Source organism: Alosa pseudoharengus, unplaced genomic scaffold (genome assembly GCF_046254945.1).
Source record: "Alosa pseudoharengus isolate Yale_2024_CS ecotype anadromous, Long Island Sound unplaced genomic scaffold, YU_APseudo_1.1 YU_APseudo_1.1_scf_24, whole genome shotgun sequence".
Lineage (NCBI taxonomy): Eukaryota > Metazoa > Chordata > Actinopteri > Clupeiformes > Clupeidae > Alosa > Alosa pseudoharengus.
Window position 1 is genome coordinate 7,773,014 of NW_027468689.1, and position 144,179 is coordinate 7,917,192.

General features: G+C 41.2%; 2 protein-coding genes, 1 long non-coding RNA gene and 12 gene segments (V, D, J or C); 5 read left to right on the plus strand and 10 right to left on the minus strand.

Moving 5' to 3' along the window:
* Positions 1 to 638: 638 nt before the first annotated feature.
* On the minus strand, positions 639 to 1,420 carry LOC143142229 (Ig kappa chain V region 3547-like). The segment is given in 2 exon segments: positions 639 to 1,218; positions 1,354 to 1,420. Coding segments are annotated over 2 exon segments (390 nt in total).
* A 995-nt stretch (positions 1,421 to 2,415) lies between these two features.
* On the plus strand, positions 2,416 to 5,616 carry LOC143142228 (Ig kappa chain V-V region MOPC 21-like). The segment is given in 4 exon segments: positions 2,416 to 2,485; positions 2,614 to 2,929; positions 4,002 to 4,039; positions 5,079 to 5,616. Coding segments are annotated over 4 exon segments (738 nt in total).
* Positions 5,617 to 14,719: 9,103 nt separating this feature from the next.
* On the minus strand, positions 14,720 to 15,567 carry LOC143141887 (Ig kappa chain V region 3374-like). The segment is given in 2 exon segments: positions 14,720 to 15,327; positions 15,465 to 15,567. Coding segments are annotated over 2 exon segments (387 nt in total).
* A 580-nt stretch (positions 15,568 to 16,147) lies between these two features.
* Positions 16,148 to 17,586, plus strand: LOC143141888 (Ig kappa-b4 chain C region-like). The segment is given in 2 exon segments: positions 16,148 to 16,287; positions 17,045 to 17,586. Coding segments are annotated over 2 exon segments (423 nt in total).
* Positions 17,587 to 19,825: 2,239 nt separating this feature from the next.
* Positions 19,826 to 21,179, minus strand: LOC143141890 (immunoglobulin lambda variable 2-18-like). The segment is given in 2 exon segments: positions 19,826 to 20,945; positions 21,082 to 21,179. Coding segments are annotated over 2 exon segments (384 nt in total).
* Positions 21,180 to 22,428: 1,249 nt separating this feature from the next.
* On the minus strand, positions 22,429 to 23,008 carry LOC143141893 (Ig kappa chain V region 3368-like). The segment is given in 2 exon segments: positions 22,429 to 22,804; positions 22,942 to 23,008. Coding segments are annotated over 2 exon segments (390 nt in total).
* Positions 23,009 to 24,278: 1,270 nt separating this feature from the next.
* Positions 24,279 to 25,224, plus strand: LOC143141723 (Ig kappa-b4 chain C region-like). The segment is given in 2 exon segments: positions 24,279 to 24,327; positions 24,872 to 25,224. Coding segments are annotated over 2 exon segments (402 nt in total).
* Positions 25,225 to 30,480: 5,256 nt separating this feature from the next.
* Positions 30,481 to 36,052, plus strand: LOC143141891 (uncharacterized). 2 transcript variants are annotated; one of them, XR_012990818.1, is made up of 5 exons: positions 30,481 to 30,613; positions 31,418 to 31,534; positions 31,654 to 31,753; positions 32,269 to 32,382; positions 35,891 to 36,052. It is a non-coding gene; the product is annotated as an uncharacterized LOC143141891 (long non-coding RNA). The 2 variants fall into 2 exon arrangements; XR_012990817.1 differs by lacking the exon at positions 30,481 to 30,613 and having other exon boundaries at positions 31,022 to 31,534.
* A 7,773-nt stretch (positions 36,053 to 43,825) lies between these two features.
* On the minus strand, positions 43,826 to 44,832 carry LOC143141892 (immunoglobulin kappa variable 1-39-like). The segment is given in 2 exon segments: positions 43,826 to 44,188; positions 44,351 to 44,832. Coding segments are annotated over 2 exon segments (384 nt in total).
* A 1,835-nt stretch (positions 44,833 to 46,667) lies between these two features.
* LOC143142230 (Ig kappa-b4 chain C region-like) lies at positions 46,668 to 48,202 on the plus strand. The segment is given in 2 exon segments: positions 46,668 to 46,877; positions 47,660 to 48,202. Coding segments are annotated over 2 exon segments (480 nt in total).
* A 930-nt stretch (positions 48,203 to 49,132) lies between these two features.
* LOC143142231 (Ig kappa chain V region 2717-like) lies at positions 49,133 to 50,940 on the minus strand. The segment is given in 2 exon segments: positions 49,133 to 50,693; positions 50,830 to 50,940. Coding segments are annotated over 2 exon segments (444 nt in total).
* Positions 50,941 to 54,972: 4,032 nt separating this feature from the next.
* On the minus strand, positions 54,973 to 55,673 carry LOC143141724 (immunoglobulin lambda variable 2-23-like). The segment is given in 3 exon segments: positions 54,973 to 55,079; positions 55,200 to 55,493; positions 55,628 to 55,673. Coding segments are annotated over 3 exon segments (447 nt in total).
* Positions 55,674 to 59,251: 3,578 nt separating this feature from the next.
* On the minus strand, positions 59,252 to 70,817 carry LOC143142234 (myosin heavy chain, fast skeletal muscle-like). Its single transcript, XM_076303006.1, has 38 exons — positions 70,614 to 70,817; positions 70,363 to 70,506; positions 70,121 to 70,277; positions 69,992 to 70,019; positions 69,731 to 69,851; positions 69,422 to 69,514; positions 69,108 to 69,171; positions 68,925 to 69,023; positions 68,739 to 68,842; positions 68,519 to 68,657; positions 67,857 to 67,975; positions 67,547 to 67,696; positions 67,282 to 67,452; positions 66,892 to 67,192; positions 66,724 to 66,785; positions 66,551 to 66,638; positions 66,345 to 66,462; positions 66,123 to 66,246; positions 65,882 to 66,018; positions 64,337 to 64,592; positions 63,986 to 64,228; positions 63,715 to 63,891; positions 63,483 to 63,628; positions 63,293 to 63,383; positions 62,819 to 63,208; positions 62,484 to 62,729; positions 62,196 to 62,392; positions 61,901 to 62,084; positions 61,655 to 61,820; positions 61,445 to 61,569; positions 61,050 to 61,358; positions 60,693 to 60,896; positions 60,454 to 60,579; positions 60,182 to 60,352; positions 59,993 to 60,097; positions 59,822 to 59,917; positions 59,362 to 59,493; positions 59,252 to 59,272 (listed from the first exon to the last, which is right to left on the minus strand). Exons 1-38 carry the CDS (start codon positions 70,815 to 70,817, stop codon positions 59,252 to 59,254), a joined length of 5,808 nt encoding a protein of 1,935 aa, XP_076159121.1.
* Positions 70,818 to 117,346: 46,529 nt separating this feature from the next.
* On the minus strand, positions 117,347 to 119,618 carry LOC143141725 (immunoglobulin lambda variable 7-43-like). The segment is given in 4 exon segments: positions 117,347 to 117,865; positions 118,002 to 118,107; positions 119,266 to 119,438; positions 119,573 to 119,618. Coding segments are annotated over 4 exon segments (666 nt in total).
* Positions 119,619 to 127,271: 7,653 nt separating this feature from the next.
* On the minus strand, positions 127,272 to 138,864 carry LOC143142232 (myosin heavy chain, fast skeletal muscle-like). The gene is made up of 38 exons (XM_076303005.1): positions 138,661 to 138,864; positions 138,410 to 138,553; positions 138,168 to 138,324; positions 138,039 to 138,066; positions 137,778 to 137,898; positions 137,472 to 137,564; positions 137,159 to 137,222; positions 136,970 to 137,068; positions 136,784 to 136,887; positions 136,564 to 136,702; positions 135,902 to 136,020; positions 135,592 to 135,741; positions 135,327 to 135,497; positions 134,936 to 135,236; positions 134,765 to 134,829; positions 134,592 to 134,679; positions 134,386 to 134,503; positions 134,164 to 134,287; positions 133,923 to 134,059; positions 132,349 to 132,604; positions 131,998 to 132,240; positions 131,727 to 131,903; positions 131,503 to 131,648; positions 131,313 to 131,403; positions 130,839 to 131,228; positions 130,504 to 130,749; positions 130,216 to 130,412; positions 129,921 to 130,104; positions 129,675 to 129,840; positions 129,463 to 129,587; positions 129,065 to 129,373; positions 128,708 to 128,911; positions 128,470 to 128,595; positions 128,202 to 128,372; positions 128,013 to 128,117; positions 127,842 to 127,937; positions 127,382 to 127,513; positions 127,272 to 127,292 (listed from the first exon to the last, which is right to left on the minus strand). Exons 1-38 carry the CDS (start codon positions 138,862 to 138,864, stop codon positions 127,272 to 127,274), a joined length of 5,811 nt encoding a protein of 1,936 aa, XP_076159120.1.
* Between the last annotated feature and the right edge of the window lie 5,315 nt (positions 138,865 to 144,179).

The following is a 144,179-nucleotide window of genomic DNA, read 5'->3' on the forward strand; positions in this document are numbered from 1 at the left end:
ACCACACACACACACATATACACACACTCCTTTAAAAAAACATAAAAGTTGCAAGAGTAGGGGATGGAGTAGGAGATGGCAAATTGACAAGCGTGATTTATTTTTGCGGAGAGACTGTGCAGGACTTTGTACCGCTTTGTGTAGTTTCTTAGTGCTTCATGTCAATACTTCATATACCTTTATGTATTTGTTTACATGTCAGGACTGTTTGAATCCTCATCAAATGTATGCAGCATCTGAAACATTGTTTAGATCCCTCTCTCCTGCAGGGTGTGTGAGACCTGGCATATTTAGCATGCTCAACCATCACACACACTCACTGCTGCTATCACAGTGCATTACTATAACAACGCAAATGCAGCATGCTCAACCCCCCCCCCCCCCCCCATTAAAATGTGATGTCAAAGTTGAGACAAGCATTAAAGCGATCGAGAAGTTTTCCCGAAAAGTTTTCACCCTTTAGTCATTGTTTGGATCCTTCCATGGTTTCAGAGGTACTTTCATCACTTATAGCATATAGCAAATTGATAAGCAAGCATCTATCAACTACCATTTAAAAATATATTGTCTGGTATGGTCATATCTTCTGAAGAGGATCAGGATTAGTATCTGGATTAGGTTCTGACTTCACTCTGATTGTTGTGGTCCCATCTTAGGGCTTCACCATGATGAGGACGCTCTGCTATGTGTGGACGTACCAACAGAATGCAGAGAAACATCCCTCTTTCTTCCCCTCCTGCAGTGTGTTCACACGTGAATCTGCTCCATGTGCACTCCCACCTCACCACCAGCAGGGGGCTCCATCTGCAGCAGTAGATCACAATCACTGTGCCACCTGACTGACTGAGAGAGGGTGAGGTTTTTGTACGGCTCTGTATCACTGTGTGAACACCCAAGTACTACTTCCAGTAGGAACATGGTGACTCATGCAGTAATAATCTCCTGCATCTTCACTCTGGACTCCACTGATGGTCAGACTGTAGTCATTCCCAGATCCACTGCCACTAAACCGAGATGGAATACCAGACTGGAGGCTGCTCACTCTATAGATGAGGAGTTTGGGTTTCTCTCCAGACTGCTGTTGGTACCAGGAGATGCATGATGGTGGGCCACAGTCAGAGGAAATGCTTCCACTGCGTTTACAGCTGATTGTGACTGTGCCCCCTGGACTGGTCGATATGGCTGGAGTTTGAGTAACGGTCACCTGTGCCCTGCAGTCTGTGGAAAGAAAGAAGCAATGTCAGCATATTGTTTGTGTAAACTAGTTTAGTAAATACTACAGTAGAGTGTTTACATGGCACAACAACATGTGCCAGTGTGTAGATGTGTCAGCACTCCAACTCCCAAACTCACCTTGGATGTAGAGGAGCAGAGAGTAGATGAAGAGGGTGATGAACGCCATTGTTGTGGATGATGAGGACAGTAGTCAGTCATGAAGCCCTTAGCCGCTCTAAAAACATGAAGATACGGGGAGAGCATGCAAACTCTATGGAAATCTCTCTATGGAAATCACCTTCCTGACGTTACACTGAGCTGTACACATCTATCACACACACACAAGACAGTAAAGGTGTTTGCACACTGCCCCTACAAACTCCAAAAAAACACCATCAGTCTGTTTTTGGTGTTTGTAGATGTTGTTTTAGTTCAAAAGTCAGTCTTTTCAATTACTGGCAGTTTGGAAGTGGAAGTGTTTTTGAACATTCTAAAGATGGGTCTAAAGACACAATTGCAACCAACCAACTGACAACTATAGTACAATAAAGACTAAGAGAGTAAGGAAAATGCATCGAAAGTCCAGGTGTCTGTGTGATTCTGGGAGATTCAATCAATACTAATGTGAATACTATACTGTACTATGAATTTGACACTTTATTGTAATGTATGACTTTGTCTGAGGCATGTTATATTTCTCTCCATTGTGTTAAAACTCAAGTAAAACATCTACACATTATTTTAAAAGACTAAAAGATTAGAATAGTTCAGGAGAAATGCTATGACATAACTGGAATCCCTTACCAAACAAATATGGCTGATTGGTTACATCACCCATCAATCCATCACCCAGATGGACAGATTCAGTTAAAGCTGATGTGTTTATTCCATTTCTTTTCTTCCCTTTAAAACGTGTTCTAAGTAGCTTTTGTTAGCAAATGGTGGAAATGCACTTGATGTAACACTGATTGAATGATAAACTCACCTTTATGTCTGTGGATTCTAAGTCATCATATGTACAGTACGTGTAACATCTCAAGCATGGTACAGATGTCCTGTAAGGGTGGGGAAGTCCTTGCGTAGTCTCCATCGTGTGTGTTCAACCAAGACGCTGTATTTACATAGTCGATTTTGCATCAGCAGTTTACACTTCAGAGAGGGTTTATATGTGGAACTTATAGTCTGTTAGATCTACTGCTCATGTTGACAGAATCCTCCAGAACAATGACTTACATCATTCTTATCTGGGCACTTTTATTCTGTGTTGAAGGTGAGACATTTAATGAGTTATTGCAACAAATACAGGCGGCCTATTTACATTGTCAATACAATACACTGAGCAGTATATTAATTATAATATTATATTATATATTGCTGTTGTATCTGTGTGTTTTTCAGAATGTCGAGGGCAGATTACAGTAACTCAGAGCCCCACAGCAGCACGTGGTCATCTGGGAGAATCCATCACTCTGACCTGCAAAACCAGCTCTGGCATTGATCGCTGGGGACTCTCCTGGTACCAGCAGAAAGATGCAGGAGCTCCTAAACTTTTAGTTTGGGGTGTGAATGAACTCCAGTCTGGGATTCCATCACGATTCAGTGGGAGTGGATCTGAAGGTGGATCTGACTTCAGTCTGACCATCAGTGGTGTCCAGGCTGAAGATGCAGGAGATTATTACTGCATGAGTCGACACATCATCAGCGATAGCTATGTGTTGACACAGTGATACAGAGCTGCACAAAAACCTCCCTCAGCCACAGAGACGGCAGGACTGGAACTGAAACCTGCTGCTGCTGCTGCTGCTGCTGAGGGGAGTAAACAAACACTCAGTAAACACATGTTTACAGAGCGGTACATTGGGATGTTTACAGAGCGACTGCTGATGTTTACACAGCGACTAATTATGAGGTTATCATGATAATTTATTTAATATATGTCTATACAACCTATCAAAGTCTTTATGAAATGTACTGTAACCCAGCATGACTAGAGTTCTGCACTAGTTATTCTGCACTGGGCCTAAACACAGTGAGGATGGTTTGTGGTGTGGAATCAGAATACTCAGCAAGATAGTTACACAACTGTTGCGTGTTTGTTCAATTGGATGTTGATAGGAAATACAAGGGGGAAAAACATAAAGGGGGAATGTTGTTGAAAGTGGCCACATTTTCACAGGCGAATAGAAAAGTGGATCTTGTATGTTGGTCGTTTCCCCCATAAACCAACACATAGATTGTTTCATGGACTGTATGAAATCCCTGCAGATATACAATCAAATCCTCACTGTGGTTATCACAAAGCATCAGTGCAACAGATCAATGCAAAACACAGTCTGCAATCACCACCCACCAGAGCCCAGCCAACCCAACAGAACTAGTGGGAGATTTCACCAGTGTGATCTGAGGATGTGGAAACATTCCTCATGGGATAATTTAACATTCCCTGCTGCACCCACAAACTAACTAGTGACCTGGACAGGTTTTGGGGTATATAGTAGAACAGGAGATCCAACAACTGAGGAATGCTATTGGGAGAAAGAAGCTTTTCATCACAGGAATCTTTTTACCTTGATTTCCTGCATTTCCACTGAATGTTGCATTTGACTCTAATCTACTGAATGATAATCAGTTTGATAGCACTGGTTGGCTGTTCATATGTATCAAAGGTGGGAAATGACTGCAGGCCCATGCTGGGAACTCACACTCTGTATTGTGTGCAGCCACTGACAGTCATTGAAGCATAAAGAGGTTTTTGTACAGCCTCTCTATGAGTTTGTATCACTGTGGTGGACTTTTGGTGGCGGCACCAGACTGGATGTTGGCAGTAAGTGAACTTTTCTAATCACACATCACAATAGTTTGTCATAATTTCTGTAACTTTGTTCATTTTCACTTTATATTTATATTGATCTTTATATATCTAAGTGAATGTAGGAATCACAATGGAATGGAAAACATACATACAGTAACATCATCAACATCACACTTTAAAGCTGTGCAAAGTGCCTAATCATTAAAAAACAGATTATACCTCATACAAGAGGGTCACATACATATGAATTTGGCTTTTTTATGGCAACTTAATTGGTTGTTGAGAATGTGAGTAGGAGGGGAGTTTTTGTACGCTGCTAGTAGGGTTTGTATCACTGTGGTACACTTTCGGCAGCGGCACCCGACTTGATGTGGGCAGTAAGTAATCGTTTTCTCTCAGAAATAAATATCACATGATGTGAAATTGTGCTTATATTAAAAAAGCCTGCCTATATGATGATTACATTTTTGATTTGAGAAAAAAACAAATAGATATAACAGACATATTTGTTATGCAATGCGCTGTTTATGTATAGTTATTTTTTTATCATTATGATTTTGCCAAAAATGAATATAAAATGAAGAATTATGCTCTTAAAAAAGTGCAGCATTGTCTTTCCCTCTTATATATTTTAAAAGAAATAGCCTTGTTCACATTTTCAGCCATCTGAAAATGCTCTTTTGAACAGCAGTTCTGTTTAATCTGAGTAGAGCGCCACTGAGGTATATCTGTAATTACTCGTAGACGACTATTTCTGCAGATGACTAAACTGAACACAAATGTTTCTGTCTCAGTTCAACCGTGTGGTGCAGGAGAGTATTTGATATTAATGTAATAGAGCCAATGCTGATATTACTCATTCTAGACACACTGCTTTTACTTTCTGCATTTAAATAAGGGGGAACATTATCCAATACTGACACTTGTTCTGTGTGCTGATAGTTGAGAAGTCATAATATAAAAAAAATCAAAAGCAAGTGGTATCTGTTTATGGCCTTTCTGCAAAGTGCCCCGTCCCATTTTTAATCTCCTGATCAATGGTGTGTTCCAGCAAACAGGCAGCCCACGCTGACCGTGCTGCCTCCCTCTAGTGAGGAGCTGAGCAGGAAGAGCTCGGCCACACTGGTGTGCCTGGCTGACCAGGGCTTCCCCTCCGACTGGAGCCTGAGCTGGAAGGTGGATGGGACCAGTAAGAGTGGAGTGGCCAGTCGTGGGCTCATGAAGGACGCTCTGTACAGCTGGAGCAGCACCCTGACGCTCAGTGATGCTGAGTGGAACGGGGCCTCTTCAGTGGTCTGTGAGGCCACCCAGGGATCTCAGACAGCGGTCACTAAAGCCCTGAGCAGAGCGGACTGCTCTCAGTAGGGTCCAGTCCTCTGCTCCGATGAGGCGGCTGCTCTCTTACCTTAAGTCCTAACGTGGAGCGCCACTATAGGCAGCTTAATCACATGTCGTGCTGCAGTTTTTTAACTTTCTTTTTTTTATGCCAATTGTATGTATGTTCTTTCTCTCATGTTGAAATGCCTTTGCTTGATCAGATTTTTTTCAATATCCTAAAGGCTCTAAAATAAAAGGTCAACATCATTGTATTTCTGTGTCTCAAGTGTGTTTGTGTTTCTGTGTCTCAAATGTTTCAAGTGATGCTGAAAATAGCAGTCAGTAATTCAGTTGCTAAAACACAATGTTGAGGATTTCTATACTGTACACGTTATTATCAAAAAGAGTTTGACAAACTTTGGCCTTGAGACAGTTGAACATCTGGTAGTGGAGTTGCTCTATCTTGGGATCTGAAAAAGCACCCAACCCTGACTATGCAAATAGTATCAGCAGAGCACAACCTCCCTGTTTCACAACCTACAAGAGTCTAAACTGCCACATGACACGATGTATTAATGTCACAGTTGCAAGGATGCTTTCCTTTATTAAATAGTATAGTGACATGAAATTACAATTCTTACATTAATATAGATTTAGCAATTCTGCAACATTTCAGCACCACAGCCAGACAGGACAGCTCCCCACACTTGTACTAGTCATACTGCACACCCTGTAGGCCACCAACCATCAGGAAGTACATTATGATGAACATTTTCACTGTCAGTACATGGTCCAGTGATCTGGCAAAGTCTCTTGATGAGATGTACCGGCTGTGCTCCATCAGATACTCATTCTACATGACCTTCATAATCAGATCTCCTTTCATGTTGGTGTCATTTTTACATTCTTTAGATACAATGATAATTATTACTAAAGAGTGGTGCAAGACATTTTGAGAATCCCTTAAAGCATCACTTTACAGTAAATGTTTTATTAATTTCATGGCTGGATTGCTGCTGTCCCTATAAGATCACCATTCAACTCAATTCAAATCAATTCAATTCAGACTCAAAAAAGGGTCCATAGCATAGAAAAATAAAATAGATAAGATCATCATGTTAATATAATATTAGAAGTGAATTACATGTTATACATGTATTTTAGTTTGTCAAGACCAACCAATAAATCCACCAATCAATCAATCCAACATTGACATGAAATTACAATTTTAATGTTTCTAGATGTAACGCAAAAGATTTTCACTAATGGCATTTTTCATGTTGGCATTTCAGCACCACATCTGGTAAGGACAGCTCCTCTTACGTCATTATTTAGTCATCATTCTGCAGGCTAAAGACATTATAGCCACTAACCATATTTTGATGATAGTATAAGTGCAGGCTGTGCTACGTTTACAATTCTCCCCAGACATGACTTTTTATCTCCATCTTTCTCTGGACACTTTTCATATCTTTTCAGGGTAATGTATTTCAATTATTAGACTTGATTAATGCTTGTCATCCTCAGATCATATAGCCTAAGCAGAATATCCCAATATCCCAAACAGTATTTGTGAGAGGAAGCAATATATTTGTAATCCCAAACAATATGTGTGTGATCTCTTGCACTGAAACACTGTTTGTACGGCTCTGTATCATCGTGTACACTCAGCAACACCACTTCTGGGGTTATGGTAACTCATACAGTAATAATCTCCTGCATCTTCACTCTGGACTCCACTGATGGTCAGACTGAAGTCATTCCCAGATCCACTGCCACTAAACCGTGATGGAATACCAGACTGGAGGCTGCTCACATAGTAGATGAGTAGTTTGGGTTTCTCTCCAGACTGCTGTTGGTACCAGGAGATGCATTTATTTGGAGAAGAACAGTCCCAATGAATGCTTCCAGTTCGTTTACAGCTGATTTTAACTGAGCCCCCTGGATTGCTGGTCACTGCTGGAGGTTGCGTAAGAGTGACCTGTCCCATGGAATCTAACAAAAGAGGCATTAAACAGCATATGGTTCAGGAAGGTACCTTCTTATCAAATTAACATGTAAACATTGAATAATATAATGTTATCAGAGCTGGTGGTCACTAAAACTGTCAACACTGAAAGTTCTGAATTCACCTTGAATGCAGACGACGAGAGACCACAGGAAGAGTGCAGTGAAGGCCATCGCTGGTCTGTGCTGACGGATCAGTTGTAAGCGTTCAGCTGCCCCAACATCAAGCATCTGGACCAAATATGCTCTGCACATGCAAACACGTCCCTATGCAAATGACTCTCTAGCAGCCACACTCCACTGAACACTGTTGTTGCTGCTGACACCACAATCTCTTCAAGACATGAGGTCAGATTTGCCACTGGCACACAAAGGCATTTCTCCGCTCCCTGCTACATGAGTAGGTAGTGATGTAATGTAGAGAAATATCCATCTCCTTTCTGTGCACTATTCAACCCCCATGTTATCTGTGTACTAATCAGTGGCGATTGCTGCTCTTTGGAACAGGGGAAGCTCTGATAAAACTGGTCAATTATTAAATGAATATTATTAAGGTGCTATATTGTTCTTTGAGGTCAAAAATTATCCCAAAACCCAGAATAGGCCAAACAGTAGGCTATAGAGTTGGCATGGCATCATCATGCAGCCTACACCGTTATATAGCATGCTACCTAACTTAGCCTAAATACACAACTGAAACAAAAGCAAGTCACAAACTCTGTAACTCCACATTACGGTTTTATTTACAGTATGCTATTTACAAAGACAAATAGAAACCGACTGTATTGCTCCCAAATTATGAGAATTTGAGCTGCAACTTGCCTTGCCTCTTGACTTCACCTGTCAACACTAACGTTAACGCATCCCTTGAACTTGAACCACTTCCTGTCAGATCGCGACATATGCTGTCAATCAAAAAGAGTCCAGCCTCTATGACGGTTCCTCCAATCATCATACAGAAGCTCGGCGTCCAGGCTATCCCACTGTCCCATTCACTCCCAGAGACGCCGGGCTTCCCTGGAAATGACGATTTTGTGGTGCTTGTCCAATAAACGTGTAGCTTTTCTGCACTGAGATCAGCCCACTCTGTAAGTGCCATTGAAAGCCCAGTGAAGCCGAGCGTCTATGGGTTTTTTGATGGATCGTGTCGTCACAGCAATGTATTACGGGTGTGAAATCACGATAAATGACCGACAAAACCTTATTGCTGAACAAACTAGCCATGAAGATGAACATGTTTTCAGCATGTTCTAGTTGGAATAGTAGGCTAGAAGCTAATGTAATAGTGTTATTTGATGCGATTTTCCGTGATATTTTAGAGGAGGCTGAGCTTCCCCTGTAGTCTTAGAGCAATCGCCTCTGGTACTAATCACCCCCCATGTTATATGTGCACTAATCACCCCCCATGTTATATGTGCACTATTCAACCCCCATGTTATCTGTGCACTATTCAACCCCCATTGTGATGAATAGTCTTAGTTTGATCAGCCACCTGATTGGTTCATGTGTGAACATGTATGAGACATGCGCAAATACGAATAGTTAATAAACTAACAGTTCAGCAACATGGTTGTCCAGCGTGCTTTATGACATGGTGTCAGAAGCGGTTTAGTGCTCAGTCATATCGTCAAAGTTATTGTGAAACGCCTGTCTTAAGTGAAGATGCTCAAGTTCACGCCGCCGGAAAGTTTCCCGTTTGAGAGGCCGAGTGAATGGCCGGAATGGAGACAGAGGTTTGAACGGTACAGAATTGCAACGAAACTTTCTTTAGAAGATGGCGACGTGCAGGTCAGTGCTCTAGTGTACTCAATGGGAAAGGAGGCTGAGAACGTCTTTAAGTCATTTGTGTTTGACCAGGACGATGATAAGGATAATTATGAGGTCGTGATACAGAAGTTTGATGAGCACTTCATTCCCCGGAGAAATGTGATATATGAACGTGCGCGATTTCATCAACGCCGTCAGGGTGAAGGGGAGACAGTGGAGGCGTTCGTGAGAGGGCTCTACGAGCTCTCTGAACATTGTAATTTTGGCGAATTGAAAGATGAATACATCAGGGACAGAATTGTTATCGGATTAAGAGACAAATCTCTATCAGAAAAGTTGCAGTTACAAGGAGCACTGACGTTGGCCAGAGCAATTGAGATGGCACGGAGCCACGAGCTCATTAAGACTCAAAATTACGAGCAAAACGGAACTAAACTGGAGGAGGTTAAATTCTCCCAACGAAATCACGGTAGAGGCAGAGGAATGAAAAATAATGCTGATAGCCAGAGAAAAAGACAAGGCAAAGACAATGAATATAGTGAAAGAAAGAAATGCACAAGATGTAACAATCCACACGGCTTTAAAGAATACTGCCCTGCTAAAAAAGCTGAGTGTCGTAAATGTAACAAGATTGGCCATTTTGCAGTGGTTTGCCACACAAAAGTGGTTCAAGAAGTAACATCTTATGAAGATGAGGGTTCAGAGTTGTTCCTTGGTTCAGTCCAGTGTCAAAGTGCACCAGTTCCACCATGGATGGCCGATATCATATTTGATGGGCAAATTATCAGTTTTAAAATTGATTCAGGTGCAGATGCTACTGTAATGTCTGAAATAAGCTACAAAGGACTGAGAAGTAAAATACCACTGAACAAAACCAATGTCATTCTCAACAGTCCAGGAGGCAAGCTGGAATGTCTAGGCCAACTGAAAACAAAAGTGAGCGCAAATGGAAAGCCTTATGTGATTGATGCCTATGTAGTGAGAGGGGCCCATGTAGGAAATTTGCTTGGACGCAGCACTGCCATACAGATGGGGCTAATTAAAAGAATAGAGGAAGTAAGTGAGAATGTGTTTGGCTCATTGGGATTGCTAGCATGCAAACCAGTTAGAATAATGCTCAAAAGCACAGTCGAACCATATAGCATCCATGTAGCTCGCAGAGTACCGATCCCATTGCTAACAAAAGTCAAACAAGAACTGGATCGGATGGAGCGGTTGGGCGTGATTGAAGAAGTTTCAGAGCCTACTCCATGGTGTGCCCCAATGGTACCTGTTGCCAAAAAGAATGGGGAAATCAGAATATGTGTGGATCTCAAGCGACTAAACGAGGCTGTAATTCGCGAGAAGTATGTGCTGCCAACGCTAGAAGACATTATCTCTAAGTTGTCTGGGGCAACAGTCTTCTCCAGTTTGGATGCTGCAAGCGGATTTTGGCAGATCCCATTAGACGATGACAGTAGGAAATTGACCACCTTTATAACTCCCTTCAAGAGGTACTGCTTCCGTAGATTACCTTTCGGAATCACAAGTGCTCCCGAAATTTTTCAGAAACTCATGACGGAGCTGCTTCGGGACACGGAGGGGGTTTGCTGCTTCATGGACGATGTCCTGGTATATGGCCGCACGCGTGAGGAACATGACCGCAGGCTTGCGGAGGTGTTGCGGACCATTGAAGCCTCAGGGCTAAAGTTGAAGAAGGAAAAGTGCTTCTTCGGTCAAAAGGTGTTGAGCTTTGTAGGCCATCGGCTAAGCGAAGCGGGCATTAGCCCTGACCCCGACAAGGTTCGTGCTATTCGAGACCTAGGTAGGCCCCAAAATCGGACTGAATTGAAACGGATATTGGGCATGATAAACTACCTTTGCCGCTACCTGCCTCACAGTGCTACTGTGCTTCAGCCACTGAACGAGCTGCTAAGAGCTGACTCAGTATGGCGTTGGGACAGGACTCAAGAGGCGGCATTTGCTAAGGTGAAAGACATGTTGGTCACAGCACCAGCATTAGCTTATTATGATGTGAACAAGCCGACCGTCGTCACAGCGGATGCTAGTAGTTATGGGATAGGTGGCGCCTTGCTCCAGGAGCATGATGGAAAGATGCTCCCAGTGGCTTTTTGTTCACGTACTCTCACCGGAGTGGAGAAACGCTACGCTCAAATAGAAAAGGAGTGTCTGGCTTCGGTGTGGACGTGTGAGAAACTGTCACGATATCTCTGTGGCCTGGAGTCGTTCAAGGTGCTAACGGACCATAAACCTTTGGTTCCCTTGATTAATCTGAAAAACCTTGATGAAGTTCCCATCCGTTGTCAGCGACTCTTAATTAGGATGATGCGTTTCAATCCTGTGGCAGTGTATACCCCAGGAAAGTCTTTACTTATCGCGGATACACTATCCAGGCACCCCTTGACAGAGACAGAGCGGTCCGACTTCGAAGAGGAAGTTGAGGCTTACATAGCCAGCGTGGAAGAACATCTGCCTGCTTCTCCACAAAAGTTACTGGAAATAGTGCAGGCTACCAGCACTGATGAGGAAATGAAAAGAGTTCTCAAATATGTCCAGCAGGGGTGGCCTAAACATTTCAAAATGTTACCTGTCCATTTGCGTGCCTACTTTAACCAGCAGGGGCTCTTGAGCGAGTCCAAAGGTCTTCTCTTACATGGAACAAGAATTGTGATTCCAACCAAAATGAGAGATGAAGTATTGGATCGCATCCACGAAGGCCACCAAGGCCTCAGTAAGTGCCGTGAGAGGGCACGCCTCTCTGTGTGGTGGCCAGGCATTGGTGCCGATCTAAAACGCAAAGTGAGTGAATGCCAGACATGCCAGATCAATAGACCAACGCAATGCAAAGAGCCGCTGTTAACCACAGACTTACCACCAGGCCCTTGGAGACATCTTGGAGCTGATATCTGTGAAACAAATGGCCAGCAATACCTTGTTGTCGTGGATTATTATTCAAGATTTATTGAAATCTCCCATTTGATGGACATGACGAGTAGGAGAGTGATTGGCAAACTGAAGAGCATGTTTGCGCGGTTTGGCATTCCGGAACGGCTATGTTCTGACAACGCACGCCAGTTTACATCTGCCGGGTTTAAGGCATTTGCAAGACAGTATGGCTTTGTCCATGTGACATCTAGTCCTCACTATCCGCAATCAAATGGTGAGGCGGAACGGGCTGTTCAGACAGCTAAGAAAATACTGAAGCTGAATGACCCTTTCTTAGCTCTCCTCGCATACCGAGCAACTCCAATTGCATCCACAGGCTGCAGTCCATCACAACTGCTTATGGGGAGACACCTGAGGACAACGGTTCCAACAATAGCAAGCAACTTGGTCCCTGCATGGCCCGATTTGAGAAGTGTGGAAGAAAAGGATCGTAAAGCAAAATAATCTTACCAGTACTTCTACAATCGCCGTCATGGTGCCAGGTCCTTGTCGCCATTGCATCCAGGTGACCCTGTGAGGATAAAGCTCGATGGTGAAAAGGGGTGGACAACAAAAGGAACGGTCAGTCGTCAGGCCGAACAGCCAAGGTCTTACTACATCACAACTGACCAAGGAGAGTTCCGGAGGAATCGTAAACATCTACAAGCCATACCCGGGCAAAGTCAACACGAACCGGTATCACCTGATTGTGCAACGGACGCTGAGGAAGAGGGCCCACCCGTGGTTCTGAGTGAGCCACTACTTGTGAAGAGCAAAGGGACACCCTCTCCCAGAGCCGAGGCTACCATGGCCATTCCCCATACCCCAGAACAGGCTTCGCCCAAGACCACACGCTGTGGACGTGTGATAAGGAAACCACTACGCTTCCAGCCGTAAACAGGACAATGGGAAATTTTTAGAAAGTCTCTATTGAGCTATCCTTAGTTGTAGCCTAGTTTATTTTATTTTCATAAGAATAAGACTGGGGAATAGATAGGTTGTATAAGAAGTGATGTTTAACATATTTGCAGTAAAGCACTCCAATGTGTTGCTTCTTTTGTTTTGTCAGAGGTGACAGTTGATCTTTAAAAGGGGGGAGATGTGATGAATAGTCTTAGTTTGATCAGCCACCTGATTGGTTCATGTGTGAACATGTATGAGACATGCGCAAATACGAATAGTTAATAAACTAACAGTTCAGCAACATGGTTGTCCAGCGTGCTTTATGACACCCATGTTATTTGTGTACTATTCAACCCCCATGTTATTTGTGTACTGTACTATTCAACCCCCATGTTATTTGTGTACTGTACTATTCAACCCCCATGTTATTTGTGTACTAATCACCCCCCATGTTATTTGTGCACTATTCAACCCCCATGTTATTTGTGTCGTGACGTCCACCTCAGTACCAGCAGGGGGCAGTAGCTGCAGCACAAGGCTACACTCACTGGGCCATCGGCCTGATGGAGGCTTTTATTGGTATATTATGTATATGTATATGTATATTAGGAAACAGTGTTTCTAAGTACTTCATGTCTTAATGCTTCACATGCCTTTATGTACTTGTTTACATGTCAGGACCCTTTGAATCATCATCTAATGTATGCAGCATCTGAAACTCATCATCTAATGTGTGCAGCATCTGAAACTCATCATCTAATGTGTGCAGCATCTGAAACTCTTTAGAGTCTCTCCAGCAGGGTGTGAGAACCAGACACACACTCACTTCTGCTATCACAGGGCATCAGCAACACTAGTGCAAAATCCAGATTACCCCCCATCTACCAGATTACCACCCATCTGAACCTACCAGATTACCACCAATTGAAACCTACCAGATTACCACCCATCTATACCTACTGTACCAGATTACCACCCATCAAAACCTACCAGATTACCACCCATCGAAACCTACCAGATTACCACCCATCTAAACCTACCAGATTACCACCCATCTTAACCTACCAGATTACCACCCATCTTAACCCAACGGAGAAGTTTAGTGGAAGATTGCACACATGGAAATATTTCTCATGAAGAATTTATGATCCCTCACTTACTTCAGTTGACTTGGAAAGGGTTGGAGAATACAGTAGAACAGGACTTCTAAACATGTAGGAGCAATATATTTTCCAGTATTGTGGGAGAAACTTTTTGCTTTATTTCCATTGAATGTTCAGTGTAATCTGAAAGATAGTTCAGTCATATTATATGACTAGATCCATTTTATTGCACTGGCTGTTCATATTTACCAAAGGTACAATTACAGTTGGTATTTTACACTGCAACACAACAACCAATTCAAAATAGGCTTCAAGTCAAATTACAGTATAGCACACCTGCCACTGATGGCTACACACACAGGTCAAAACCAGGGCACAAATGGCCGATCCAACAATGGCTTCTCACTTTAAACACATACTGTACATGTAGGGGAACAGAAGCACATGAAATGCAAAAGCTTTCCCTTCTTTAGTCCCTGTTTGGATCCATCCACGGTTTCAGAAGTACATCAATTATATATAGGCAATCGATAAGCAATATCTATATAATCAAATTATGTTTAAGTAAATATTGTCTGAAGAGGATCAGGATTAGTATCAGGATTAGGTTCTGACTTCACTCTGATTGGTGTGGTCCCATCTTAGGGCTTCACCACATGATGAGGGCTCTCTGCTATGTGTGGATGTAATGATTGGTGAGGTCCCATCTTAGGGCTTCACCATGATGAGGACGCTCTGCTATGTGTGGACGTACCAACAGAATGCAGAGAAACATCCCTCTTTCTTCCCCTCCTGTAGTTAGTGTGTTCACACCTGAATCTGCTCCATGTGCACTCCCACCTCACCACCAGCAGGGGGCTCCACCTGCAGCAGTAGACCATCACACTCACTGTGCCACCTGACTGACTGAGAGAGGTTGAGGTTTTTGTACGAGTCCGTATCACTGTGTAGACACCCAAGTACTGCTATCAATTCTATGATAACTCATGCAGTAATAATCTCCTGCATCTTCACTCTGGACTCCACTGATGGTCAGACTGTAGTCATTCCCAGATCCACCACCACTAAACCGAGATGGAATACCAGACTGGAGGCTGTTCACTCTATAGATGAGGGGTTTGGGTTTCTCTCCAGACTGCTGTTGGTACCAGGAGATGCATGATGGTGTGCCACAGTCAGAGGAAATGCTTCCACTGCGTTTACAGCTGATTGTGACTGTGCCCCCTAGACTGGTCAATATGGCTGGAGTTTGAGTAACGGTCACCTGTGCCCTGCAGTCTGTGGAAAGAAAGAAGCAATGTCAGCATATTGTTTGTGTAAACTAGTTTAGTAAATACTACAGTAGAGTGTTTACATGGCGCACAGCAACATGTGCCAGTGTGTAGATGTGTCAGCACTCCAACTCCCAAACTCACCTTGGATGTAGAGGAGCAGAGAGTAGATGAAGAGGGTGATGAACGCCATTGTTGTGGATGATGAGGACAGTAGTCAGTCATGAAGCCCTTAGCCGCTCTAAAAACATGAAGATATGGGGAGAGCATGCAAACTAGCATCTCTATGGAAATCACCTTCCTGACGTCACACTGAGCTGCACACAGCTATCACACACACACAAGACGCTAAAGGTGCTTGCACACCACCCCAATAAACACCAACAAACATCAATAAACACCAACAAACACCAACAAACTCCAACAAACACCGATAAACTCCAACCAACTCCAATAAACACCAACAAATTGGTAGTTATTGGGAGAAATACTTTGTTTTTTGTTTTTGTACAGCCTCTCTATGAGTTTGTATCACTGTGGTGGACTTTTGGTGGCGGCACCAGACTGGATGTTGGCAGTAAGTGAACTTTTCTAATCACACATTACAATAGTTTATCATCATTTCTTTAACTGTTCATCTGCACCTTATATTTATATAGGTCTATGTATGTTTAAATACATGTAGAAATTTTACTTCACTTGACGTGACTTCATGGAAAATGTGCATACACTAACATTTTAAACTTCATAATTCAAGGCCGTGTAAAGTGCCTAATCAGAAAAAAACTGATTTTACCTCATGAAAGAGGGTCGCAAAAATATATTAATTTGGCTTTTTTATGGCACCTGGTGCCTAAAATGTTGGTTGTTGAGAATGTGAGTAGGAGGGGAGTTTTTGTACAGCTGCTAGTAGGGTTTGTATCACTGTGGTGCACTTTCGGCAGCGGCACCAGACTTGATGTGGGCAGTAAGTTACTGTTTTCTCTCAGAAATAAATATCACATGATGTGAAATTGTGCTTATATTAAAAAAGCCTGCCTATATTATGATTACATTTTTGATTTGAGAAAAAAGCAAATTGTCAGATACATTTTTCATACACGACACTGTTTATGTACAGTTTTTATTATTATGATTATGTGGAAGTTAATACCTTTTAAGTCTGCAAAGACAAACATGATTGATTCTGAATGCAAGAAAATTATTGTAAAAATGTACATTTGGGTATAAGGATATTCAAAGTTCTTATGTTATTCCAAGGTATAAAAACGAAGAATTATGCTCTTAACAAAAAAAGTGCAGTATTGTAAGAAATAGTCTTGTTCATATTTCCAGCCATCTGAAAATGCTCTTTTTAACAGCAGTTCTGTTTTATCTGATTAGAGCGCCACTGAGGTATAACTGTAATTACTCGTAGACGACTATTTCTGCAGATGACTAAACTGAACACAAATGTTTCTGTCTCAGTTCAACCGTGTGGCGCATGAGAGTATTTGATATTAATGCAATAGAGCCAATGCTGATATTACTCATTCTAGACACACTGCTTTTACTTTCTGCATTTAAATAAGGGGGAACATTATCCAATACTGACACTTTTTCTGTGTGCTGAAAACTTGAGAAGTCATCATTTAGAGATAACGAAAGCAAGTGGTGTCTGTTTCTGGCCTTTCTGCAAAGTGCCCCGTCCCATTTGTAATCTCCTGATCAATGGTGTGTTCCAGCAAACAGGCAGCCCACGCTGACCGTGCTGCCTCCCTCTAGTGAGGAGCTGAGCAGGAAGAGCTCAGCCACACTGGTGTGCCTGGCTGACCAGGGCTTCCCCTCCGACTGGAGCCTGAGCTGGAAGGTGGATGGGACCAGTAAGAGTGGAGTGGCCAGTCGTGGGCTCATGAAGGACGCTCTGTACAGCTGGAGCAGCACCCTGACGCTCAGTGATGCCGAGTGGAACGGGGCCTCTTCAGTGGTCTGTGAGGCCACCCAGGGATCTCAGACAGCGGTCACTAAAGCCCTGAGCAGAGCGGACTGCTCTCAGTAGGGTCCAGTCTTCTGCTCCGATGAGGCGGCTGCTCTCTTAGCTTAAGTCCTCATGTGGAGCGCCACTATAGGCAGCTTAATCACATGCTGTGCTGCAGTTTTTTTTGTTACTTTCTTTTTTTATTCTGATTGTATGTATGGTCTTCCACTCATGCTGAAATGCTGTCACTGATAAAAAATGCCTTTGCCTGATCAGATTTTTGTCAATTGAAGATGTATTTTTTAAAGGCTCTAAAATAAAAGGTCAACATCAGTGTGTTTTTGTGTCTTTTTATGAGTTGTAATGTCTCAAGTGATGCTGAAAATAGCAGTAAGTAATTCTGTTGCTAAAACACAATCTTGAATCTAAAAACAGTGATGTTATAATTTCTAAATTGTAAATCTTATTATCAATAATAGTAAAAAAAAAAAAAAAAACTTTGCCCTTGTTTCTCTTGAGACAGTTGAACATCTGGTAGAGGAGTTGGTCTATTTGGGGATCTGAAAAAGCACCCAACCCTGACTATGCAAATAGTATCAACAGAGCACAACCTCCCTGTTTCACAACCTACAAAAGTCTAAAGCACCACATGGCATGATGTGTTAATTTCACAGCTTCAAGGGTGTTTTCCTTTATAAGATAGTAGGGACATGAAACTACAATTCTTTCATTCATAGATTTTGTAATTTACAATAGAGACATTGTAGGTAATTGCATTTTATGTGTTGAGCATTTCAGCACCACAGCCAGACAGGACAGCTCCCCTCACTTGTACGAGTCATACTGCACACCATGTAGGCCATCAGGAAGTGCATTACGATGCATATTTGCACTGTCAGTACATGGTTTAGTGATCTGGCGAAGTCTCTTGGTAAGATGTACAGTACAGGCTGTGCCTCATCAGAATCTCATTCAAAAGATTACCTTCATCATCAGACTTCCATTCAAGTTGGTTTAATTGTGACATTCTTTAGAAACAATGACAATTACTAAAGATATTGAGAATCCCTTAAACCATCACTTTAAATGTTTAATTAATTTCACAGATGGAATGGTAATATACAATCACCATTCAATTCAATCCAATCTTTATTTCAGACTCAGAAAAGGGTCCATAGCATAGAAAAAATAAAATAGGTAAGATGTATGTATCTTTCATGTATTTATATTTCATCTTTCATGCATTTATAATATTAGAAGGGAATCATGTGTAATACATGTGGATAGATAGATAGATAGATAGATAGATAGATACTTTATTGATCCCCAAGGGGAAATTCAAAAATATAATAATGTATAATAGTTTGTCAAGATCAATCAATCAATCAATCAATCAATCAATCAATCAATCAATCTACCAATCAATTGACCAATCAATTCAACAGTGACATGAAATTACAATTCTAGTTTCTAGATTTACTATGACTCATATCCGGTAATGGCATTTGCCATGTTGGCAGTTCAGCACCACATCCGGTAAGGACAGCTCACCCAACATCATTATTTAGTCATCATTCTGCATACTAAACACTATATAGGCCGCTAACCATCAGGAAGGACATTTTGATGAATCTTTGCATAGCTACTACAATGTATTACATTGTCCAGTGATGTGGGAAGGCTTATTAGTGAAGGCTAAATGTAGCACGACTGGGCTACATTTAAAAATCCCCCCAGACATGACTTTTATCTCCATTCACACTTGTCATATCTTTTCAGGGTAATGTATTTACATTATTAGACTTGACTAAAATGTTTCTCATCCACAGATCATATAAACAGAATATCCCAATATCCCAAGCAGTATTTGTGACCTCAGGAAGCAATATATTTGTAATCCCAAGCAATATATGTGTAATCTCTTGCACTGAAACACTGTTAATCCAGGAGTAACAAGTCCACCTCCATATCAGGACTGCTGATGGGAAGGTGAACCCACAGGTGATCCCACAGATGAACCCACAGGAGATCCCACAGGTGAACCCACAGGTGAACCCACAGGTGAACCCACAGGTGATCCATGACTGTCCAGGTACTGTACAGCAGAAATGGGAGATTCCCATACATCTGGTCAGCTCCAGAGGTTCTGGTATTCCATTTCGGTTCAGTGGCAGAGGGTCAGGGTCATCTTCCCCCTGACCATTAGAGTGCTGCAGAATGAAGGCACAGTGTGGGTCATCTCAACTGGGTGTTCACACACAGCATTGAGGTCACTAGGCAGTCTGAATGAATTACAGCTTCTGTTGCTTAGGTCTCCATGTTAATATATTTTTTTTGTTTACAAAATTACAGTAGAAACAGTCCTTTACTACAACTCCTTTACAAACCAACCCAGACACTAAATCAAGTTTACAGACACCAAGTCAAACACAGCAGCAAATCTTTAGAGGCAGCAAGAGCCAACAGCAGTGGCCATCAGCTTTTCTCCTGATAAATGATCTTGTTATATTGAGAAACATAACAAAACATATGAACACATTACTAAAAGATTATTAGCTTTGTTTTTTAGAGGTCATAAAATAATACATTTGTGTTCTTGAGATAACAGCATTTGGAAATAATTTCAAGGCAGTTCTAGGCCTACATAGTTTTAAGCGTGGAGTATGAAATAATTTCACCCTCAAGTCAAAGATTCACAGTAGTGCTTCCAGCATGGTTAAAAGGTAAGATGTTGGTATGTGAGAGACTAGTGTGAGAACCTTGTGTCATGTCTGTGTGTGTCCTCTTCCAGCATGGTTAAAAAGGTAAGGTGTTGGTGGTGAGAGACTAGCGTGAGAACCTGGTGTCATGTCTATGTCCCCTACCAGCATGGTTAAAAAGGTATGATGGGTGTGATTAACTAGTGTGAGAACCTGGTGTCATGTCCGTGTGCTTCCAGCATCGTTAAAAAGGTAAGGTGTTGGTGGTGAGAGACTAGCGTGAGAACCTGGTGTCATGTCCGTGTGCTTCCAGCATGGTTAAAAAGGTAAGGTGTTGGTGGTGAGAGACTAGCGTGAGAACCTGCTGTCATGTCTGTGTGCTTCCAGCATGGTTAAAAAGGTAAGGTGTTGGTGGTGAGAGACTAGCGTGAGAACCTGGTGTCATGTCTGTGTGCTTCCAGCATGGTTAAAAAGGTAAGGTGTTGGTGGTGAGAGACTAGTGTGGGAACCTGGTGTCATGTCCGTGTGACTCCTCTCTACTTCCCTCTTCTCAGCACCTGCTCTGGTCTCCAGCTGCAGCAGCAGGGCTCTCACTGGGGCTACTGACTGAAGCAGGTTTTTGTACGACTCTGTATCACTGTGTGAACTCATAGACACCACTTCTCAGCTCATGGAAACTCATGCAGTAATAATCTCCTGCATCTTCACTCTGGACTCCACTGATGGTCAGACTGAAGTCATTCCCAGATCCACTGCCACTAAACCGAGATGGAATACCAGACTGGAGGCTGCTCACAGAGTAGATGAGGAGTTTGGGTTTCTCTCCAGACTGCTGTTGGTACCAGGAGATGCATTTTGGAGAACAGTCCCAATGAATGCTTCCAGTCCGTTTACAGCTGATTTTAACTGAGCCTCCTGGACTGCTGGTCACTGCTGGAGGTTGCGTAAGAGTGACCTGTCCCATAGAATCTAACAAAAGAGGCAAAAACAGCATATGCTTCAGGAAGGTACCTACTTATCAAATTAACATGTACACATTGAATAATATAATGTTATCAGAGCTGGTGGTCACTAAATCTGTCAACACTGAAAGTTCTGAATTCACCTTGAATGCAGACGACGAGAGACCACAGGAAGAGTGCAGTGAAGGCCATCGCTGGTCTGTGCTGACGGGTCAGTTGTAAGCGTTCAGCTGCCCCAACATCAAGCATCTGGACCAAATATGCTCTGCACATGCAAACACGTCCCTATGCAAATGACTCTCTAGCAGCCACACTCCACTGAACACTGTTGTTGCTGCTGACACCACAATCTCTTCAAGACATGAGGTCAGATTTGCCACTGGCACACAAAGGCATTTTTATATTCTGTCAACGTAATAGGAGTCATCAAATGCTCATTTTGTTCACATATTATATTTGTTTTGCTATGTTATGGAAAGTAGGCTACAGTGTGCACGGAATGTTTCTGGTACATTATGCGAATCAGCAAGTTACAGAAGGAATTCACATATAGGCACACACACTAACACACAAGCAGAGACACACATGCACGCACACACACACATACACATACACACACATGCACGCACGCAGGCAGGCACAACCACACACACACACACACACATACACACACTCCTTTAAAAAAACACAAAAGTTGCAAGAGTAGGGGATGGAGTAGGAGATGGCAAATTGACAAGCGTTATTTATTTTTGCGGAGAGACTGTGCAGGACTTTGTACCGCTTTGTGTAGTTTCTTAGTGCTTCATGTCAATACTTCATACACCTTTATGTATTTGTTTACATGTCAGGACTGTTTGAATCCTCATCAAATGTATGCAGCATCTGAAACACTGTTTAGATCCCTCTCTCCTGCAGGGTGTGTGAGACCTGGCATATTCAGCATGCTCAATCATCACACACACTCACTGCTGCTATCACAGTGCATTACTTTAACAACGCAAATGCAGCATGCTCAACCCCCCCCATTAAAATGTGATGTCAGAGTTGAGACAAGCATTAAAGCGATCGAGAAGTTTTCCCGAAAAGTTTTCCCCCTTTAGTCATTTTTTGGATCCTTCCATGGTTTCAGAGGTACTTTCATCACTTATAGCATATAGCAAATTGATAAGCAAGCATCTATATAATCAACTACCATTTAAAAATATATTGTCTGGTATGGTCATATCTTCTGAAGAGGATCAGGATTAGTATCAGGATTAGGTTCTGACTTCACTCTGATTGGTGTGGTCCCATCTTAGGTCTCCACCATGATGAGGACGCTCTGCTATGTGTGGACGTACCAACAGAATGCAGAGAAACATCCCTCTCTCTTCACCTCCTCTAGTTAGTGTGTTCACACCTGAATCTGCTCCATGTGCACTCCCACCTCACCACCAGCAGGGGGCTCCATCTGCAGCAGTAGATCACACTCACTGTGCCACCTGACTGACTGAGAGAGAGGGTGAGGTTTTTGTACGGCTCTGTATCACTGTGTGAACACCCAAGTACTGCTTCCAGTGGGCTTATGGTGACTCATGCAGTAATAATCTCCTGCATCTTCAGTCTGGACTCCACTGATGGTCAGACTGTAGTCATTCCCAGATCCACTGCCACTAAACCGAGATGGAATACCAGACTGGAGGCTGTTCACTCTATAGATGAGCAGTTTGGGTTTCTCTCCAGACTGCTGTTGGTACCAAGAGATGCATGGTGTGCTAGTACAGTCCTGATTAATACTTCCACTGCGTTTACAGCTGATTGTGACTGTGCCCCCTGGACTGGTCGATATGGCTGGAGTTTGAGTAACGGTCACCTGTGCCCTGCAGTCTGTGGAAAGAAAGAAGCAATGTCAACATATTGTTTGTGTAAACTAGTTTAGTAAATACTACAGTAGAGTGTTTACATGGCGCACAGCAACATGTGCCAGTGTGTAGATGTGTCAGCACTCCAACTCCCAAACTCACCTTGGATGTAGAGGAGCAGAGAGGAGATGAAGAGGGTGATGAAAGCCATTATTGTGGATGATGAGGACAGTAGTCAGTCATGAAGCCCTTAGCCGCTCTAAAAACATGAAGATACGGGGAGAGCATGCAAACTAGCATCTCTATGGAAATCACCTTCCTGACGTTACACTGAGCTGCACACAGCTATCACACACACACAAGACGCTAAAGGTGCTTGCACACCGCCCCAATAAACACCAACAAACTCCCATAATCTCCAACAAACTCCAACAAACTCCAATAATCTCCAACAAACTCCAACAAACACCAACAATCTCCAACAGTTGTGTCAGTGTTCAGCACCATCAGTCAGTGTGTTCGTGTTTGTAGATGGAGTTGGTTTAGTTGAAAAGTTTGTCCTTTCAGCTACTGTCTGGCAGTTTGGAGCTGGAAAATGTTTTTCTAAACATCCTAAAGAGGGTTTAAAGATAACAATTGCAATCAACAGCCATCCTCAGATATGCAGTAGAACTTCCAATAATTGGGCAATGTTATTAGGAGAAATAATGTCTATGGCTAGATGTAAATGAGGATTTATGAGCCAATAGGTATGCTTCAAATTGGTGGTGGTGGTAATTAAACATGAATGGGACCACATTTTAGCCTAGAAATCTAGACGCACCCTAGCTAGTCTAGCAACTCTCTTTTGGCTTGTGAGCTCGAAAAATTAAACTTCTATCAGGCCAATCAAATCGTGTATAGAGTCGTTAGACGGGCTTAACATAATGATTGATGGCCGAGTTGCAACGGTTTGGCTTAAATTCCCTGCTACTTGAAAACAAAGAAGATAATGTTGCTGTTGGTGAACGGTGTGACATGAGTTAAGCTTTTATTAAGTTGGCAAAAGTTTGAACTAGCCAACTAGCTCCGCTGGTGGGAAACGCATGGGACTCATAGCGCTGTCCTATTGTGTGCAGAGAGAATTTGAAAGACAACCGATTATCCCGCCCCTCGGACTGAGCACTGCGAACGGTGAGTGCCCAGACCCTACATTTTAATGTGGGCCTGGCTTGTCAGGCTAGCCACATTTATGAATGGGAAATGTTGGTTTTGTTGACAAACAATTGAAAATGTTTTACAGGGGCCATTTAAGAATCCAACCAGAACAAAGACACTCTTAAATTACATATCAAATAGAAATGTGTATGGAGAAGCTATTTACATCTGGAGATTTTTGAACCATCAGGGGTATTTCTTATCAGGGTAACAGGAAACCAGGCCACAAATGGCCCATCCATGTGTGTATCCATATCAATGAAATATGTAGAATGGCTTCTCACTTTAAACGCATTTCCACCATGGTGCCCTTGAGCAATGCACTTAACCGCACATTGCTCCTGGGACAATGTAATATGTAAGTCATTTTGGATAAAAGTGTAAATATATAAATCAATGAACATATACTGTATGTCTTATGTTATTCCAAGGTATAAAAACGAAGAATTATGCTCTTAACAAAAAAAGTGCAGTATTGTAAGAAATAGTCTTGTTCATATTTCCAGCCATCTGAAAATGCTCTTTTTAACAGCAGTTCTGTTTTATCTGATTAGAGCGCCACTGAGGTATAACTGTAATTATTCGTAGATGACTATTTCTGCAGATGACTAAACTGAACACAAATGTTTCTGTCTCAGTTCAACCGTGTGGCGCATGAGAGTATTTGATATTAATGTAATAGAGCCAATGCTGATATTACTCATTCTAGACACACTGCTTTTCCTTTCTGCATTTAAATAAGGGGGAACATTATCCAATACTGACACTTGTTCTGTGTGCTGATAACTTGAGAAGTCATCATTTAGAGAAAACAAAAGCAAGTGGTGTCTGTTTCTGGCCTTTCTGCAAAGTGCCCTGTCCCATTTGTAATCTCCTTATCAATGGTGTGTTCCAGCAAACAGGCAGCCCACGCTGACCGTGCTGCCTCCCTCTAGTGAGGAGCTGAGCAGGAAGAGCTCGGCCACACTGGTGTGCCTGGCTGACCAGGGCTTCCCCTCCGACTGGAGCCTGAGCTGGAAGGTGGATGGGACCAGTAAGAGTGGAGTGGCCAGTCGTGGGCTCATGAAGGACGCTCTGTACAGCTGGAGCAGCACCCTGACGCTCAGTGATGCCGAGTGGAACGGGGCCTCTTCAGTGGTCTGTGAGGCCACCCAGGGATCTCAGACAGCGGTCACTAAAGCCCTGAGCAGAGGGTCCAGTATCTGCCCTTCTGCTCACTTGGTCTCCTCATGTGGAGCGCCATTATAGGCAGGTTAATCTGTGCTGCAGTGTTCAATTTGATGCTGATCTCCTGCCACTAAAAAAATGTCTTTAGAGGTTTATAACATGCTGTGCTGTTGTTAGTGTTTAAATTGATGAATGTTCTTCCTCTGATGCTTAAATGCTGCCACTGATAATGAAAAATGTCTTTGTTTGACTAAGAGATTATTTTCAATTCAAGATATTTTTAAAAGGCTCTAAAATAAATGATCAACTTCAGTTTGTTTCTGTGTATTTTTTATGAGTGAACATGTCAAGTGATGCTAGTGATCTAGTGGTTAGTAATTCAGTAATTGATACACTTTTGTACAATTGTACTTATCAAAATACTTTGAGAAACTTTGCCCTCATTTCTCTTGAGACAGTTGAACATCTGGTAGTGGAGCTAGTCTATTTGGGGATCTGAAAAAGCACCCAACCCTGACTATGCAAATAGTATCAACAGAGCACAACCTCCCTGTTTCACAACCTACAAGAGTCTAAACCACCACATGACATGATGTATTAATTTCACTGCTGCAAGGATGCTTTCCTTTACAAGATAGAGGTGACATGAAATTACAATTCTTACATTGATATAGATTTTTCCATTTACAACAGAGACATTTTAGGTAATTGTATTATTTGTGTTGAGCATTTCAGCACCACAGCCAGACAGGACAGCTCCCCTCACTTGTACTAGTCATACTGCACACCCTGTAGGCCACCAACCATCAGGAAATACTTTATGATGAACATTTGCTCTGTCAGTACATGGTCCAGTGATCTGGCCACATCTCTGCATGAGGGCATTTAGCATTTAGTGATCTCAGGTTCGAATTCTGGATAAACCATAGACATTCAATGAAATGTCTAGCAAAAATAAAGTGCAAATATGAAAGCGTGTTTTCAGACCTGATCAATTGTAGACGTTTGATGATGAACAATCAATAAAGTTGTTTATTCAAACAATTAATAGCAGTGCAGCCATTCAAGCTGAACACCTGGGTTCTAAATCCTGTCTGAATATGAATGAATATCTGTTCTGAGCCAGGCCTGAATCAAAGCTTAATAAGTAAAGTATAGATAGAACTCGCAGTAGATTGGGGGACTACAAAAATACTTCTGATAATAAAGATGTAACATGTTAGTTACCCATCTCACTTTCTTATACACCATTTATTATGATCTTTCTAAATGATGATCTATAGAGTTGCAAGCTTATGTGGGGTTTTTAAAAATGTTATTGGGGTTACCTTCAATAAACATGTATGTTATGCATGAATTACACAGTGCATAATGTGTTTTGAGTGTCTTATAAACTATTTGTAAGTAATCTATTAGTGGATGGCTAACTGAATATAACACTAATCATGTAGTACCTGGTTAGTTAACACACCTTATTAAAAAGCATTACTGTAGATCTTCTTTATCAGAGAGGTAAGTCTGATATATTCACATCTATGTCATTCATCACCTCACACAATATTGAGTAATTATTAGCCCTCCAGTTTTGTCTCTTGACCTTCTGCTCCTATACTTTTCTCCTTTTTGGGTCATGGGGGAAGTTATGCAACTTTTTTCCACTTCCTGATCTTGCACTACAGCCATACGCACAACAGTTGGGCATTAGTTTTTAAATAATTAATTAAATTTTTTAGTTATTTTTCCACTATCCACTGTACTATGTTAATGGGGATGTGATGAATGTTGGTATGAAACATGGCATCTACGGACCACGTGACCGCCTCGGAACTAATCGCACAACGGGGTAGCTCAGACCATCCGATTCTGTAGTAGTTGACCAAACTCTCTCTGTATACGGCTCTGACATCCAGTTGTGCACACTGCCACCTACTGGCTATACTGGTTCACATAACACTGATATTAAGAGAGATTCTGGTTCATTTCGACTTACAGTTTTTTCTGTAAGCAGCTATGTAGAGATGGCCCTTTATCTGAAATGGGATAGCTATAGTGACACTCTCTATTCAATGCACTGACCAACATGTCCTTCATCAGATCAATTACCATTCACCTTTTAGACACTCATCAGTTATGAGCTGCAAGCTGTACAATAAAACAATGTGCAGATGTAATATATCCTTATGAGGTGCAAGCATTACAATAACATACAGACATAATGTATCGTTATGATGTGTATACTTTACAATAAGACCCTGTACAGACATAATGTACAGTATTGTTATGAGATGCAAGCGTTACAATAACATAGGCCTACTGTACAGACATAATGTATCGTTATGATGTGTATACTTTACAATAACACACTGCACATATGTAACGTATCATTTCAGTTTAAAGGAACACGCCACCCAATGTCAGTAGTAATATATGTTCTTACCTTAACTTTCACGAGTTGAGTCATACCTCTCCCGTGTCCGTACGTGCACTCAAACGCTCTGGTGCGCGGCTGGACTGTGTTAGCATGTTGCTATGCTAGCGGGCTTTGACGGCAACTAAGCGTAGAAGTAATCAAAAACATCCACGTTTTACCGACTTAAATACAGTTGCACGAGTAGTTGATAGAAATGCTACGGCCACGCAACATGAAACGTGGCGATTTTCCAAGCGAATAAACCGGAGAACTACAATGTGTGGCGCAATAGTACTTGGGAGTACTTCGACCTAGCGTAGTATTGTTAACACCTAATTGTAGATCCTATCCACCACAGAGTTTAGAATCCATGCTGGATCGACCCTCAGCCTCTCCCTCCCCTCTGAGCGAGAGAGAGGCACACACACTAGAGATGCGCTGATGGGCTATTATTTCAACCATAACTGCATAGCAAAACTTATCATCCATCAGCCATCCATCAACACCAAAGTTTTTTGACCAATCTTCGAAATGGCACCCGCCCACCATCCGCTGGTTGTTTTAATGTAGGGGGTGATGCAGCGCTGCTGACGTGAGGCTAGGAAGCCCTTGCCTGTTCTAGGAAGACTGATCCAATGCAGCAAATATATTAAAAGGCTAAAGTCGTACATTGGCTATGTTATAGCCTATCCCCAGAATATCAGCAGCAAACTCAGTCTCTGTCTCGCAAAACAGTCTCCAAATAAAACGCACATCGGCCTGTTGCCTATATGCCAGCTTGTGACAATATATCGTCCAAAATGCTTGATTGCATTGCATTCTCCACATTTTTAGCTAAATTTTCATGTACCACATCAGCATTTTTGTTCAGTAAATCTTTTGTAAATTGCTTTAAAATGAATTGCGCTGTCTGTCTGAAAAAGACGCGCTCGTGCAGTCAAAATGAATGGGAGTCTTCAGAACAGGCTTTCAGTCACCCTGACATAACAGTGTGTAAAGTAGCCTATAATGTGAATGACTTGTTATTTTATCAAGGATTTCTTTCTTTTTGCAAAAAATAAAGTACAATAGGCATTAATTAGTAGGCCAGGAGCATTTTGAAATTATGTGGCAAATTGCTTTATTACAATGATAAAATTGTAAAAGGACGTGACGAAGCTGAGGCAAGCCAGGCAATAGGCCTATAGGCCCGACGGTAATTGTAAAGCAATTTACAAAAGATTCACTGAACAAAAATGCTGATGTGGTACATGAAAATGTAGCTAAAAATGTGGAGAATGCAATGCAATCAAGCATTTTGGACGATATATTTTCACAAGCTGGCAGAAAAGGCAACAGGCCGATGTGCGTTTTATTTGGAGACTGTTTTGCGAGACAGAGACTGAGTTTGCTGCTGATATTCTGGGGATAGGCTACAACATAGCCAATGTACGACTTTAGCCTTTTAATATATTTGCTGCATTGGATCAGTCTTCCTAGAACAGGCAAGGGCTTTCTAGCCTCACGTCAGCAGCGCTGCATCACCCATATATATATATAGGGGAGAACCGGCACAATTGTAACACTTTTTTATTTTTCCAATTCAAACTCGATTTACACAAAGACGATAGACTTGAGAGTTGTGAAATTTGACCAGAACAGAGTCGTACATGTCTACTCCATGAAAGTTGAAACAGAATTAAAAAAAGATGTTATAGTTTGTCAATAATTTAACTTAACAGCCATAAAAAAGTGCGGTAGCCTACAGTTGTAACAGTAGCGTCATGAATGTAACAGTGCTAAAATCGTGAATCCTATAACATATTTTAACACAAAACAGTGCTGGGTTAAACAAAGAGCATCTGTTTTCATATAAAATCAAGAAAAAAAGTCCAAATGTATGACTGTTAAAGCTAATTTATTGCATTATTGATTAGCCATTGCAGACCATATTACGGTGTTATAGCTCACAATAACCTTTAAATATGCTTATTTTGGCCATATCCACTTGATAAAACCAGTAAATATAGTTAATAAACTGCTTATTTCTTACATGTCTGAAGCATTTGGTCCAACAGTGATATTTCAAGTTGCTGTGTTAACTTTAATTGGGTGATGGCGGCACAAAAATCATAATCCATAACTCGCAATGAGAATGTTCGTGCATTCGCGATAAAATCAGTTCATTTTGCCATAGAGACTGGTGTTACAACTGACCCGCACAGGTCATGTTTTTATTTTCATTTAATTGCATGTGCTGTGACTACATAAATCAAATAGGACTCATGTTAACTTGAAACAGAGGGACTGAAGATATGAATGACATGTGATTGAAGTCCACACGCTCAAATTTCACAAAGCCAACTTAAACAAACAGTTGCAGTTAAAAATAAATAAAAAATCGCCCAGCCTGCACACGACCGACCTTCAACGTTGAAATATAAGTGAAATAACGTCAGTTGTTGCGTCAATGTTGAAACAATGTTGAAACAATGTTTAATGCTAAATGGTTGTAAAAGGGTATGTAGGCTAGACAAACATTGAAACAACGTTCAATGTTAAATGGTTGTAAAATGGTCAAGAAAATCAATGTTGAATTAGGTGAAATAATGTCAGTTGTTGTGTCAATGTTGAAACAATGTTGAAACACTGTTTTAATGCTAAATAGTTGTAAAATGTTGACAAATGGTTGTAAAATAAGAAATCAAGGAAATCAGCATGGATATTAAACCAAATTGATTTGATATCAAGAAAAGGAAAAAGAAAAAAAATGTCATGGAAACAATCATAATAGTAGGCTAGTAATAACAGCCCACTAGACTAGGCTAATGTTATTATTGTTTTGACACTTCTAATTAGTTTTGTAGCCATTTCAATGTAACAGTCTAAAATGCAACGATTGTTTTTAACGGATGCTTATCGCCCCTTGATAAGCGCATGCGCACACACAGCAACTCCCATCCCCCACCCCTGACTGACTATTTTGAACTCCAGCCCACCAGTGACTTCAACCGTCACTGTTCTGTCATGCATCTGACTGCATGTGTAAGCTGTAGAAACTGTGCCGTTATCATATCCAAGGTAAGAATTACAGTACTTTTGTATGCCAATTGAAAACGGGAATTTATTCGAAATATATTGTTTTCATAATGAAATGTTAACCAAAGCTGTTAGTCATGTTAGGAATTAGCTAGCAATTAGCTAGCGAGCTAACTTTCCCAGCTACTAACTTCATTATTGTGTGGAATATCTGGAATGGTAGTTTAACGTTATATCATATACCATATCTAGTTCTACTGTATCTGTCTGTGATGTCGCTATGAATGTAGAGTTTTAGTTTGAATGAAATATCAGGCGCAAGTAGCTACCATTAAAGTGGCTGTTACCATGCAGGCTAATGTTACAGACACATGAAGGTTGTTAACTTTAAGCAGCAGTAATAACGGTTACCTTGCGAACATACATAATATACATGTAGTGTTGCTATAACGTGTTAACTGGAAAGATGACCTGTAAAACAAATTAATAAAGTCATATATAAGTTATATCTATACCCACTGATTTAAGGAACTAAGGAACTGCAGTTTAGTATAGCCATGTTCATTAACAGACCTGTCATATAATAGATGTGAATGGGGGCAAGTATGATGGGTGGGCATGCCAACAAGTAAAGGGATCTTTAGTTTGTGAAGGGTAGTGTTAGGCTACATGTTTTTCATTTCTTAGCCCTTATTTGGCCCTTGTTTGATGTACCTGACTTGCACTGAGGCATGTGTTTATTTAAGATGCATGTGAGTGAAGTAGTGCTTCAGTGATGGTCTTTTCATGTTCTGTGTGTTTTGGAACTTATTGATCTTAGTCTCCATGTGTTCCCTCTGTTTGCAGTCGGTGTGTTGTGAGGACTGCTGCCCTGAGAACTCTGAGTGCATTCTGGAATATTCCAAATGTGTGCCACTTCCATACTGAAGAAGTTCCAAGCCCGCAAGAGAGTTCACTCACCAGGTAGACACACACACAAACTTGCATATAGCATTATAATGTGTAAGCATGTATTTGTGTCTGTAACTGTGTTTAGTTTATCCCCTCTTTTCATGTGTCTGTCTGTTGTTATGACTGTGTAGTGGGCTCCATCAACTATCCAGGGCAATGTCAGTCCGTCTGGATGGCACTACCTGCTACTTGATGATGTCTGATAGCCATGGCTGCTGCCTTCAACGTGGTGTAAGTGTTTGTGTTTTGAATGCATTTTTTTTGTTCCATGGATAGGGCTATGGGTTATGTTATTGTGCATGCTCTAATTTGCTTGACATATGTGCTATGTAATGCATTAATACAGAAACTATTCAGGATTATTGCAGCTACTTAAAATAGTCTTGAATTTTGCAATTTAGCCACTTTACCATTGTGTTGGTGGTAATGTTAGTAGTGTTGTGAATATCTGCCAAACTGATCATAATCAATATTTCTGTAATTGTACAGCAATTAAATTTTTTGTACAGGATGCATCATTTTCTTTAATCTTATCTTTTACTCATATTTTACTGGCAGAGCCCTCACAAGTAAACTGATATCAAGAATTAACATAGACGGCGATGGTGGAAAGGGTGCCTTCAGAAGGTAATTATAATTTTTGTTGGTACACCTGATTGACTTACCTTACTTATTTTTTTGATGCTATGATTTTGACCTTTATCAACAATAACAAAATGTATGGCAATTGCTGTTTTATTTTTTAGGTGCTATCCAGCAGTCCCAGCCTGGAGCCAGAAGCTGCTATTGCAAGTCAGATGGGGGAGGAAAGGTGGTGTAAGCAAGAAGGCAAGAGCTGCTGCAGGCAATGTTGCAATTAGGTATGATATCACACAGACATACTGCTGCTTAGACATGTTGGGTCACTTTAAAGCCCGTGTTGCAGGTTAACCACCACTGTTGATTAATGGGTACATAAAGCACTCGAGATATGTATATCATTTTTAAAAAGGTCTCCAAATGGTGTTAAATGCCAGTTTTTGTTGTTTTTAGCATTAGCGGGTTTTTTTTACGCAATTCGGTGATGACGTCACGTTGGGGGCTACATGATCTGCGCTTCAGTCATTTCAATGCATTCCAATGGACATTGCGGTTACACTTTCAACATAAAGTTTGTATATTTACACTTCAAATTTCATCACAGCATTTATATCACAGCTACCCTATGATCGACCAATGGTAATAACGTTGCCTGATATCAATTAAGTATTTTTTTTCTGAATTTGGGGAGGTCTCGTTTTGGAGGGTATGTTTTACATTAATTCCTATGGGAAACGGTCGCGGTTACACGTTCAACATAAAGTTTGTATATTTACACTTCAAATTTTGTTACAGCATTTATATGACAACTACCCTATGGTCTAACAAAGATAACAATGTCTTCTACTTTAATTAAGCAATTTTCTGAATTTGAGAGGTCTCGTTATGAGGCTACATAATGCGCCTATTCAGTTCAATGCATTATGCTTATATATCGTTATGACCCTTTTTTTGTTACTGTCAGTGAAGAGCACTGAGTGGAAGTCAACATTTTCTTTATATCTAGTGATGGTGACCATGTCGTTAGTTCAGATAATTAGGCTACTGGGTAAACTTAGTCAGAAGATCAGAATATAAAGCATCATGATAGCTAGCTAGTGCTATGGGCTAACTTTCCAGTCCCACCTGTGAGCCACCCCTGTTGTTGCAAACCGCCGCCGATTAGGCTGGTCAGCATGAATATTTTCGATAACTACTCCTCGTGATTGATTGCCATCAGTGTTGCCACAGTTACCTTGAAAAAGTAATCTGATTACTGATTACTGATTACTCCTTTAAAAAGTAACTTAGTTACTTTACTGATTACTTGATTTTAAAAGTAACTATGTTAGATTACAAGTTACTTTATTAGTTACTTTCAGCAGCTGCCGACAACACCCCCAACGCCTCAACATAAAAATGATAACCGGTTTTGCCAATACTCACTATACTGGAAGTGCATTTTAACAGCAATGTATAGCAGACATCCCAACCTAACCTACTTAGATACTGAAATTCAGATGTTTGTTCAATAATGTCTAAGTACACCAAATAAGGAAGGCCTATTGATAGAAATTGTTATAGTAAAATATGTAGATTTTTTTTCATGTAGCCTTGGCAACTAGCCATCTTGTAGCCTATAGGCCTGAGTAATATGCAAATGAAATTACACTTGTTAAACTCACCTCAACAAGTCTTTTGCAATCATTTAACCCGCCGTGAGCAATGCTAAAGTTGCTGTTACAAACAGTGCAGTGTGCAAGATTATCATTATGTTTTAATCTTTTGAGACAATTGGGTACACTTTTGTGTAGTCTGATGTGAAATGGGTCTTAAATCTTCCTTTTTGAGGGGCACTGACGCTGCCATGACGCTTCTGTTCCTAGATACACTGACTGAACTGATTAATTATGTTTGGGAGAAAAGAGATATAAGCACTTACACTGAAAAACGGATTGGTTGATTTAGCAAAACAGACCAGGATGCTCTCTGTCTTGGATGCGCTTCAGGCAGAAACGCACCACTCCTCTCTCTCTCCCTCTCCTTTGTGTGCGCATTAAGCTATGCACACGCGATTTGAAGCAAAGATTCTAGAATCTTTGATTTGAAGTCCGGTCTGGCTTGCGTGCTCTTGTTCGCTCTAGGTTCCGGGAGATTTTATGTAATTTGCGGGCGTCAGGAAGCCGCTATCAATATGTGGGAGACTCCCAAAAGTTCGGGAGACTTGGGATGTCTAGCTAGACAGCACTTTGTCGCCAGCACAGAATGTACAATGTACCTTAATGTTGTCATGTTTAGCTGACACAAACTCAAAGTAATGACTGATGAAATGTGCATCTCTCTCTCCCTCCATTGTTGTTTTCGTTTGTGTCGCTGCACGTGAATTGTCCTCATGCTGAAAACGTGAGCATAGCCTACATGACATTAATCCCCAAGACAAGAAGAAAGCAAAGAATATATCTTTTTATTAAGGAAAATGACAAAAATAGTAACGCACAGTAACTTAGATAAGTAACTTTAATCTGATTACTGGTTTGTAAATAGTAGCGCGTTAGATTACTCGTTACTGAAAAAAGTGGTAAAAATAGACTAACGCGTTACTTTTTTCACTGGCATCACTGATTGCCATTGACATCGTCAGGGTATGGCTTACCAAAGAGGGAGATAATAAGGGCAAGTCGCAGTTTGGCAGGTGCTTGTGTGGGCTGTGCCGTCCCAATGGAAACTGCGGTGGAGAGCTGCTGTAACTGGGGAAGCGAGTGTGTTTTGGCCGCTGGTCGAGCTCACCCCGCGACCAGCAGATGACATGATCTATCTAGCTATCTATCTACCTGTCTATATATCTATCTAGGCTATCTATATCTATTTATCTATAATCTGCGCTATTTACTGCTGAACACTCCCTTACTCGTCTCTTTACTCCTCTCTCCTTACTCTCAAGGGTCTCAAGGTGGGCTTTGGTCTGTAGCCTCCCCAAGGTGACGTAATGCAATGCATTGTGGGGGAAAGGAGAATCACTTCAAACCGCTGTGAAATAGTACCTGCTTTTTCGTATTATATTCCGTTTTGTGATACCCAACAACATCAAATACAATGGATAACAGTTTAAATGTTTATTACCAATAAGCAAATTGTGCAAATCCGTTGGAAAATGAACCCTGCAACACGGCCTTTAAAAAAGGTCCTCTTTATCAAAAGAAATGCACCGGACATTTCTAAGTGTACCCCAAACTTTATAATGGTTGTGTATACACATCTGCTTTACTTCTAACTATTGCACCTGACTTCGAGGCTGCTAGTGTAGGTTTGCTTTTATTTGTCACACAAGCTGAGTAGTTTGCATTACAGGTGCTCCAAGAGATGTTGGGTAACGTCACTTCTGTTGATGTTCAAACAAAACCGAGAGCTAGCTCGCCCCTCCCTCCCCTGGCTAGAACAGTTTGTTATGTTTCATGGTCCAGACTAGACCAGGCCGTTTTTGGAGCCTGGGCTGTCCACAGAGACCACATTTTTTTTACATGGTATTGAGGGGACAGGCAACTAGCGGATGATGAGGTGATGTTTGCTGTATGTGACAAAAAATGTTTTAGTTTAGAAACCGCGTAACATTAGCTAGCTATGAACTTGCTAATTAGGGCGCCACCAGAGTCCTTATTAGACATTCTCTGGCGCCGCTTACTTCACACAATTTGACTGATGGACGTTATTTGGAAGTTCAGTGATCGGAATATCCCTGATTCAAATCCCAGAGAATGTCCACAGGCTTTTTCACCAGTTTTTGACAATAATGGTTTGTTGTTTCCTCTTTAGATGCTGTCTTCAGCGAACCACCCTGACCCGAATAATGGACACCATGGGAAGATATTTGAATTATGCACTGGAGAGGGTGGGTGGTGGTGGCTTTCGGAAGACACTCCCTGCTGTTGCTGAATGATGCCATCGGTATACATGCACCACATACACCTGAGTTTGGATAGATCATTTTTGTTGTAAAACATAAAACAAAATAAAATAATGTCAAAAAATATATAAGTTGACTGGTTCTTGATGGAGGTGTTTATCATTTCTGTGTGTGATAGGCCTACTGCAAGTTGCATAGGCTAATAAAGGTAAAATGTTGAAGCAATGTTGCAATATCAACGTTTATTCAACGGTAATTTGTAGTTGAGGCTTTAACCATGTTGGATTTTACTGCGTTGTTTCAATGTTGCAATATATCATATTCAACAGTGATTCACTGTTGAGGCTTTCAACATGTGTTCACCTATGTTGAAACGGCGGATGTTGAAACAATGTTGCGATATCAACGTTGATTCGATTTGCAAATCCAACTCATAATTCAACGTTGATTCACCCTTGGTATATAACGTTTATTCACCGTTGAATCAATGTTGAAATGCCAGCAGGGCGATGCTTGAATTTTGCACCTTTTTGCTTAATATCTCTGGTCGTATTTATAGTAGACCATCCATATTTGGATGGCTGTAAGATTATACATAATTACATGATATGTGTCTGTTTACGTTTCCGTAGCTACACCATATCTTGAGAATAAAACACTGTTACATTTGTACCGCTGTTACAATTGTACCAGTTCTCCCCTACATTAAAACAACCAGCGGATGGTGGGCGGGTGCCGTTTCGAAAATTGGTCAAAAAACTTTGGTGTTGATGGATGGCTGATGGATGATAAGTTTTGCTATGCAGTTATGGTTGAAATAATAGCCCATCAGCGCATCTCTAGTGTGTGTGCCTCTCTCTCGCTCAGAGGGGAGGGAGAGGCTGAGGGTCGATCCAGCATGGATTCTAAACTCTGTGGTGGATAGGATCTACAATTAGGTGTTAACAATACTACTACGCTAGGTCGAAGTACTCCCAAGTGCTATTGCGCCACACATTGTAGTTCTCCGGTTTATTCGCTTGGAAAATCGCCACGTTTCACGTTGCGTGGCCGTAGCATTTCTATCAACTACTCGTGCAACTGTATTTAAGTCGGTAAAACGTGGATGTTTTTGATTACTTCTACGCTTAGTTGCCGTCAAAGCCCGCTAGCATAGCAACATGCTAACACAGTCCAGCCGCGCACCAGAGCGTTTGAGTGCACGTACGGACACGGGAGAGGTATGACTCAACTCGTGAAAGTTAAGGTAAGAACATATATTACTACTGACATTGGGTGGTGTGTTCCTTTAATATTTTCATGAGGTGCAAGCTGTAAAATACAATACTTTGCAAACGTAATCATATAATCATTTAGTTGAATATTTTCAGAAGGACTTAAAGGGCATTGACTGTGGTGTACTGAGACAGAGTCCTTCTGAAAGGGACATTACCAGCGGTGCTTAGTCAGCAAGCTGGACCTGTGAAGCTCATTCACTCAGCTGTGAAGAATGTACTCTTAGACACTCATCCACTTACATTTTATACAGGGGTGTAGTGGTAAAATAAGGGGTGGGTAAACTATGAATTCTGTGATCACGCTAAGGTGGACTGCGCCATGCGATATCGGATTTTTAAAAAAGGCATTCAGAACATGTTTGATGACGGTAGGGGTTATTGTCCAGTGGTATTAAATGGTTCCTAGAGTGTTGTTGAGTGTAGCCTACATATTGTGAATGTGGATAATACAGTGTGATTTTTGAATGTTAAAAGTTGCAATTGGTGCATAAACTCTTTTGAGAGGTGGATAAACTCTAACAAGAGGTGGATAAACTCGGTTTCTGAAATTTGCGTTTAGCCTCCACTACACCCCTGATTTTATAGTTTTAGCTGAAAATAACTACATTGAGATTTCCATACTCATAACCATACAGGCTGTCAGAAATGTGTAAAGATGATTGCTCACCTAATACTCAGTAGGTACAAATTGGGCTTGCGGAGCAAGCCCACTATTGTTCTTCTTAAGTTTACTTTATTTATTAGTGGGTTTGATCCAGCAAGACCACTATTGTTCTTCTTAAGTTTACTTTATTTATTTATTTATTATTCCTTTTCACCCACTTTTTGGCCGAACTACTGCTCCTAGACCGTTTGAGCTATCAACGCGGTTCGAACTCCAAAAATTCAGGCCCGAACCGGTGTAACTTGCTTGTTAATTTCGTGTCGCTGGCCCTTGTCGTTTTCGCGGTATTCCCGTTTTTCTGCGTTTTTTGGGCCCATTGAAATGAATGGCGGAATGTTCAGAATTCAAATTTCGATTGTGACATCACAGCTCTAATTGCTTAAGCTTGCACCTGGAAGAGTTCTAAGCCACCTGGCAGAGCTCTAATGGGCTGGGCTGGGCTGTCTGTGTATATGAAGGTGTGTGCATGTAACTTTTGACCCGTATGTCCGATTTTCATAAATGAGGTACCGTTGGAATCCTTGGATGAGGCCGAGTTCCATGCTCCTGATCAAACCCACTCTTGCAGTTCCTCGGAACCGCAATTCTAGTTTATTATTCCTGTTCACCCACTTTTTGGCCGAACTACTGCTCCTAGACCGTTTGAGCTATCGACGCGGTTCGAACTCCAAAAATTCAGGCCCGAACCGGTGTAACTTGCTTGTTGATTTCGTGTCGCTGGCACTTGTCGTTTTCGCGGTATTCCCGTTTTTCGGCGTTTTTGGGCCCCATTGAAATGAATGGCGGAATGTTCAAGGATTCTAATTCGATTGTGACATCACAGCTCTAATTGCTTAAGCTTGCACCTGGAAGAGTTCTAAGCCACCTGGCAGAGCTCTAATGGGCTGGGCTGGGCTGTCTGTGTATATGAAGGTGTGTGCATGTAACTTTTGACCCGTATGTCCGATTTTCATGAATGAGGTACCGTTGGAATCCTTGAATGAAGCCCAGTTCAATGCCTTGCCAGCACTAAGTGTAAAGGTAATGTAAAAAAAGATGAGACAGCGCGAAGCGCTGTCTCATCTTTTTTTTAAAGCCAAACCATGTTGATACAGGTCATTAAAAAATATATATATATTTTCCAAATCCATTCAGCCCAGTTCAATGCCTTGCCAGCACTAAGTGTAAAGGTCATTCGCGCTGTCTCCTCTTTTTTTTAAAGCCAAACCATGTTCATATAGGTCATTAAAAAAATAAATAAATAAAGTATTTCACCAATCCATTCAGCCCAGTCCTATACCCAGCTAGATCCATTTGAACTTAGTCATGTGTACAGTTGTATAGATTGTTACATTGAGAAACACACTTTCATACAGATATCATGCATATCCACGCAGCATTACTAATCAAGTTACTCATCGTTGCCCAGCAAGAAGTCCACAATCAATTCAATTGTCTTGCCACGATCTGTGGAGCTTACAGACAATGTTATATTACTATAGGTTCTGTATGCTATTTAAAGCCGACCTAACGCTGAGTCCCTTCTAGACGGTGTGTTGCAATGCATTCTGGGTGCTGTGCTGTGATTCGACGGCTCGTCACCTGACCTACCAAACAACAACTCTCTGGGATGTGGCAAATATCGCGTAAAAACCTTGTTGCCGGAACAACAGGGAAAAGGCAACAGGATAGCAGCACGAAAGATACACAGGATACACACGGAATTTTGATGGACGTCCTTATCAGTCTATGGTCTAACTTATAAACGTATCGGGTCAACGTCAACGATAAGTAAGTTAGGCTAACGTAAACGTTAGCTATTTGCTGTTGTCATATGCTAGTGCTATATGCTTTAGGCTACGTGATGGCCATTTATCACACTAATTTTAGGTACTACTTTTACGAGGTCTGTAGTTCTGTCAAAATGTATCTTATCGTTGAACAGACTACAGTTTTATCTTCCTTAGACTTCGTAGATGTAGTTACTACAATTTGGAAGCGAATTTCGAAGTGTAAATATGGTTTTAGTGTGTAAACAGACCAACCGCGATTTTGCAATGAAGTTAATGGAGCCTTTTATGTAGGGCTACTAGGCTACTTTCACGAAGTCTGTAGTTCTGTCAAAATGTATCTTATCTATGAACAGACTACATGATTATCTTCCTTAGACTTCGTAGATGTAGTTACTACAATTTGGAAGCGAATTTCGAAGTGTAAATATGGTTTTAGTGTGTAAACAGACCAACCGCGATTTTGCAATGAAGTTAATTGAGCCTTTTATGTAGGGCTACTAGGCTACTTTCACGAAGTCTGTAGTTCTGTCAAAATGTATCTTAACCATGTAGTATGTTCATAGATATCTTCCTTAGACTTCGTAGATGTAGTTACTACAATTTGGAAGCGAATTTCGAAGTGCAAATATGGTTTAAATGTGTAAACAAGACGCCTGATGTTTAATGTTAATGAATGGGCACAGTATTATTGTGTACAGTAATGGGCTATCAGTAGTATGTAAACAGTTCATGTGTTATGTGATTTACATAAACTAGTAAACAACTGAAATGTTAAAAGCTGGTATTGTGTTTCCTGAATTCTTACATTCAGGCATTCAAATGAAATGTAATTAAATAGCATATCAATCATGCAACAATGCAAAAACAATGAAACTAGTGTAGGCCTAATTATATTTTACATTAGTAAAGCAGTACTCTGATGTGCATGCTTTCACAAACTTTTGTGAACAATCTTAGCACTTTAAACATTGACTGTTTTGAAGTGCATGTATAGCAATATAGTATAAAAAAAATAATAATTGTGATGATATTACAATTTGATGGGGGGTGGGAGGAGGGGGTGGGTTCATGTAGGTGGGCCCTTTGACCCCAAAGTATGCCTTGACTGGGCCTCAGGTCAAAGAAGTTTGAGAAAGGCTGATGTAGACGACAAAGCAGCAAGGAGGCGTCGTGTGATCATTTAAACAAGTTTTATGACAAGGTCGATGAGGGTGGGAAAAATCGTACATTTCTGTGCAAACTTTGCCCGCACTTCAGTCACATTGTCTTTTAAGAAAATGCAGTCCATTTTTCGGTTTCAGCAGTCAACAACCTTGACTATTTGAAGATACTAATCTATTGTGTACAGTAATGGGCTATCAGTAGTATGTAAACAGTTCATGTGTTATGTGATTTACATAAACTAGTAAACAACATAAATGTTAAAAGCTGGTATTGTGTTTCCTGAATTCTTACATTCAGGCATTCAAATGAAATGTAATTAAATAGCATATCAATCATGCAACAATGCAAAAACAATGAAACTAGTGTAGGCCTAATTATATTTTACATTAGTAAAGCAGTACTCTGATGTGCATGCTTTCACAAACTTTTGTGAACAATCTTAGCACTTTAAACATTGACTGTTTTGAAGTGCATGTATAGCAATATAGTATAAAAAAAATAATAATTGTGATGATATTACAATTTGATGGGGGGTGGGAGGAGGGTAGGTTCATGTAGGTGGGCCCTATGACCCCAAAGTATGCCTTGACTGGGCCTCAGGTCAAAGAAGTTTGAGAAAGGCTGATGTAGACGACAAAGCAGCAAGGAGGCGTCGTGTGATCATTTAAACAAGTTTTATGACAAGGTCGATGAGGGTGGGAAAAATCGTACATTTCTGTGCAAACTTTGCCCGCACTTCAGTCACATTGTCTTTTAAGAAAATGCAGTCCATTTTTCGGTTTCAGCAGCCAACAACCTCAGAACTGACCCTTCAGGCCTCTCAGGAGGCGCTGGCCTTTAACCGCAGCCAGAAGAGAGTCAGCAGAAATTTGATTGCCTTTAAAAAATCTGACTTCTTAAAAAATCTTAAACTGGCTGCATTACTTGATTATTTCTGAGATTCTGATACGTTTTTAACCATGACCTATACACAGTTCTGGTTTGAAAATGTATCTCTTAAAATAATCACTTTATGCAGTCAGCTTAAGATGGCTTACTAGCAACTAACTAATTACCCTAGCAACAACCTAGAAACCACCCCTGTAATGTCAACCTAGCGACCACCATAGCAACCAGCATAGCAACCATGTTATTTATGCGTTTTAGCTTATTGGATGTTGCGTTAATGCAGACAACTTTTGATCCGTGTGCCCGATTTTCATAAATGAGGTACCGTTGGAATCCTTGGATGAGGCCGAGTTCCGTGCCACTGATCAAACCCACTCTTGCAGTTCCTCGGAACCGCAATTCTAGTTATAACTGTTATTGCCATTAGCTAAACAGGGCACCTTGTGAATGGCCACATTTTTTTTTTCAACCAATCACTGTAACAGTCTAATCATCAATTATCTTTGATACCTCAATCATCTGAGTGCTACTCATCTGTACCATCTGTAATCAAAGGCCATCAGCAGCACACTAATAGGCTTTGTCTGGTATGCTTCTACATTCTGTTAATCCATCTTCATGCAGAGGAACAGGACCACAGTCTGGCCACCTCTAGTCCAGGTTGCTGAATCAGAGGATCACTACCAATAGAGAACCCTGACGTGTGTCCAAAAGACTGATGGAGGTCCATGCCTCCTTCTATACGTTATGTTGTTAATGTTGTTAATGTAATGGATCTCTTTGTGGAAAACTCCCTGCTGGACAGATGAGCCTACGTCACTCCTTGGACTCCACGTATTGTGCACATGCGCAAATACTCCTTTTTCCTTTGTAGTTCGTTGCCAAACACGAATACAGCTGCTCTTAATGTTGCACGTTAACCATATAACACGAGTACAGTTGCTCTTAATGTTGCACGTTAACCATATAAACGTTCTGTTGTGTTGCCGTGTGCGTTATTGAAAACGTAAGTGTAGGCTACAACTATTTTCCATACTGGTGTTAGATTTATCTTGATTTGTGGAGTCAACATGACGGTATTTTACTTTAGTAGCCTACAGTTGCAGTATAGCATGCTCATGTCTGTTGTAATGCTAGTAACCTGTTGCACAAATATAACATTCAGTAGTAATAGTAATACCTTTATTCAACGATGAATGTTCATACAATGTTGTAGTACATTTGTGAATTAACGATTCTGCGGAGTATTAGTCTAACTGTTGCACTCGCGATAGTGTTGCCAATTTAGTTGTGGAAGCACATTTCATCGTGATATTCGCGCCACTAGTCGGTCACATGACTATTGGATCTGAAGGCTACGTAGTCTTCGAGTGCCATCTAGTGGCTAATGTTTATAAAGACACGGTGCAACTCCAGATTTCTATTGCATTGGTTTCTGTTGATTCCCATTGCTGTTCAGCATTTTGGTTGTTTGCACAGCAATTATTTATTGCATAGCAATTATGTATATTGCAGAGTGAATATTGTTTAGTGCTCATTAGTCTGTATATTGTGTGCATACATATGTATATATTTATGTATATTTATGTATGTTATATTCTTTATGTACAATTTATATTTATATATTCTGTATTTCTTTAATTACAGAAAACCACACACACTCACACACATATACATACCTATTTAAACACACAAATAACACATACCATTGCAAGCAACAAGCACTTTATTCACCTGCTGGAACTGGATTTCAATAAATCTGTTGAACTAAACCACAGGTTGCAGCGACTCTCTTACCGGAGTACATAGCCAGTTCGGGTAGCGCCAGCGAATAATGCACACGGACTTCACACTCTTCATTATATACGTTATGTTGTTAATGTAATGGATCTCTTCATTATATACGTTATGTTGTTAATGTAATGGATCTATTCATTATATACGTAATGTTGTTAATGGATCTCTTCACAACAGGCCACCTCTCACCAGAGAGGACTGAAGCAGTTGGTGTTCATGACTGTTTGTTCTCACTTCCCTCTCCTCAGCGCTTGTAGTGTCCCAGCTGCAGTACTGATCTCACTGAGAGAGGTTTTTGTACGGCTCTGTATCACGGTGTGAACTCACTGACACCACTTCTGATGGCATGAGCACTAATGCAGTAATAATCTCCTGCATCTTCTTTCTGGACTCCACTGATGGTCAGACTGTAGTCATTCCCAGATCCACTGCCACTAAACCGAGATGGAATACCAGACTGGAGGCTGCTCACTTTATAGATGAGCAGTTTGGGTTTCTCTCCAGACTGCTGTTGGTACCAGGAGATGCATGGTGGGCTACAGTCAGAATAAATGCTTCCACTGCGTTTACAGCTGATTCTAACTGAGCCCCCTGGACTGGCCGATATGGCTGGAATTTGAGTAACGGTCACCTGTGCCCTGCAGTCTGAGGAAAGAAAGAAGCAATGTCAGCATATTGTTTGTGTAAACAAACGGTTGTTTAGTAAATAACACAGTAGAGTGTTTGCATGGCGCATAATAATTGTACTGCATCACAACAACATGTGCCAGTGTGTAGATGTGTCAGCACTCCAACTCCCAAACTCACCTTGGATGTAGAGGAGCAGAGAGTAGATGAAGAGGGTGATGAACGCCATTGTTGTGGATGATGAGGACAGTAGTCAGTCATGAAGCCCTTAGCCGCTCTAAAAACATGAAGATACGGGGAGAGCATGCAAACTAGCATCTCTATGGAAATCACCTTCCTGACGTCACACTGAGCTGCACACATCTATCACACAAACACAAGACGCTAAAGGTGCTTGCACACCGCCCCAATAAACACCAACAAACATCAACAGTTGGGTCATTCTTTTCAGTTTGGAGGTGGAAGATGTTTTTGAAGATTCTAAAGAGAGTCTAAAGACACAATTGCAATCACCAGCGGCCAATTTCCGAAATATAGTAGAACAAGAACTAAGAAAGTAAAGAAAATGCATACAGTAGATAGAAATTCCAGGTGTCTAAGTGATTCTGGGTGATTTAATACTAATGTGAATACTTTACTATGAATTTGACACTTCATTGTAATGTATGGCTATGTTTGAGGCATGCAATATTTCTCTCCATTGTATTAAAACTCAAGTGAAACATTTACATTCTTTTGAAGGATTAACAAATATGGCCATTTGATTTCTCACATGATCATGTTGTTGAGCCATCAATCCATCACCCTAAGACAGACCCAGTTAAAAACGATATGTTTGTTTCCTTTATTTTCTTCCTTTTCAAGAAGTAGCTTTTGTTGCCAAAAGATAGAAATGCACTTCATGTAACACTGACTTCATGATAAATTCATCTTTATGTATTTCTGTTCTAAATCATCATCAAATGTACAGTATATATAACATTTCATACATGGTATGGATTTCCTGTAAGGGTGGGGAAGTCCTTGCGTGGTCTCCATCGTGTGTGTTCAACCCAGATTCTGTATTTACATAGTCGATTTTGCATTGCCAGCTTACGCTTCAGAGGGGGTTTATATCTGGAACATAGTCTGTTAGATCTACTGCTCATGTTGACAGAATCCTCTACAACAATGACCAACATCATTCTCATGTGGGCACTTTTATTCTGTGTGGAAGGTGAGACATTTAATGAGTTATTGCAACACATGCAGGCTGCCTACAGTATATACATTGTCAATATGATACACTGAACAGTGTATTAATTATAATGTTATATTACTGCTACCTGTTGTATCTGTGTGTGTTTTTCAGAATGTCGAGGGCAGATTACTGTAACTCAGAGCCCCACAACAGCATGTGGTCATCTGGGAGAATCCATCACAGAGTGACTGCTGATGTTTACATGAGGTTTGAGGTTATCATGATAATTTATTTAATATATTTCTATACAACCTACAGTATCAAAGTCTTTGTGAGTATTAGAGTTCATGACTAGAGTTCTGCACTAGTTACTCTGCACTGGGCCTAAACACAGTGAGGATGGTTTGTGGTGTGGAATCAGAATACTCAGCAAGATGCAGTTACGCAACTTTTGCATGTTTGTCAATTGGATGTTGATAAGAAATAGTAAACATGATGGGGAATGTTGTTGTAAGTGGCCACATATTCACACTTGAACAGAAGAGTAGATCTTGTATGTTGGCTATTTCCCCCATAAACCAACACGTAGATGGTATCATGGACTGTGTGAAATCCCTGCAGTTAGACAATCAAATCCTCACTGTGGTTATCACAAAGCATCAGTGCAACAGATCAATGCAAAACACAGTCTGCAATCACCACCCACCAGAGCCCACCCAACCCAACAGAACAAGTGGGAGATTTCACCAGTGTGATCTGAGGATGTGGAAGCATTCCTCATGGAAGAATTTAACATCCCCTGCTGTACCCACAAACTAACTAGTGATCTGGACAGGAATCTTGTTTCTTTGATGTCCTGTATTTCCACTCAATGTTGCATTTGACTCTAATCTACTGAATGATAATCAGTTTGATAGCACTGGTTGGCTGTTCATATGTATAAAAGGTGGGAAATGACTGCAGGCCCATGCTGGTAACTCACACTCTGTATTGTGTGCAGCCACTGACAGTCATTGAAGCATGAAGAGGTTTTTGTACAGCATCTCTATGAGTTTGTATCACTGTGGTGGACTTTTGGTGGCGGCACCAGACTGGATGTTGGCAGTAAGTAAACTTTTCTAATCATACATCACAATAGTTTGTCATCATGTCTGTAACTTTGTTCATTTTTACTTTATATTTATATTGATCTGTATATATTTAAGTGAATGTAGGAATCACAATAACTTTATGGAAAACATACATACAGTAACATCATAAACATTTTTTTTTTTTTTTGATCAATTATATATGTATCATCATAAACATCACACTTTAAAGCTGTGCAAAGTGCCTAATCATTTAAAAACAGATTCTACCTCATGCAAGAGGGTCACATACATATGAATTTGGCTTTTTTATGGCACCTGGTGCCTAAAAAGTTGGTTGTTGAGAATGTGAGTAGGAGGGGAGTTTTTGTACAGCTGCTAGTAGGGTTTGTATCACTGTGGTACACTTTCGGCAGCGGCACCCGACTTGATGTGGGCAGTAAGTAATCGTTTTCTCTCGGAAATAAATATCACATGATGTGAAATTGTGCTTATATTAAAAAAGTCTGCCTATATGATGATTACATTTTTGATTTGAGAAAAAAACAAATAGATATAACAGATATATTTGTTATGCAATGCGCTGTTTATGTACAGTTATTTTTTTATCATTATGATTTTGCCAAAAATGAATACCTTTTAAGCCTGCAAAGAGGAACGTGATTAATTGTAAATGCAGGAAAATTATTGTAAAAATTAACATTTGGGTATTAGAATGTTTAATGTTCTATGCTATTCCAAGTTATAAAATGAAGAATTATGCTCTTAAAAAAGTGCAGCATTGTCTTTCCCTCATATATTTTAAAAGAAATAGCCTTGTTCACATTTCCAGCCATCTGAAAATGCTCTTTTGAAAAGCAGTTCTGTTTAATCTGAGTAGAGTGCCACTGAGGTATAACTGTAATTACTCGTAGACGACTATTTCTGCAGATGACTGAGCTGAACACAAATGTTTCTGTCTCAGTTCAACCGTGTGGTGCAGGAGAGTATTTGATATTAATGTAATACAGCCAATGCTGATATTACTCATTCTAGACACACTGTTTTTACTTTCTGCATTTAAATAAGGGGGAACATTATCCAATACTGACACTTGTTCTGTGTGCTGATAACTTGAGAAGTCATCATTTAGAGAAAACAAAAGCAAGTGGTGTCTGTTTCTGGCCTTTCTGCAAAGTGCCCTGTCCCATTTGTAATCTCCTTATCAATGGTGTGTTCCAGCAAACAGGCAGCCCACGCTGACCGTGCTGCCTCCCTCTAGTGAGGAGCTGAGCAGGAAGAGCTCGGCCACACTGGTGTGCCTGGCTGACCAGGGCTTCCCCTCCGACTGGAGCCTGAGCTGGAAGGTGGATGGGACCAGTAAGAGTGGAGTGGCCAGTCGTGGGCTCATGAAGGACGCTCTGTACAGCTGGAGCAGCACCCTGACGCTCAGCGATGCCGAGTGGAACGGGGCCTCTTCAGTGGTCTGTGAGGCCACCCAGGGATCTCAGACAGCGGTCACTAAAGCCCTGAGCAGAGCGGACTGCTCTCACTAGGGTCCAGTCCTCTGCCCTTCTGCTCACTTGGTCTCCTCACGTGGAGCGCCACTATAGGCAGCTTCATCACATGCTGTGCTGTAGGTTTTTTTTTCTTTGTTGTTTTCTTTAATAATGTTATGTATGTTCATTCTCTAATGCAGAAAAAAAACAGAATGCCTTTGCTTGATCAGATTTTTTTTTAATTGAAGATGTTTTTAAACGCTCTAAAATAAATGATCAACTTCAATGGGTTTCTGTGCCTTTTTATGAGTTGCAACGTTACGAAAATAGCAGTCAGTAATTCAGTTGCTAAAACTTTGAATCTGAAACAGCAATGTTGAGGATTTCTATACTTTACACTTTATTATAAAAAATAGTTTAAAAAAACTTTGCCCTCGTCTCTCTTGAGACAGTTGAACATCTGGTAGTGGAGTTGATCTATTTGGGGATCTGAAAAAGCACCTAACCCTGACTATGCAAATAGTATCAGCAGAGCACAACCTCCCTGTTTCACAACCTACAAGAGTCTAAACCACCACATGACATGATGTATTAATGTCACAGCTTCAAGGGTGCTTTTCTTTATAAGATAGTGACATGAAACTACAATTCTTTCATTCATAGATTTTGTAATTTACAATAGACATTTTAGGTAATTGCATTTTATGTGTTGAGCATTTCAGCACCACAGCCAGAGAGGACAGCTCCCCTCACTTGTACGAGTCATACTGCACACCCTGTAGGCCACCAACCATCAGGAAATACATTATGATGAACATTTGCTCTGTCAGTACATGGTCCAGTGATCTGGCAAAGTCTCTTGATGAGATGTACTGGTTGTGCTCCATCACGTGTAATTTTTACATTCTTTAGATGCAATGATAATTATTACTAAAGAGTGGTGCAAGACATTTTGAGAATCCCTTAAAGCATCACTTTACAGTAAATGTTTTATTAATTTCATTGCTGGATTGCCACTGTCCCTATAAGATCACCATTCAGCTCAATTCAAATCAATTCAATTCAATTCAATTCAGACTCAAAAAAGGGTCCATAGCACAAAAAAATATAATAGATAAGATCATCATGTTAATATAATATTAGACGTGAAATACATGTTATGTATTTTAGTTTGTCAAGACCAACCAATCAATCCACCAATCAATCAATCCAACAGTGATATGAAATACAATTTTAATGTTTCTAGATGTAACACAAAAGATTTTCACTAATGGCATTTGTCATGTTGGCATTTCAGCACCACATCCAGTAAGAACAGCTCCTCTTAGTCATCATTCTGCAGGCTAAACACATTATAGCCACTAACCATCTTTTGATGATAGTACTGTATAAGTGCAGGCTGTGCTACGTTTACAATTCTCCCCAGACATGACTTTTATCTCCATCTTTCTCTGGACACTTTTCATATCTTTTCAGGGTAATGTATTTCAATTATTAGACTTGATTAATGCTTGTCATCCTCAGATCATATAGCCTAAGCAGAATATCCCAATATCCCAAGCAGTATTTGTGAGAGGAAGCAATATATTTGTAATCCCAAACAATATGTGTGTGATCTCTTGCACTGAAACACTGTTAATCCAGGAGTAACAAGTCCACCTCCATATCAGGACTGCTGAAGGGAAGGTGAACCCACAGGTGATCCCACAGGTGATCCATGACTGTCCAGGTACTGTACAGCAGACTACATCAAGAGGTTCTGGTGTTCCAGTTCGGTTCAGTGGCAGAGGGTCAGGGTCATCTTCCCCCTGACCATTAGAGTGCTGCAGGCTGAAGGCACAGTGTGGGTCATCTTACTGTAACTGGGTGTTCACACACAGGATTGAGGTCACTAGTCAGTCTGAATGATCTACAGCTTCTGTTGTTTAGGTCTCCATGTTGATATCGGTTTTTGTTTACAAAATGACAGTCCTTTACAGTCTTTTACTGCAACTCCTTTACAAACCAACCCAGACACTAAGGGGGTAGCCTAGTTCTCCGCAAACATACAGGGTAACTGAACGTGAGCATAGGGATGTTAACACCGAACCAGTTACAATTTAACTGTTTAGAGAAAACATATTCGCCACGCTCGTTTTCCACTTTTTACCAAATTTGAACTCACCTCTGGTGTCATGTCTGTGTGCTTCCAGCATGGTTTCAAAGGTAAGGTGTTGGTGGTGAGAGACTAGCATGAGAACCTGGTGTCATGTCCGTGTGCTTCCAGCATGGTTAAAAAGGTAAGGTGTTGGTGGTGAGAGACTAGCGTGGGAACCTGGTGTCATGTCTGTGTGACTCCTCTCCACTTCCCTCTTCTCAGCACCTGCTCTGGTCTCCAGCTGCAGCAGCAGGGCTCTCACTGGGGCTACTGACTGAAGCAGGTTTTTGTACGGCTCTGTATCACCGTGTGAACTCACCGACATCCTTTCTGATGTCATGAGCACTCATGCAGTAATAATCTCCTGCATCTTCTCTCTGGACTCCACTGATGGTCAGACTGAAGTCATTCCCAGATCCACTGCCACTAAACCGAGATGGAATACCAGACTGGAGGCTGTTCACGAAGTAGATGAGGAGTTTGAGTTTCTCCCCAGACTTCTGTTGGTACCAGGAGATGCATTTATTAGGAGAACAGTCCAAATAAATGCTTCCAGTCCGTTTACAGCTGATTTTAACTGTGCCTCCTGGACTGGTGGTCACTGCTGGAGGTTGAGTAAGAGTGACCTGTCCCATGGAATCTAACAAAAGAGGCAATAACAGTACACGATTCAGAAAGATACATACATATTAAATAAACATGTAAACATTGAATAATATAATGTTTTCAGAGCTGGTGGTCACTAAATCTGTCAACACTGAAAGTTCTGAATTCACCTTGAATGCAGACGACGAGAGACCACAGGAAGAGTGCAGTGAAGGCCATCGCTGGTCTGTGCTGACGGATCAGTTGTAAGCGTTCAGCTGCCCCAACATCAAGCATCTGGACCAAATATGCTCTGCACATGCAAACACGTCCCTATGCAAATGACTCTCTAGCAGCCACACTCCACTGAACACTGTTGTTGCTGCTGACACCATAATCTCTTCAAGACATGAGGTCAGGTTTGCCACTGGCACACAAAGGCATTTTTATATTCTGTCAATGTAGTAGGAGTCATGAAATGTTCATTTTGTTCACATATTAGTTTTGCTGTGTTATGGAAAGTAGGCTACAGTGTGCACGGAATGTTTCTGGTACATTCTGCGAATCAGCAAGTTACAGAAGGAATTCTGCTTCACAGACATGCAGGCCTGCACACACACACACACACACACACACATACATAAACACACACACACACACACACAAGCAGAGACACACATACACGCACGCACACACACACACACACACACACACTCACGCACACGCACACGCACACACACACACACACACACACACACACACACACACACACACACACACACACTCAGAGGAGCACACATGTACACAAAAGCAAACACACACATGCACACACTCATTTACAAACACAAAAGTTGCAAGAGTAGGGGATGGAATAGGATATGGAGACAAATTGACAAGCGTGATTTATTTTTCCAGAGAGACTGTGCAGGACTTTGTACCGCTTTGCAGAGCCGAACAGTAACGGAGTACATTTACTTGAGTACAGTACTTGAGTACAATTTTGAGGGATCTGTACTTTACTCGAGTATCATTTTTGGGGAGTACTCATGACTTTACTCTAGTACATTTGAGAGGCAAATATTGTACTCTTTACTCCACTACATTTCTATCCATAACCGTGAGTACCCGTTACTTCTTCTAAAAAAAAAGGAAAAAAGAAAAATCTCGGAAACCCTCAATTTGTTGTTTCCCTCTCAAACATGATTGGATTGTGCAGGCGCCACTGATTGAGACAGCCTATCAGCAATCACCTTCAGCTTTCCACCAAAGTCAACTTCATGGATGAAACAATGGATGAAGACGCAGCAGGTCCATCCCGTGAACCTGAGGCCCCACCTCGCCAGACTATTTCAATTTTCTGAACAAGTTAATGATAGTTTTCGCTTCAAGTGTTTCAATTACAAAATAGTATTTTGTATTTGAAATATACGGAGCCCTCCGGGTGACATGGGGAAAAAAACATGGGTTAAAAAAAAAAAAAAAAAAAAAGTAATGGGGAAAAAAAACATGAAGATCTCATTGCGAGATCTCGCAAAACTTTTTTTCTACTTTTGGAACTTGCTGGGCTTCCTACTTGACCCCAATAGGCCCACAAACCACTACCGCCAGATGGCAATCATATCATGATACTATGAATGCTCTATCACTGTTGCGTTTTTGTGGGTTTTCTGGACACATTACATAGGCCTATGACACGGGAGGGAGAGGGAGACACCTGCGTGCAGACACGCACACACACCAGGCGCGTATAAGCGTGGCGGATGTGGGTGTTATAACTTACACAGTTTTGCTGGAACACGATTCTATCCCCCACACTTTTTGTCAGATTAAATTGAAAGTAAAATATGGAAATAAACGCTCCCGTAAAGAGTTGGAACCGTATCTATAACGCACACACAGAGACACAAATAGGTCTGTTGATTTGATTGAACGGTCATCCAGCCAATCACATCAAGTTAGGTGAAGAACCAGAGCCGCTCTGATCAAATTCAAAGTGTACGTCTTTCAAGGCTATGCTGCTGCTTGGGGTCTGCATTGTAACGTCTGCAGTGAGCAGATTTCAGATAGAATTGAAATGATAATTGTTACCGCATTATGCTAATTTAGTAAACCAAAATTCACTGTCTGACTGACAGTTTTTGTCACAATGCAGGGAGTCAAAGTGAAAGCGGGGTGCGTGCACCAAGGCACCTGTTTCTGCAGGAAAACCTTTGGCTACTGTTCTCAGAGCATTATGCTTTCTCTGCCTATGATCTGCAGCTTTTCTCAAACTATGGGCCTCCTCAACAATTAACCTACTACTGCTCCACGTAGCCGCGAAATTAAGTTATGCCCGGTGCTTCACACGTCTGCTCATTTGCAGCATACTTATTCATTTGGTGTCATCAACTATATAGACATAGCCCAGTCAGCACACATACAGTACGTCTCCAAGACGCTTGGAAAGGAACCGCTTAATTACATCGCGTTCCATTTAGAACGTCTTATTTGATCTGATCTTACAAACGGCGGCGTCAAGACACATTTGAGTTCTACATCGGAGATAGAACGCTTATGATCGCTCATGCAATGTGTGCGTCCCTGCAGCAAGTGAAACTGGAGGTAACGTGGGCTAGAAGCAACAATAGTGTAAACAACAACGTGGCTTCCTGTAACTATCAATGGAAAAATGCATAGAAATTGCTAATCATAATCTTTAAATTGACATTAATTAAGCATATGCAACACAATTTATATATATTCCCTTTGCATATGTTTGGGTAGACTTTTGGGTAGACGTTTTTGAATTTGAGCTTACAGTTCTGTGTCCTTTACATTTATTTAATAGGTATTAGTGATACCTCGAAATTAGGCTGCTGTCTAGGCAATTTATTGTAGCCTGCTGTGTGTGCGTGTCTGCACGCAGGTGTCTCCCTCTCCCTCCCGTGTCATAGGCCTATGTAATGTGTCCAGAAAACCCACAACACACAGTGATAGAGCAATCATAGTATCATGATACGATTGCCATCTGGCGGTAGTGGTTTGTGGGCCTATTGGGGTCAAGTAGGAAGCCCAGCAAGTTCCAAAAGTAGAAAAAAAGTTTTGCGAGATCTCGCAATGAGATCTTCATGTTTTTTTATCCCATTACTTTTTTTTTTTTTTTAACCCATGTTTTTTTCCCCCATGTCACCCGGAGGGCTCCGTATATTTCAAATACAAAATACTATTTTGTAATTGAAACACAATGAGATCCCGCAAAAGTGCATCGTTTTTTTTTTTTCTTCTTCATGTTTTTTTTCCCCATTATTTTTTTTTTTTAACCCATGTTTTTTTTCCCCATGTCACCCGGAGGGCTCCGTAGAAATACGTATTTTAAATACATGTATTAAAAATACTGCCCATCCCTGGCAACATGGTAAAAAGATGAAAATGACTTGATTCAATTTCTTTTACATTCTCCAAGGTATTAACATTAAAATTTTTCATAACTCCATGTAGGACGTTTCTGTACATAAATGTGAGGACTGTGGCAGTAGTAATGCAATATTTAGAAAATGTAGGCTACTCTTGTACTCTTGATACTCAAGTACTTTTAAAAACAAGTACTTTAGTACTTTTACTTAAGTAGACATTTGACTGTTGTACTTTTACTTGTACTTGATTAAAATTTAGCAAAGGGTATCTGTACTTTTACTCAAGTAATGAAGCTGTGTACTCTGTCCGCCTCTGCCGCTTTGTGTAGTTTCTTAGTGCTTCATGTCTTAGTACTTCATATATCTTTATGTATTTGTTTACATGTCAGGACTGTTTGAATCATTATCAAATGTATGCAGCACCTGAAACATTGTTTAGATCTCTCTATATCCTGCAGGGTGTGTGAGACCTGGCATATTCAGCATGCTTAACCATCACACACACTCACTGCTGCTATCACAGTGCATAACTGTAACAATGCAAATGCAGCATGCTCAACCCCCCCCCCCCCCCCCCCATTAAAATGTGATGTCAGAGTTGAGACAAGCATTACAGCGATCGAGAAAAACTGTAAAAACAAAAGTTTTCCCCCTTTAGTCATTGTTTGGATCCTTCCATGGTTTCAGAGGTACTTATAGCATGTAGCAAATTGATAAGCAAGCATCTATATAATCAAATACCATTTAAAAATATTTTGCCTGGTATGGTCATATCTTCTGAAGAGGATCAGGATTAGTATCTGGATTAGGTTCTGACTTCACTCTGATTGGTGAGATCCCATCTTAGGGCTTCACCATGATGAGGACGCTCTGCTATGTGTGGACGTACCAACAGAATGCAGAGAAACATCCCTCTCTCTTCACCTCCTGTAGTTAGTGTGTTCACACCTGAATCTGCTCCATGTGCACTCCCACCTGTCCACCTGCAGGGGGCTCCACCTGCAGCAGTAGATCATCACACTCACTGCACCACCTGCAGGGGGCTCCACCTGCAGCGGTAGATCATCACACTCACTGTGCCACCTGACTGACTGAGAGAGGGTGAGGTTTTTGTACGAATCTGTATCACTGTGTGAACACCCAATTACTGCTATCAACTTTTTGAGTACTCATGCAGTAATAATCTCCTGCATCTTCTCTCTGAACTCCACTGATTGTCAGACTGTAGTCATTCCCAGATCCACTGCCACTGAATCTGGAGGGAACATGGGGCTGGCGTCTGCTCACTACATAGATGAGGGGTTTGGGTTTCTCCCCAGGCTGCTGCTGGTACCAGGAGATGCATGGGATTGGGCTGCAGTCATAATGAACACTTCCACTGTGTTTATAGCTGATTCTGGCACTGTGTTCAGGATTGGCAGCCAGTGCTGAGGCCTGAGTAACAGTCACCTGTCCCCAGGAATCTAAGAAGAAAAAGAGACCATATTGGCATATTTAAATCTGTACACAAAATTAATTTGTTAGTCAACATGTACAGTACAAATGTTGGCATGTACACATATATCTAAAGTCTTGTAGTCAGCAGATAAATGTTCACCATGAGTGCACAGGATGAGAGGGGCGAAGAGTGAGATGAACACCATCGCTGCTGAGTGCTGATGGTGCGGAGGTAGAGTTCCAGAATGTTTCAGAGTTCCAGAACGTTCCTATCCAGAGCGTGGCCCAAGTCCTGCTGCAACATTGAAATATCTGCAGCTGATGCAAACTTTCATGTCTCCATGTAAATGACTTTCCTGAAGTCACATGCTGATCAACATCACATCTCCCCCAAACACCTTTGACTGCTGCTGAGCTGCTTTAATATGAATTTGATACTTTAATCATGTTTCAGACTTGTTATATTTTCTGTCCATTTTTTGTATCAAAAACTAATGGGAAATATCTACACATTATTTTGAATGATTAAAAGATAAAAACAATGACTGAAACAACTGGAACAAATAAGACCATGACAAACAAATACAGCCATTTGATTTGTCACATGACCTTGATGTTGAGCCATCAATCCATCACCCTAACACAGACCCAGTCAAAAGTGATGTGTTTGTTTCATTTCTTTTCTTCCCTTTAAAACATGCTCGAAGTAGCTTTTTGTTGGCAAAAGGTGGAAATGCACTTGATGCAACCAGGGGCGTCACTAGACCTTATTCACTGGGGCACGTGCCTTAGTAAAAGTCTCCAGTGCCCCAGTAAAATTCTAGCACGGCTCTAGCAGGAAACGGCATTCATGAGCGCATCTCCGTCCGTGCTTTAATCATGGCTCGAGCCTGTCACTTACCAGCCAATAAAAACAAGGAATAAAGAAAGGGGCCATAATAGCCAATCAGGAAATAGCACCTCTGTAGCTGGGTAAGATTGAACGCAACAACCAATGAAAATCGTTCACATGATTCTTCCGAGTGTTTCGTTGTACTGCACACACATACACTGTGGAATCCGCTGGAGCTCGTTACATCACTTTGAGCAGAGTAAGTCGTCCCCTGTTTAACAAATTCACAACTTGTTTGCTGTTAGAGAGTGTTGCCCAAATAACTAGCATCTGTTTTTCAATGCTTAACGTCATTATAGCCTAAATTTAGCAACAGTTTACCAGCTTGTGCTTTCTCCCTCACACACACACACACACACACACCATGTGTGTGTAGGCTGCATGCACACATGCGGACAATTAATAATGATTTATACGTATACTGTAGAGAGAGTCTTGTAAAAGTAGCCTATACTGTTTGTGAAGCTGTCCTACTGTAAAACTAAACATAGCCTTCTGATAAACTATTCAGAGATGGACATCAGAAAATTATTCCTGAACAGAGGCAGAGGGAGAGGAACAGTGAGGAGAGATGAGGAGGATGAGGGAGGTATGACAATTGCCCACATTAACGGTAACATAAACATTTATGCTGGTAATAGCCAGTGCTGTGATTTGACTAATTGTTTAATGGCAAACTTAAATAAGTTTACTGCATGCCTAAGAATCAGAATAGACATCTGTGTAGATTATTATAGGCTACATTTGCTAATTATCACCAAAAGTCAGTATGAAGGCTTTAGTAGGCTATTTAAGCTACAAAGAACTGCAGTATTGCCAGGATGTCTATAGGACCCTTGCCTGGGAGGGAAGAATATCTCAATTTTGACTAAAAATAAGCTTCCCTTGTGTTAGTAGGAAAGCCTATTAAATTCATGCAGTGAGTATAGGCCTACTTATGCCTATGTGGTTGGATGTTGCTGGATAGTGGCTGCTACAACAATTGAGGGAGAGAGTGCTGGAGGAGGAGAAGGAGGAGAAGAAGGTCGAAGAGAGGGAGAAGAGAGGGGAGAAAGAGCACAGGCTGGGCAGTTCAGTACCAGGCAGGGGGAGGAGGAGGAGGAGAGAGACAGGCAAGAAACGGATGAGAACATGATGGGGGCTAGACATAAAACTATTCAGAGTATGGAGGAGGATGTCTGTGACCTAGGGGAGATATGTGATGGTCCAAATCAGGCTAGCCATTTATTTCATATTGCGCGCACAGTTAATTTTTTGTTTTTTAATGTATTGGGAGTTGGGGGCCTGTGCCCCAGCAAAGCTCTAGGTCTAGAATCACCCCTGGATGCAACACTGATTGAATGATAAATTCAAGTTTATGTTTTTTCTGTCTGTGTTCTAAATCATCATCTAACATCTCAGACATGGCATGGTACAGATGTCCTGTAAGGGTGGGGAAGTCCTTGCGTGGTCTCCATTGTGTGTGTTCAACCCAGACGCTGTATTTACATAGTCGATTTTGCATCCCAGTTTACACTTCAGAGAGGGTTTATATCTGGAACATAGTCTGTTAGATCTACTGCTCTTGTTGACAGAATCCTCCAGAACAATGACCAACATCATTCTCATCTGGGCACTTTTATTTTGTGTGGAAGGTGAGACATTTAATAGTTATTACAACACATGCAGGCTGCCTATTTACATTGTCAATATAATACACTGAACAGTATATTAATTATAATGTTATATTATTGCTACCTGTTGTATCTGTGTGTTTTTCAGAATGTCGAGGGCAGATTACGGTAACTCAGAGCTCCACAGCAGCAAGTGGTCATTGGGCCTCAACTGGGAAAAATAAACACCCATCTTTCCACTTGGGTTTTCTGAGTGCTATAACATCCACCTCACAATGCCTCGACCACATCTACCCTTAACAATTCACAATAAATTTGGTGTCTTTTGACCAATAGGGGAGCGCTATAATCACAGGAAGTAGGCTCATATCTCAGCAACGTTTTCATGTATAGAAACCAATCTAGATATATTGACTTGGGATCCCATCCTGAGGACACATAATAAATTTGGTGACCTTGCTGCTATACACCGGGTTCTTGACTAGTATAATCATTCCATGTTGTTTTCATGTTTTAATTATTGCCCTTTTATGGTTTTATGTACTATTACCTTGTGTGTCTTATGTTTTCTTCTTATTCTTTTTTTATTCTTTACTTTTTAAACTATTCTTTGACTATTGCCCTTCTATGCTTTTATCAGCTATTCCTGTTTGCTTTTGTTTATGTAAAGCACATTGAATGACCTCTTGGTACAGGGACTCGGGACTCCATTGTGAGGGCACACATATAATTTGGTGCCCTTTGACCTAGGGGTCGCTGCAACTAGCAAAAATGTGTTTTGGCGTTTCGGATGTATGTTAATGCACTTTGACCTGTACGTCTGATTTTGAAAAATGATGTACCGTTGGAATTCTTAGATCATACCTACACACCAACACACCATATTTCACTATCTGCTCCCGTTGGTTAACCGCACCTGAGCAAGCACACTTTCGCAGTTCCTCGGAAATGCTTTCTAGTTATTGTAATTACTTATGATTGCGTTATAAGGTGTTATGAATGTATGCATAACTCATTATAACAGTGACCTTCATAGAAAGTGTTACTGCATCATTCATTATTGGCAAACAAGTCGATTTTATCCTAACAGACCAGGAAATCGTCAAGATATTAAATGCATATAAGTCCAAATATGTTACACATTCTCATCACAATTAATTCTGATTAAATACAATATACTCATATATTCTGAAGAGACTTTTATTATGTAGGAGTTGAATGGCCACAGTAATCAGGATATTAATCCAAATTAGAGACTGGCCAGAAGATTTCACAGGATTTACTCTGCAGCCTCTTTGCCCTGAGAAAGAGAAATTGAGGAAAGGAATTAAATTGAGTATGAACATATGATGGCCTATAACACATTGAAATATGGCAAATTAGATTTACCTTTCCAGAATCACGGCTCTTTGCTCTCATCTTGTTGACCTGGGATTCAGCAATGTCAGCACGCTCCTCAGCCTCCTCCAGCTCATGCTGAACCTTCCTGAACTTAGACAGGTGGGAGTTGGATTGCTCCTCCTAATAATGAGAAAATATGTTTGATTAGTGCAGAGGCTTCTGTTTTGAAGCAAACCAATCGTTTTTGTGTCTATGAAGATTCATTTAGGGTCCAAGTGATAGCAGTTCTTTTAAAAGGTTTACTTTGAAAACACTGGACTGAAAGGACTAAGAGATACAACATGTTTTGGTGTTCATCCTTCCTGTTGCATTCATTACAACTTACGATGGTGTTTGGATGAACCAAAAAATTGTTTATCTTTTACTCTCTTTAGTCCAGTATCTTCAAATTAAACTATCATTTTTATTAATACAAAAGGCACGGCATATGACACAGGAAACTACTTACAGCTTCCTCAGCCTGCCTCTTGTAGGATTTGACCTTCAACTGCAACTTGTCAACCAGGTCCTGCAGTCTGCTGACGTTTTTCTTGTCCTCCTCAGTCTGAAAAGAAAATCTGTCAATCATTGTCTTCCTCGAGATGAATGCTGTTCAATAGTGGTGAAAGAAACTTTGTACCTGGTAGGTGAGCTCCTTCACTCTCCTCTCGTATTTGCGGACTCCCTTGACAGCATCAACACCACGTCGTTGTTCATTCTCAACCTCACTTTCCAACTCACGAACCTTTACATAAGCAAGATTTCATTTCACAATGTCTTCATTTTATTTATTACATTCTGAATATCTTACCCAAGTTTAGCCACTTACTCTGGACTCCAGTTTCTGGAGTTGTTTCTTGCCACCCTTCATGGCCAGATTCTCAGCCTCATCCAGGCGGTGTTGCAGATCCTTCACAGTGACCTCCAGGTTCTTCTTCATCCTCTCCAGATGAGAACTGGTGTCCTGCTCCTTCTTCAGCTCCTCCGCCATCATGGCAGCCTGAATAATGGGAAATTGTGTTTTAGATCACGCAAGCTACGTACAGTATTTAGCTCATAATATACAGTACTGTATATGGTGCAAAACAAAACATTGCTTACATCAGTGATGGCTTTCTTGGCCTTGTCCTCAGCATTTCTAGCCTCCTGGACGATGTCATCAACCTCACCTTGGATCTGAACCAAGTCAGCCTCAAGCTTCTTCTTGGTGTTAATCAGACTTGTGTTCTAACATTCAGAAATAATTAAAAATAATAATAATTAAAATATGTTATACGTTAAAAAATATTTTTTAAAAAGAACAGCAGGCTTTTTTTTTGATGAGAAAAATATATCCCCACCTGAGAGTGCAGGAGGCCAACACGCTCACTGACATCAACCAGCTCCTGTTCAGCCACTTTGCGGCCTCTCTCTGTCTGCTCCAGAGCAACTCTGAGCTCCTCAATCTCAGCCAACATCAGGGTGTTCCTGCGCTCCACCATGGCAACCTGCTCCTTCATGTCCTCTTGTCCTCTGACAGCATCATCAAGGTGCAGTTGGGCATCCTAATAAGAAAACACATGTAAAGATGTGCCATACTACCAAGAGAGAGTTTGGACAAAATCATATAATATTGATGTATGGACATTCTTGAACTATTAACCAAATAGCAATTATGGTAAGATAGGATCCTTGTACTATTTTATTGCATTACTGACCTTGAGTTGACCCTGCACATTTCTCAGTTGTTTCTGAGACTCAGAAGCCTGGCGGTTAGCATGGCTCAACTGAACCTCCATCTCATTGAGGTCTCCCTCCATCTTCTTCTTGATTCTCAGGGCATCATTTCTGCTCCTGACCTCAGAGTCCAAAGTGCTCTGCATGGAGTCGGCTATCCTCTGGGCATTCCTCTTGATCTGCTCCATCTCCTCATCCTTCTCTGCAAGCTTCCTGTCAACCTCACCCTTGATCTGGTTGAGTTCAAGTTGGACACGAAGAATCTTGGACTCCTCATGCTCAAGAGTTCCCTAAACAAGAAAATGAAGAATTTTAAAATATAAAAAACATCATAATTTCCATTTCTCACTGTAGGAAAGCCATCCTGATTTTTTACCTCAGCCTCTTCCAGAGCTGTCTGGATCTCAGACTTCTCAGTCTCTACAGTCTTCTTGGACTTCTCCAACTCATGGATGCTCTTTCCAGTCTCACCAAGCTGCTCAGTCAGATCCGAGATCTCTTCTGCAAATATGCAGTTATTACAGCAAACATTAACACATAAAAATATTTTTTGAGTGGGATATGTATTGGGTTGTTTTTGACTCACGTTGCAAATTCTTGTTCTCCCTCTTCAGCGTCTCAAGGTGGTCAAGAGACTCCTCATAGGAGTTCTTCATCTTGAACAGCTCAGTGCTGAGAGAACGAGCCTCTTTCTGGGCACCCTCCAACTCTGCCTGACCCTCCTCGTACTTCTGCTTCCATTCTGCCAAGACCTTTTAGAAACAGTTGTTGTTGTGAGACTTATATGTATTCACCTACATTCCACATCTGAATGATGTTTTGGAGGGATTACCTTGTCAAAGTTTCTTTGCTTCTTGTCAAGGTTGGCAGCTAGACCATTGGCTCTCTCCACATCAATCATGAGGTCTTCAACCTCACTCTGGAGTCTCTGCTTGGTCTTATCTAGAGAGGCACATTTTGAGTTGGTTGCCTCGATTTGCTCCTCAGCCTCCTGGAGACGCTGGGCAAGCTTTTTTCTGAAGGAAAAAGCATCAGATTTAAGACACAAAATATGATGATTTTTTTAGAAAGTTTTAGTGAAAAAAAATCCATATCCAAAACTGCGTTTTAGCATCTTTAGCACATACTTGGACTCCTCAAGCTCTTCAGTGCGCTGGATGGCATCAGTTTCGTACTTGCTCCTCCACTGAGCAACCTCGCTGTTGGCCTTGGACATGCCACGTTGAAGCTCAGCCTTTGCTTCCTGCTCCTCCTCAAACTGCTCCCTTAAAAGGTCGCAGTCGTGGCGAGCTGACTGAACAGCATGAGCCAGGGCATTCTTGGCCTGTTTGTTAACAAGTAAGGGTGATTATGTAAGCATTTCCCCAAATGTGATTGATGTAATCCAATTTCATGCATACTGTAGGTATCAGTACCTTGACTTCCTCTTCATTCAGTCTCTTCAGCTCCTCAACTTGCTGAGTGAAGGCCTGCTTGCTTCTGGTCAGCTGAGACACAAGAGCATCTTTTTCCTCAACCTGGCGACCAAGCTCACCATTTTCAGTCTGAAGTCTTGCTCTCTGACCACTGAGGTCATTGACCTGACGGGCACCCTCATCACTCTTGGCCTTGGTTTCACTGAGTTGGTCTTCAAGGGTGCGGCACATCTTCTCCAGATTTGTCTGTTTATGATAATGTCCGTTAGAAGCAAAAAGTTAATGAAATTATTGATTCGTTTACAAGATAGCATGAGGGTAAACATCTCACCAACCTTAGATTTAGCAACAGCCTCCATATTGCTGGAGAGATCATCAATCTCCATCTTGTATTCACTCTTCTCCTTTTCAAGCTTCTGCTTGACACGTTGGAGATTGTCAATCTGCTCTCCCAGCTCAGCCACGCTGTCGGCCTGCTTCTTGCGGAGAGCTGACGCAGTGGCTTCGTGCTGCAGGGTGGACTCTTCAAGGTCACGACGCAACTTCTGGAACTCAGCCTCACGCTTTTTGCTCATCTCAATTTGAGCAGCAGTGGCACCACCAGCTTCCTCAAGCCTTTCACTAATCTCTTCAAGTTCCCTGGAGAGATCAGCTCTCTGCTTCTCAATCTTGGCACGAGCTGCACGCTCAGACTCAATCTCTTCCTCCAGTTCCTCAATGCGGGCCTATTGAAAAAAATAAATTATAGTTTATTGGTAAGACAGAAAATTGCAATAACGCTGAAAGTTTGAGTTGGAGAATAATTAAACCTGAAGCTCCTTGATCTTTTTCTGCAGCTGAGCACCAAGTGATTGTTCATCTTCAATCTTACTAAGAAGTTGACTTGTTTCGAAGTCCTTCCTGATTAAAAAAAAGATTGAAGAAAAGGAAGAATAATCTGAAGTTGGCTGCATACATAGGAATTGAACAGTGATATTTTGCAATATATAATGCCTTTACTTCTTTATCTTCTCATCAGACTGCTGCTTGTCATTCTCCAGATCCATTATGGTCTCCTGGGCCAGCTTTAGGTCACCCTCAAGCTTTCGCTTAGCTCTCTCAAGGTCCATACGGAGCTTCTTTTCTTGCTCCAGAGAACCCTCAAGCTGCCAATTTGAAGTGTGAGGTGAGTATGTGGTAAATGGTCAAATTTCAGTGTGAGAAGTTGTCAAAGGTTGATTTTTGTACTTACATCATCCACTTGCTGTTCAAGCTTAGTCTTGGCTTTGGTCAGAGTGTTGACTTTGTCTTCCTCTGCTTGAAGATCATCAAGAGTCTGCTGGTGGGCCTCTTGGAGGGCTTTCTTCTCCTTTGTCAGCTTAGCAAGGGACTCATCCTGAGAGGCCATCTCTTCAGTTAGGTTCTTGACCTGCACATAGAACAAGTTTGACATTAGTGAAGAGTGTAAATAAAATACTTTATTTCCGACAGACTACATTGATTGCCTCTTTATAAATCCCAACCTTGTTCTCGGTGGCATGTTTCTCCTTCTCCACTTTGGCCAAGGTCAGCTCCAGATCATCAATGTCCTTTTTGAGCTCAGAGCACTCATCCTCCAGCTTCCTCTTCTTGGCAGTCAGCTCAGCATTGATTTCCTCTTCATCCTCCAGTCTCTCGGTTGTCTCTTTGAGCTTGGCCTCAAGCTGGATCTTACTTTTGATAAGACCCTCACACCTCTCCTCAGCATCTTCGAGACCCTCACTTCCCTATTGTAAAATAAGATGAAAGCATGACAATATATCATTTGTATTGAAATCACAATGCTGAGACTGGGTAGTGGTTGTGAATATTGAAATGGTACACTATACACTTACAGATGACACTTGCAGCGCCAGGTCATTCCTCTCTTGCACCAGAGACACCATCTTCTCCTCTAGCTCCTTCTTCCTGGCTAATGCCTTTGCACAGTCCACTTTGAGTTTCTCATAGTTTTCCTTCATGTTGGCCAGCTCCTTCTCAGTTTCAGCAGTCTTCAGCAGAGGCTTGATCTTGTAGTAAACCTTCATCCAAGGCCAGTGCTTGACATTCATGAATGAGCGTATATTGTACTGGATGGTGTAGACAGACTCCCTACACAAGAAGGGTGGTAAAATGTATCTTTAAATATAGGTTGTAGAATTATAATTACATGAATTGTATAGAGTAGGGATGTAACTAGCCTATATCAAAATCTTACAATGCAATAATACCCCAATAACAAGTCCAAGTTAACAAGTTACAATATGTGAAGAGGATGAAATTCCCGTGCACAGCCTTTCAGGTGCTGGTGAGGTGCAGTCATCAATTGATAGCCAGGAGAGTGAAGGATCACCGCACACTGGTGGCATTTCTTTGCTGATTTTATTTAGTAGTGAACAACGCGTTTCGCCTATGCTTCACTCTCCAAGTTACAATATGTATTGCAATACTGCAGAGATGTAACAATATAAATCTCTCAATACGATACCTCGGTAACAAATCAATGGTAAAATATTGATTGTGATATTTAAAAAAAAGGCAAATTAAGACTCGGAAAATAAAAACATTTACTACCAGATCATTTACTACCAGATCACTGATTTCCTTCGCAGTTCTACCTTTTTTTGGCTGCTACTGTATGTTTCAGCCTGACTCCGTTTTTCTATGAACTACAACACCAATATCTTACATTAGACAGAAAGTAGCCTAATGGTGCGTTCATAGACAAGTTTAATTGTTCGGTTGATACATAAAATATCTCTGTGAATACAAACTCTGTAAATAGTTTACCATTAATTTTAACTATTGTATTGTTCTTATTTGTATGTCACTTTGGACAAAAGTGTCTGCTAAATACAATAACCATAACGTGATGAAAATGGACAGCTCAACTCTTATAACAGGTCTAATCAAATATAGACCGGAGGAGGCGCAGATGAAAAAACAGCATGAGAAACACTTGACAATTTAAACTCTTGTATTCATGCTCTTTATATTGTCTCGACAACACTGGCATCTACCATTTTTGCTGTAGGCCTAGATCTGTAGAGGCAACCGGCGAGTAGAGCACAAAGGATAATAGGCACACATAGGACGATGGTCTCTGTAATTTTCATTTTCCCTTCATTCTGCTGCACGGCAGCTGAAACTACACAGTTTTTTACCCAGAAGACCCAGAATCGTTTGATACCGTCACATGTCAATGACGATATCGAGACACTTTTGTGAAATTGACAATACCGTTACATCCCTAGTAGAAAGTGTAATAGGATATACTCAGACATATTTTTGAGAAATACATTTCATTTAGCAAATAGTAATGCACTATCAATTGAGAGCGATACCGATGCGGACTATACAATTAATATAGGCCTAATACTTTAGCATTCTTTCAGACTTACCTCCTTTCCATCATCTTTGAAAACTCCCTTCTCATCAGGTATGCACGGCAGAGAGCCTGAGTCATTGTGACCAGGGAAACCAGTTTCTCATCTCGCATCTCCTCAAGGTCACCCAGCAGACCAGCTTTGAAGAACACCTGAGGGATGAATGAAAATATAAGCATCTATCTGACACAGAAAAAGCTGTGCTGTAGTTTGTACTCATGAGATACAGATTATAGATGGCATGAAACCTATCTACCTTTGTGTGTCCAAACATGTATTGTGTGTGATCAACATCAATGGATCCCAAGAGCTTCTCAGCAGCCTTCTTGTTATCAATGAACTGGCCTTCAGGGATGACACTGGCATTTAGCACTTTGTATCTGGACAGAATAAATAAATGTCCATATAGCGCATTAGTTTTTCCTCTCTACATGCAGTATTGAATATGTGTAATACTTCATTGGCTTTCTATGTTCACCTTTGTTTGAAGTCACCATAAAGGATTCTGCTTGGGAAACCCTTTCTGCAGATTCTGATACCCTCCAGCACACCATTGCACCTGAGCTGGTGGATGACCAGGAAGTTTTGCATATAACCTGTCAAATACATGTCATGAGATCTTCTGTTCTCAATGTAATACACGAACAATGCACACATCTTTATTGACTACCAAACGCCCTTTACCTGGTTTCTTAATTTCATTTGGAATTAGACAACGCACAAAGTGAGGATGGGTGCTCCTCAAGTTGGTCATCAGTTTGCCCAAGTTCTCCTGTTGAGATAAGAATGCAATCAAAACATGCCCTCACCTTTCTTTTAGATGATTGATTTGTTTGTTATTGTTTTAATATACATACCCTGAACTGTGATGACACAGTCATCATGGAGCCACCCTTCTTCTTCTTCTTACCACCAACCTCTGTTGACATACACATTATTCAATAATTCAATTATATATATATATATCATTTCATAAATGGGATATTTTTGCATTAGCTTGTAGACTTGTATAGGTGTTTTGTTACCCTCAACAACAGGTGGGTACAAGACAGGCAGGAGTTTTACTCCCGACTTCTGGTACAGCTGCACAACAGAATCGTTCAGTGGATCCTTGTTCTTGTCCAGCCACCCTGTAACATTGTAGTCCACAGTGCCGGCATAGTGCACCATGGAGAAGTGGGCCTCAGGCTTGCCCTTTTTGGGCTTGGGCTTCTCAAAGGCCTTATTTTTACCAAGATGCTGGTCATACAGCTTATTCTTAAAAGTGGTGTCAGAAGCCTTGGGGAACATGCACTCCTCTTCAAGGATGGCAAAGATTCCCATAGGCTGTTGGAAAAATGAGCTTAGATTTAAAAGTGGATATTATAAAACAATACAAATCTAGCACTTGGCTCATTTGACTGATTAAAACTGACCTTCTCAATGAGCTCAATGCAAGCAGCTAAGTCCATGCCGAAGTCAATGAACTCCCATACAATGCCTTCTTTCTTGTATTCCTCTTGCTCCAGAACGAACATGGTGTGGTTGAAGAACTGTTGCAGTTTCTCATTGGTGAAGTTGATGCATAGCTGTTCCATGCTGTTGTACTGTGATTGAAAAATAGTTTGTAATATTAATGTCCCCTATTGAAACTATACTACATTGTGGTGTGAGTGAAAAATGGTGTTAACTCATGCTTACATCAAAAATCTCAAAGCCAGCAATATCCAGCACACCGATATAGAACTGTCTTGGCTGTTTAGTGTCCAACATCTCGTTTATACGGATGACCATCCACAAGAACATCCTCTCATAGATGGACTTGGATAAGGCCGCAACTGAGTTATTGACCTGAAACAGAATATTTAAGCAGTGGTCGTCCTATGCTCAGACACCAAAAAGCATAATGCTTATAGGATAAAAGCAGGTCATTTTACTACTAGTAATTCTGTCCAAATACTGCCAAGTGATTTGTGATCTTAAGTGAACTTTTTAGTGACTAAAATAATACCTGTGCCACAGTCTGACCCTTGGTGACATACTCATTTCCGACTTTCACTCTTGGGTAGCATAAAGCCTTCAGCATGTCAGCGGAGTTCAGGCCCAAGAGGTAAGAGATTTTGTCAGCATCTAAAAAAAGTGAAGCATTTCAGTGATTTGAAATTTATAGTGACAAATTTCATACTCCACACTCCAAACAAATTTGGGACAACATATGAAACAAGTTTGTCCACCTCAGTCTCCTCTCCCTACTGTAAATAATAACGTTTGTCCAAGATAGTGTTAGGTTAAAGGCTATATGGCTCACAAAAACATAAAGTTGTCTGAGTGACCATTGTTTTGTAAATGTTTGTCTTTAAATGTAGATAGATCCAGAGTGAAATTTAGAACACGAGTATACATACATGAATATACATATGTTGATACAAATAACATGGTGGTATGACAATTTTGTACATGGTGTAGCATCGTTAACGTTACTGTTTGACAATCAGTCGTCCCGGGTTCACTTTCCGAATCTGCCAGTTTTTGTCATTTTTGATAAAAGTGTTTACTAGATATCAGTCATATTTAACTTTAAATTAACATAATAAAATTACCTCAATAACTAAGAGTACCTTGTCGTTATTACTAGAACTGACTGATTGAGTAGAGTGTTGTACTGTAACCTACCCTCATTGCCATCAGGCTCAGCCTGCTCCTCACGCTGCTTCTGCTTGAATTTCATGTTGCCATGATGGAGCACAGCACCAGTCAGCTTGTAAATGGTGACTTTCTCATCTGGAGTGAAACCCAGGATGTCAATGGCATCCTAGAATGATAAATGATTTGATTATTTTAAAGTTATCTTCAAGAAATTGAAGAGGGGAAAACCCATTATGGGAAAACTTACATCTGTGGCATCCAACTCCTCTTTGTCATCAATGCTCGCTACAGCGATCTGACCCTGACTGCACATTGGGAAGTCATAAGGGTTGGAAGTGATGAGGCACATTTCTGTTGGGATTAGAAAATAATTTTACAAATTCAGAATTACATTTATTGATTTTTGAACGTTTGGTGAATATATTAACCATACCTATAATTTCAGGCTTGTGGTTGGTCATCATCTGGAAGAAGATGTGGTAGCCTCTCTCATCAGGAAGCTGGAATGACACTCTAGACTTCTCCAGCAGGTCTTTTTACGCAGAGAAGGATGCATTTTCAATTGATACATTTAAGGCAATAAAAGAACATTTCTACTTGGAACAATTATACTTACAAGTCTCAATATCAGCGCTAGCCAGTTTTCCAGATGTGGCAAAGTGAATTCTGATGAATTTTCCCTGTTTGAGATTACATTTTGATATAACATGTTTTCATTTAGCTCATGCTTTTCACCAAAGCAGGTTACACACGAGGAAATATTCAAGCATTCAATAAATATTCAAATACTCAGTAATAGACCTAAGAGTAACAATAAATACTGCATGATAAGTTTGAGTCAAAAGAAAAACCCTAAGAAGTCGATTCTATTTAAAAACGAAAAAAAAAGAAAAAAAACATGTAAGAGATTAGATGAGACACTAAACTTACGAAACGTGAAGAGTTGTCATTCCTCACAGTCTTGGCATTACCATAAGCCTCCAGCAGTGGGTTTGCGGCAATAATCTGGTCTTCAAGAGAGCCCTGCAAGTCAATAGATATATTGTCATTGAAGTTACTGTCTGTGTTGGTATGTGATAATTAGCCTATAGAACAATGCTTGGACGTTCTATTTGGTTCCTAATCTACTTCCTCTGCATTAAGATAACATATAGAATGTTAAAACGGAAGCCTTGTGGGGCCAACTATGATGCTGATAATGGAACTCTTGAAAGGGTCTATATGCAAGGGGTCTTATACCTTAATTTTTCCACTGCTGCCGGCTGGTGCCTCTGACTTCTTCCCACCAGACACTGCAATTGTTGCAAAGTACTGGATGACACGTTTGGTGTTTACAGTCTTGCCAGCACCAGATTCTCCGCTGTATTAAACAGAAGACATTGCAATTTTCTATATCACAATTACAAAGTGTACCAGAAGAGTATACAGAAGATAATGTAAAGGTTTAGCCTTTTAATAATGTAAAATATATAACGTTTTAACCGATGCATGGACACTTACGTGATCAGGACAGACTGATTCTCTCTGTCTGTGGGGCAAAATAGAGATTGACATGAATGGTTAATTTTACATAAATTAATGAAATATATAATGTATTATTCAGTAATGGATTTAAAACTGAAAGCATACCTTGGAGCATGAACTGAAATGCATTGTCAGAGACAGAGAAGATGTGGGGCGGGGCCTCTACACGCTTCTTGCCTCTGTAGGCATTCACCACTTCTGTGTCGTACACTGGGAGCCACTTGTAGGGGTTCACAGTGACACAGAAAAGTCCAGAGTAGGTCTAGAATGAAGAAATAAAGAAAATTGTTTTTTCAGCTTTTCAAATTCATTTTATTTTCTTAATTTGTTTAAAAGTGTTATCTTACATAGATCATCCATGCTGCATAACGCTCTTTGAGGTTATACAGGACAGAGGCTTCATTGAGGTGGGTCATCATGGCCATGTCCTCAATTTTGTCGTATTTGGGAGGATTCAAGGGGAAGACTTCGTCTTCCTTCACTGTCTTTTCCTAAAACCAATGTAGAAAACAGCTTTAACAAAGAGATCTATTCAAGAAACTTTCTGTGAAAATGTCATTTTAGCATCAGAACAATTTCAACATCCTTGCTAAAGTACCTCCTTGGTTTCAAGCGTTTCAACAACGACTTTGCCGCCTTCCTTCTTTTTAATTGTACCCTTGACGTACAACTCCTCTTTATCAACCACAAAGCAAGCACTCTTTGCATCAAAGGGTTTGCTTTGGGCCTCCATTCTCTCCCTCTCAGGCTTACGAAGGTAGATGGCAGCTTTGCCATAGGTGGCCATATCACTGTCCCCCATGGTTGCTGGTTACTGCATTAATCATAAACATGAAGAGCAAACAGTTTCAACATAAAATACTTTGCACAATCAGACATGTACAGACACGGTACTGTAAATTAAGTGGTTGACAGTCATTAGGGGACAAAACCACAGTTGTTTTTCAGACCTCATATGGAGCTCATCAATGTACATAGGGTACTCAAACTGCAATTCATTAAAAAGTAAAATACAAAACAGTCCTTTGATATCTAAATAATAGTGGAACCAATTTATTTATTGCATTATTGTCCTGAAATCTAATCCCATCCCCCATTATACTAATTTACACATTGAATATAGGTTTGGCTGTACGACAGACGGTAGTAATGACATTGAATAGCAATGTGGTAAATAGGTAAATCTTTTTTCATGCGCCATCTGTAACATCTTGCTCTGATAGCACCACATCCTATACAGTTACAGTAAGTTCTATAGGCCTACAGTGTTGATAAACACATCAAGATATAACCTTAAAGTAGAGGGGTGCACCACAGCTAGTGGACTGTGTTTGACAGCTTGCGTGAGCCCATGCTATCACAAGCTCTTGTCAAAATCTAGCAAATAACTACACACAAGCAGAAGTCTATGAAACAACACCAACAGCCTAGTTTACACAAAAACTTGCTAATGCGCTAACTGGCATCTATTTGAAATATTATCAGCAATGTGAAACTTTGTTTCACGGTATGTTCTGATAACTTCTGAACTACATAATAACATTACTCTTTCATATGCATGAGGCCCATAGCATCACAATGAATCTGAAGCTCAAACATAAATATAAAGGTGACAAACATACCTCTGCTGTTATTGCTAATTAAGCTGCTCTGACTGGAGGTAGCCTAATGTTTTTTGCATAGTTGCTGTTAAAATGCCTGCTAGTGCTGGGAATTGAAATACTTCAACACAGGCATATATTTAGTTTATTATCAATATCTGTAGTTTTATTGCTTCTGGGCATCATTCTAATTGCAGATGGCTTGCCATAGTTTTAAAGGTTTAAACGGCTTACCATGGATGCACACACAATGGCAAGTAGCCTAATCAATCTTTCCTCTACTTTCAAGTTTATCCAGTGCAGATGGCTTGCCATATCTTTAAATGTTAAAACGGTTTGCCTTGGAACTGCCAGGTCATGGACAACAGCAATTGCAAAAAGTCTTATCTATGGAGTCAGCTTTCAAGTTTATGTGTTCTCAAATGCTTTAATACATTTTATGTCTTCCCCCTTAAAACGCAATCATTTATTTTAACATGCAATAGCCAAGCTAGTAATGCATGATGACCAATGTAGTGGATACATTGTTAATCAATATTAACAGCTTAAAAATAAATCAGTTCTAATACTAACTAGATGTTACTTTTAACATGGGAGGTCAACATATTTGGATTTTTGTTGGCCATCTTGGATTTTTGGTATTACAATTGCAGTTACAACTGCTCACCACTGGGAGGAAGGCTATGGTGTTAAAGGAGAAGTTTGGTGTGATATTGACCTAAAGTGTGTTGAAACATGATACTGAGTGTGAACTTTTGTCTCATAGCTCATCTCGGCTTGTCCCCTGCACTCCGAAATCTGGCGCTAGTTAGCCGATGCTACCAACAGGTTTTCAATGGGGGTGCCTCGGACATCGGGCTAGCCATGCAAATAAATCACTGTTTTACACCATTTACGAGGCTCAAAGTAGCTCCACACTTCATTGGTAGACTTCCGAGGGCCCTGACATTTAAAAAGAGACATTGAGAACTTTGAAAAAGCACTGGTAGTTTATTTACAAGACGGTCTATACAGACAGTACCTTCAGGAAGTTTACCGTTCGCAGCCATCTTGAATTTAGTCATGATAAGTCGAGCGACGAGTACGAATGAACAGGTATGATAAGGGATCAGATTCCAAAAATAATTCCGTGGAAATGCATGGATTCCAGTTGCTGCAACTTGAAGTTCACACTCGAACTTCTCCTTTAAGCAGTAGTGTCTACTGAAGTGGCTGATATGCAGTTACACCACTGCAACCCATACATTTACAGGGAAATGGCTTTTGAATAGCTGTCCACTGTAGTGACCATGCGGCACAGGGTTAATTGACTCTGATGATGATGTAACTTTTCCAAGTTTTCCATTTCCCTGTTTAAGTCTGTCCTGTGATATTAGGTAATTAATGGTGTAGTAGGCATATTGGACACTGTCTGCAAAGATTGCATGTGTCTATACAAATAAGACATTTAAAGGAGCTACAACTGTGCCATAGCAATAATCTTTAATGCTCCCCGAAAGATTTACTTTACTAGAATGCAAGTAGCTTGTTTTAATTGTTTAGCTGTTCAGATAAATCAGATGTATTGTAAATCAGATGTACCTTACCTTTTCCTTCCAAAAGAAGATGAAATTTCCACAGTTGTTATGAATATCTAAAAATGATTTAAAAATAAATAAAAATAAAAATACAAGTATTTTAGTATATCAAAAAATGTAATTTAGTAATTGTTAGTAAAAGTGTATTAGTAGAGATGACACATTCTCTAATAGGAGCCACCTCCTTTCTGTGTCTGTGTCTGTGAAAGACTTACTGTGCACTGGAACCCCCCTTTCTGCAGCCCTCCCATACTGCAAGCAGGCCCTTTTATTGACCCTTTTCTGTCAACTAAGCAGATCTCTAATAAGGCAAGATGTGTTTGATTGATGTGTTTGGAAACATTTGATATGCTCATTATGATACAAATCTGTGGTTATTTTTAACTGAGCAGAAAAAAATATGAATAAGATAATGGAAGCGGCTCATTGAGCAATGTTGCCCATGAATATGTTTTATCAACAGAACAGTTGGCATATACTTTGATGCCAGTGTTGTACAAATGCAATTGTTATCATATAGCACAATTATAGAGCAATGTCTGCCCCATACGACTGTTTGTCTATGCATTTTTACTTTTATGGCCAAGGGCTTTCTTGTTTGTATTTATGTGTCTGGCAACTTTGTGTGAGTTTTCATTGGTTTGTGAATCAGTTTACTAAATTTTGTTTCTCATTCCCATGTAGGCTCCCTGAAATTAATTGCATATAAATAATATATCCATCACATATTAATGTGCTGCATTCTATTTATGCCACACATAAGTAGCATGTATAACTAGTTTTGCTTTGGTAGTGATTTAAATAGTAACTTTTAGGGCAATATTCCAAAAGTGAAGAGCTCAGCAGTTTTATTGCTGGTGTTTGGTGACAGATTTCTTCTAAGCTCCATAGATGCCTGGACACACTGCACTACCAAAAGTGCAAAACGGACAATACAGTTAAGAAATTAAAGCTTAAAATTAGGTATCACAAATAATAAGAAACAAGCCTGAACCAGCTTCCATCATTGTTGAAACACCATGCGGTCATATATATTTATTATTAGACTGTGTATTATGTTCCGTTCAGTTAGAAGGTGATTGTATCATCCCAGTGTGTTGGAAACTGATTCAGCTTACATTGCAAAAATTAAATCTAACCAAGTGTTATTAATCTTATATTGACTGATTTTAAGAAGTCTTCATCAAGTCAAATTTGCTCAACAACACACTTGTGGTGGTTCCAGTTCGTGAGGTGGTTCCCGTTCTTCCTGTGCCAGAGGATGAGTGGTTGACGGACGAGGAGTGGGACACTAAAGGTGTGCACCCTCTAGATGCCCTTGAGTGACAGCCTTGGCGCCAGTTCTGGTTCCTCGCCAGGCTCCAGTTTCGGCTCCTTCTCTCACTCCATTCCTGGCTGTTCTGGCTCCTCAGCACTCTGTAAGGACATCCATTCACGATTCTCCTCACTCTCACTCTCTAGTTATCATGTTTATGCATTGAGCTGACTCGTCAGTCTGATCTTGCCAATGGTGTTCAATTAATACATAGATTTTAGCTTTTAAGTCTCATGAAGAGCGTAAGCTCGAAACGTTACACACTGGTGAAAGTCATTAAAAAATCCTGATGGGAGCAAGTGTGCGGACATTCCAGCCTTTTTTCCTCATGGTTATACTTAGCTACATGTATTCACATCTCTTAAAAAAGGGCTCACTCTACAAAATGGTCGCCAATGGCCCACACATTACATTTACACTACATGTTGCAGGCGTGGTTTAGGTAGGACTGTATAGCTTCAATGGTGGGAATGATGTTCGCCACGGTATGCCGGTCAGAGCATATATAACAGGAGTCAGTCTGAGGTTACTTCACTTTACTTGGTATTCAAATTAGCAATACACAGGGGGGTCAGTTCAACATATACATTCAGCTACATAGCTAACCAGTACACAAATCACATGTAGCCCTTGTGGCTATGAGAGGAATGACACCGTAAGGTAGCTTATTAGCTTCACAGATATGCTGACTCATTTCTCATTAATGCCTAATAGCTCAACATGCTACATAGTTCTTCACATCTTTACATGAAATTATAACACTATGAAATATTAACAGTGAACTGTACACTATATGAAACAAATGACATCAGTGTGCAGGAATAAACAGTGCTAATCATGAGCATTGCATTGATAGCTTGCTACATTCCAAGTACATTGCATTCGTAGCTTGCTATATTTACAAATGTAGCCTAAAGTGCCAAATTATACATCTGTAGAATTTGCTAGAAACTAACATTATTCACATCTTAAAGGCCGTGTTGCAGGGTTCATTTTCCAACGAATTTGCACAATTTGCTTGTTGGTAATAAACATTTAAACTGTTATTCATTGTATTTGATGTTGTTGGGTATCACAAAACGGAATATAATACGAAAAAGCAGGTACTATGTCACAGCGTTTGAAGTGATTCTCCTTTCCCCCACAATGCATTGCATTACGTCACCTTGGGGAGGCTACAGACCAAAGCCCACCTTGAGACTAGGGCTGTCACTTTTGTGAAAAAATCCTCTTCGATTTTTGAGACATAAGTGTTCATTGAATCGATTGTAAAATCGATTTTTTATGTCTAAAGACATTTCCATTTTCAACGCCAAATATAGCCCAATCCACAAACAACTAACAGGCATTAGGACGAACGTAAAGAGGGCGCTTGTAGACGCAAGCCAGCAATATTTCTGATGATTTATTGCCGTGAAGTTTCGTGCACAATGACAAACAGAAGTGCAACATTCTCGAAAAAACCAGTAAGCCGAGTGGACTGCCATTACATCAGTGACATGACTGCAGGCTTCAACGTAGCTGTGTCTGTGTTTATTATTAGAAATGTCAAACAAATTTCGCCTACGTAGAACTCGATTGCACAGTTTGTGTAGCCTACCGCTTTGTTCTTCTCCATAGTTTGATATACCAAAAATCCGAAGTACTTCCACATCGAACTCCTCAAGTTATTAGGGCCTATCACTCGTCTCTCTACATGTCGCACAGGTTGATCGCGTTGTCCTCCATTTTTTGGTAAAACACGAGCTGCACAGCAGCTGATTGAAACAGCTGTTCCCGGTGCGTAAACTTGGTGGGAATTTTCTTTTTAGCTTTCGCAATGCTTACTGCACTTCGGAATTCTTTTATATTCTTATATTCTTGTTTGTGAATTCTGTTACATCTATCTTTTTTATTTGTTTATTTCGTTTAAAATGAATAGTGTAAATATTTGGTTAAAATCGATTCCCTATTTTAGTTTTCGAAACTTGTGTTGTTTGTGTAACAAGATGATACATAGGAAAGGCCAAAGGGCCAATCACAGTAGCCTGACTACGCCACCCTGAGGCCTATGGCATCAGGGAATCTTTAGGAGATCGTACCTCTAAACAGAGACAGCTCGTTCAGGTTCGAATATTACACAAAGGAGACATGAATTCCAGCAAAGCAAAAGATTTAATACACAGAGTTTGGGAAGTGGAGATCTGAGGGTGGCAGTTATGGAGTCCACACAAATATCATGCAAACATCATAAAAGGTTCACCTGTTACACAGCAAAGCTATAAGCAACACACCAGAAACACCACACGTGTGCTTAGACTAGACCTCCCTCAGAGCCACCTCCCTACTAAATAAACATAAGTTACACAAACAAAAGGACAAGACAAGCAAAACAAAAACCAAACATAACAAATAACCAAAGCAAAACCAAGACAAGACAAGACAGCAGCACGACCCATGTTACCCCACCAGCATGACTGTGCTGCCTAAAAGAACAAAACACAGAAGATTAAACAATGAAACCACAATATACATGACAGAAAACCAGAAATATACAGGGAGACAACATACCTGACGATAGCACAGGCAGGGGCTACACCAGTGGAGCCTACCTTGCTACTGGCTGCTGCCCCTCTTAAGTAGCGCTCCACTGGTGCCAGATTGCTTAATTGCCTAGGCCCCCCCCCCTCATTAACACTGGCAGGTGCTATTAGCAATAGCAAGCAGAGAAGGTCTACCTGCTACAATCCACCCCCCCATTAATTGTCGTCGCCCCGACGACAAGCCAAACACCAACGGTCCCCAGTCTAAAACCAGGAAGCTAAGGCACAGAACAAAATTAAAACATGGTGACTCCTTAATTGGGCACGTCAAAATCCCTAACGGGACACAGAAGACCTGGCCAGTGGACCCAACCCTGATAGAGAGGGGACCCAGTGGACTAACAGGGCAACAGGTAAAAGTTAGAGCCCAGGTAGAGCCCAGAAGCTAAAACATTAAAACATGACTATTGGCCATTAAAACCAAATTCTTGGAGAACCGGCAGTCCGACCCCGCTATCCAGGACACAGTGGAGACCCGGCAGTCCGACCCCGCTATCCAGGACACAGTGGAGACCCGGCAGTCCGACCCCGCTATCCAGGACACAGTGGAGACCCGGCAGTCCGACCGCCGCTATCCAGAACACAGTGGAGACCCGGCAGTCCGACCGCCGCTATCCAGAACACAGGAGACCCGGCAGTCCGGCCGCCGCTATCCAGAACACAGGAGACTCGGCAGTCCAGCCGCCGCTATCCAGAACACAGGAGACCCGGCAGTCCGGGCGCCGCTGTCCATAAGTCACATCCATGGCACCTGGTAGGCCAATGCCACACCAGTGGTCGCTGAAGAGGCTTCCTCCTGCAACTAAGTCCACACAGGGCTGGTCCAGAGGAGGCACCAAAGACTTCCAGAAAGCCTGAGGATGGTAGGAGAGGTCCACAGGAAGGCTGGTCGGAAGAGCTCTCCAGATCCATAATCTCCTGGCCGGCTGCTGTCTTGTCTTAGAAATAAAAAGCAAAGAAACACAAAAACAATCTGCCAACAAATTAACATCCCTGGAATTCATGTCTCTTGTGTCCTGCCGACTTACGCCAAATGTAACAAGATGATACATAGGAAAGGCCAAAGGGCCAATCACAGTAGCCTGACTACGCCACCCTGAGGCCTAATGCATCAGGGAATCTTTAGGAGATCGTACCTCTAAACAGAGACAGCTCGTTCAGGTTCGAATATTACACAAAGGAGACATGAATTCCAGCAAAGCAAAAGATTTAATACACAGAGTTTGGGAAGTGGAGATCTGAGGGTGGCAGTTATGGAGTCCACACAAATATCATGCAAACATCATAAAAGGTTCACCTGTTACACAGCAAAGCTATAAGCAACACACCAGAAACACCACACGTGTGCTTAGACTAGACCTCCCTCAGAGCCACCTCCCTACTAAATAAACATAAGTTACACAAACAAAAGGACAAGACAAGCAAAACAAAAACCAAACATAACAAATAACCAAAGCAAAACCAAGACAAGACAAGACAGCAGCACGACCCATGTTACCCCACCAGCATGACTGTGCTGCCTAAAAGAACAAAACACAGAAGATTAAACAATGAAACCACAATATACATGACAGAAAACCAGAAATATACAGGGAGACAACATACCTGACGATAGCACAGGCAGGGGCTACACCAGTGGAGCCTACCTTGCTACTGGCTGCTGCCCCTCTTAAGTAGCGCTCCACTGGTGCCAGATTGCTTAATTGCCTATGCCCCCCCCCCTCATTAACACTGGCAGGTGCTATTAGCAATAGCAAGCAGAGAAGGTCTACCTGCTACATTTGGTCCAATCGATTGTGCAATCGATTTTCGAACTTAAGTGACAGCCCTACTTGAGACCCTTGAGAGTAAGGAGAGAGGAGTAAGGAGAGAAGGGATTGTTCAGCAGTAGATAGCGCAGATTATAGATAAATAGATAGGCTATAGATAGCCTAGATATGTATATAGACAGGTAGATAGCTAGATAGATCATGTCATATGCTGGTCGCGGGGGGAGCTGCTCGACCAGCGGCCAAAATGCACTCGCTTCCCTAGTTACTGCAGCTCTCCACCACAGTTTCCATCGGGACGGCACAGCCCACACAATGCTGACGATATCAATGGCAATCAATCACGAGCAGTAGTTATCGAAAATATTCATGCTGAAGACACGACCAGCCTAATCGGCGGCGGCGGCTAGAAGCTAAGTTTGCAACAACAGGGGTGGTGGCTCACAGGTGGGACTGGAAAGTGAGCCCATAGCTAGCTATCATGATGCTTTATATTCTGATCTTCTGAATAAGTTTACCCGGTAGCCTACTTATCTGAACTAACGACATGATCACTATCACTAGATATAAAGAAAATGTTGACTTTCACTAGGTGCTGTTCACTGACAGTAACAAAAGAAGTGTCGTAATGTTATAAGCATAATGCATTGAACTGAATAGGTGCATTATGTAGCCTCATAATGAGGCCTCTCAAAGTCTCAAATTCAGAAAATTGCATTAAACTAAAATCGGAAGACATTGTTATCTTTGTTAGACCATAGGGTCGTTGTCATATAAATGCTGTAACGAAATTCGAAGTGTAAATATACAAACTTTATGTTGAAAGTGTAACCGCGACCGTTTCCCATAGGAATGAATGTAAAACATACCCTCCAAAACGAGACCTCCCGAAATTCAGAAAAAAATACTAAATTGATATCAGGCACCGTTAATACCATTGGTAGATCATAGGGTAGCTGTGATATAAATGCTGTGACGAAATTCGAAGTGTAAATATACAAACTTTATGTTGAAAGTGTAACCGCGATGTCCATTGGAATGCATTGAAATGAATGAAGCGCAGATCATGTAGTCCCCAACGTGACGTCATCACCGAATTGCATTAAAAAAAAAACGCTAATGCTAAAAACAACAAAAACTGGCATTTAACACCATTTGGAGACATTTTTAAAAATGATATACATATATTGAGTGCTTTATGTACCCATTAATCAACAGTGGTGGTTAACCTGCAACACAGGCTTTAAATCACTACAGTAACTGAAAATGAAATTGGCAACACTCACCCTTACCATTGACGCACACAAGCCACGAACATAAAGAGCTTACTCCGTGGACACCTTGTCCTGTCTGACCTTCAAACGTGACTCTCCCCACTAACTACTGAACTTACTGCACATATACCCCAAAGCTACAGAGGGCGCTGTTTCTACATAGTCAATGGCCTTTACAACACAGCCGCCCCCAAATATGCCCTGCATATTTGCTCACTGGAAAGGCCCACAGTTCTAGCATGGGTGATCACGATCAGTCTCTCCTTCTGCTAGCCGGGCTAATGGACGAGTGTAGCTTCTGTCCTGTATCTTGACCTCGGCGGTTCTGATGAGGCTGTCCTTTCCCGCGAAGACTTTGGCCACTCTTCCGATTGGCCAGGCAGCTCTAGGTAACTGTGGATCCATCATCAAGACAACTTGGCCTTCGGCAAGTTGTGCTGGGGAGTTGTGCCACTTCTGGCGGATTTGCAGGCTGGGCGGGTAATGGCGTATGAATCTGTTCCAAAAGTGGTCAGTGATGATTTGGCTCTGTTTCCACCGACGTCTGCTCAGGGCCCCCGACTGTCGGGACGCCCCATGAGAAGCAGATTTGGGGTGACAGGGTCCAGATCCGCCACATTGGATGAAACATACCCCAAGGGTTTGGAGTTGAGGATACATTCGACTTCTACCAACACTGTCCGCAGCATGTCCTCGGTCACTGGCTGAGAGCCAACGGTTGTGTAGAGGGCCGCCTTCACAGATCAGATCTCTCTTTCCCATGCTCCACCAAAGTGGGGCGTAGCTGGTGGATTGAAATGGAAAGAGATCTGGTTCTTTGCCAGTGTCTGTTGCAGATTGGGACTCATGTCAGCAAAGGCCTTTGTAAGCTCCTTCTCTCCACCCTTAAAGTTCGTACCCTGATCTGAGTACAACTCCGCAGGTGTTCCACGGCGGGCTTTCAATCTTCTCAATGACATGAGGAATCCATCAATGTCTATGCTGGTTAGGACATCCAGGTGGACACATCTGGTCGTGAGACATTTGAAGATGATGCCCCACCTCTTCTCATTCCTTTATCCTACTTTAACCTGGAATGGCCCGAAGCAATCCATTCCTGTCAAGTGGAACGGGGGTTTGTGGGGACGGAGTCTAGCAGGTGGCAGGTCTGCCATCTTCGGGACTGCTGGCTTGGCTTTCCATCTGCGACACTCACTGCAACGAAATTGTTGCCTACGTATGGCTTCACTTGCTCGTAAAACCCAGACAGTACGGCGCATTTCAGCAAACACCTGTTCTGGTCCAGGGTGGCACAGTCTGCTGTCAAAGTCTTGGATCAACCGCTGAGTTATCGGGTGCTTCGGGTCAAGAACGATGGGATGCATGGTGGAATATTCCAGCCCTTCAGCCCTGCGTAATCGCCCTCCAACTCTGATAAGTTCTGCTGTTTTGTCAAACTCTGGCACTAAACTAATCAGCCGGCTGTGTGATGGAACAGGTTTCTCAGATTGCAACAGTCTGTAGTCATCGGGGAAACTGTCCATTTGCGCTGCACGTAAAAGCATCTCTATAGCACTCTGCTGAGGGGTGGCTGTCTGTGCTGGCCGCCCCGTGCAGGGACTGTGCTGTTGCCTCTACAAGCTTCTGCCAACTGCTATACTGACTAGCATTGGGGATATTTGCATTACTGCTCACTGTTGCGACACCACAGAAAGCAGACTTTCTTAGTTCCCCAGTATCTTCATCTGGAACAGCAGGTGGTCTGGTTGGCCACTCATCAGGTGGTTGAAGTAGGAACGGGGGTCCTTGGCTCCATCTATTAGGCTTTCCCAACTCAGCCAGTGACTTCCCTCTTGTCAGGTCATCGGCTGGGTTCCGAGCTGAGTCCACGTAGCGCCAAGACTGATGGCTGGTAAGTTCCTGAATCTCGGAGATTCGCATCCCCAAGAAGACTTTCACCACAGTTGTCGAATCAGACCACAGTGTAGTCTGGTGGATGGGGAGCGTGAGTTCATCTTTCAGCAACTGGGCCAACTGGACCCCAGTGACAGCGGCACACAATTCAGTCGCGGCATAAGAGTGCTGCTTTTTTGGCGCAACCCTGGATCTGGCCATAAGAAAGGAGAGGACTACTCTGCCCTGTTCATCTTCGGACCTCAAGTATGCCACAGAACCATATGCTCGCTCTGAAGCATCACAAAACACGTGGAGGTCCCTTGACACATCTGAATTGTCCATATCTGCTGGCACATAGCACCTCGGCAATGTTATCCGTGAGAGGGATGGGAGCTCGCTTAGCCAACTATTCCATGCTTGGAGCAGCTCAGGGAGTAGCGGGTCATCCCACTGACGCTGTTTGTCCCATAATCTCTGGACGAGGACTTTGGCTCTCGTCGTAAATGGCCAGATGTAACCAAGTGGGTCATATTGGCTGGCCAGGACCCGATACACTTGGCGCAGAGTTGGGACTTCTTGCTTAACTGGCCAGTGCTTGTAGCCGAGTACGTCTGTGTTGCAATCCCATCGCAAGCCTAGGATTGACTCATTTACTTCTGTGCGTTCTTTTGTCAGCCAGAGTTCAATGTTGTCTGAGCGAGCCTCTCTAAGTAGTTGTTCTATGGTACTGGATGCATTGCTGGCCCACTGACGTAGCTCGAACCCGCCAAGTGCCAGCACAGCTCGCAGTTTGTCAATGAGGTGTTTTGCTTCGCCCTCGGTGGGTGTGCTTTGGAGACAGTTGTCCACGTAAAAACACCTTTCGACAGACATCCTCACATCTTCCTCTGTTTCACCTTGGTTGGCCATGTGCCTCTGTAGTGCAAACGTGGCACAGCAGGGACTGCAGGTAGTTCCAAAAGGCAAGACTTGCCACTCGTAGATGGTAGGTGTGCAGTCAGTCTTCCCTTCTCGCCACACAAAGCGAAGTAGAGACCTGTCCTCTGGAAGAAGACGCACCTGGTGGAACATACCTTTTATGTCCCCGCTGATACCGATGGCGTGCTCACGGAAACGTAGTAGCACTCCCAACAATGAGGGGCCCAGCGTCGGTCCAGGAAGCAGCATCTCGTTGAGTGACACACCCTTGTGCTGGAATGAGCAATTGAACACAATTCGATGCTTGCCATTGTGCTCAACCATGTGGTGGGGTATGAACCATGACTCCCCATCTTGCTCAAGGTCCCAGTCATGGCGCTTCACCACATAGCCTGCATCAACCAGCTTCTGGACTCTGGAGCGTTGTATATTTGAGCCCTCTCAGGAGTTTTAGCCATCCGCCTTTCTGTACTTCGGAGCTGAGGCATCACCACATCAACCTTGGCTTGAAAACTAGGCATGTTCTTTCTTCTCAACAGCGGTGTGGCAGAGCGGAGAACTCCTGCAATGTCCACCTGCACGGTCTTACTCTCCAGGAGCTTAATTGCATCCTGGTCCTCTCTTGATCGTGTGACCAGCTTGGCATTGCGTGGTGGCAGCACGTCTAGCTGCCATAGCTTCTCCACGTTCCTCTGTAATTCAGCTGTGAGGGGATCCATTGACATCCACAGGCACTGCTGTTGTTGTAGCCTTTGTTCCAGGACTCTTGCAGGACCTTGCAGTACCCAACCTGTTTTTGACAGCTGCTGGTCCTCCTGGAGGTCCAAGCCTCACAGGCTCGATCGGCATGATGAGGTTTGGATGATCTGCACCGATTGGCAGTAGAGGGCAAGCATGGTCAAATGAGGGAATTGGAACATACTGCAAATGTTTGTATTTCTTCCTCAAAGTCTCTGTTGGGTAAGAGTGTTCCGCCAGTCCAAAGGCTTTGGCTGTGAAGGCTTGCTTTATCCGAAAGCGTCTTTTGGGCCATGCTGCTGACGAGATGGTGAAGGAGACACACGATCCATATGAATATCCTGCCTTATAGTCTTTAAAGACAGATCTTCTGGACTACCCTGCAGCCCAAGCTTCCCTGCAGCTGCTGAGAGAAGGATGGTTCGCTCAGAACCATCGTCGAGGACTGCATATGTGTCTACCGTGCGGTCACCATGATGCAGCAGTACCCGGATGACCTTCAGCAGAACTCTTTGGCTGTCTCTGGGTTGATCCAGATACAGCGTCTCCGTTGCGGAGCTGACTTCAGCAACAACTTTCTTTGGTGGCCTTTGGTTCACCTCATGCAATACCTGGAGGTGAATATTCTGGCAAATGCCACATGGTTTCTTCAAAGTGCATTGTGCAGCTTGATGGGCCCGCCCACAACGCCAACATCTTTTCTTCTCTCGGATCCACTGGATTCTCTGTTCAGTGGACATACTCTAGAAAATGCTCATCGCTGTCACAGTAAGGACAGTATGCCTTGAATTTGCCCTTCCTCTTAGGCTCTGCTAGTGACTTGGGGCTTGACTCTGCTGCTGTATCAGTGGAAGATTCCTTCCCACTATGTAGAATGGTAGCTGACTTACTTAAACTGGATTGCTTCCTTCGATCTGTCTTCTGAGATGATGGCTCCTTTTCACCCTTGCTGCCGAACACCCCCTCAGGGTCCTGACACCAGACTTTGTGCTGAAGCCACTCTGAAAGGGTGTTGATGTTGCCAGGTCTATAGCCGACCTGACGCCTGAAGGTTGCCCTGAGTTCTGCAGGTAGTTTGCTGAATAGGCGGGACACGTGCGATCCACATTGGAGTTCGGCTTCACCATCGGGACCCAGAGTCTTTAGCATGCCCACCAGCGCACTGATTTGGAGTGCAAACCTTTCAAAGGAGGCAAAATCTCCACGGCGCACATCGGGAGCATCCATGACTGCAGCTATCTTACTCAGGGCAAGCTGATGGGGTTTCCCATATTTCTCGTTCAAGGCGGCCATAGTATGGCTGTAGGGAGTGGGTGAGTGGAGATAAGAATCTGCCACTAAGTGGGCTTCTTCAAGCAGCAAGTGATCTACCAAGATCTGGTACTTGAAAAGCTCAGTACTGGAAGCAGGCAGAAGGTTCTCTAGTGCTAGCTTAAGCCGTGCAAATTCACTTGGGTCTTTATGGATGAAATCTGGGATTGTTGGCTTTGGTCCCCTATAGGTACTTTCTCTGGCCTGTACCCCCGGTGGAAGCTGCTGACGACGAAGCTCTGGTGGATTGGGCTGCCACACGCCTTCGTTGCCAAAGTGTGGGGCCTGTTGTAGCCCACTGGGATGTGGAGGATACCAGGGCCACTGTGGGTGAGTATCTGACTTAACACCTACTCCGGATGCATTCCTCATCTGTGTGTGGCTGAGCCCATAGCTTGGCTCTGGGTTCCTATGAGGTGGTGGTAGCAAGGGTGCTACATGCTGAGCTGCCATAGGCTGCGGCACCATGAACTGAGATGGGTAGGTAGCAGAGAGACCTTGTGCCCGTGTGGAAGGGACTGGCACTGGAGGTGGAAACATGTGTGACTGTTGCTGGTGTTGGGGTGCACCCTGCCCAGGTCCAGAGGATTCTGCTGGTGACAGTGAGTGAATCTTGTCCTTCATCACCTGTAACTCACCCATCACTCTCTTCAGGAAATCCATCATATTGCTAGATGGAGAAGTTGCTTGTGCATCGTGAGGTTCAGGTGAGTGAGGCTGTCTACTTTGAGAGGGATGCTGTGATCTACCCGCCATGTTCCTGGATGTAGACTCAGCTCAGCTGCTGATAATGACCTAACAGCAGGTGGAGGTTTTAATGGGGTGGTAAATTCCTTGATAAAATGTCTGTAGTTATCCAATAACGGTCACGTTATTGACTTAACATACATGCCATCAATTAGATATCTAATTTGCTTAGCAATAATAGTGTTAAAACTATAATGGAAGACAGTTATTCCTGTCTAATTTTTGTGACGGGTGGTAGGATTAAGCTTGACAGATCCCTTCATAGTAATGAAAAAACAACAAATAAACAATGCAAAATATTTTTCTGCTTAGTTTGTTGAGTACAGGCAGACTATTAAAATTGTATTTGTGATTTCATTTCAACTAACAGTATGCTTTTTACAGACAAAACAAGTTAATGTGACGAGGTGGTGTAAAGTCAAACCAGGGGACGCAAGAAAATCATTAAATATTTACCAAAAAACATGATTTTATTCTGAATAAGTATGCCTAATGTCACAAGAAAAGTATAATTCTGAAAATAACAAACATTTGATAAAAATGTAACATTTCTATAACATATATGATAACCGAGGATTCAGTAGGTAAGTTATATTACGTTAGCAAGACCCCAGGAATGTGTCTAGGTTCGCGGTTGTGTGCAGTGGCGGCGGTAGTGCAAAGTGTTACGGGCAGGCCAAGGCACAGCATCCAAACTAAGCTAAGCTTCGTGTCTAGGGTATATTGTATTCTTTTTAGCTGAAGCCTCGGTCCCCCACGCAACGTTAACGCCAAAAACCCCAAAACGTTACCTTACACACTGGCCCTACGTGGTGTACAGACGTGGAAGTAAGACCTAGGTGAGTGGTTGCGAATGTGTGCGTGTCAGCTTCGGCAGAGCTCCAGCGAGAGGTCACTTACCTGTGGCTCTCGCTGACCCGGTTTAGCTCTCGGCGCACCTCACGAATAGCCCAAGCGCCGTTTCGGTTGAAATGTTCAGTTTTGTGGTGTGGTGGTTTAAAATCCAAAAACAAACGGTAAATTGTCCAAGTTTGCCTGCTCACGGGCAAACTCTCTTCAAAGGGGAAACACAGGCCACGCTGCCTTTCTCAAAGGCCTGAACTAATTGTGAGCCCAGGCCCCAGGACAGGTGTTCCATTTAGCCTAATTAGCCACAGGTAATGACATCACTGGAGCCCCACCTGTAAGTCAGTGCTTGCCCTACCATGTGACCCTAACCTATCGTAACATATCCCCCCCCCCCCTCAAAAAAAAAAAAACACCACCAATAAATTTCTTATTTTATGCTTTTTTTTTAACTCTTTTCATAAATCTTTTTTATTTTCTAAATTCTCTTTACTATTTACACAATATACAAAGCGTTCTCTAAAACAGAACTAAAATCCAATGTTCCCTCGGCCATCCACTAATGCATTAAGTGGGAAACCTTGAGGAAAACCTTGCAATCCAAAAATGTACAAAACCCTGACCCAAAAATTTACAAAATGACCTAAGTAACTGCTGGAACCCATGACAGTCTCTCACGGATAACCCACCCCACCCCCGTAGGCTTGGGTACGCCCAAAAACAATGGCTGGATAACAAAACTCCATCTAAACACCCGGCAGGGTGGTAGACACCAATCTCTGCCACAGCCATGCAATTCATAAGCCCCAAATAGTACTTGTGTGTCTACAAGACGCAAAATCATTTTGACCTGTGTGGTCCAATTGCATTTAACACTCAATACAAGGTCCAAAGGTGCCACTCCAGAGGACAGCTGATACCAAACCTTCCTCAAAACAGCCTCACCTCCTCTCATAACAGGACCAGTAATAGCAGGCATGATAGCTGCACATGCCATGTCTTCCAGCACCTGATCACCCAACTCAACAGCCCTGTTCAATTCAACCATGCCAGGCTCTGACAGAGTGGCATCAGATTTGCTGAGTGCGCTTCCCTCAAACACAACAGACACAAAGGGTGTGTTCCAAACGGGTAAAGTTGCTGCCTTTTAAGATATCTAACTGGGGAGCAAGGCAGCAAGTGCGGTTCGAAACCGAAAAAACAAATTCTGCTGCCTTTTAAGATATCTTAGAATTCCCAAATAACGGTCATTTTTGGAGGCAGCATCGATGCACACTTCATGCTCCCTCCTACCCATAATCCCTTACGGCAACGTCTGAAACAGCTGTGAAAGGTAAACAAACATGGCGGATGAAATCGGTAATGGCTGCTGAATCTGTTTCAAATGTCATTTGTGTGACCGTATTTTGCTTAGATTTGTAGATAAGAGATGAAAAATAAACAACTTACTATCTGATTATGCCATTGTTGTAACTATTAAAGCAACACCAAAGAACTTTCCCTCTGTCGCACGCATGCTATTTGTTTATCCAGCACCGGCTTTGCAAATAACGTTATGTCCACAGACAAGGTAGAATATTTTGCATGACTTAAAAAATAGGTACGATGTATTGCGACATCAGATGCAAGTCAAATTTGTAGTTTCTTATGTCTCATTCCATCAAACTACAGATCCGCTACCCGATCTGGCAAACTTACATAGTGCGGTTATAGCCGATAGAGGGCCGCGAAGCGAATGCAAAATTGCCGTTCACCCTGTTACGAGTTGATGAACCACTGAAACGATTTTGGAAACATTATTTTAAGGTATAAAAAAAATCTTTGGTGTTGCTTTAATAGCGTCTGGTCTGATATGTCTGCCGGCTGTAAAACTAATTTATACCGTTAGCCTGCTAGCTTACGTAAGCTAATTTAGTTTAACGTCAGGCCTTTGCTAACGTCATACCGTAGTGTTAACCAACGATTCTAGAGTGCTACGCTCATTTTTAAAAGATGCATTTAATCCAAAGTCATGTGTAGTGAGACAGCTCTCTATGTAGGGAGGGAGGCAGTAGGCAGCTGTCTCCCGTTTCGAACACACCCAAAGTGTAAAACAGGCCCCACAATGCTAGGCACCTCTGTGCCAGCAACCTGTATCTTTGGAATGGACAAAACTGTTGTAACAGGCACCTCATTACTAGGCTTGATAGCAACAAGCTTAGACTGGTCAAAATCTGAGAAATGGTCATGGGTGGTTTCAGGAGGTTCTTCACACACCCCAGCATCACCAGAGTTCCCAACACCCATGTCCTGCTCACCAGCTGCAAGGTCACAAAATGGCTGATGGTTCAAATTGCTGCATAAATCAAACCCACCATCAGCCCAGTGTACTTCCTCCTCACCAGCACACACTTTCTCAAGAACTGGCTCTGATGGTGGCATAACTAACGGTTCTGTTGAACTGACCTCAGATGGATGGCCCTCACACACTGGCAAGAAAGCTGCCTCACCAGGCTCATCAGCAGTCTTTTGGCCATTGTCTGTTTTTATGTTGCAATTCTCCAAACAAGACACATTTTCTATCACAGGGAAGTTAAGAGAAGGCTCAGCAACCGGTGCACTCTCCAATAGAGCCTGTTGCTCTTTCTCTCTGGAGCACTCAAGGTGCCCTCTGACAACTTCCCTTTTACATATTTCCAGTTTATGTTGTTGTAGGCTCAAATGAGAAACTCCATACCTTTCCTGCTCTGCAACCCAGTCTGGTATGCCCAGATGCAGAAAAATGGCATTAACAATGAAAGGTTTCTTAATGGCCTCCGATGCCTCTACATCGCAATGATGTGCCACTTCGATCAGACGATCTTTTGGCAACTTAAAAAGCCTCAACCTTGTTATTCCCTCAGCCACATATTCTGCAGGACTGAAGTCTGCCATCCTAAATCAAACAAAAACCTGTCTAGTCTCTTCAATGACCAGAACGTATCAGCAAAGCCGTTTATCAAATGGGCTAACTGCATACAGCGAATGAACAAGTGCAAAACGCACACCAAATCTCACCATGGGCTTCCCTCACCAGACCCAGATGATTAACAAAACTATGTTGCCTTGTCCCTGCAACAATGGCTCACACAGTAACAAAACAAATATGACCAAAATAGGTAGCTTACAAAAGTGTAATTTACCGAATGCTCAATCAATAGCACCTAGCACAATATTCACCTCCAAGGTGGCCGCACTGTGCAACGCGCCGCCAAACAAATCCATATGTAGGCACCAAACAAGGTAGCCTACCGAAATCTTAGCTAGCTAGACAAGCCAAATAGCAAAACATACACCACTGCAGAAGACTAATGCCTTCACAATATCGGCGACAAGCTACAAACAGAGACAAAACAGTTGGGTAGTTGCATCCCCACAACTCCCATACTGCTACCAAACTGCACAAGCAGCTCCAAAACAAGCTGACATACAAAGTGGTTACATTAAATTAAACAAACAAGCTAGCATATTCAAGTACAAGGCGCATACTATGATAGCAAATGCTATACGCACAAACACTAACACTAACAAACAACCAAACCCAAAACTACACAACACATAAACAAAGTCCGATCCCGGACGAGCCGCCCAATTGTTACGGACAGGCCAAGGCACAGCATCCAAACTAAGCTAAGCTTCGTGTCTAGGGTATATTGTATTCTTTTTAGCTGAAGCCTCGGCCCCCCACGCAACATTAACGCCAAAAACCCCAAAACATTACCTTACACACTGGCCCTACGTGGTGTACAGACGTGGAAGTAAGACCTAGGTGAGTGGTTGCGAATGTGTGCGTGTCAGCTTCGGCAGAGCTCCAGCGAGAGGTCACTTACCTGTGGCTCTCGCTGACCCGGTATAGCTCTCGGCGCACCTCACGAATAGCCCAAGCGCTGTTTCGGTTGAAATGTTCAGTTTTGTGGTGTGGTGGTTTAAAATCCAAAAACAAACGGTAAATTGCCCAAGTTTGCCTGCTCACAGGCAAACTCTCTTCAAAGGGGAAACACAGGCCACGCTGCCTTTCTCAAAGGCCTGAACTAATTGTGAGCCCAGGCCCCAGAACAGGTGTTCCATTTAGCCTAATTAGCCACAGGTAATGACATCACTGGAGCCCCACCTGTAAGTCAGTGCTTGCCCTACCATGTGACCCTAACCTATCGTAACAAAAGCCTTCACATTCAAATTGTCAGCCGCCTTTAGCGATAGCCTTTAGCGATAAGTATGCCTAATGTCACCGGGAAAGTATAATTCTGAAAATAACAAACATTTGATAAAAATGTAACATTTATGTTTATTTTAGGTAAATAGCAAGTTGGTCAATCCGGACAAATGGAAATGGCCATGTACTTGTTGAAAATGGTTAGAAATAGTGTGATACTCTTCAAGAATAGTATCTTGTGCATCATGTGAACAAGAACCCTTGCATTTTTAGCTTTAGGCTTTATAAATGCACTTTGGCTCTAGTTTGTGCCTTCTGTATTTCATCATATGTGCTGGGTGCAAATGGCCCAATTCATAGAATTCATAGAAATGACCCAAGACCATTTTTTCAGTAGTTCAATTTGAACTTGACTGTGGTATTGATAGTGACAGCAGGTTCTTCATCCTCCATGATCATGGTGAAGTTGGAATGAAATTAATCACCTGACATTCTTTACCATAAACTACTTGTAACAGGACAAGGTCCACGCCCCTTGTCTAGCCCTGTAGTGCCATTGCGAGTGGCTCTTGGCATTCGGAGGCGAGCTAATTAGTGTATAGAAGTGGCTATATAAATTGTAACTTTTGGTTTGAAGGCTGACGTCATAGCTGCATACCGTTGTTCGTCCACCTGACTCCTGCCTTCGCCGCGGGATCCCTTGTGCTGTTTTGGCCTCCTGCCCGCTGTGCACGCATCCAGTGACATTCCTGGTAGGTTACTGTGGCATTGCGTGCGTAGTAACGTTTCCTGTATGATGTAGGCTAGTATAGTTAACACAAACTTTGGGGGTTTTAGGACTGCTGACGGCCGCAGAACATGGGCCTCATAACCGACCTCAGCTGATTGGTATGTAATTTTAACTTCAAAATAATATGTAGCTTGCGTGGGTTTTAATTGTATCTTTTTCGTGTAGCAGCTTGCGGTAACACAAGGAGCGGCAACATCAAGGCTACCTTGGTTCAAGTTCCGAACGCTGCTGTTTTGTCTGCAAAAAAGTTGTGTTGGTCAATTTTACATGTTTGTTGTTTTGTTTACTGTATGTTTGCATACATTTTAACTTTCACACGGGAGAATTACTGTACATCGGACGCTCTCGTCCAGCTTAAGGCTATTTTTATTTGTTAAAGTGGCCTTGAACGCCTTGTGTTAAATTTTGGTTGTGAACTGAATGTTCCCAGAAGAATACGCATGCCTAGCTAGTAGGCTAGCCTGTGTCATGCCAATGTGTGGGAAGGGCATTAGGCCTTAACTACTGTATAAAATACGATGTCCACCACACTATACTTGTGAGTGCATATACTGTGCAGTGTGTGTGCATATACTGTGCAGTGTGTGTGTGTGTGTATCTCGAGGTGGTGGGGTCCCTTCACTTTTCCTACTGTGGTGCAATTGAGAATTTCCTATTGACATGTTCATGTGTGGTGTGTCTGTAGACCCTCCCTCTGATATACTCTCCAGCCCTGGGGTAAGCTCCAGCCCTGTTCCTGGCTCCTCTCATCCCTCAGCCAGTAATCTAATGAGCACATTCTGGTGTATGTGTGTGTGTGTGACTGTGTGTATACATTGTCCAGGCCTTGTAGGCCATTTGTGTCAGTGCCTTAGTGGCAAAAGTTCTAACTGTCTGGAGAGAACCCACTCCCTGTATGTTTTTAATATTTGTTAATAAAGACAGAGTTTATTTTTGGAAACGCGCCTCTGGTTTTCCTGTGATCACGAACCTGTGTTGCCTGGTTGGGCTTCAGGTAACAGATTATAGTCCAATTCATTGAAGATTCTGAGGGGCAGGGCCTCAGATGGCGTAGTCGACATTTCGTAATTAGAGAGCTAACTCTTTGGAGTTAGAACACCTAGCCGCTAATATCTTTGGAAATCTCTGGTTCCGCCCGTTCAAGTGATATTTATGTGTGATAAATACTCTGAGCAATTCAACAGAGAATAATGAATGTGAATTTGGACGCATATTATTACTATATTTTTAGGGTGGGCTTTTGATCTTATAGTGGCTTCAGCCCCCCCAAAACAGGCCTAACGACACCCGTGGATATAAAGTAATTGTCTTGATCAAAACCAAAGGTTATGTTAAATAAAGTTATAATTTCATTATGATGACTTTTATTTCCCATATTCATAGGGTTCTATCGCAGTCAGAGGACATATTCATCTGCACTGAGACCGCACAGTCACAGAGCCATCAAAGAGCGTGCAAATCCATGCCATACACACAGAGAGATTTAGATATCTTTCACATATTCCCCTGACACACTTCTCCTGCCCTGTAAAGGCTTCATCCATATCTGGGGATCAGCCTAACTTAGGGGTCCCCAGTGTGGTTCATACTATAGACACACACTGGGCATGCCTTGGATTGCTCCACAGCAAGCCAGCCCACTTCTTACACCATTTATAGTGAGAGGAGAGAAGGGTCACCCCATTTGCCATTGAATTTGGGCCTCTGAGCTACTAAAGCAGTAGCCAAAGAGCCAGGATGGGTGACTGCATCCTCTATCTGCTACATCAATCAATCTACATCAATGTTGTTCTCCTCCTTGCTGCATTATAGCTAACACTTCATTGGTGGAAGAGCCAACAATGTGCTTTTATCTTTCCCAAAATTCCAAACAGAAATTATGAAAAAAGCATGTCTAGTTGACTGTGTGAACAATAACACAAAATACATCTGCTCCAGTCACAATAATATCTGGACCTTATTCCACAGATAATTTGCAAATTGGTAAACATTTACAATATCCTATAATACTCCAATATGTCTGGAATTACAAATACAAGTGTACATTTTTTTTTTTTACTTTTTAATATTATCAAAAGTTGTACATATTCCTAGAGTATCCTAGTGCTATGTAATCCTGTGGTAATCCTATGAGGTATACGTGCAGTTTAGTGTCCCACATTCCCCATGGAAGATTCTAAGTGCAGTTTAGTGTCCCATACAATGTCCTTAATTATGAACCTGCTAAACCACCTGTTTAACATGATATCATTCAGTTGAATGGGCATAAATAGGTTCCATATTTGCATGCTTGTCTGTAGAAATGTGAAGTACTAACAACATAACCTGAGGGTTAAAGAACAGTTTTGCTAACAACGTTATTGCAAGCTAAAGGGTTGTTGCCAGTTGTCTGTTGCCCTATCTCACCTGGTTGCCCATTACTGGCAACATTGCACGTCCACATTGCCAAAAAAGTTGCCCTGTGTACCATCAGCTTATAAGGGAAATAAAATAGATAAATAAAACAAAAGTGCTAGTGCCTTAAAACAGAATCTGAAGGGGACATAGCCAGGTTATGTGCAGATCAGATACTGAGGGATGATGTGTCATGAGGACTCTCACTGCCTGGGAATAAGCAAATTCACATTGGAATGTGTCAGGAAGTGATTTTCAAGTTCAAGTTTATTGTCATGTACTTATAAATAGACATTTATCAGTATTGACATTTCTTATGCTCAAAAGCCAGCACAACTTTAAAGAATAAATTAAATAGTAGAATTAAAAAGGTATATTACTAATTAAACAAGACTGAAGTGTGGCTGAGTACTAAGAAGACAACAACAATAAAAATGCAGTGCAAGTGGTTAAGTGCAATAAACTCTGAGGTGTAAAAGTTGAACACATTATGAGGAGTAGTGACAGTTCAGCATCTTGATGGCTTGTGGAAACTGTCTCTGAATCTGCTGGAACAGGTCCAAATGCTCTTGTACCTTCTACCAGATGGCAGGAGGGTGAAGAGACTGTGGTTGACCAGGCTTTAAAAACAATCACAGAGATGAAGGAATCATAATGTTGCAATTTATTAAAAAGTGAGGTGTAATATGATGGTTTAATTGTCCAACACATAAATAATTGTGTTATAAATAATTGTTTGTTACCTTATACAACACGTTTCGACATGTCTGTGTCTTCTTCAGAGTCCATGGTGGTCCATGATGGACTCTGAAGAAGACACAGGTGGTGTTGAAACGTTAGTCTACTGCTGCACCTAAATAAAAGATACTCAAGCCATCTCTGAGTGCTCCGGTGAAACTCTCCTTCTCCACATGATCAGTCCTCTCCCGTGAAGCACCAGACGTGACTCCAGAAGCGCGTGGAATAACCCTTTTTTGAAGTCCCATGCCATTGTTTTTGAAGTTTATCGGAGTTGATGGGATTCTAGCTCATTTAAAAAAAAAAAAGATATCTCGGTCCACATCGGGAACTTGGTTGCAGGTAGGGTTGCCACCTGTCCAGGATTTTCCTGATTGTCCAGGATTTTCATGGTCTGTTCAGGAAAATAAAAATAAAAATCCTGGACACTGAATGTCCCGGATTTTTGACTTTTTACATGATGCGCAAAATGTGTATTTCAGTTTAATTGAAGCGTGCCTACGTCCATAAACGTATGCACAGCCTTATTGGCTCTACATAAATGACGTAGCATAACATGGGTGGTGGTGGTGGGGGCACGCACCGTGGAGGTTGATTAGAAATGGTAAGGTGGAGACGGAGAGTGTGTGGGACAAGGAGAGACAGAGAAAGGAAAGTTTATTCCACATAAGCAAAAAAGCAGAACCTAATTATGTATTCCCCCTTTTTTCTCAATACTGCCCCCAGGTGTCCACAACTAAAAACTGTTGAAAATATAACAAAATAATAAAGGTCTGCTATTAAATAAAGCAATTAACTAAACAAATAACTACAAATTGTCATTCTTACTCATTTTAGCTATACAATTGTCGCTTAGAATGACTGTTTTTATCTTGGGTTAGATGTGCGAAAGGCGCCGTTGCTTACAAACAAAAAGGTCGATTGGATGGTCAAAATGTCCAGGATTTTTGTCAGACACAGATGGCAACCCTAGTTGCAGGGCTTCCATAATGATATGCATTGGGGTCACCTCTATAGCTTCTAGTGGTCATACTTTTTTTTTAGGATCAGTATGAATTGTTTTGAGTTTTTTTGTAACATGGTGATAACAAACTACAGTTGCATGTAACTTCACCGGTTTGGGCGATTCATCTCAGTGATGTAAACCGCGTGGTGACTACCTTTAGGTTAGAGTAACTTGTGTTGTGCTCCTACTCACATGAAGAGCTGGCAGTAAGTATTAAGTGTCAACGCTAACCAGACTAATAACAAACCATGCTACGGTGAGTAATGCTGTAATCCATGGTAGACCCCCCACCCGAGATGCTCTTACGCATGAACGTAATTGCCTAGCTTGTAGCACTTATAGCGTTTGTGTTGGGAATGAACAGGAAAAGGTTGTTGGAAAGAACATGGACGCCACCAGGGCAGCACCTGACTCGGTAGTGCTGGGCGTTTGCCTAGAACATGAGAGCAAGCTTGTGGCTGATTCACACTTGCATTCATATTCCAGCTTCATCACAATTTGAAGTGCTGTCGCGTTTTTCTCGAGCCACGAGGAGCAGTAGCAGTAGCAGGCTAGTCATTGTTATTGTTAGCTAACCTCTTTAGCCAACCAGCTCGAAAACAAAACTAAAGCAGCAATGTAATCAAGTGTGTAAGAGCATTTAAAAGCAACATTAAAAATGACCAAACGTAGTTCAAATACAAAGAAAATACATCTCAACTACCATAAATTACGAGGGCAGCCGTATTTGTTTGTCAAATCGTACGGTTATCCTCTTCTGCCTGGTGTAGGCTACTCTCAGGAGCCCCGAGTGGGACAGTTGATATTACGACCAAAAGAGGGCGTGTGTAGGTGAAATGTTGCGAGACAGCTGGGAGATTTCACACTTTCCGACTTGGGTGAGCAGTGTACGATGTATCTGGATTACAGCATAACGTCAGAGGGTAAAGTCACATGACTTCTAGTTGTAGTCCGGTTATGCAACGAAAGGAGCAGTTTAGTTTTTTAAAAAGGCAAAAAAGGCTGACATTTTCACATTACTGTATACACACTGAAAAATATTATTGGTGGATAACTTCGCTGATTTGGCTTCATAATATTTTTTCGAAGAATAGGTCTATTGGACTTAAAATTGGAGCTGCTCTTCAACGCAACCACTGAGGGTGCTGGTTTTCACTTTCCCTTCCTATTCGTTGTTAAGTCCGACATCACAGGCCCAACAGCTATTTCGTCAAAAAAGTTTACTAGCGCAGCCAGCTGGTTTTTGCAACTTGTAGCCTAAACCTTGTCTCCATCACCTTTGTTTTAGTGACAGTAAAACAAAATCGCTTAACTTTAACAGAGTAATTACTGTAGCTGTGCAGCCAGATGATACAATCAAGGGTGATGTCCAGGCTTCCGCGAAAAATAGGATTTTATTAGGTTGAAGCAACAAGTGAGTAGTAGGCTAGGATGACACTTTTCTTAAAGGCTAATCTGAATAGCGGATTTTTTTTTTTTTTTTTGCTGTCTATGGAGAATAACGAGCAGCTCTGAAAGCCGTTGGATCTGGAAAGAGATTTATTATCCCATTATTGCATCATTACTTAATAATAATAACCGTAATAACCGAAAAGACAATGAAAGGAAAAGGCAGAAAAATTGTGCCAATCTGTGGTCAAGTGGTCATTGCTACATAGCATTGCCTAATTATTATTCATGATCCTGCCCACTTGAAATTCTGACAGAATCTAGCTTGAGCTAGTGCTAATACACTTGCTGCTTAGTTACAGAATTTTGAATGCAATGGCAGAACGACAGCAAACCTGTGTGTTATGCCTAAACAAAAAGCTCTACATTGCGTGTCCTGTCAAAGAAAGAGGAGTTGAGGGAGACATTTTTTTTTTTTAACATACTTTTTTATTGTTTTTACCAATAAACAGCAAAACAAGCAGACAACATACACAATACACAACATCCCTACCCACCCCCACCCACAGGACAGCAGTTACAAAAGGATACATAGAAAACACAAATAAGCAAATAAAAAAAAAAAAAAAAAAAAATATATATATATATATATATATATATATATATATATATATAAAAAAAAATACTAAATAAGTAAGTCAGTTAAAAAAAAAAAAAAAAAAAAAAAAAGGTCCACAGCAACAACGCATCAACAAAATGTGTTAGCAGACAGGGAAGTAACTTGGGTCAGATGGGGCTATGGAGAAGACCTAGTCTGAGACCAAAAATTGCTCAATTCCCCTCTAAGGAGAAGGGAATTCAGATCTTGTGGCAAATAGTCTATGAACGGGCACCAGATCTGGCAAAACATACCTTCCTTTCCTTTTGCCATAACCATCAATTTTTCATGTGGGAGAATATTAAAGATTTCTTTGTACCATGCGGTAACAGTAGGTGGGTGCACTTTAATCCAGTTTAGTAAGATGCACTTTCGTGCTGCTAGTAAGAGCTTCTCCAGCAGCACATAATGTATCTTGGTGCAGGGAGCTGTAACACCTTAGATGGGATCCCAACCAGGAAAACACTGGGGTCTTTTTTAATCTCAATTCCAAGTATTTCACTAATAATTTTGGCAATCTGAGTCCAGTATCTTGAAATAAACTTGCACTCCCAAAAATAATGAAAATAGGTCCCTCTTTCTGAATTGCACTTTGTGCAGAGAGGAGAAAATGAGCGATCTATTTTATGGAATATACAGTAACTGGAGTGATATGTAACCTATGTAATATCTTATATTGAGTCTCCCTTAGTCTATTGCAGGTAGATGCTGATCTGATGACATCAATCGCCTCCTTCCAATCATCCTCAATAAATTCAGTGCCTAAATCACTCTCCCATTTGCGAGAAATGTTGGGTAGCTCATATGTATCACTGGAAAGCAGCAGGGAATAGAAAGCTGAGATAAACTGTTTGATATGTTTACGCGGTTCTGAAAAAATGTTTCTGGATCATTAAAATGAGAAGTGGAAGGGGGGAAATTTGTGAGGGAGGAAATAAAATGTCTTATCTGCAAGTAGCCAAAGAAGTTTGATTTGGGAATATCAAATATATACTGTAGCTGCTGAAAGGACATAAGGGTGTTGTCTTTAAACAAGTGGCCAAAAACAAGAATTCCCTTATCTCTCTATGTGGTAAAAACAGATGAACTAATACTTGCTGGGAAATCAGGATTTTGGGTAATAGGGGACAGTAAAGACTTCCTGCCCCCTATCCCAAGGTATTTAGAGATGTCACGCCAGATTTTAATGGTATTATAAATTATGGGTTGTGTTTAGCCTCAGGGTTAATTTTACTCGCATGACAGGTAGCTAGGCTCCATTGGTGGAGTGGATCGCAAGCCCAGGAGTCAACACAAGCTTTGCCCTCAAAAAAAGATTGTAACCAGGACCAAAGGTGGCGGGACGATGACTAGGCCTAGCCTACAGCAGGGGGTTTGCATCAAAGTTGGTATTGGTATAACCTGGAGTTGTGCCATCACGGAGGTTGCCCACCTCTCCACCAGCCTTAAGTACTTTTATCTACACAAGGAAATCCTATTTTAAAATATGTAGGCATGACCTATAGAGTGTGGTAGACTCCGTCATTTTGTATGCGTTTGATCAGCATTGTTGCCTGTTCCGGATCGTAAGAAAAAATCCCTATGAGCGAATGAATGGGGTTTCGATATAACTGCTTGTGAGTCCCCCTATTTATTTCCTTTCAATAAAATTAGTGTGTATGTTGTCTCAGTGAGGACTTTATATCTGCTATATCTTTAAAATATGACTGTTGCTATGCCTCAGCTACCAGCGGAAAAACATTAAACTACAAACTGTCTCCCGCGCTGTCTCCTAGCCGAATGTGTCGCAAGGCGAGCAGAAGCTAACCATAGTTAGCTATCCGAGTGAGGATAACAAGTTTTCTCACAATGATCACGCAGTTAAATAAAGTTAACATGTCGATTACAGAAGGGTTTGGCTGTTAAAATTGGTTGGATAGTATAAATAAGATATTTTAGGTACTATAGACTGTACTGTACTGTAACATGAGAAGTCGGGACGAGTCGAGGGGAGTGAGTAGTAAAGAGCAAAGATTCTGGAGCGCTCCGCTCTAGAATCTTTGGTAGAGTTATCTGTAACCATGGATACCTCGCAACTGTCCTGCTACTGCTGCAGGCAGGCGACGCGCTGTAGTCCGCTTATTATTTGTGGACTACCAATTAGAACAAAGCTTATTTACATATTTAATATTCATGAGAAAAGCAGTCGTCTCCTCTACCAGGCTTTTCAGACAATGCTAGAATAGCTTGAAATAAGTCTTCCAAGGCATTTCCAACCCAAATAATGGTACAAACTCGATCAAAGGACATCAAGGATTATAACGAAATTAATGAAATAGGTGTGGCATGGGACCTTGAAACCCTGGTGATGAAACATTTGGGTGTAAGAGGAGAAACTGCATTTAAGAGCAGATGACTGGAGGCGGTTTGGGTGTATGAGGAGAAACTGCATTTAAGAGCAGATGACTGTGGAAGGGGTTTGGGTGTAAGAGGAGAAACTGCATTTAAGAGCAGATGACTGTGGAGGTGGTTTGGGTGTAAGAGGAGAAACTGCATTTAAGAGCAGATGACTGTGGAGGTGGTTTGGGTGTAAGAGGAGAAACTGCATTTAAGAGCAGATGACTGTGGAGGTGGTTTGGGTGTATGAGGAGAAGCTGCATTTAAGAGCAGATGACTGTGGAGGTGGTTTGGGTGTATGAAGAGAAACTGCATTTACTGTAAGAGCAGATGACTGTGGAGGGGGTTTGGCCATGCTGAACAACTTCTCTCCTTGTCATGTTGTCGACACTCTGTCAGCATCTTGTTATGACTTCCCAAGTAAATTATTTATTGCCAGTGTTACAGCCAGCTATCAAGCCTCCCCCTAAGCATTACACTAAAAAGTAAAACATGCTGGCAGTATCATATTCCCAAATAAGTCATTATAAATAGATCCTACGTTTCTAAAATATTGTTCCCCTCTAGATTAAAATACATTATTATGACCGCCGCGCAGCATGTCCAAATTTCCGTCAATGATTCCCGGGACACTGAAAGACCGGGGTAGACGAAACTTGGTGGGCAGGTAACCCCATATGGATAGCATGGAACCATCGTTTTTCGTTTTGATCTGTAGCCCCCCCGCTAGACTGCACCCCCCGAGGGTAGGGCAGACACAGTTTTCTGTGAATATCTCGAGAACCGTAAGGTTTAGGAGGACCATTTTTTTGTATGTTGATCTCAAGGAGCCACACAAAAAAATAATTTATGTTACTATACACCAACTGGCCTGTAGGTGGCCGGAGACAGTTTTCTGTGAATATCTCGAGAACCGTAGGGCCTAGGAGGTCCACCTTTTTTTTTTGTATGTTGGCCATTACCACTTATTTCATGTATAGCGCCACCTAGTTAAAAATTAAAAAGCAAAAAATTAGGTGTTTTCATCACAATATCTCTGGCTGACATGGTCAAAACTGCACGAAATTGAAAGTGTAGGATCATTATGACACCCTCCGAATGCATGCCAAGTTTTGTGAACTTTCGTTCATGGGGGGCCTTACAATAAAATAATTGATGTGTACATTTAGTGACCGTACACCAACAGAGTTTTCTGTGAATATCTTGAGAACCATAGGGCCTCAAGATTCAGTGGAATCTATGAACTAATTATGTTTTGGTACTTGTTGTCTAGCAGATACCAGTGAGAATTGAGTGTGGCTAATGCAATTTAGTGAGACAGTTAGAATCATATAGGCCTTTCAGCGTGATTTATTTTTGTGGAAAAAATGTGCTGGACTGGGCGGCGGTCATATTTTGTACCGCTCTGCGGTACATCTAGTTTACATATAAATTGAGCTGTATCAATGTGGCAATCCTGTTTCCTATGTGTCTGACCAAACCAAATCATTGTTAAGTAGTATAGTATAATATAATATATGTGTGCTGAGTGTGTTTCACTAATTCACGGATTGGGATAAATGCAGAGACCAAATTATCCCGTGAGGGAAATTTGGTCTCTGCACTTATCCCAATCTGTGAATTAGTGAAACACACTCAGCACACAGTGAACACACAGTGATGTGAAGCACACATTAATCCCGGCGCACTAAGTTAGGTGCCTTGCTCAAGGGCACTTCAGCCGTGCCTAATGGTCGAGGTTCGAACCGGCAACCCTCCGGTTACAAGTCTGAAGGGCTAACCAGTAGCCCACGGCTGCTTGTTTATTCTTACGGTGATTTATAAATTTATAAAGCAGCATCTAAATGGTGGCCTGAAAATACAAGAATACTGTCCTGTTAAAATACAGGAAAATACAAGAAATACTGTGCTGTTACAACTGATATTAAGAAACAAAAATGTATGGAAAAGCCTTCAATTAAACATACCTAAAAACAACACATGGGCTAGTTGCCATGTTTAATTGAAGGCCTTTTCATATATTTTTCTAAACATAGTGCCTTTGTTACTTTCCTTTTTTGACTTAACTCAAACCCACTTCAAAAGAACACCTGTTTGAAGTTATTACTGACAATAGTCTCCTAGCTTTCTGAGCCATTTTATAAATAATGTAATAATCTACAAACATATGGCTACTAAGATTGCAAAGTTTTACAGTTATTAATTTGATACAAGACTTCATCATAAGCTCCATTACTGGATTAGATCAATTCAATGTCATATTTTTCAAAGTCTAGCAACCTTTACACAAGTACTTATTTAAATGTCCCACAGACTCTGCCAGATTATTTCATTAGTGTGCATGCAAGTATATAAATAATTAAAGATATTTCAAAAGACATTTACTTACCCCTCGGATCGTAAAGCTAACCCGTTTTGACTGCCAGCAGTGCCTAGCCAGATTGTAAATTCAGCAATAAGACCCTGTCCCATACAAGGTAATATGGGGTGTGTCTGATCAAGTTACTTATTCACACACACATCTGAACATGGCAGCTTTGACAACAACATTTTTGCTGTGGCTGCTATATTTATTTCTGACAGCTGCAACAGTTGCAAAATCAGTGGCTGGGCCATCAGAATATAAAACTTGGTGAGATCAAATGTTATTGCCGTATAAGGCATAGTGCCATTGAAATTAACTGGGTATGTGTCCACACAGATCTTTAATAAGAATACATCTTTAAGATCTTGAGCTCTGTTGATGAGATCTATCTATCTATCATCTCAGGAGGCTTGTCCAATTCAGTGCCGGTTCAGACCTCCATGGGACCCTAAGCAAAATCCTGCTACGGGGCCCTCCTACCTGAACTCTGTGGGCCAACTCTTTTTACAGTCCCGCCTGACACCCAAGTGTTCCCAATACAGTCATCCCACCCCATTTTGGATGTCTACAGAAGTTACCAAATATAGTTTTTTGGGGAAAGAAAAATAATTGTGAGGGAATCACCTTCAAATTTCAAATTTTAGGGTCTACAGTAGCTGCTTGCTTTTGAAGCTGGCTGTGTGTCTGGTTGTGCTAGTACTGGCTGAGGCTGACTGTGTCTGTAGTAGGCTACTTGCCATAGACATGTAAACTGGACTGTATTCCCTTAAATATTTTTTCAAACATAGACTATTTAAATATTTGAATAGGCCTACTTCATATCATTTACTATATTGTTCAGTATGCAGCAAAGTAAATCAAAGTTAATCCATTAGGCTACTTTACATTTTGCATATGTTCAGTTGTATCTAAACCAACCAAAGCTTGACTGAAACATTGTAAAACCATTGACTTGTTTTAAAACAATGTATGGGAAGAGTGAAATCACCTATTAGTTTGGGTCCTTGCATGTTTCTGCTGAAAAACGTATAGTTTCATCTCAAGCACGCACATATTATGAACGCATTTGCGCAGATGCGTTTTATTTTATTTTCTTCAAAAATGTATGGATGTGGGAAAGGCTGGCAAGGAAGAATAGGGATTCACTTACCTATTAGGTAGGCCAGCAGGAGAGATGCCATAGATATATACACTAGATGTCGCCTTGACTACTGCTGTTCATTGGAACGAATGCGTCAATCGAGACGCCATCTTGCCGCAGTGATCCACTCCTCTATAATGCATTAGCGTCAATCTGGGCAAAGATCTAGCGAAAATAAAATCACCATAAATCGTCAAAATCTCAAGCAATTATGTAGTTTTTTGGGTTGTTCCAACTGACAGGCATGCATTTATGGTTGAGTCTAGAGAAAACTAAGCTTAAGACGATAATAAAGATACATTTTACCCGTCTAGCCCCATAGACTCCCATTCATTCTGCACTAGCTAGCGGCGGCCCCTAGAGGAACAATGAGTAAACTGCAACCAGGTTCGATACAATGAAAGTAAACAGGCTCTTGTAGACAGGCTCTGGTTGAGGCCACATACCCCTCGTCTCGTTTACTCATGTAAGTTGTAATCTCACCAGAAGTTGCTGTAGATCTGTAGAACATTTACCTCTGCTACTACATAGGCTACGCCAGTCGTTACTTTTATAATCATGGGTCAGTGCCATGGGCAAACGAGATGTAGCTGAATTCACAAATGACAAAGCCATGAAAAAAGGTGATTTTCTTACGTTTCAACAACAAAGAAGCCGATCTGCCATCATTGTGAGAAGTTCCCAAATTTGTCGCTAATCGCTAAAAAGGTTTTCTATCGCTGGGGATGGCCAAACGTCGCTAAATAGGTAACGCTGACAATACAGGAGAACTAGTTTAGCGCTTCAGATCCCTGTTCCAAGATGGCCGCGGTGTTGACGCATGCTGAGAAGCAGAAGGCGACATCTAGTGTATATATCTATGGAGAGATGCAAACAAATCAACTTAACTTAAATGTTAAAATACTCAGATTATTTGTTGACATCAAACCGAGGAACGAACACGAAGCGCGAAGTTTACCCGACTGCCGTACTCGCTATTAAAGGAATGTTCCCGAGCAAAAACAACCTAGGGTCTATTTCCAGAAGCTGTAACAGGTTCAAACAGCTGTTTGAGAGCATAATTACGTGAATTGGTTCAGTTTTGAGCAAGATAGTCGTTTGCATAGACACACGTCAAATATATCACCAGTGACAATCTTCAAAATAGAATGACACTTCTGTGGTAGTGTGGTGAGGTTCTCTACAGACAAGTATTGTATTGTAGGCTACGAAGTGTTTTGAAAGGTTATAAAAATGTTATTTTCTGAAGGGTGTTTTTTAGCCTGTTAGCTTTCTTCTTGTCGCTGCCATCTTGAAGGAAAGGCCTAACAAGTCGATTAATGAATGCAGCGCAAACCACAGTCAATGAACGCTATAGGAGTAGCCATCTGCGTTAAACAAATGCATGAATCCCTAGCTGTTTGTGACAATATGGGCTAGTATTGATATCAACGTTGATAAGGAGACCCAAACAACAACTCGTAGACTAATTGTAATGACTGCTCAAGCCCTATAGCACTGAAATGTCATGTGCAACCTTGCATGAAATGTTGCCGGAAGAACCCAGATAGCAAGCACCTATCTCACGCTACAGGGTACACTTGCCATCACATTTCAGTCCAGCAGATGGTGGTAATACACTCTGTTTGTAAACCGCCAAGAAGAAAACTCACTGAAGAAGAAGAAGGTTACTCTGGCAGGCCCAAGCAGATATTAGAAAGCTACAGTAGATAGATACAGCATTGTCCGTCAAGTTCTATCAGGGGCCATCGTAAACGCGGCTGCCATATTGCTGTGGGCAACCAAGGGGGCAGGCGAATTCCCAGAAGTAGAAGCATCAATGTAGCGGTGGTTATCAACTCTCTGCTAACCCCATAGAACGCCCATTCATTTAGGATTTTTTTGAACTCCCATAACTTCATATAACATATATCATGTGCCGATATTTTAGCTTCTGTGTTATCTACGTAAACAATAAAAGGCAAAACAAGACTCGACTACCTCGTACGTAACGTTAGGTTCCCGTAAGAAGAATGTTTAGCATGTCCGGTTGAAGGGAAGCTAACGCACTGAAGGGAGATAACCGTATTGTTTGGATAAGAAGCGTAGCAGCTAGTCCAGCCAGCACGGAAACTCGTGAGCTATGTAGCCTACAATAGCATTGTATGTTAAGGTAAAGCATAGAGGCAAGTAAACCTAATGAAAAACAGTAGTTTTACCGTTAGGTAGTCTAACGATAATCATTTCAGAGGTTTTCGATGGATTGACCGTAGGTCAGAAAAGTGGAAAGAAGATTAGCTTCAAGGCTAGAAGCTATAACTTTTTTGTTTTACCATGACTGTTTTTGAAGATGATCATGTGTGGTAGTTTCAACATTAACACGACTTGATATCACTTGTGAGGATGATATTAATAATAATACATAAATAAATGTTTAACTTTGATGACTTTGAAGGCGAAGGAAGTGTGAGAAGAATTTCTGTGTATCTATCATATGAGTTACAAGATTCAGTTCGATGGCTAACGTCACGAAGTTAAGTGCGAGTCTGCGCAGTACTGGGGGGACCAACTGAAAAATGACTCAGTGCCCTCCCATAGACCTCTGAAGTTCGCCTACAAAAAAGAACCAAAACGGCCATCTTTGCCCATATAAGGAGTTCCGGTTGTTAATTGAAGCTAACTACCTATGGCAAGTTGCATTGCAAGTTAGCTCTGGGGTAGCAAAAATCTAAGTGTGCCGACTTTACATACCGGAGATCACAGTATCCACTCGAAGGCAGAGGACAAAAGTGTGTTCAGGAAAACGTCTGCATTTCAGACTTTTTCATCCCCGCGAGAGTTTAACAGGTGCGATAATTCAAAATCCCCATGTTTATTTATTTTCCCATAGGAAAAATTGCCAGATACCGGATGTCAAAGATGGCAGCTTTGTAGGCGAACTTCAGAGGTCTATTGAGAACGACGGAGTCTGTTCGTCCATTTCTTTTACTGTCTATGTGGGCAACATTTGCCGGCAATCAGAGACACCTGTCTGATTTCCAGTCAGAGTCACATGCTTCTCCATTGGCCTCCAGTGATTGCCTGCACCAACATGGCGTCACTATTTATGTAGGCCTACATTCTGGAGCCCAATGCGGTATCTAGCTTTCTAATATCTATGGGCCCAAGGGGGCAGGCGAATTCTGGGAAGTTGAAACACCCATGGAGGCTGGGGTTATCAACTCTTCGCTAACCCCATAGAATGCCCATTCATTTAAGATTTTTTTGAAATCCCATAACTTCATATAACATAGCCGACATTGTAGCTTCTGTATTATCTACATAAACAATAGAAAGCAAAACAGGCTCAACTACCTTGTACGTAACGCTGGGTTCCCGTAAGAAGAATATTTAGCATGTCCGGTTATAGGTAAGCTAACTTTGACAGAGTTATGCCCGTCGCACCGTAGGGAGATAACTGTATTGTTTGGATAAGAAGCTCAGTCCAGCCTAAAGTCCAGCCAGCACGAAAAGCTATGTAGCCTACAAGACCATTGTATGTTAATGTAAAGCATTACACAGAGGCAAGTAAACCTAATAAAAAAACGGCACTAATCATTTCAGAGATTTTCGATGGATTGACAGGTCGAAAAAGTGGAAAGAAGATTATAACTTTTTTTTGTTTTGACTGTGTTTGAAGATGATCATGACCTGGTAGTTTCACAACTTGATATCACTTGTTATGATGATAATAATAAATAAATAAATGTTTAACTTTGATGACTTTGAAGGCGAAGGAAATGTGAGAAGAATTTCTGTGTGAACCATCCATCAGCATTATCACCATCTGCTGGACTGAAGTGTGATGGCAAGTGTACCATGTAGCCTCGTTCTGGCCGTCGGGTGAATAAGGCGAATTAAATTTGAATGACTGCTATTTATAGCCCTTTTTTCTCGTACATACTGTAAGTCATGGTGACCCTATAGTAGACATCCCAAGTTTCCCAGAAGGAGAGAAATAGCTATAGCTTCGGGATAGCTCCCTGAAATTACTTTTTGCAGGTTTGGATGTGCTTTCATACGTTCATTCTCGTTAGACGTTCCAAAATGAAGTGTTGGTCAGAAATAATAATAATAAGCTGATAAAAAAACGCAACTTTATCTTATTTGTTGTTTATTTGTATATTTTCAAAATGTACAAAGGAACAAGGCCTGCTGGGAGTTGGGAAATGTATCTTATTTCCTGTCATTCGTGATTAGGCTCGCTGAAAATGTATGTTTTCTTCGGCTAGTGCTTGGAGGTTCATCTAACCTTCTGCTAGGAAGTTGGATTTCACTTCTATCGTGAATAACTTTGCTGAACAGAATACAAGTGAATTTCTAATGGGTGAGTGTCACAGTTTGGCTCACAACTGTGACACAACTGGGAGACCACACGAGAGGTACGGTATGGAAATATACATTTATTTACAAAAAGGTAGATCTAAAATATAAATTATGGAATCCAAAAGTCTCTGCCAGATTGAACAGGCACACAGGAAGCGCACATGCTCCAAGAGAAAGACACACTTTTCTCAAAGTCAAGGATGGGTCCTAGCCGCTCTTTCAAGGACGTTACGTCATCAAATCTCGGCAAGCACTGTTCCAATGTCAAGGGTGCTTTAAAATGACTCCTATACTGAGTCCTTCGTTCTGAGATTTTCGAGGATGCATGCGTGTATCCTCTGCATGCTTGGAACACCCACAATCCTGTTCGCACATGATTTTTAATAATGCACCTGCAGCTTCCTGCACACTCACTAGTCTGTTCCATTGTGCATTTTTCCGTATGCTAAGAAGAAGTCTTGCCTTGTCTTTCGGCAGGACTGGTTCTACCAAGCACAAATCCTTGACTTTGAGAAAAGCCCACTGTCAGCAGAGTTCGGTAGGTTACAACGGGCCCAGGTGTAACGCATCCAGCTGATTACCACTGCAAGCAGCCCTGCAAGACATACACGCACACAAAGCACACCACAACACGGGGACCACTAGGTGGAATACTGCAGACCGAGGAGTAGTGACAACAGGCACCCCACCACAGGGGCTGTGACACCCCGCCCCATAAAAGCAGGGTTCCACCGTGGAATCAAAACATCAAAGCAGACAACATTCACAACTTAACCCCAGCCCATCTAAACTCAATAATAGCTAATGGCCTCCTTACACCAAACAACTTTGACAAGATTCGGGAAAGATTCTTGAAAGATTGTAGTCTTTTAACTAATGCCCCCCATTCAAGCTTTACTCAAAAGACTACAATCTTTCGAAATCTTGTCAAAGTTGTTTGGTGTAAGGAGGCCATTAGACAAAATACCTGGCAATATAATCAGTACATTGTAATAAACTTACCAAAACTGGGAACCCCCCAATGATCAGACTACCATCTCCACCGAGCAACCCAGCAACCCCTGGAACCTGGAGAAGCAAGTTTTAAGAGTTGTACTAAGAGATAGAAAAGACCAAGGAGAACACCCACAGACAAAGCTACCATTCAAGGGCAAGATGCGAAGCGTCAACCAGAAAAAGACAAAAATAAAACAGAAAAATAGCAAAATAGTGCATCAATCTCTAATTTGAATATGACAGGGAAGGAAGGGAAAAAATCCAGACCACCAGAGGAACATCAGACCAAGTCGGTGACAGTCGCCTTGGTGAACTCCCACTTCACCAAGCTGACCGCCAGGTGCGCATCACACAATCTGTAAAAGAAAAGCCAAGGCATTTCCAACCCAAATAATGTTACAAACTCAATCAAAGGACATCAAGGATTATAACGAAATTAATGAAATAGTGATGAAACATTTTGGGTGTAAGAGGAGAAACTGCATTTAAGAGCAGATGACTGTGGAGGGGGTTTGGGTGTATGAGGAGAAACTGCATTTAAGAGCAGATGACTGGAGGTGGTTTGGGTGTATGAGGAGAAACTGCATTTAAGAGCAGATGACTGTGGAGGGGCTTTGGCCAGTGCTCAACAACTTCTCTCCTTGTCATGTTGTCGACACTCTGTCAGCATCTTGTTATGACTTCCCAAGTAAATTATGTATTGCCAGTGTTACAGCCAGCTATCAAACCTCCCCCTAAGCATTTACTACTGGCAGTATCATATTCCCAAATAAGTTATTATAAATAGATCCTACACTTCTAAAATAATGTTCCCCTCTAGATTAGAAATACATTATTATGACCGCCGCGCAGCGACGGAACCATCGTTTTTCGTTTTGATCTGTAGCCCCCCCGCTGGACTGGACCCCCCGAAAGGAGGGTAGAGCAGACACAGTTTTCTGTGAATATCTCGAGAACCGTAGGGTTTAGGAGGACCACCTTTTTTTTGTATGTTGATCTCAAGGGGCCATGTCAACCCATTCCATAACCACTCATTTCATGTATAGCGCCACCTAGTTAAAAACAAAAAAGTAAAAATGAGGTGTCGTAATCGCAGGTATCTGTGACCTAACATAGTCAAAACTGCACGAAATTGGAAGTGTAGGATCATTATGACACCCTCTGAATGCACGCCAAGTTTCGTGGAATTCCGTTCATGGGGGGCCACACAATAAATTAATTTATGTTACTGTACACCAACTGGCCTGTAGGTGGCCGGAGACAGTTTTCTGTGAATATCTCGAGAACCGTAGGGCCTAGTAGGACCACCTTTTTTTGGTATGTTGGTCTTAAGGGGCCATGTCAACCCATCCCATTACCACTTATTTCATGTATAGCGCCACCTAGTTAAAAATTAAAAATAAAAGAATTAGGTGAATTAGGAAAACTTTCAGTGTCCTGCCGGCGGGACGGTTACCCACCTCCCCCCAACATTCTAAATCAATTGTATGTACCATATTGCTATGTAGCATAGTAATGTTATACACCATTTCAAAGCTTTGACTCTTGGGAATCCAAAAATGACAACTTTTTTCATGTACAATCTGTATAGTGCTTTATATTCTCAGATTAATCTTATTATGTCTCAATTAAATTTGATCCAAAATGCCCCCCTCCCCCCCTTCCGCTTTTGGTGCTACCCTGACTTCTGGCTGCAGTGTAGCTGCAGCACAATAAGTAGATGCAACATATTGGGTACTGAAATATTCACAAGAATCCATAGAAATTGAATCTTCATGTTGTGTTATCCAATATTAGTTGTACAGATGTATAGTCTATCTTATACACACTCATTGAACCAACAAAGTAAATGCAAAAATAGAGACATTTTTGTAATCATTACACATTTAGTGTAGTCATTCCATATCAGAACCCCTGAAGTATTATCCAAATACAACAATGAAACCTCAAAGTGTTACCTTTCATTTGAGACCAGGATTATGCTTCTACACAAAGGGGTTCATGTGCAGTAAGCATTTGATTGTCAGTATGCATTTTGGATAACAAAAAGTCCTATGGGGAGTATCCATAGACATTTTACAAAACGCATGGGCATACCTTGGCAAATAATAGTCTAAAGCACTCATATTTTCATTCTATATTGATCTACTTTTGCACACAACTTCACAAGACCTGGTGCTAGGGCTCAGTTGTGTTTCTAAGGGATATCAAGAGACCTAGAGGGCTGAAATGTGGTCAGTTCAGAGATGCTTGTAATCCGGCAGAAAGAAAAAACTATATTCTAGCCTCTGTAACTCTTAGTGAGTACATCACACATTTATTTTGACTGTTTCCTACGAAAGCTAGAGGTTCTCAGCTTTCTATAGAGGTCCAACATTTGATGGTAGGCCCCAGAAGAGGTGGGAACAATGCCCTTGTAAATAGGCACAGTGCAATTTCAGGCAAAAACTTGAAATTCTTTTTGATAGTTAAGCTGTTAATCACAATATCTCTGGCTGACATGGTCAAAACTGCACGAAATTGAAAGTGTAGGATCATTATGACACCCTCCGAATGCATGCCAAGTTTCGTGAACTTTTGTTCATGGGGGGCCATACAATAAAATAATTTATGTGTACATTTAGTGACTGTACACCAACAGAGTTTTCTGTGAATATCTTGAGAACCATAGGGCCTAAGATGACCAATTTTTTGCGTATGTTTGCCTCCAGGGGTCATGTTAACCCATTCCATATGCACACATGTGCATAAACAGATACACACGCACACACATACATTCACAGTAATCATACGTATGACACATACTCACACAGTAGACATATGTACGCATGCATGCACATGCACACACACAGGCACATACGCAGTCACACACACAAGCACAGGCACGCACACACACACACACACACACACCCACCCACCCACACATACATAAACATAAACATGTACACGCACACATGCACACAATTCAAGAATTTCTCAGAAATATGAACAGGCAAGATGGGGGTGGGGTTGCATAAAATGTATTTTACATGTGAAATCTATGAACTAATCATGTTTTGGTACTTGTTGTCTAGCAGATACCAGTGAGAATTGAATGTGCATAATGCAATTTAGTGAGACAGTTAGAATCATATATGCCTTTCAGCGTGACTTATTTTTGTGTAAAAAATGTGCTGGACTGGGCGGCGGTCATATTTTGTACCGCTCTGCGGTACATCTAGTTTACATATTGAGTTGTATCAATGTGGCAATCCTGTTTCCTATGCGTCTGACCAAACCAAATCATTGTTTATTCTTACGGTGTTGTATTTTATCGGTCAAACAAAACAAATTTACACAGCAGCATCTAAATGGTCTGAAAATACAAGAATACTGTCCTGTTAAAATACAGGAAAATACAAGAAATACTGTGCTGTTACAACTGATATTAAGAAACAAAAATGTATGAAAAAGCCTTTAATTAAACATACTTAAAAACAACACATGGGCTATTTGCCATGGTTAATTGAAGGTCTTTTCATATATTTTTCTAAACATAGTGTCTTTGTTACTTTCATTTTTTGACTTCACACCCACTTCAAAAGAGCACCTGTTTGAAGTTATTACTAGTCTCCTATTAGCTCTCTGAGCCATTTTATAAACAATTTAATAATCTACAGACATATGGCAACTAAGATTGCACATTTTTACAGTTATTAATTTGATACAAGACCTCATCATAAGCCCCATTACTGGATTAGATCAATTCAATGTCATATTTTTCAACGTGTAGCAACCTTTACACAAGTACTTATTTAAATGTCCCACAGACTCTGCCAAATTAATTTTATTAGTGCGCATGCAAGTATATAAATAATTAAAGATATTTCAAAAGACATTTACTTACCCCTCGGATCGTAAAGCTAACCCGTTTTGACTGCCAGCAGCGCCTAGCCAGATTGTAAATTCAGCACTAAGACCCTGTCCCATACAAGGCAATATGGAGTGTGTCTGATCAAGTTACTTATTCACACACACATCTGAACATGGCAGCTTTGAGAACAACATTTTTGCTGTGGCTGCTATATTTATTTCTGACAGCTGCAACAGTTGCAAAATCAGTGGCTGGTCCATCAAAATATAAATCTTGGTGCAGATCAAATGTTATTGCCGTATAAGGCATAGTGCCATTGAAATTAACTGGGTATGTGTCCACACAGATCTTTAATATTTCGACTTTTTAAATGCTGTTTTAATTACTGTATATTTTGATTGTTTTTAAATATAATTATTTAAAACTAGTCATTCGTATTATGTCATATCATATCTCATGAAGTTATACACCCCCTCCTCCAAGATATTGGTTCCCCCCAAAAGTTGCATGATGATATACAGTGCAACCGGAAAGTTTTCAGACCCTTTGCAGTTTTCCACATTTTGTTATTTTTCAGACTCATCTGAAAATGGATTGAATTCATTTTTTTCTCATCAATCTACACACAATACTCCAACACTCCACAAAAGAGCAGGTGTTTGCAGTGTTTCGTAAATGTATAAAAAATAAAAGACTGAAATATTCCATTTACATAAGTATTCAGACCCTTTGTTATGTTGTTTGCAATTGAGCTCTGGTGCCTCCTATTTCTAACAATGGTCCTTGAGATGCTTCTACAGCTTGATTGGAGTCCACCTGTGCCTAAATGAATTCACTGGACATTATTAGGAGAGGCACACAGCTCCTTATATAAGGTCTCACAGTTGATGGTGTATGTCAGAGTGAAAAACAAGCCACAAGGGTCGAGAAGATTGTCTGTAGACCTGCGAGACAGGGTTGTGAAGACACAGATCTGGGGAAGGATACAATAACATTTCTGTAGCATTGTAAGTGCCCAAGAGTACAGTAGCCTCCATCATTCTCAAATGGAAAAGTTTGGAACAACCAACAGTCTTCTGGCCGCTCAGCCAAACTGAGTAAACCGAGACGGATGGCCTTGGTCAGGAAAGAAAACCAAGGACCCAATGGTCACTATGAATGACATCCAGAGTTCCTTTGAGAGGATGAGAGAAGCATAAAGAAGGACAAACATCAGTGTATCACTCCACCAATCAGGCCTTTATGGTAGAGTGAACAGATGGAAGCCATTTTTTGCCGGGAGTTTCCAAAAAAGCCCCTGAACGACTCCCAGACCATGAGAAGTAAAATCATCTGGTCTGATGAAACGAGGACTGAACTATTTTTCCACAATTCCCAATGGCGTGTGTGGAAGAAACCAGGCACTGAGCTGCACTGATGGTTGTCCTTCTTTACGCTTCTCTCATCCTCTTAAAGGTTAATGGTTAATGGTCATAGTGACCATTGGGTCCTTGGTTACCTGTCTGACCAAGGCCATCCGTCTCGGATTACTCAGTTTGGCTGAGCGGCCAGATCTAGGACAACTGAAGAACGAAAGCATCAGACCACAACATTTCAGCAGAGTTTTGATGGACTGACAGTAGGCTATGAATGTGGCAAGTGCTTCACGTGCTTTTTTGACAGAGGGTATTACTAATATTCCTATGGAATTTGTTATCATACGTCGAAGAGAGAAATTGACATTTACCTCACACAGTATTGAGTAGCCTAATTATTAGCCCTCCAGTTTTGTGTCTTGACCTTCTGCTCCTATTCTTTCTGCCTTTTGGAGTCATGGGAAACATTGTCCAACTGTTTTCTGCTTCCCATCTTGGACTGCAGTCACATGTGCAACAGTTTATTAATTAAGATTAGGGCTGTCAAACTATATATATATTTTTTTTTTTTTTCTATTATTTTACATTTCTAAACATTCCAGAAGTCCATATTAAGAATGTAAAGCCATTTTTACCAGTGTGTCTTGATGGGAATCAAATGAAAGCAAAGATAGTTACTTAACTTTAAGACATATTTGATTATTTCAAATAAAATTTCAAAAGATGTGCAGCGGGCCTGAGGCAACACATTGTATTCTTTAAAAATATAGCTGATATAAACTGAAATAAATGCTAGGCTACAGCAGAAGTGCGTGCACAAAATGTACACAAATAAAGGACATAACTAACAAGAAATACTCCATATAGCCTATGTTCATTATCTTTAGAGTTCAGTTGAAAATAAGGAACTTTTTATATTGACTAGGCCATCGCTGGTCTGTGCTGACGCAGCAGTTGTAAGCGTTCAGCTGCCCCAACATCAAGCATCTGGACCAAATATGCTCTGCACATGCAAACAAGTCCCTATGCAAATAACTCTCTAGCAGCCACACTCCACTGAACACTGTTGTTGCTGCTGACACCACAATCTCTTCAAGACATGAGGTTATTTTTATGTTGTTTTTATTGTTTTATTGTTTATTTTTTAAAAAAATAAAGGCAATTCTGTCAGTGTTATAGGCCATCAAATGTATATTTTGTTCAGATATTAGTTTTGCTGTATTATGGAAAGTATGGTTTGTACAGAATGTTTCTGGTAGATTCTCACAACAGAATCAGCAAGTTACAGCAGGAATTCTGCTTCTCCAGGCTGCTAAAACCTTCGTAGCCATCAGTGTTTTGCTCAGTACATCACGTCCATAGGCTGTATCACTGAAAGTCTGATATACACAAAATGTGGCCCTAATTGTTCTATTGAATACTAAATTGACTCTCTAGATTATCTTGCTGGGTTATAAGGCCGTTTAGGAGATTGTGGACACTATGACCTTTCTGCAGCTTGTAGGGGCATCAACTAGTGTGAGGTCATCACTACACTTCCTCTAATTTGATGACCTCACATGGGCTCACATCTGTCCCACTGTATGCATTTAACCTAGAACTGGACTAGTGTCAGAGGTCAGAGAAATGAATAAATCACTGTTGTTAACTGTCTGGCTGGCAAATGTCATCCTCCTACACTGTGATGTTATGCAGCTGGTCTCTGATGGTGAGGATCAGGTCATGACATCATCACTCCTATGAAAGGATTCATGGCTGAAGATGTACACATTGATTATTATGAGGGCACTCTGCTATACGTTTTACGTACTGATGTAATGCAGAGAAATATGTGTCTCCGTACTGTGTACTAATCCCCCCCCCCTCATGTTATCTGTGTACTAATCACCCCCATGTTACCTGTGCACAAATCACTTTATTTGTGTCACTTGTGACTTCCACCTCAGTACCAGCAGGGGGCAGTAGCTGTACACTCACTGGGCCATCTGACTGAGGGAGGCTTTTATATGTATATTAGTAAACTGTGTTTCTACACTCACAGGGCCATCTGACTGAGGGATGCTTTTATATGTATATTAGTAAACAGTGTTTCTTAGTGCTTCATGTCTTAATGCTTCACATGCCTTTATGTATTTGTTTACATGTCAGGATTGTTTGAATCATCATCAAATGTTTGCAGCATCTGAAACACTGTACAGATTTCTCTCTCCTGACCTGCAGGGTGTGTGAAACAGACACACACTCACTGCTGCTATCACAGGGCATCAGCAACACAAGTGCAAAATCCAGATTACCATCTAAACCCAACGAAGAAGTAGTGGAAGATTGCACACGTGGAAATATTTCTCATGGAAGAATTTATGATCCCTCACTTACTTCAGTTGACTTGGAAAGGGTTGGAGAATACAGTAAAACAGCAGTTCTAAACATGTAGGAGCAATACCAGTATACTCTCCAGTATTTAGGTGAAACGATTTGCTTTATTTCTATTGAATGTTGCATGTTCAATGTAATCTCACTGAAAAATAATCTGTTTTATTGCACTAGCTGTTCATATTTATCAAAGGTAGTAAAATTACAGTTGGTATTTTACACTGCAATACAACAACCAACTCAAAATAGACTTCAGGTCAAATTACAGTATAGCACACCTGCACTGATATGGCTACACACACAGGTCAAAATACACTTTAAACACATTTCCCAACTGTTGTGCCCTTGAGCAAGGTACTCAACCCCACCTTGCTCCCAGGACAATGTAATATGTAAGTCAATTTGGATAAACGTGTCTGCTAAATATATAAATGAAAGGAACACATACTTTAGGGGAGGCATATGAAATACAACCCCCTCCCCCTTTTTAGTCATTGAGGTACTTTCATCATCACTAATAGCATATGGCAATCAATAAGCAATATGTAATATATATAATAGCAATCTATATAATCAACTACTATTTAAGAATATATTGTCTGGTGTGGTCATATCTTCTGAAGAGGATCAGGTTAAATATGATTAGGTTCTGACTTCACTCTGGTGTGTACCACCAGCAGGGGGCTCCACCTGCAGCAGTAGATCATCACACTCACTGTGCCACCTGCAGGGGGCTCCACCTGCAGCAGTAGATCACACTCACTGTGCCACCTGCAGGGGGCTCCACCTGCAGCAGTAGATCATCACACTCACTGTGCCACCTGCAGGGGGCTCCACCTGCAGCAGTAGATCATCACACTTACTGTGCCACCTGCAGGGGGCTCCATCTGCAGCAGTAGATCACACTCACTGTGCCACCTGCAGGGGGCTCCATCTGCAGCAGTTGACTACACTCACTGTGCCACCTGACTGACTGAGAGACGTTGAGGTTTTTGTACGAGTCTGTATCACTGTGTGAACTGTGCAGTACTACCAGTAGGTACATGGTGACTCATGCAGTAATAATCTCCTGCATCTTCTCTCTGGACTCCACTGATGGTCAGACTGTAGTCATTCCCAGATCCACTGCCACTAAACCGAGATGGAATACCAGACTGGAGGCTGCTCACAGAGTAGATGAGGAGTTTGGGTTTCTCCCCAGACTTCTGTTGGTACCAGGAGATGCATTTATTTGGAGAAGAACAGTCCCAATGAATGCTTCCAGTCCGTTTACAGCTGATTTTAACTGTGCCTCCTGGACTGGTGGTCACTGCTGGAGGTTGAGTAAGAGTGACCTGTCCCATGGAATCTAACAAAAGAGGCAATAACAGTACACGATTCAGAAAGATACATACATATTGAATAAACATGTAAACATTGAATAATATAATGTTATCAGAGCTGGTGGTCACTAAATCTGTCAACACTGAAAGTTCTGAATTCACCTTGAATGCAGACGACGAGAGACCACAGGAAGAGTGCAGTGAAGGCCATCGCTGGTCTGTGCTGACGGATCAGTTGTAAGCGTTCAGCTGCCCCAACATCAAGCATCTGGACCAAATATGCTCTGCACATGCAAACAAGTCCCTATGCAAATGACTCTCTAGCAGCCACACTCCACTGAACACTGTTGTTGCTGCTGACACCACAATCTCTTCAAGACATGAGGTCAGGTTTGCCACTGGCACACAAAGTCATTTCTATAAACAAAGGTAATTCTGTCAATGTAATAGGAGTCAATCAAATTTTGTTCACATATTAGTTTTGCTGTGTTATGGAAAGTACAGTGTGCACGGAATGTTTCTGGTAAATTCTGCGAATCAACAGGTTACAGAAGCACAGACACACATGCATTCAGTCATGAAAAGAAAACAACAGCAGCAGCTTAATATTTTTCAGGCGTTTAACCGTAACGTTAAAAGATGTAGGCGTACTGTTCTTAGCAGTGGTGCAGACACTGACAGCAGTGAGAGATTGTCCTCTACGGTCATGGTCTACACATGTTTAAAATGTTGAATTGTTTGCTTACCTCTGTAGGCTTATTTAAAAAAAATAAAACACTAGTTTGAACAGGGATTCAGTTAATGCGTAGAGCAGAGGTTCTCAGCCTTTTTGGGGCTAAGGCACGTCATGACGAGTCGGGTTGGTGCGGGTGTTAAAATTCCTTGACTGTGCATAGGCCTATGCCTATCATCTAAAAGTTTGGGACAACCAAAACAGCAGTGCAATGTATTTAGAGTGTTGTGAGCAAGTCCTTATTGTTAGTAAGTTACCATAACTGTGTTTTTCTCTCGCAAATCGCGACATAAACTCATTGGTTTATTTTTTCTTTTCTTTCCCTTTTTCGCGGGTTGGGCAGTGAAGTTATAATGCGCATAAAGTATGTTCACCTAATTTGAGTCAGAGCCGCTTGCTTTGTAAAGGTATTTCTGTCCTTTCCAAACTGCGTTAAAATAGTGTGTTTAGCAACCAGAATTTAAAAAAAATCCCGGGAGAGAAATCTCCCTCATCCCAGAACTTTTAAAAACACCTATAAGCCCACAGCCAGTGTTGTAAAAGTTAGACGCTTAATGCAGTAGGCTATTTGATAAGGGATGACATGTTGACGTGATTAAGAGGGGCTTTCTTTTTTTTTTTTTGGGGGGGGGGGGGGGGTTGGGCCAAGTATGGTGCGTCCTATGGAATACAACCCTAGCGGCGCCCCTGTACATAGATGAGGGGTTTGGGTTTCTCCCCAGGCTTCTGTTGGTACCAGGAGATGCATGGGATTTGGCTGCAGTCATAATGAACACTTCCACTGCGTTTACAGCTGATTCTGGCACCGTGTCCAGGATTGGCAGCCAGTGCTGAGGCCTGAGTAACAGTCACCTGTCCCCAGGAATCTAAGAAGAAAAAGTGACCATATTGGCATATTTAAATCTGTACACAAAATGAATTTGTTAGTCAACATGTACACTACAAATGTTGGCATGTACACAAATATCTAAAGTCTTGTAGTCAGCAGATAAATGTTCACCATGAGTGCACAGGATGAGAGGGGCGAAGAGTGAGATGAACACCATCGCTGCTGAGTGCTGATGGTGCGGAGGTAGAGTTCCAGAATGTTTCAGAGTTCCAGAACGTTCCTATCCAGAGCGTGGCCCAAGTCCTGCTGCAACATTGAAATATCTGCAGCTGATGCAAACTTTCATGTCTCCATGTAAATGACTTTCCTGAAGTCACATGCTGATCAACATCACATCTCCCCCAAACACCTCTGACTGCTGCCGAGCTGCTTTAATATGAATTTGATACTTGTTTCAGACTTGTTATATTTGATATACTTGTTATACTTTGTATCAAAAACTAATGGGAAATATCTACACATTCTTTTGAATGATTAAAAGATAAAAAAAAAAAAAATTAACGACTGAAACAACTGGAACAAATAAGACCAATAAGACAAACAAATACAGCCATTTGATTTGTCACATGACCATGTTGTTGAGCCATCAATCCTAGCCTGGGTGTTCCCATGCTGCCTTGCGCGCGATTTGATTCACGCTGCTAAGGCAGCCTGGAGACCATGGAGCAAATTTTCGCCTGGGATGAGCTATGCACAGACGCATTTGATAGACATCCGTGGCACCCAATAAACGAATCTGGGCATTTTTTTCAAATACGAGAAAATTAACGTTTGGTTCCCAGACCACGTCTCATTGAGAAGTGGTGGCGCTAGCCAGGCTACATCAATCCATCACCGTCAACGAAAAGGGATGTGTTTGTTTCATTTCTTTTCTTCCCTTTAAAACGTGGTGGAAATGCACTTGATGCAACACTGATTCAAGTGTATGTTTTTCTGTCTGTGTTCTAAATCATCATCAAATGTATGTCTAACATCTCAGACATGGCATGGTACAGATGTCCTGTAAGGGTGGGTAAGTCCTTGCGTGGTCTCCATTGTGTGTGTTCAACCAAGACGCTGTATTTACATAGTCGATTTTGCATTGCCAGCTTACGCTTCAGAGAGGGTTTATATCTGGAACTTATAGTCTGTTAGATCTACTGCTCATGTTGACAGAATCCTCCAGAACAATGACCAACATCATTTTCATCTGGGCAGTTTTATTCTGTGTGGAAGGTGAGACATTTAATAGTTATTACAACACATGCAGGCTTCCTATTTACATTGTCAATATGATACACTGAACAGTATATTTATTATAATGTTATATTATTGCTACCTCAGAATGTCGAGGGCAGATTACTGTAACTCAGAGCCCCACAGCAGCAAGTGGTCATTGGGCCTCAATTGGGAAAAATAAACACCCATCTTTCCACTTGAGTTCTCTGAGTGCTATAACATCCACCTCACAATGCCTCGACCACATCTACCCTTAAAGATGAACTGAACTGGAATTTTAAGTAAAGGTGATATAACAGATGTATTTTATTTCTTCTCATTGGTACAATGATTAAAATGGCTGAATTTATTAAAAGGGATAAAAATGTACGTTGAAAGTGGTGTTGTTGTTACACGGGCGCCGCCATGTTGGATTTCAACACAGGGTACCCGCGGAGTCTTAAAAGTATTAAAAAGTATTACATTTCATTTTCCTAAATTAAGGCCTTAAAAAGTATTGAATTTCACCTCACGGAGGTCTTAATTTTTCAAATGATCAGTAGATTTAGTCTAATATCCTTACGTAGCTTAAATCAGACATGGATTAAAGTTATCCGTCGTACGACGGATTTCCGTCAATTTGATTTTAGAAATGTCATATTTGAGATCGATGCAGATCCGGTGAGAAAACAAAATAGGAGGGGGGTCTATCACCTTTTCTTTTCCTTTTTTTAAGGCAACTACAAATATTAGCTCCGATGAATGAATGAATGTGTGTGATGGTAAATATTTAAAGACCTAATAGTGTTCTTGAGAACTTTCTGTGTCTCAATCAGAGACCGCTCAAGAAGATACGTCAGCCATGAGTTTCGCTTTGTTTATGTTGTAGCTACACGCTTGTCTCATTGGCCTGGGGCGGTTGCTTAAAAAAAAAAGAACACGTCTGGAGGACGGTAAAAGTTGGATTATAGTGACACCATCGAGACAGCTGATGAGGTTGCCCAATCCGTTTAACTTTTTTGGATATGATATTGTGAGCTCTATGTGCGAATTTGGAGGCCGTGTTCTTTCCGTGCATCAATGTAGACAATTTCTTACTATCGCAAACTCTTGTCAGGGGAGGTCATTCATTTTGGGTGTCACCTATGACTTGAACAGATAGTCTGCTGCCACCCGATGTAGCCTACTATTATTGTTACAGTTTTTGATCAATGCAACTAACAGTATGTGTAAAGCGACGCAATATAAACCGTAGCCTATGCCTATCCCGTCTGTTTTTCACAATTTGCGACGGACGGTTTTGACTGACCATGTTAACATAAAATAATAATATCGCGAACTGTTGAGTAAGGGGGTCAGTCGTGTTTGTGACGCACAGACAGCCTTGTAGCCTATTTTGCTTAGGCCTCATTTTAACGACAGTAAGTTGTGAGCGTATGTTGACAAAAAATAACCATGCAATTAAAATAGTCAACTTAAAACTTTGCTGTTATTAATGTATAGCACAAAACCATAACCAGTAGGCCTACCAAAACCTCGCATATAGCGTCATGATTTGTGTGCGTCTATTTGGCAAGGCCACTAGCTGTCATGGATGCGTTGCTAAAGTCAAGTCAAGTCAAGTTTATTTATATAGCGCATTTCATACACAGAGGTCATTCAATGTGCTTTACATAAACATCAATGTGCTTTACATAAACAACAATAAAGGAAGGCACAGGTGTCAAAAGTTAAAAAATAAATGGAGATGGGCGGCTGTTGGAAACGGGGGAGAACTAACAAGCCATGTTGTAAAAAAATAAAGTGCCAGGGGTTTGCTTTTGCGCGGTTTGCTGCAAGAAAATTGTTCATGGATGCAATAGGAAAATGTTTTAGCACGCCAACAATCAGAAGACCGCCATAAGGTTAACGTTCTTGCACTTCAGGACATCTTCCCTACCTGGTGCAACTAGCCACCACGACAGAGATAGGCTACGTTTATCTATGGCTGACCGTGTTTGCGCTAACATGCGTATAGGCTACGCATGTTCTTTCATAGCGCAACACGATTGTCGTTATCAGATGTGCAGACCTCCTGCATGAGCGCACACTGCTGCTCATTGAAAAATTTGAGTTGTCTGTAAAACTCAAAATTACCATGTTTTCATTAAATGCAGATGAGGCAACAAATGGAAATATGAACAATATCTAGACTGTTCTGATTCATTACTTTGATGAGGAAATGTGAAGTCTTGCAAACTTGATTTTATAGATTTTACTTAGTGTTGAATTGCATATTAACAAGAAAAAAATCTCCCCTTTAAACACTTTTGGCCTGAAGTAATTAAATAAGTGTAAGTTAAAGCCTTGCTACAATATTGCTGCAGTAGAAAAGAACAGCAATGGCTAATCAGCAATGGTCAGGGATGGTATTGAAATATTGTTTTGTTCAACAGGAAAACTCAATCTCAATCAAGAACACTCTCAATTCGCCTTATTCACATGTCGGCCATTGGCGGCTAAAACGAGGCTACAGGGTACACAAACCTAACCTGGCCCTAGCCAGATGAATGTCGTTCCGCTAGCTCCACTCATCCATCTGGAACCGATCCATTGAAATGTCGTTTCAGAAGGCTGGACCTAATCAAAAAATGCTTGCATATGATTGAATAAGCCACTTGTCCGTCATCTATTGACGTGCTACTTCAACCACTCTCATCGAAGCCAACCCGTGACGCTGATAACAGTCTCACAGTCGCTTCTACGCTATGTCACATCTATGAAACTCCCGCCCTGCGTCCTGATTGGCTAAACCATAAAGTTGGTTGGAGAAATCACTCTCAATAGACCTCTGAAGTTCGCCTACAAAAAAGATCCAAAACGGCCATCTTTGCCCATATAAGGAGATCCGGTTGTTAATTGAAGCTAACTACCTATGGCAAATTGCATTGCAAGTTAGCTCTGGAGTAGCAAACATCTAAGTGTGCCGCCTTCACTTACCGGAGATCACAGTATCCACTCGAAGGCAGAGGACAAAAGTGTGTTCAGGAAAACGTCTGCATTTCAGACTTTTTCATCCCCACGAGACTTTAACAGGTGCGATTATTCAAAATCCCCATGTTATTTTCCCATAGGAAAAATCGCCAGATACCGGATGTCAAAGATGGCAGCTTTTTTGTAGGCGAACTTCAGAGGTCTATGGAAGAGGTTCCAGATGGATGTGAGTGAAGCTAGGCGGAGCTAGCGGAACGACATTCATCTGGCTAGGGCCAGGTTAACACAAACCATAGGATTGTTATGTTCTATGCATTCACCTGTAGGTGGCATTAATTACATAGTAACTTAGTACCCTGTAGCCTTGTTTTGGTGTTTATTTGGTGCTTTACTTTGCTGTTTGCATCTTTTTGTACATTAAAAACCAATAGGTCGCGACCGCAAAAGGGGTGCTATCTCTATAGGTAGATATGAACAACGTATGACTTATGGCCTGAAAAAAGTTCAGTCAAACAATTTTTTTTTTCACTTGAATCCCTGAAATCAACTTCTATTCCGTGTAAATTTGTCCATGAAGCGGGACATTCAGTCACGTTACTACCGCGACAAAGCTTTGCGTTGCCACTGCACTGCTGTCATGTTCATGTTGGCATGTTCAAACACTTGTAAATAGTAATTATTTGAGATTTAATCTTACCTTTAATGTTATTTATTCTATCCGAATGGGTGCGATGTAGGTATTAAATTTCATCTGAAGTGGTATTAAAAAGGTCTTAAAAAGTCTTAAATTTAGGTCTGACAATTCTGGGGGTACCCTGCAACAATCGGCTACGTCACTGGCATGGTAAGCTACTCTGCACTAGCACTAGCAGCCATAGCAGATAATGAGTCTGAGGCTAGCTGACATGGCTGAGGAAACTAACATTAGGCCTAGCTGAGTTACATATTGGCCATAAGCCATTTATCATAGGCTAGCCTACATCACAAAATCTCATACAAAATGAAACCAAACTAGTGAAACAAAGGCAAACACTTTAACAGGGGAAATTAATTGGGCATGAATCATACTGAACGCTATTTTGTCAATGAGCAGAAACACACACGACATTCAAACTATTGATAAGATGTGCACTATGGAAACTGGTCTGTAACTTAAATGCCATTGACTTGCCATATCCTGACTTAAAAAACCCTTTTCTTGCTTACTTTATCGCAAACTCGGTGGGGCAGGTTGTAGTCTTTTTCAATTCATAGAAGGGCGAGCCCACAGTCTATGTGCAATGGAGCCTAAGTTTCAACTTCGGCTTCGTTCACCCAATGCAGTCACTGGTCGCAATTACAAAGTCCGGGAAGGTTCGTTCAATCGTTTAAAGTTTTAAGTGCAGTAGCCTATCTGTCCCCTTTGGAATAATATCTCGAAGTAGCCTCAGATGAGCTCCAGTAAGATAGGCTACCATACGATCCATCCAACCTAGGAAAGGGCTAGCAGGTAAACACCTTGGAAACACTCTTATGTCAAACTCCACAAGCTAGCACTCCGACCATAGAGAGTATAAACCATGACTCCGACGATATCACAGATTGATAATAATGCGTTTACTAGCTGGTAACTAAACCACAGCGGGTCTGTAAACAGAATCCAATGTCCCTTTCTACTCACCCTCGTGCAATATCAACATCCACAAGGTAAAAATCTGCAAACTCTCCACTAACGTTAGCCTTAGCAAACTCGTGTATCCTCCGTGTATCTGGGGTCAACTTGGGGTAACGAAGTTTTTAACAGTTTCAAGGGAGGGAGAGAGAGAGCCCGTGAGTTGCTGTTACGAGTGCCAGTAGTCCATACTGCGTTAGCCTACATTGCCGTGACAATGCGTGTTATATAGCTTATTTGTATGCACCGTAGCCTTCGCATAGGCCTAATGTAGTGGTGGTGAGTGAGTATGCAGTTGTGTGGAGGATGTACAGTAGGCAATGTGTGTGTGTGAGGGATGGAGGGAGACAGAGAGACAGCGTGCGTGTTGCTGTCTCAAGCGCCCCTCGTGCAGTTTTCTACATGACCTGTAGGCTAGGTCTACAGTAGCCTATGTTGTGCCGCCCAAAATGTATCTATGTTGTACATTGCACAAAATGTATACCCCCGAAATAAACACATACATAAATAAACATATTTTTCCCGTAACTTTGGCTTCCTTGAACATTTTCCCTACGTTTCGCCACTGCTTTGCAACAGATAGATTCCAGTGTCCATGCTCCGGCAGCGCCCACACAGTCATTTTCACCCAAATGATTCTACTGAAGGTTGAGCTGGAGCCTGCAACCCATCTAGTGGTAGTCAAGACACTACAGGCCTGTCCCTCACAGGCTCAAATTTGTAACCCATGCCATTAAAATGACTAATTTTCGTGTATACATAATATGCTGCAGCTGTTGCCTATAGAACTTCTCAGGTCCTACCATGCCAGTGACGTCACTGAAACTGGCAGCGTTCTAATACTAACAAACGCAATTTTGGTGTTGCTTAAAAAAGGCTACGTATTGATTTTTTAAATTATTTTTTTTAGTGTCATTTATTTTTAATTGTCATAATCAACACATTATCAATGTTGATTCTTTCAGTTCAGTTCATCTTTAACAACGCACAATAAATTTGGTGTCTTTTGACCACTAGGGGGCGCTATAATCACAGGAAGTAGGCTCATATCTCAGCAACGTTTTCATGTGTAGAAACCAATCTAGATATATTGACTTGGGATCCCATCCTGAGGACACATAATACATTTGGTGACCTTGCTGCTGTACACCGGGTTCTTGACTAGTATAATCATTCCATGTTCTTTTTTTATGTTTTAATTATTGCCCTTTTATGGTTTTATGTACTATTACCTTGTGTGTCTTATGTTTTCTTCTTATTCTTTTTTTATTCTTTATTTTTTAAACTATTCTTTGACTATTGCCCTTCTATGCTTTTATCAGCTATTCCTGTTTGCTTTTGTTAATGTAAAGCACATTGAATGACCTCTTGGTACAGGGACTCGGGACTCCATTGTGAGGGCACACATATAATTTGGTGCCCTTTGACCTAGGGGTCGCTGCAACTAGCAAAAATGTGTTTTGGCGTTTCGGATGTACGTTAATGCACTTTGACCTGTACGCCTGATTTTGAAAAATGATGTACCGTTGGAATTCTTAGATCATACCTAGTTCAACACACCATATTTCACTATCTGCTCCCATTGGTTAACTGCACCTGAGCAAGCACACTTTTGCAGTTCCTCAGAAACTTCTAGTTATTGTAATTACTTATGATTGCGTCATAAGGTGTTATGAATGTATGCATAACTCATTATAACAGTGACCTTCATAGAAAGTGTTACTACATCATTCATTATTGGCAAACAAGTCGATTTTATCCTAACAGACCAGGAAATCGTCAAGTGATTTTAAATGCATATAGGGAACATTATATGCATATTAAATGCATATAAGTCCAAATATGTTACACATTCTGATCACAATTAATTCTGATTAAAAACAATATACTCATATATTCTGAAGAGACTTTTATTATGTAGGAGTTGAATGGCCACAGTAATCAGGATATTAATCCAAATTAGAGACTGGCCAGAAGATTTCACAGGATTTACTCTGCAGCCTCTTTGCCCTGAGAAAGAGAAATTGAGGAAAGGAATTAAATTGAATATGAACATATGATGGCCTATAATACATTGAAATATGGCAAATTAGATTTACCTTTCCAGAATCACGGCTCTTTGCTCTCATCTTGTTGACCTGGGATTCAGCAATGTCAGCACGCTCCTCAGCCTCCTCCAGCTCATGCTGAACCTTCCTGAACTTAGACAGGTGGGAGTTGGATTGCTCCTCCTAATAATGAGAAAATATGTTTGATTAGTGCAGAGGCTTCTGTTTTGAAGCAAACCAATAATTTTTGTGTCTATGAAGATTAATTTAGGGTCCAAGTGATAGCAGTTCTTTTAAAAGGTTTACTTTGAAAACACTGGACTGAAAGGACTAAGAGATACAACATGTTTTGGTGTTCATCCTTCCTGTTGCATTCATTACAACTTACGATGGTGTTTGGATGAACCAAAAAATTGTTTATCTTTTATTCTCTTTAGTCCAGTATCTTCAAATTAAACTATCATTTTTATTAATACGAAAGGCACGGCATATGACACAAGAAACTACTTACAGCTTCCTCAGCCTGCCTCTTGTAGGATTTGACCTTCAACTGCAGCTTGTCAACCAGGTCCTGCAGTCTGCTGACGTTTTTCTTGTCCTCCTCAGTCTGAAAAGAAAAACTGTCAATCATTGTCTTCCTCGAGATGAATGCTGTTCAATAGTGGTGAAAAAAACTTTGTACCTGGTAGGTGAGCTCCTTCACTCTCCTCTCGTATTTGCGGACTCCCTTGACAGCATCAACACCACGTCGTTGCTCATTCTCAACCTCACTTTCCAACTCACGAACCTTTACATAAGCAAGATTTCATTTCACAATGTCTTCATTTTATTTATTACATTCTGAATATCTTACCCAAGTTTAGTCACATACTCTGGACTCCAGTTTCTGGAGTTGTTTCTTGCCACCCTTCATGGCCAGATTCTCAGCCTCATCCAGGCGGTGTTGCAGATCCTTCACAGTGACCTCCAGGTTCTTCTTCATCCTCTCCAGATGAGAACTGGTGTCCTGCTCCTTCTTCAGCTCCTCCGCCATCATGGCAGCCTGAATAATGGGAAATTGTGTTTTAGATCACGCAAGCTACGTACAGTATTTAGCTCATAATATACAGTACTGAGGTGCAAAACAAAACATTGCTTACATCAGTGATGGCTTTCTTGGCCTTGTCCTCAGCATTTCTAGCCTCCTGGACGATGTCATCAACCTCACCTTGGATCTGAACCAAGTCAGCCTCAAGCTTCTTCTTGGTGTTAATCAGACTTGTGTTCTAACATTCAGAAATAATTCAAAATAATAATAATTAAAATATGTTATACGGTGAAAAATATTTTTTTAAAAGAACAGCAGGCTTTTTTTTGATGAGAAAAATATATCCCCACCTGAGAGTGCAGGAGGCCAACACGCTCACTGACATCAACCAGCTCCTGTTCAGCCACTTTGCGGCCTCTCTCTGTCTGCTCCAGAGCAACTCTGAGCTCCTCAATCTCAGCCAACATCAGGGTGTTCCTGCGCTCCACCATGGCAACCTGCTCCTTCCCGTCTTCTTGTCCTCTGACAGCATCATCAAGGTGCAGTTGGGCATCCTAATAAGAAAAAACATGTAAAGATGTGCCATACTACCAAGAGAGAGTTCGGACAAAATCATATAATATTGATGTATGGACATTCTTGAACTATTAACCAAATAGCAATTATGGTAAGATAGGATCCTTGTACTATTTTATTGCATTACTGACCTTGAGTTGACCCTGCACATTTCTCAGTTGTTTCTGAGACTCGGCAGCCTGGCGGTTAGCATGGCTCAACTGAACCTCCATCTCATTGAGGTCTCCCTCCATCTTCTTCTTGATTCTCAGGGCATCATTTCTGCTCCTGACCTCAGAGTCCAAAGTGCTCTGCATGGAGTCGGCTATCCTCTGGGCATTCCTCTTGATCTGCTCCATCTCCTCATCCTTCTCTGCAAGCTTCCTGTCAACCTCACCCTTGATCTGGTTGAGTTCAAGTTGGACACGAAGAATCTTGGACTCCTCATGCTCAAGAGTTCCCTAAACAAGAAAATGAAGAATTTTGAAATGAAAAAACATCATAATTTCCATTTCTCACTGTGTAGGAAAGCCATCCTGATTTTTTTTACCTCAGCCTCTTCCAGGGCTGTCTGGATCTCAGACTTCTCAGTCTCTACAGTCTTCTTGGACTTCTCAAGCTCGTGGATGCTCTTTCCAGTCTCACCAAGCTGCTCAGTCAGATCCGAGATCTCTTCTGCAAATATGCAGTTATATTACAGCAAACATTAACACATAAAAATATTTTTTCAGTGGGATATGTATTGGGTTGTTTTTGACTCACGTTGCAAATTCTTGTTCTCCCTCTTCAGGGTCTCAAGGTGGTCAAGAGACTCCTCATAGGAGTTCTTCATCTTGAACAGCTCAGTGCTGAGAGAACGAGCCTCTTTCTGGGCACCCTCCAACTCTGCCTGACCCTCCTCGTACTTCTGCTTCCATTCTGCCAGGACCTTTTAGAAACAGTTTTTGTTGTGAGACTTATATGTATTCACCTACATTCCACATCTGAATGATGTTTTGGAGGTATTACCTTGTCAAAGTTTCTTTGCTTCTTGTCAAGGTTAGCAGCTAGACCATTGGCTCTCTCCACATCAATCATGAGGTCTTCAACCTCACTCTGGAGTCTCTGCTTGGTCTTATCTAGAGAGGCACATTTTGAGTTGGTTGCCTCGATTTGCTCCTCAGCCTCCTGGAGACGCTGGGCAAGCTTTTTTCTGAAGGAAAAAGCATCAGATTTAAGACACAAAATATGATGATTTTTTTAGAAAGTTTTAGTGAAAAAAAATCCATATCCAAAACTGCGTTTTAGCATCTTTAGCACATACTTGGACTCCTCAAGCTCTTCAGTGCGCTGGATGGCATCAGTTTCGTATTTGCTCCTCCACTGAGCAACCTCGCTGTTGGCCTTGGACATGCCACGTTGAAGCTCAGCCTTTGCTTCCTGCTCCTCCTCAAACTGCTCCCTTAAAAGGTCGCAGTCGTGGCGAGCTGACTGAACAGCATGAGCCAGGGCATTCTTGGCCTGTTTGTTAACAAGTAAGGGTGATTATGTAAGCATTTCCCCAAATGTGATTGATGTAATCCAATTTCATGCATACTGTAGGTATCAGTACCTTGACTTCCTCTTCATTCAGTCTCTTCAGTTCCTCAACTTGCTGAGTGAAGGCCTGCTTGCTTCTGGTCAGCTGAGACACAAGAGCATCTTTTTCCTCGACCTGGCGGCCAAGCTCACCATTTTCAGTCTGAAGTCTTGCTCTCTGACCACTGAGGTCATTGACCTGACGGGCACCCTCATCACTCTTGGCCTTGGTTTCACTGAGTTGGTCTTCAAGGGTGCGGCACATCTTCTCCAGATTTGTCTGTTTATGATAATGTCCGTTAGAAGCAAAAAGTTAATGAAATTATTGATTCGTTTACAAGATAGCATGAGGGTAAACATCTCACCAACCTTAGATTTAGCAACAGCTTCCATATTGCTGGAGAGATCATCAATCTCCATCTTGTATTCACTCTTCTCCTTTTCAAGCTTCTGCTTGACACGTTGGAGGTTGTCAATCTGCTCTCCCAGCTCAGCCACGCTGTCGGCCTGCTTCTTGCGGAGAGCTGACGCAGTGGCTTCGTGCTGCAGGGTGGACTCTTCAAGGTCACGACGCAACTTCTGGAACTCAGCCTCACGCTTTTTGCTCATCTCAATTTGAGCAGCAGTGGCACCACCAGCTTCCTCAAGCCTTTCACTAATCTCTTCAAGTTCCCTGGAGAGATCAGCTCTCTGCTTCTCAATCTTGGCACGAGCTGCACGCTCAGACTCAATCTCTTCCTCCAGTTCCTCAATGCGGGCCTATTGAAAAAAAAATATTATATTTTATTGGTAAGACAGAAAATTGCAATAACGCTGAAAGTTTGAGTTGAAGAATAATTAAACCTGAAGCTCCTTGATCTTTTTCTGCAGCTGAGCACCAAGTGATTGTTCATCTTCAATCTTACTAAGAAGTTGACTTGTTTCGAAGTCCTTCCTGATTAAAAAAAAGATTGAAGAAAAGGAAGAATAATCTGAAGTTGGCTGCATACATGGGAATTGAACAGTGATTTTTTGCAATATATAATGCCTTTACTTCTTTATCTTCTCATCAGACTGCTGCTTGTCATTCTCCAGATCCATTATGGTCTCCTGGGCCAGCTTCAGGTCACCCTCAAGCTTTCGCTTAGCTCTCTCAAGGTCCATACGGAGCTTCTTTTCTTGCTCCAGAGAACCCTCAAGCTGCCAATTTGAAGTGTGAGGTGAGTATGTGGTAAATTTCAGCGTGAGAAGTTGTCAAAGGTTGATTTTTGTACTTACATCATCCACTTGCTGTTCAAGCTTAGTCTTTGATTTGGTCAGAGTGTTGACTTTGTCTTCCTCTGCTTGAAGATCATCAAGAGTCTGCTGGTGGGCCTCTTGGAGGGCTTTCTTCTCCTTTGTCAGCTTAGCAAGGGACTCATCCTGAGAGGCCATCTCTTCAGTTAGGTTCTTGACCTGCACATAGAACAAGTTTGACATTAGTGAAGAGTGTAAATAAAATACTTTATTTCCGACAGACTACATTGATTGCCTCTTTATAAATCCCAACCTTGTTCTCGGTGGCATGTTTCTCCTTCTCCACTTTGGCCAAGGTCAGCTCCAGATCATCAATGTCCTTTTTGAGCTCAGAGCACTCATCCTCCAGCTTCCTCTTCTTGGCAGTCAGCTCAGCATTGATTTCCTCTTCATCCTCCAGTCTCTCGGTTGTCTCTTTGAGCTTGGCCTCAAGCTGGATCTTACTTTTGATAAGACCCTCACACCTCTCCTCAGCATCTTCGAGACCCTCACTTCCCTATTGTAAAATAAGATGAAAGCATGACAATATATCATTTGTATTGAAATCACAATGCTGAGACTGGGTAGTGGTTGTGAATATTGAAATGGTACACTATACACTTACAGATGACACTTGCAGCGCCAGGTCATTCCTCTCTTGAACCAGAGACACCATCTTCTCCTCTAGCTCCTTCTTCCTGGCTAATGCCTTTGCACAGTCCACTTTGAGTTTCTCATAGTTTTCCTTCATGTTGGCCAGCTCCTTCTCAGTTTCAGCAGTCTTCAGCAGAGGCTTGATCTTGTAGTAAACCTTCATCCAAGGCCAGTGCTTGACATTCATGAATGAGCGTATATTGTACTGGATGGTGTAGACAGACTCCCTACACAAGAAGGGTGGTAAAATGTATCTTTAAATATAGGTTGTAGAATTATAATTACATGAATTGTATAGAGTAGGGATGTAACTAGCCTATATCAAAATCTTACAATGCGATAATACCCCAATAACAAGTCCAAGTTAACAAGTTACAATATGTGAAGAGGATGAAATTCCCGTGCACAGCCTTCCAGGTGCTGGTGAGGTGTAGTCATCAATTGATAGCCAGGAGAGAGAAGGATCACCGCACACTGGTGGCATTTCTTTGCTGATTTTATTTAGTAGTGAACAACGCGTTTCGCCTATGATGAAGCATAGGCGAAACGCGTTGTTCACTACTAAATAAAAGTGATCCTTCACTCTCCAAGTTACAATATGTATTGCAATACTGCAGAGATGTAACAATACAAATCTCTCAATACGATACCTCGGTAACAAATCAATGGTAAAATATTGATTGTGATATTTTAAAAAAAGGCAAATTAAGACTCGGAAAATAAAATCATTTACTACCAGATCACTGATTTCCTTCGCAGTTCTACCTTTTTTTGGCTACTACTGTATGTTTCAGCCTGACTCCGTTTTTCTATGAACTACAACACCAATATCTTACATTAGACAGAAAGTAGCCTAATGGTGCGTTCATAGACAAGTTTAATTGTTCGGTTGATACATAAAATATCTCTGTGAATTCAAACTCTGTAAATAGTTTACCATTAATTTTAACTATTGTATTGTTCTTATTTGTATGTCACTTTGGACAAAAGTGTCTGCTAAATACAATAACCATAACGTGATGAAAATGGACAGCTCAACTCTTATAACAGGTCTAATCAAATATAGACCGGAGGAGGCGCAGATGAAAAAACAGCATGAGAAACACTTGACAATTTAAACTCTTGTATTCATGCTCTTTATATTGTCTCGACAACACTGGCATCTACCATTTTTGCTGTAGGCCTAGATCTGTAGAGGCAACCGGTGAGCAGAGCGCAAAGGATAATAGGCACACATAGGACGATGGTCTCTGTAATTTTCATTTTCCCTTCATTCTGCTGCACGGCAGCTGAAACTACACAGTTTTTTACCCAGAAAACCTATCGTTTGATAAAGTCACATGTCCATGACGATATCGAGACACTTTTGTGAAATTGACAATACCGTTACATCCCTAGTAGAAAGTGTAATAGGATCTTCTCAGACATATTTTTGAGAAATACATTTCATTTAGCAAAAAGCAATGCACTATCAATTGAGAGGGATACCGAGGCGGACTATACAATTAATATAGGCCTAATACTATAGCAGTCTTTCAGACTTACCTCCTTTCCATCATCTTTGAAAACTCCCTTCTCATCAGGTATGCACGGCAGAGAGCCTGAGTCATTGTGACCAGGGAAACCAGTTTCTCATCTCGCATCTCCTCAAGGTCACCCAGCAGACCAGCTTTGAAGAACACCTGAGGGATGAATGAAAATATAAGCATCTATCTGACACAGAAAAAAATGTGCTGTAGTTTGTACTCATGAGATACAGATTATAGATTGCATGAAACCTATCTACCTTTGTGTGTCCAAACATGTATTGCGTGTGATCAACATCAATGGATCCCAAGAGCTTCTCAGCAGCCTTCTTGTTATCAATGAACTGGCCTTCAGGGATGACACTGGCATTTAGCACTTTGTATCTGGACAGAATAAATAAATGTCCATATAGCGCATTAGTTTTTCCTCTCTACATGCAGTATTGAATATGTGTAATACTTCATTGGCTTTCTATGTTCACCTTTGTTTGAAGTCACCATAAAGGATCCTGCTTGGGAAACCCTTTCTGCAGATTCTGATACCCTCCAGCACACCATTGCACCTGAGCTGGTGGATGACCAGGAAGTTCTGCATATAACCTGTCAAATACATGTCATGAGATCTTCTGTTCTCAATGTAATACATGAACAATGCACACATCTTTATTGACTACCAAACGCCCTTTACCTGGTTTCTTAATTTCATTTGGAATCAGGCAACGCACAAAGTGAGGATGGGTGCTCCTCAAGTTGGTCATCAGTTTGCCCAAGTTCTCCTGTTGAGATAAGAATGCAATCAAAACATGCCCTCACCTTTCTTTTAGATGATTGATTTGTTTGTTATTGTTTTAATATACATACCCTGAACTGTGATGACACAGTCATCATGGAGCCACCCTTCTTCTTCTTCTTACCGCCACCAACCTCTGTTGACATACACATTATTCAATAATTCAATTATATATATATATACCATTTCATAAATGGGATATTTTTGCATTAGCTTGTAGACTTGTATAGGTGTTTTGTTACCCTCAACAACAGGTGGGTACAAGACAGGCAGGAGTTTTACTCCCGACTTCTGGTACAGCTGCACAACAGAATCATTCAGTGGATCCTTGTTCTTGTCCAGCCACCCTGTAACATTGTAGTCCACAGTGCCGGCATAGTGCACCATGGAGAAGTGGGCCTCAGGCTTGCCCTTTTTGGGCTTGGGCTTCTCAAAGGCCTTATTTTTACCAAGATGCTGGTCATACAGCTTATTCTTAAAAGTGGTGTCAGAAGCCTTGGGGAACATGCACTCCTCTTCAAGGATCGCAAAGATTCCCATAGGCTGTTGGAAAAATGAGCTTAGTTTTAAAAGTGGATATTATAAAAAAAATACAAATCTAGCACTTGGCTCATTTGACTGATTAAAACTGACCTTCTCAATGAGCTCAATGCAAGCAGCTAAGTCCATGCCGAAGTCAATGAACTCCCATACAATGCCTTCTTTCTTGTATTCCTCTTGCTCCAGAACGAACATGGTGTGGTTGAAGAACTGTTGCAGTTTCTCATTGGTGAAGTTGATGCATAGCTGTTCCATGCTGTTGTACTGTGATTGAAAAATAGTTTGTAATATTAATGTCCCCTATTGAAACTATACTACATTGTGGTGTGAGTGAAAAATGGCGTTAACTCATGCTTACATCAAAAATCTCAAAGCCAGCAATATCCAGCACACCGATATAGAACTGTCTTGGCTGTTTAGTGTCCAACATCTCGTTTATACGGATGACCATCCACAAGAACATCCTCTCATAGATGGACTTGGATAAGGCCGCAACTGAGTTATTGACCTGAAACAGAATATTTAAGCAGTGGTCGTCCTATGCTCAGACACCAAAAAGTATAATGCTTATAGGATAAAAGCAGGTCATTTTACTACTAGTAATTCTGTCCAAATACTGCCAAGTGATTTGTGATCTTAAGTGAACTTTTTAGTGACTAAAATAATACCTGTGCCACAGTCTGACCCTTGGTGACATACTCATTTCCGACTTTCACTCTTGGGTAGCACAAAGCCTTCAGCATGTCAGCGGAGTTCAGGCCCAAGAGGTAAGAGATTTTGTCAGCATCTAAAAAAAGTGAAGCATTTTAGTGATTTGAAATGTATAGTGACAAATTTCATACTCCACACTCCAAACAAATTTGGGACAACATATGAAACAAGTTTGTCCACCTCAGTCTCCTCTCCCTACTGTAAATAATAACGTTTGTCCAAGATAGTGTTAGGTTAAAGGCTATATGGCTCACAAAAACATAAAGTTGTCTGAGTGACCATTGTTTTGTAAATGTTTGTCTTTAAATGTAGATAGATCCAGAGTGAAATTTAGAACACGAGTATACATACATGAATATACATATGTTGATACAAATAACATGGTGGTATGACAATTTTGTACATGGTGTAGCATCGTTAACGTTACTGTTTGAAAATCAGTCGTCCCGGGTTCACTTTCCGAATCTGCCAGTTTTTGTCATTTTTGATAAAAGTGTTTACTAGATATCAGTCATATTTAACTTTAAATTAACATGATAAAATTACCTCAATGACTAAGAGTACCTTGTCGTTATTCCTAGAACTGACTGATTGAGTAGAGTGTTGTACTGTAACCTACCCTCATTGCCATCAGGCTCAGCCTGCTCCTCACGCTGCTTCTGCTTGAATTTCATGTTGCCATGATGGAGCACAGCACCAGTCAGCTTGTAAATGGTGACTTTCTCATCTGGAGTGAAACCCAGGATGTCAATGGCATCCTAGAATGATAAATGATTTGATTATTTTAAAGGTATCTTCAAGAAATTGAAGAGGGGAAAACCCATTATGGGAAAACTTACATCTGTGGCATCCAACTCCTCTTTGTCATCAATGCTCGCCACAGTGATCTGACCCTGACTGCACATTGGGAAGTCATAAGGGTTGGAAGTGATGAGGCACATTTCTGTCGAGATTAGAAAATAATTTTACAAATTCAGAATTACATTTATTGATTTTTGAACGTTTGGTGAATATATTAACCGTACCTATAATTTCAGGCTTGTGGTTGGTCATCATCTGGAAGAAGATGTGGTAGCCTCTCTCATCAGGAAGCTGGAATGACACTCTAGACTTCTCCAGCAGATCTTTTTACGCAGAGAAAGATGCATTTTCATTTGATACATTTAAGGCAATAAAAGAAAATTTCTACTTACATAGTATACAATTATACTTACAAGTCTCAATATCAGCGCTAGCCAGTTTTCCAGATGTGGCAAAGTGAATTCTGATGAATTTTCCCTGTTTGAGATTACGTTTTGATATAACATGTTTTCATTTAGCTCATGCTTTTCACCAAAGCAGGTTACACACGAGGAAATGTTCAAGCATTCAATAAATATTCAAATACTCAGTAATAGACCTAAGAGTAACAATAAATACTGCATGATAAGTTTGAGTTAAAAGAAGAACCCTAAGAAGTCAATTCTATCTAAAAACGAAAAAAAAACAAAAAAACATGTAAGAGATTAGATGAGACACTAAACTTACGAAACGTGAAGAGTTGTCATTCCTCACAGTCTTGGCATTACCATAAGCCTCCAGCAGTGGGTTTGCGGCAATAATCTGGTCTTCAAGAGAGCCCTGCAAGTCAATAGATATATTGTCATGGAAGTTACTGTCTGTGTTGGTATGTGATAACAATAAAAACAAAAACAATGCTTGAACGTTCTATTTGGTTCCCAATCTACTTCTTCTGCATATGGAATGTTAAAACGGAAGCCTTGTGGGGCCAACTATGATGCTGATAATGGAACTCTCTTGAAAGGGTCTATAAATATGCAAGGGGTCTTATACCTTAATTTTTCCACTGCTGCCGGCTGGTGCCTCTGACTTCTTACCACCAGACACTGCAATTGTTGCAAAGTACTGGATGACACGTTTGGTGTTTACAGTCTTGCCAGCACCAGATTCTCCGCTGTATTAAACAGAAGACATTGCAATTTTCTATATCACAATTACAAAGTGTACCAGAAGAGTATACAGAAGATAATGTAAAGGTTTAGCCTTTTAATAATGTAAAATATATAACGTTTTAACCGATGCATGGACACTTACGTGATCAGGACAGACTGATTCTCTCTGTCTGTGGGGCAAAATAGAGATTGACATGAATGGTTAATTTTACATAAATTAATGAAATATATAATGTATTATCCAGTGATGGATTTAAAACTGAAAGCATACCTTGGAGCATGAACTGAAATGCATTGTCAGAGACAGAGAAGATGTGGGGCGGGGCCTCCACGCGCTTCTTGCCTCTGTAGGCATTCACCACTTCTGAGTCGTACACTGGGAGCCACTTGTAGGGGTTCACAGTGACACAGAAAAGTCCAGAGTAGGTCTAGAATGAAGAAATAAAGAAAATAGTTTTTTCAGCTTTTCAAATTCATTTTATTTTCTTAATTTGTTTAAAAGTGTTATCTTACATAGATCATCCATGCTGCATAACGCTCTTTGAGGTTATACAGGACAGAGGCTTCATTGAGGTGGGTCATCATGGCCATGTCCTCAATTTTGTCGTATTTGGGAGGATTCAAGGGGAAGACTTCGTCTTCCTTCACTGTCTTTTCCTAAAACCAATGTAGAAAACAGCTTTAACAAAGATATCTATTCAAGAAACTTTCTGTGAAAATTTCATTTTAGCATCAGAACAATTTCAACATCCTTGCTAAAGTACCTCCTTGGTTTCAAGCGTTTCAACAACGACTTTGCCGCCTTCCTTCTTTTTAATTGTACCCTTGACGTACAACTCCTCTTTATCAACCACAAAGCAAGCACTCTTTGCATCAAAGGGTCTGCTTTGGGCCTCCATTCTTTCCTTCTCAGGCTTACGAAGGTAGATGGAAGCTTTGCCATAGGTGGCCATATCACTGTCCCCCATGGTTGCTGGTTACTGCATTAATCATAAACATGAAGAGCAAACAGTTTCAACATAAAATACTTTGCACAATCAGACATGTACAGACACGGTACTGTAAATAAAGTGGTTGACAGTCATTAGGGGACAAAACCGCAGTTGTTTGTCAGGCCTCATATGGAGCTCATCAATGTACATAGGGTACTCAAACTGCAATTCATTAAAAAGTAAAATACAAAACAGTCCTTTGATATCTAAATAATAGTGGAACCAATTTATTTATTGCATTATTGTCCTGAAATCTAATCCCATCCCCCATTATACTAATTTACACATTGAATATAGGGTTGGCTGTACGGCAGACGGTAGTAATGACATTGAATAGCAATGTGGTAAATAGGTAAATCTTTTTTCATGCGCCATCTGTAACATCTTGCTCTGATAGCACCACTTCCTATACAGTTACAGTAAGTTCTATACAGTGTGTTGATAAAACACATCAAGATATACTTAAAGTAGAGGGGTGCACCACATAGGCTAGTGGACTGTGTTTGACAGCTTGCGTGAGCCCATGCTATCACAAGCTCTTGTCAAAATCTAGCAAATAACTACACACAAGCAAAAGTCTATGAAACAACACCAACAGCCTAGTTTCCACAAAAACTTGCTAATGCGCTAACTGGCATCTATTTGAAATATTATCAGCAAAGTTGTAATGTGAAAACTTTGTTTCACGGTATGTTCTGATAACTTCCGAACTACATAATAACATTACTCTTTCATATGTATGAGGCCCATAGCATCACAATGAATCTGAAGCTCAGGCAAAAAGTTTGTTTGTAAAAACATAAATATAAAGGTGACAAACAAACCTCTGCTGTTATTGCTAATTAAGCTGCTCTGACTGCAGGTAGCCTAATGTTTTTTGCATAGTTGCTGTTAAAATGCCTGCTAGTGCTGGGAATTGAAATACTTCAACACAGGCATACCGGTATATTTAGTTAATTATCAATATCTGTATCTGTTTTATTGCTTCTAGGCATCATTCTAATTGCAGATGGCTTGCCATAGTTTAAAACGGCTTACCATGGATGCACACACAATGGCAAGTAACCTAATCAATCTTTCCTCTACTTTCAAGTTTATCCAGTGCAGATGGCTTGCCATATCTTTAAATGTTAAAACGGTTTGCCTTGGAACTGCCAGGTCATGGACAACAGCAATTGCATCTATGGAGTCAGCTTTCAAGTTTATGTGTGTTTATGTCAACTACAAATGTGTTGATAAATGTTATGTCTTCCCCCTTAAAACACAATCATTTTTTTAACATGCAATAGCCAAGCTAGTAATGCATGATATCCAATGTAGTGGATACATTGTTAATCAATATTTACAGCTTAAAAATAAATCAGTTCTAATACTAACTATGTTACTTTTAACATATTTGGATTTTTGTTGGCCATCTTGGATTTTTGGTATTACAATTGCAGTTACAACTGCTCACCACTGGGAGGAAGGCTATGGTGTTAAAGGAGAAGTTTGGTGTGATATTGACATAAAGTGTGTTGAAACATGAGTGTGAACTTTTGTCTCATAGCTCATCTCGGCTTTTCCCCTGCACTCCGAAATCTGGCGCTAGTTAGCCGATGCTACCAACAGGTTTTCAATGGGGGTGCCTCGGGCATCGGGCTAGCCATGCAAATAAATCACTGTTTTACACTATTTACGAGGCTAAAAGTAGCTCCACACTTCATTGGTAGACTTCCGAGGGCCCTGACATTTAAAAAGAGACATTGAGAACTTTGAAAAAGCACTGGTAGTTTATTTACAAGACGGTCTATACAGACAGTACCTTCAGGAAGTTTACCGTTCGCCGCCATCTTGAATTTAGTCATGATAAGTCGAGCGATGAGTACGAATGAATATGTATGATAAGGGATCAGATTCCAAAAATAATTCCTTGGAAATGCATAGATTCCAGTTGCTGCAACTGGAAGTTCACAATCGGTATCATGTTTCAACACACTTTAGGTCAATATCACGCCGAACTTCTCCTTTAAGCAGTAGTGTCTACTGAAGTGGCTGATATGCAGTTACACCACTGCAACCCATACATTTACAGGGAAATGGCTTTTGAATAGCTGTCCACTGTAGTGACCATGCGGTACAGGGTTAATTGACTCTGATGATGATGTAACTTTTCCAAGTTTTCCATTTCCCTGTTAAAGTCTGTCCTGTGATAGGTAATTATATTGGACACTGTCTGCAAAGATTGCATGTGTCTATACAAATAAGACATTGAAAGGAGCTACAACTGTGCCATAGCAATAATCTTTAATGCTCCCCGAAAGATTTACTTTACTAGAATGCAAGTAGCTTGTTTTAATTGTAATTAGCTGTTCAGATAAATCAGATGTATTGTAAATCAGATGTACCTTACCTTTTCCTTCCAAAAGAAGATGAAATTTCCACAGTTGTTACGAGTATCTAAAAATGATTTAAAAATAATTAAAAATGAAAATACAAAGACAAGTATTTTAGTATTTGTAAATTTAGTAATTGTTAGTAAAAGTGTATTAGTAGAGATGACACATTCTCTAATAGGAGCCACCTCCTTTCTGTGTCTGTGTCTGTGAAAGACTTACTGTGCACTGGAACCCCCCTTTCTGCAGCCCTCCCATACTCCAAGCAGGCCCTTTTATTGACCCTTTTCTGTCAACTAAGCAGATCTCTAATAAGGCAAGATGTGTTTGATTGATGTGTTTGGAAACATTTGATATGCTCATTATGATACAAATCTGTGGTTATTTTTAACTAAGCAGAAAAAAATATGAATAATAAGTTAATGGAAGCGGCTCATTGAGCAATGTTGCCCCTGAATATGTTTTATCAACAGAACAGTTGGCATATACTTTGATGCCAGTGTTGTACAAATGCAATTGTTTATCATATAGCACAATTATAGAGCAATGTCTGCCCCATACGACTGTTTGTCTATGCATTTTTACTTTTATGGCCAAGGGCTTTCTTGTTTGTATTTATGTGTCTGGCAACTTTGTGTGAGTTTTCATTGGTTTGTGAATCAGTTTACTAAATTTTGTTTCTCATTCCCATGTTGGCTCCCTGAAATTAATTGCATATAAATAATATATCCATCACATATTAATGTGCTGCATTCTATTTATGCCACACATAAGTAGCAAGTTTTGCTTTGGCAGTGATTTAAATAGTAACTTTTAGGGCAATATTCCAAAAGTGAAGAGCTCAGCAGTTTTATTGCTGGTGTTTGGTGACAGATTTCTTCTAAGCTCCATAGATGCCTGGACACACTGCACTACCAAAAGTGCAAAACGGACAATACAGTTAAGAAACAAGTCTTCATCAAGTCAAATTTGCTCAACAACACACTTGTGGTGGTTCCAGTTCGTGAGGTGGTTCCCGTTCTTCCTGTGCCAGAGGATGAGTGGTTGACGGACGAGGATTAAAGGTGTGAGACCCTTGAGTGACAGCCTTGGCGCCCGTTCTGGTTCCTCGCCAGGCTCCAGTTTCGGCTCCTTCTCTCACTCCATTCCTGGCTGTTCTGGCTCCTCAGCACTCTGTAAGGACATCCATTCACGATTCTCCTCACTCTCACTCTCTAGTTATCATGTTTATGCATTGAGCTGACCCGTCAGTCTGATCTTGCCAATGGTGTTCAATTAACACATAGATTTTGCCTAGTTGTTAAACTGGCTTTAGTAAACTTAAGACTCTGCACGTTGTTCACCCAAATTAGAGGCCCATCATTGCATATAAAGGATCCAAGCAACTTTCAGAGTTAATGAGTTCAGAGTCTAAGCATTTTTCACCTGATGCTTGTTGCATCTTTAAATATGCACATTATTAAATAGTTTTGTATTGCATAGCAATACAAAACACACATATAATTGGCCACACATATAATTTCAAGAAATGTTATTGTTAGGGAGCTAACTATGGGGGTAGAATTGTCTCATAAAGATTTGTACATACTCGAAGAGGTATGCACAAATATATGTGTATTTGTAAATACAAAAACACAAATACACAAATATATAAAGTAATTTGTACAAATGTATTTGTAAATATATTTTTGACATCTACAAATAAATATGTTTGGTTTTGTGTGTGGGAGGCGTTGGATTCTGCATTTGTGGATCGCATTTGTGGATTTGTGAATCGCATGTGGATTTGTGGATGACATAATTTTGAGACTTTCCTATCGCACAGCGATCCACAAACTATGGGGGTAGAATTGTCTCATAAAGATTTGTAGCCTAAATACTCAAAGAGGTATGCACAAATATATGTGTATTTGTAAATACAAAAACATAAATACACAAATATATAAAGTAATTTGTACAAATATGCATGTATTTGTAAATATATTTTTGACATCTACAAATAAATATGTTTGGTTTTGTGTGTGGGAGGCGTTGGATTCTGCATTTGTGGATCGCATTTGTGGATTTGTAGCAGGATTAACGACATGGAAGACACTGGATTAAATGGATGGGTAAGTAATAACAACTAGCCAGAAACGCTTATTGTGTTTTGTGCAGGCACCAGCTGTTTAGCTAGCTGGTTAACGTTAGCAGCTGTTAGCAGCTTTATGCTGACTAAATGGACTTATTTGATGGACTTATTTGACTAAATGGACTTATTTGATGATGTGCATACCTCTTCGAGTATATACAAATCTTTATGAGACAATTCTACCCCCATAGTTAGCTCCCTAACAATAACATTTCTTGAAAAGATATGTGTGGCCAAAGAATGACGTCATCCACAAATCCACATATGCGATTCACAAATCCACAAATGCGATCCACAAATGCAGAATCCAACGCCTCCCACACACAAAACCAAACATATTTATTTGTAGATGTCAAAAATATATTTACAAATACACGCATATTTGTACAAATTACTTTATATATTTGTGTATTTGTGTTTTTGTATTTACAAATAGGCCTACACATATATTTGTGCATACCTCTTCGAGTATGTAGGCTACAAATCTTTATGAGACAATTCTACCCCCATAATTTGCTGAATAAGTAGAATAAAACTGTACTGTAAAAAGATAGTAATACCAGCTTCTTACCATACAACTTCTAACAGATTTACTTTTCCATGCAATCAACAAATACTTTTACAATGTACATTCTGCAACTTTATTAAGTTAAAGGAGTCATAGAATTGATGAACGGAGTATTTTATTTTGTTCTCTGAGGTTAACATAGAAGGTATGCAACTTCATAAAAATGCTCAGATGATATTTTACATTTTTTTTTAATTGAGGACAGGCCAATTATCAG

What these genes read in the sequence shown, in the direction of transcription:
- LOC143142234 (XM_076303006.1), bottom strand. Translation starts at nt 70,817, where the DNA reads ATGGGGGACAGTGATATGGCCACCTATGGCAAAGCTGCCATCTACCTT. An exon ending in CTGGCTTTGAGATTTTTGAT is followed by an intron (nt 67,453 to 67,546) that starts GTAAGCATGAGT and finishes TTTCAATCACAG; the next exon opens with TACAACAGCATGGAACAGCT. An exon ending in TTGAACAGCAAGTGGATGAT is followed by an intron (nt 63,629 to 63,714) that starts GTAAGTACAAAA and finishes TCAAATTGGCAG; the next exon opens with CTTGAGGGTTCTCTGGAGCA.
- LOC143142232 (XM_076303005.1), bottom strand. Translation starts at nt 138,864, where the DNA reads ATGGGGGACAGTGATATGGCCACCTATGGCAAAGCTTCCATCTACCTT. An exon ending in TGAGCCTGATGGCAATGAGG is followed by an intron (nt 136,021 to 136,563) that starts GTAGGTTACAGT and finishes CACTTTTTTTAG; the next exon opens with ATGCTGACAAAATCTCTTAC. An exon ending in AGCAAAGAAACTTTGACAAG is followed by an intron (nt 129,841 to 129,920) that starts GTAATACCTCCA and finishes TGTTTCTAAAAG; the next exon opens with GTCCTGGCAGAATGGAAGCA.